This window comes from Natator depressus, chromosome 13 (genome assembly GCF_965152275.1).
Source record: "Natator depressus isolate rNatDep1 chromosome 13, rNatDep2.hap1, whole genome shotgun sequence".
Classification (NCBI taxonomy): domain Eukaryota; kingdom Metazoa; phylum Chordata; order Testudines; family Cheloniidae; genus Natator; species Natator depressus.
The window spans coordinates 6,751,085-6,881,376 of NC_134246.1; the positions used below are offsets into that span (position 1 = coordinate 6,751,085).

Consider the following 130,292-nt stretch of genomic DNA (forward strand, 5'->3'; position numbering starts at 1 on the left):
TGTGGCTCCTTTCCAGAACCTCATCCAATAGGGAGAAGAATGTACCTCCATCTGCATAATCCCCAATGGGGATCAACTGCTTTAAGAAATACAGGGCCTGATTCGGTGGAGGAACTTAATTCCCATCTGCATAAAGGAGGAGGTTCTGGAAATGAGCTACATGACAAATCAATGGAGTTACACAGATGTGAAACTGGAGTAGCGCAGTGGTGAGTCAGGCCTCTAGACCTCAGAGTCATTGCTGCTTTTCCCTGCTTGCAAATAGGGTGAGAGTCCTAAGAGAGATGGGCTCAACTAGCCAAACTCTGACCCCCATCCAGATTTCGAACACTGAAAAGGCAGCGAAGGGTGTGTACCGATCCAGGGTTTTGGCTCAGACCATTATAGAGACAAGGGCTATTTGTAAAACTCAGACCCAGATCGTAGTTCTGATTTAAAACACCCTCTTGTGGTCCAGAGATGGTAGGATCCAGAGTTGTGGTTCAGGCCCAGTTCTATTCTCTAATACCCACCTGAAGCCTCACGCAGACATTTCAGGGCTGCAGGAGTCCTTAACTGGTTATGATGACTTTCAAAGCCTTTTAAGTAACCCTAATCCCTTTTACAAATGAAGGGCCTCACCCTGTGTAGTGCTGACTTCAATGGGAGTTGGGGGCTGCAGAAAGAAACACAAAAATAGTCCAGTCCCTTTGGACTGAAGGGGGTGTGTGAGTGTGTGTGTGTGTGTGTGTGTAATGTACATTGTGAGGCACTGACATAGCATGATGATGGGAGCTGAATAAGAACCCAAATAGCATCTTTCAGAGGATCAAGCAGTAGGCGCTTTCAAAAAGCATTACTCCTTTTTTAGTGTTTTCTTTTTTTAGTTGTTACAAGTCCAAGATTAGTTCAGAAATTTATAGAGGAACTGGGCTCGATCACTGCCCTCTGCTTACTAAGAGTATTTAAATAGTTATAATTATTATCATGAATGATAAAAGTGGCATTCCCAGCTCAGGGTGTATGCACACGATTTATTAAAAGCACAGACAAAATCTACCTGCGTTCAAAGGGGAAAGAGAAAGGAGCTAATTCCTTCCACCCCCAAACTGACCAACACCCTCTGTTCCACCCACTGTGTTACTACACGGGGAAACCTGAGAGAAGAGATGAGTCTGTCTCTATGCTCCGAAGGTCACACTGTCAGACCAGGTACAAGAACGAATTCTAGATGCTTTCTGGAGAATGCCCTGCCAATGATGTTTAAATCTAGGGATGTTTGGCTCAAATGCTCCAATTGACCTCAAGAACCATGGCAAAGCCAGCTTTCTGACATCCAGGTTCCAACATATGGAATTGCACCCGGAAAAAAATTGTGTGAATTACTTGTTCTTGTGATCATGTTTGGTTGATAACATTTGTGAATAGGAACCGTCCACTTCCATCTGAGTACACTTTGAAAACTGGAGGGGGTCTGTTCAGCAGAAAGGATCAATTCATTTTGTATAGGGTTTGTCTTGTCAAATATCAATCCTGAGGATAATGTTACTATCCTCTGAAGTTGAGTTTCCATGGCCCTGTTGCTTGTGTAGTCATTCTGTACCAGTAACATTTTTCACCCTTTGTGCTCGTATAAATGACGACACAAGGTGAAGAGCAACAGAGGGTTGGACCTTCTGTCTTTTAAATCAGTACAGTGCCAAAAAGAGCTGGCTGAAGAATAAGAATTGTGATTTGTGAATATGCTCACAAAGGAAACCACCAAGTTTAGTTCATGTGAGCCAACTCTTCGTTCATGATCCAACTGTTCGTTCTTCAGAAGCATTTGGCCAACAGTTGAGTATTTTGCTGTAATGGTCATGAATTGTGAAAATGTCACAAATGTTATTGTGATTGGAAGTGTTATTTATCTGTTACAGGAAATGTGTTATTGTTTCAATCATCCAATCAGGGAATAGAAAACATACCTTGTGATTTGAATGATAAACCAAACAAGGCAAACAACTAACAAAGGCTATGTCTACACTACAGTTTGTCAGCATCATTTATGTCGCTCAGGAGAGTGAATAAACTCCCCCTCCCCTGCCCCAGTGATATAAGTTACACCGATATAAGCGCTGGCAATGACAGCGCTATGTTGGCAGGAGAGCTTCTCTCACTGATGTAGCTACTGCCACTCATGGGGGCTGGAGTAGTTAAGCCAACAGGCTCTCTCCCGCTGGCTTCGAGCAGCTACATTAGAAAGCTTACAGCGTGCCACTAAAAAAACCAAACCAAACAATCTAAGCATTTATACAAATGAGTGTGATTTTTTTTAAAGTAGTGAATTTAATGTAATTTCCTATTTTGGTTTGTTCTTACAGATTTGTTGCTGGATACCAAAACTTCAGTCCCTGAAACAGTCCCTGTGGCCCGTGATGGAGAGGAGACAGGTAAGCTTTCGGAGACACTTGTGTGCCTTAAACAAGCTCTAGACTTGGAATACTCCAGCACTGTATTTGCTGCTCAATGGAGTCAGCATTTGCACTAATATGTATCTTTTTTCCCTCTCAAGACATAGAACTACGGAAATATTCTCCTACTCAAATACTGTTACTTAAGGTAGAGAGGCCAAGCCGAGTGCAATTCTTACTACTTTCAAGCTAAGGTTGCTTAGAACCATTGCTTGGTACCATTTCATGGCTTGTACCTCCAGCGAAGCTGAAAGTAGTGCATACAGGGAGCTGGAGGTCAAGGGGCAGATTTGGCTGGAAGGATACATTGCAAGGACTCCATCTGAATCTTACCTGTGTGATTGGGAGCATTCATGCCCCTAGGCAGGAGGATCTGAGGGTGCCAGGGAGTCATGGGAGGATAAGAAGGAAAAACAAAACAACTGTAAATAGTTCTGCACTGAAAGATGACAAAAATACCTTTTTTAAATGTGGTCAGTTGTGCTTAGAAATAGATGCATGAAAGCTATTTTTCTGTTCTCCTGTCTTTTTCATCCCTGGCTGAAGTTACGAGACAAAGAGGAGGAAAATGTAGGGGAAGTCAGGAGAGAGAAGACTATCCCCCAAATCATGCAAACAAATGAAAAGGGCCAAACTGGGGAGGGGCGAAATAGATGATTTCTGAAACTACCTCTACAACCAGCTACCGAGATTCAAAACATGCCACAAGAGCAAGGTCATCAAACCCAGAAATGAGGCAGTCTTCCCTCGAAGGGCTCGGGAATGCTGTAGCCACATCCCCATCCCCTACTGGCACCTCGGTAGTGGCATACAAACATGCAATGTACCTTCCATAAAGCAGCACCCACGTGGCTCAGCAGAAGGCTGTTGTACGTTCTGATTTTTACACCGAACAAGTGGGGCCGTGAATGACATGACACCACCCACGATGCCCAAGGTTGGGTAGAGCTGCTGCTGCTGTTGTAGCAGTGATGATGTTGATGACAATTAGCCACCGGAGTTCAGGCTGGGAATGAGGAATGGATGCATCTGTCACGTTATCCGTTCTATCAGCCATATGATGCCTTAAGCAAGAAGGCAAAGGGAAGGCATTCTGTGTTGCTGTTTGCTCATTCGGCCGAGTGTGGGGGTTATTTGAGGATTTTGTATTTTATGGTTGCTCATCAGGAGGGACTTTGCTATTTTGTTCCTATCACATTTATTCATTTAGAAAAGAGTGGAATTTTAATATTTGTTTAACCACAATCAAGCCTTCTGTTTCATAGCTGACTTAAAATTTCATAAAATGGAGTAGACTATATTCTGTAGAGCTTAATCTGCAAAACTCTGACTTTGCAAAACAAAACAACAAAAAAGCAAAACCCACCAAACAAAAATTATATTTATTTCTGCCACGAAAGCCCCTTGAAACAAAAACTGGACATTTTGATTAGCTGGGCTTGTGGGCAGAATGCCGCTGTATCCAGTTATTGACAAAAGTACTTTTGGGCCCAGGAGGGGGAAGAGGAGGAGAGGAAGATCTCTGCCTACAGAACCACTGATGCAGCAAGATGTAAGTGCTGTGTTGTGTCTAGTTGCATCATGTGTGAATCCATCAGTGACTTAAAGACACAGTAAGCTCAATGCAGCCTACCTTTGCTGCCTTCCCGTCTACCACTGCTGATCCACTGGTGATGAATGTTCAGGTTTACCACTGCATGCCTTCAGGAAACTTTTTATGGGCACTCTAAATGAATTTCTTTGCTGGAAAAAAGCAGGAACTTCTTCGAACTTTGGTGAAGAGCCACTATCAAATCAGTATACTGGTTACACCATACTATTATTATTATTTTACAATAAAACGTAACATTTTTTTTTAGATGGTAATCTTCTTGAGTGCCTTTTAATACTCTGGTTATATTCCAATTAACTTTACAGAGCAATGAGTTAGATCCTGGTTGTGGAGTAACTTGGCAGGCAAGTGTGCAGATATTATATGTTTAGCAGTATCTTTGTACACAACCTTGTATTTTTGTTATTATTTGTATGACAATTGTGCCAAGACTACAATAGGGTTCAAAAAATGACTAGATAAATTCATGGAGGATAGGTCCATCAATGGCTATTAGCCAGGATGGGCAGGAATGGTGTCCCTAGACTTTGTTTGCCAGAAGCTGGGAATGGGCGGCAGGGGATGGCTCACTTGATGATTACCTATTCATTGATTACCTGTTCTATTCATTCCCTCTGGGGCACCTGGCATTGGCCACTGTCGGAAGACAGGATACTGGGCTAGATGGACCTTTGGTCTGACCCGGTAGGGCCGTTCTTATGACTTATTAGATAAATAGACCTTCCTCTCCTCCTTTTCACAAGACTAGTAAAGGACAGAGTAAGGGATAGAACTCCACAAAGAGTCTCTTAGCCCATGGCCAAAGTGTCTGAGATCCATGCCTTGACCTACTCACGAAAGCACTGCATTCTTTTTAAATTAGCCCTGGAATGATGACCTCCCAAAGAGGATACATCTGGGAAACGCTGTCTTGCTCATATTGCAATGCTATTCTTGGCAGTAGTGCCTTCTAGAGAGTAGCTGTGCAAATTATATAAAATTGCAGTTCGCATCTGTTCCCAGCTTTTAATATCCATGGATCTTGGATAATCTAATGCCCATCCATCTCTGTTTGTAGTGTACTGGTTAGTGCAAACTTCCCTCTTTGCCTCTGAAACATGGTGCAACTTGAATTAGTTTTGGGTGGCTTCAGCATTAATCACATTGGTAACGAATCGGTTTCAAATGTTACATTAGAAGGCCTATGAGTTCAGTGATGTTATGGATGGCACTATGCTCTTGATGAACAGAGCCTGCAGAAATGTTTAGCAACAACAACTGAGGCCAGCATGCCTTTCCCCATAACAATTGTTGGAGCAGTACATTAACAATAGCGTTGCAATGATATTAGGCATGCTTTGCATCACTGAACGTTATACTAATGCTTGAAGAGCTAACAACTCTGGTAAGACAAGAATGAAACTGAAAACCTGTGCACCACTGCCACAGAGATCCTATGGTGGTTACACATCCATTTCATTGTGCTACCATTTGTGTACACTAGTATATTACTATAGAGGGACTGTTGTATTAGGAAAGGCTACCATCAATGGTGGGAGTTTGGTTTTGTCATGGTAATACAATGCCAATACACTGCAGACACAAAAGTAAGTTCTGCATGGCTTGGCAAAGAGATTTTCACATAGCCGCAGGCTGAATCTATCAGTTTTTCAATGTTCGTAAACAGGAATGAGTCAACGATAATTTTTAGGAAGGCTGGGTTTCTTGTACTATAAAGCATTGCACAAGACGTGCAATGTGCATACCATCATCAGACTGTCTGTATAGCTTGTAGACTCTTAAAATCATGCAGCAGGAAAGGGGACTCTCTCAATCCACTGTATTTGTTGTTTAGCATGACCAGAATAACCTGCTAGTGCTAACATGATCTTCAACACTAGGACACAATCATCTATTATCCTACATAAAGTTGCAGGATGTCAAAATTATCCAATTGTTTGGAGCAAACAAAACAGCTCCCATGTTGCCTGTGTACATCATTTTGCTAAATTTGTTTTCAGTGACATCGTTCTGGGGCTCTGCCTCCCCGATCCTACTAAAATTCAGCCTTTGCATGAAATCTCATACGCTGCTCCTTCTGTTGACCAAAGCTGGTGGTTCATCTTTACTTTCTTTATATTTTCTTTTCCGTGGGAAGTGAAAAGTAAAGAGAGAGAGTGACAGATAAGAAAGGTTTGGAACATGATGGTTTGGGTGGGCATTTTCTCTATACTGTCTATTAACACTGTGGGGCAGGTCCTCAGCTGGTTTTAAGTTGTTTTAGTTGAGAATCTGATGCTATCTTTTCAAACCTGCCCTAAGGAAGTAACATGAGGCGTGGGCCTTTACAAATCCTTCCTGTTACCCCAAAAGTCATTCTCTACAACATATGATCCTCTTAGCCCTCTCTAGCATGAATAGCAGCAGTTTTGTCCCAGATGACAAGAATGGCAAGGTCATATCTGGCATATCAGGGGGACAAAAAAAGTAGATAAGCCAAATTTTTAAACACGAAGGACTTAACAGGGCATCCAAATTCTGCATTCTAAAAAAGAATTGATTAGCTGTAAATCCAGCCCCATTGACTTTAGCTGCTTTAAGAAAAAAGGAAAATATTTGTAAAGGATATGTTTCATGCAAACTCATTTTTGTCATCTCTCTCTGCACATAATAATACCTAATAAAATCACCATGGTCAATGGGATGATGATATTTTCTGATAGGGGTATTGCAGCCTTTTCATTTCCTAGTACCCTGTCTCTCTGCTGCTCCTGGTGGTGGTGGTGTAGAACTGTAGACTGAGTTACTGTGTTAGCATTCATCTAGCCTGGGGAAAGAATCTGATGATGGCACGGACCTTCAGCTCCTAAACGTGCAGATAATAAAGTTAAAAGGAGAAACACAAAAGTGAGAGGGGAAGTAAATGAAAATAAGCCCTGTGTGGTCTAGGGAACAGTGCACTTCCTCTTTCTGTATTTCTCAATGGAACAAGTCTGTTGTAAAGGGTACAAGCCTGAAGGGCTCCTGAAGCTTTTCAGCTCACTGATGGATTCTCTGAAACCCTCAACATCGTCCTCCTTTTTGGCCAGCGGAGTCGATAAAATCAGATCAAGGCTTAGCATTTCTAAACAAAGGGGAGTGGTAAATGGGCTTTTAAACACTGGAACCTGTCCAGCTCATTGGGAGGCAGGGAAGGGGAGGAGAAGGGAGGGTCACAAGGAGACAGTACGAGGTGCCAAACTTTGAGCGGAGTGGCACTTGTGAGCAAAGTTGTTGGAAAGTCATTTAGTTGGCCTTGGCATAGCCTCCCTTGCTGATGCTGTGCGGGGAGGGGATGCGTGTGGAACAGATTGCCAGACGCCTGTGCCCATGAAGGGTGAGGAAAGAAGGCTGCCCTGGAAAGATGCCAATGTTCCCTAGGCTTTATGCCATGAGGATTTTTTTTCTCCTTTCCCCCTCCCACAAACACGCACTAGCAGGCTGTCAGGAAGAGCATGCTGAAAAGGATCTGACAGTTTGAACAACACTCGATGACTTAGTTTGTTTTCCCTGACTTCATGCCAGCAAGCAGGTCTATGGATGAGAGGCTTTATTAGGCTTTTAAAGCCACTGACATTGGTCTTTCTTTGACCTGAGGTACTTGAGAAGAAATGAAAACAACGTGTAACTTTCATGAAGTTGAAAGAACACCCAAATAGAAGAATATGGTTTACAAGAGATACAAAGTATCCCAAAATGCTTCCCAGGGTGAAGTGGAATAGAAAGGGGGAGTGAAGGGGGACCTCTTTCTGGGCAAAGGAAGAATGCTTTCAGTCTGGGATCTCAATGAGGAGGCAAGCTGATCCAGCTAATTAGGATATGACAAGATGATCACGTCCTAAGTATGGAGTCATAACTCGTCATCGATTATCTAGGCACCTAACATTGCTGCCAGTGGGAAAAATACTGGAAATTAATACTTCCCACCAGGAGCCTGTAAACAGCCAGTCAGTTGCTAGTCCCATGTCGCTACTGATGGAGAACAGATTCAGTTTCTTCTCTTCCAATATACTGCATATACCTGTCACAAGAGCTCTGGAAGCTATGGTATAAAACATGTATTAGCAGTGGTAATAGGAAAGGACAGTTATAAAGCCGCTGGAGGTGAGAGCACCTCAAAAAAAGTCAGATTTGGTTCTGTATATTCTCCAAACTATCCAGGCCTCTTGAATCCTCAGATGTGAACTTTCTGTGTGAACCATGCCTTTATTGTGCACAGAAGTTTGGATCAGAGATATTGGCAGGAAACAAAGATTTAGCCCTTGCTTCTGAAAAATCTTTTTGGAGGTTGAGGGGAGAAGGAGCCATGGAAGCTAGAGGAGATAGAAGAAAAAGATGTGAACCCCCTTGAGTGAAAAAATGGTTTGAAATAGGCATTGTCTACACACGTTACACTGATTTAACTAAATCCATTTTGAAACTCATCTAGGGTATGTGTACACTTAGAGCTGAAGGTGTAAATTCCCGCTGATCAAGCTAACATGCTAAAAATAGAGGGTAGTTATGGCAGTGTGAGTGGTGGTGGGGGTTAGCTACCCCAAGTACATAACTAGTCTCTCGGACAGGTTAGTACTTGGGGCAGCTAGCCTCTCCCATTGTTTGTCGCCATGGCTACCTACTATTTTTATGCACTAGCTCAATCCAAGCTAGTGTGGATTATCTCCTCAAGTTGGAATTTACACGTCCAGTTTGAAATGTAGACTTCCCTTAGTTAAATTGGTACAACTGTATTGTACAGAAACTCTTTAAAAAGTTTGAGTGCCTTATATCAATATGGCTTACGGAACTGACTTAAGCTAATATTTATATTTCTGTCGTTTCTATGGTCCTCAACCAGGCTGGCACCCGTTGTGTTCTAGAAATATATAGAAAATGGGCTAGTAAATAAGCAACATTGATATAAAGCACTCTTAAACTGATTTAAGAACATCTACATGAGGGGGTTGCACCAGTTTAACTAAATCAGTTTCTAAACCAACTTAGTTAAATCAGTGCAACCTTTGAATGTAGATGAGGTCTCAGTTGATCAGGATTTAAGACTCTTGGATGTTGAAAGTGGGTTTCATTATGCTGGAAGGAATCTTCATTGGGAGAAAGAATAAAAAAGAGTTCATTTTATTTGTTTTTTTCCCCCCCAGCCACAAAGAAGGGAAATGATAATCATTCAAGCTTATGGGACTGAAGGAATTTTTAATTATAAATAGAGAGAAGATGCCTTAACAAACAGTTTGGTTTCTGGCCTATCGATCTTTGTGGAAAATGGTGGAAAATGAAATGAATCTATTTAGGTCCAAGCAGACTAGCTGAACAGTTTGCATTATTACTAGACATGGATGATGAATGGTGGTGGAAACTCACTGAAAGCCAGATCCAAAAAAAACCCTTTGAAGTCAATGGGATTCTCTTCATTGACTTTGATGGGCTTTGGATCAGACCATGACTACCTAGTGAACACAGAAGGAACAAAGACGTGGTTATAAGAGTAGGGCTAGCTAATATTTTCTGCCACCTGGAGACCTCACAATGTTGTGACCCAAAGGAATTCCAGTGGTGGCCCAAAACAATTTGAGCATTGGCCTAATCCTGCTCCCACTGGAATCAATGACACAACGCATACTCCTGTAGAGAAGGAGGCCTCCAGTTTTTAATATTCTCACTATTCATTGTAGTATCTTTGCTTATAGGATTGTGCTGTGTTCATTTGTGCAAATTAATTTTGGAAGGTTAATGTTCAAAAATGAAGGGCATTGCAATGGTGTTCTGGAGGGGTCTAACTCTTTTCCTTCTAATAATATCTTCTGTTGTACTAAATAATACTTCAGAAGGTTCACATATTGATTAGCAACATGGATATTCAAAGTCTACCCAGTGAGCTCAGGTCAGCATGACATCTTTGTTTCCTAGTACTCAGATGGACTGCTTGCCAGGTCTTTAAATGGTTCATCTAGCTAGACATGTTTCACTGGAGGGACTGATTGCTTCTACACTAGTCCATGAACTTAATGAGCAATGTATGAAAAATCTCTCCAAAGGTTTGATGTTTTGCTGTGAACTTCTGTTGCTGTGAATCAGGGAGAGGGTTGACTTGGAAATAGGACTCACTACTGTGCCTTTTGCTTAGGCTCTTAAGCTATTCCAGTTGTGAGATTTTTTTCTTCTTCTTGTCTTTATGTAGGACTGACCATTCTGAATGATCATATTATTGCATGTGTCCGATGAGCCATATGGAAGCTGTGAGGCTTCTGGAGTGTTTTGGGAATGTAATGTCTGAAATTGATTAGCTCAGCATTCTTATTACTGCATTACATTCACAGCCATATCCACTTGTTCCCTGTCATTTATTTACATTTTTTATAAGAAGCCTTGGTGATGACATGAGAGATTCCACCCCCACCCCGAATGCCCACACACACCCACTTGAAATGAGACAACTGAAGACCAAAAACACACGATGAGGGGGAAAGGCTTTTGGCAGTGCTATTTGGGATTCACCTGGACTAAGTGATGGGCAATGTTTTGTAAAAGGTGCTTTGTTCTCAAGTTGCCTTGTACAGTGCATAGCATTAGATAACTCGAAGTTTCTGACTTGGAAGTTTCAGCTCTTGTGGCAATGTCAAATAGACAAAGACAAGTTATACGGGCTCCATGAAACGCCTCTGAAGTAGGGCTAGCATTACCGTCTACGTTTTATTTTGCTTCCAGCAAGAAGCTACAAGATATACAGAAAGTAGAATTTTACCTCCTGGCAACATCCTGGATTCTTTTTCTCTGAGGCATCTGTAGCTACTGTTTCCACACACCTTCCATATACTTGGCTTTCCTGTCCTGCTTTCAAAAAACCTACTGTCAGTTGTTTAACAGTTTTGCTAGCAAATCGGGCAGTGGGAACTTTTGCTTGCTGTGTCTCTTTGTTCTCCTGTGTTCGAAGAGTCTGTTATTTTCCTGCACCTGCAGAGCCTGTTAATATCCTCAGTTTGTTCAGTTCCTTGACTACATTGCAAACCCACAGTGACTGAAATGCTGTCGGGTGCATCTTCCTTCCTCTTTTTTAAAATTATCCCTATCGTACTCTTCAGTCTTGATGGCCATCCCATAAGCAATGAAGGCTGAACAATGGAGGAACAGAATTTGATTCAATTCAGTGGAACTCATCTCACCATGAAGAGGTTAACCTAAAAAAAAAAAAAAGAGACCAACTCAGAGTATTCATTAGGGGCATGTTGTTGGCCACAGTAGTTGGTATCTAAAAACCACAAGAATTTAGGAAATGGCAGCAGCAAAGGCTGGTGATACCTGAAAGCAAAAGTGCTAAATTAAACAAATAAAGGCGCATTCAGACCCATTTTACTGCAGCAGGTAATCACACCACTCAAAATAGGGGAGACAAAGCTTTACCCAAAGGAACTTCCATTGAATTATGGGATGGAATAGGACTAGAATACCACCTGGTTCTGTTTTTCTAGTTGGTTCAGACAGTGGGAGATTGTTAAAGAGCTGAACCCCAGAATGATTTCCTCGTAATGCACTTCTACATCAAAATGTTATACATTATTTTAAATAGATTGAATAAAATAGATTATGCCCCCTTAAATCAATACACAAAGGGGTCTATGAGTGAGATGGTGGAGGCTGGGTAAGGCTTGTCAGGATCCAAATTGTCCTCCTCCTGGTTCCATTGAAATCACAGACTGGGGCAGTATTATCTTCTCTGTGGAGCTCCCACAAGGTCCAGGCCTATAGTGCTTCTCCAATGGAGCTGTTGAGGTATGCCAGGGGCTAAAGGCAGTGTAGAGGCACAAAGCGTCCACAGAGGTGGTCCCGGCCTTCCAGGGATCCATAGGGAACAGCAGAGTTAGAGGACCAGCTCTATGCTCATATCTGGTTTTGCTGTTCTAATGGAACAATGAGATTTCCTCCCTCAGAGACCTCTCTTTTGATGGAATGGGATGGGATGGGATGGGATGATCTGGGCCCTTACCTTTTATGCCTTGTTCCAGCAATTCAGTCTATGCTCACCCTGATGCCACAAATCAAGGGAACTTTGTTACATCTTAAAAAAATAACACAATGAAGCCCTCATCTATGACTAAGGCCTTTGGATGCTACCATGATACAAATAATGAAAAAGAATAATAAGGCACTTGTCACCTTTAATAAAAACTTGAAACATTGTCCTTGACACTTACTATTCCATGGTCACGAATTCATGCTTCATTGGGATCCTGATAGTATTATGTATCACATCTGTGTAAATCCCCAGAATATTAAACATTTTAACAAGGAAGCGCAAATAACAGGAATGCACAGTACAGCTATTGGGCTGACTTCTCTACATCAAAGCAAACCACATGTAACCCATGACTAGCACCTCTCTTTTCACTTACATTTTCTCTCTTCTTCCATGAAACATGCCTCCTTGGAAGATACAGGGGAATTGTTCAGTACCTGAGTGAGTCAAGATGAAAGAATGGCCATGGAGGGGAGCTTTGTTTCATGAGTTATGCCTCTATGTAGTGTGGCAAATTGTCGGCACTACTATGATGGGTCTTGCACTTTCTCTTCTTGGGTGGGGGTTCAGGGCACCGTTTCTTGCCCCTGAACTGGGGTATTAACTGCCCCACTAGTGTCCTAGAGGAGGGGAGTGGAGAGGGAGGGACCCGGGCCCACCCTCTACTCCGGGTCCCAGCCCGGGGGCCCTAGGGATAGCAGTAAACCACTAGAACTAGCGGTTCCTTCCCCTGGGCTACTTCCCTCTCCTGCCCTTCAGCTTGTGGGGCTTCCTGCTCTCCCTCTGCACAAACCAGGTGTCCCTTTACCTAGGGTCTTGGTCTTCTTAGCCCACCACAGCACTTCTCCAAACTCTCCTCTGCTTCCCTCCAAACTGCTCTCTGCTCCAATGCCAATCCACTCTGCTTCAACTCCTCCTCTTGTCTGTCTGATTGAAGCAGGGTTTTTTTTTAATCATGTAACTGGCTTCAGGTGCTTTAATTAATTTCTAGCAAACTTTCTTCCCTCTACAGGGAATAAGGCTCCTTCTTCTTCACAGTAGATATAATGCTTGAGAGCTATATAAGCTATAAACTCCACTCAGCATCTTGATCTGTAATTGTACATCAGTCATCAATGTTACATTTTCAACCTGGGTTGGATTTCAAATGAATGGCCATTTTTTTTTTTCCGATGAAAGAACTGGGTAATTGGCAGAGTTGTGGAAAATGATGATCCAAAAATGCATCATTTCATTCTGAGCCATTTTACAACCCAGAAATGTTTGGGTGCAGGTCATTTGCAAATCAAAAGCATGAGAAATGCCAAATGTTGCATGGCCATCACCCAAGAAATATTTTGAAATTTAAATATGAAAATAGGAAATTGCAAAATATTCATGTTTTCTTTCAATTTTCCTTGGAAATTTTTGAGTGAAAATTGGTGCATTTTTCACTCCAGTAATGCCTCATTTCTTTACCAAGACCCACATAGCTGGATGAGGTTTGGTGGGGGAAAAGGTGAAAAAATCAGATTTTTTTAGGTTTGTTGAAAACTTTGTTCTTGTTTAATAAGAGGGAATATTTGAGTTACAACAGGTTAAATAAATACAGTAAATGCTCTCTGGGCCTGATTCTCCTCTCACATTGGTGTAAATCAGGGCTAGCACCATTAAAAACAAAGGCGTTCTGCTGCTGTAAAGCCAGTTAAGTTAGAGGACAATCAAGATCCTTATGCAATAGTTCTACCCACTACAAACATAACTCAGCCCAAGAACATTTATACTTCAGCTAGGTTTACACGCCGAGCTAGAGGCGTGATTCCCCTGTTTGCACACGCACACTGGCTCTCGTCAAGCTAGTGCGACTGTACATAACACTGTAGCCACAGCAGCATAGGTAGAAGCAGCAGTGAAGGCATGGCTTAGTCTGAAACCCGGGGGTATGTATTTCACATGGGTTAGCCGGGCCTCCACCGCTCCTACTCATGAGTCCACAGCAACGCTGCGATTTGTACTCTCACTAGCTTCATGAGAGCTAGCGCGCGTGTACGCACACTCACAGAGGAATCCCATCCTTAGCTCGTAGTGTCGATGTAGCCTTCATCTGGCAGTTCTACTGAGCCCCTTACGCATCGGCTGGAGGAAACATCCCCTGTCTGCTAAAGACTCCAGGACTAGCTCTCCACTTTTTTTAAAAAAAAAAAACAACTTTGTGCTGTCATTAACCAACTGGCTGTAAAATGCTACCCTTAAGATGTGGTAGTGGCTTGCACTTTGCACAGTTGTGACAACACCAGGTGCAATACAGGTCCATCATGTCCCCTATGTTGTAAGTACAGATTTTAAAGTCTCTTCTTTAAAAGTTCAATGAGGATGACGAGTGACTTGGAGAGTCGCAATCTGCCTTCCAGTTTACCCGAGGCAGAGGGTGGTCTGGGGGACATGGACCCTGTAGCAGCTCCCTGTCTGGCATGGTGAGTCTCTCACCCAGTGTGCCAGCACGCTGGAGAGTGGAGCCTGGACTCCACCCACTCAGGAGAGGGAACAGCAGCTCTGTGGAAACTCCATACCATCGTTGCAAGGCTGGTAGCTGGTGCAAGGAAGTAGGGGGGTAGGTGCACAGGACAGGCCATAATCTGGCCCGACATAAGATTTGTGAACTTTGTGCACTGATCTGTATTTCTTATGTAAATCAAAGCCCAGGAGAGAATGCGAATCCATTCTATGTCACCTGGTACAGAGCCCTTGGCTTATTTTATTTTTAAGCAACAGCTGAATTTTCAGGAAGAGCCATGTGTGTTTCATTTCCCCATCTGTGGCATCCTTTCTAGAAATCCTAGAAATGTAGGGCTGGAGGGGACCTCAACAGGTCATCTAGTCTATCTCCCTCCACTGAGACAGGATTACATTATAAAAATCACATGATGAAACAAAACATCCAGTGTATTTATTATAACCAAAATACCCCCAAGTTTTAAACCTGTATTGGAAAATCTGGCCCAGTGCCACAGTTTCCTGATCTGCAAAATGGGGATGATAATATTTATCCAACTTGTAAAGTGCTGTGATATGCTCAGGTGAGAAGGTCTAAGGAGGAGACGTCATGCTTAATACTTAGTCCTGCCATGAGTGCAGGTGACTGGACTAGATGACCTCTCGAGGTCTCTTCAGGTCCTATGATTCTATGCCTTCGCTGGCTGGTAACCCAGAATCTCTCTAAGGGCAACATAAAGTAGAAAAAAATTAAAAATGGAGAATGTTTTTTTCAAAAATTAGATCACATAAATGGTCTGAGACAATAAAATGGAGATTTCATTTCTTGGTGTCTAATGAACACTTATTTTCTTGTCATACCACCAAAAGGACTTTTTAAAAAAAATAAGCAGGTTTATAAAGAAACAGATTTGTTCTTGCAATAGTTCCTTTTGAATTATGTTCTTCTGCCCCTGCCACCCCTTAAAAGAAAAAAAGTACATGCACATCCCCTCTCTGTGCTCTCTTAATTTCTTTTTTTAATTTAAATTTCCCTTATGAGAAATTAGATATATGCCCGGTTTTTTTCTGAATAGCATTTCTTTTAGTCCCTGTAAAGTTGTCCATTTTTTTTTGTTTTTTTTTTTCTCAAATGTATGTGCTGATCTTCTGTGTTCTTTAATACCTTTCAGGAGATTTCCATTCTCTGCATCAAGTCTTCCTAAATTGTCTCTTTAATCCCCAGGTTCTTAGTGCTTGGCAATGAAGTGCTGCGATCGGAAGGTGGAGTTTTCTTCTCATTAGCTGCTTTTAACATTCACCTCCTTTGTTTGTGTATCTTCTTTAGATCCCTTCCCTTTGTGGGCATGGCTTTGCTGTTGCGAAGTGTTAATGAGCCTCTGGCAGGGATGACATCTGGGACAGAGGACATTAGGTTTTGAAAACGTACTTCTCGTGTTATGAGGCCTGTTACCTCATTTGAGCAGCAATTGAAGCCTTTAAAGAGCAAAGACAAAGGAAACACTAGCTTAGGGCTGCTACTTTTTGTCATGACGGAAGTCCAAGGAAGGGAAACAGGGAGGGAGAAGGAGGAGATATGAAACAACATTTGTAAGGGGGAGGAAAAAGAGAGGGATATGGTGAATTGATTTGAAAATACTGAGAGTCACTTAAACAAATACCTGGCATAGGAATAAACTGATATAGAATACATCTGTGGCACACCCATCTGTTCAGATCCTTTATATCCGATTCCATAGTCCTGGCTATCGGAGGAAGGAATAAAACTGTTAAAGCCGTGCAATCATAGGCACGTAGGCTGCATCTTACCGAACAGATTAAACTAGTGATTTACAGCCTCTGGGCTGCAAATAGATGTCAGGGGGTCACGACCATCATGACCTTCCTGTGTTGCCAAAGGAAAGGGTGGTAGATCCCGGCTAGATGGGATGGTGGATCCCAGTATGGGAAGGGTTGATTCACCCCTGCATTACTGCAGAGTGACACCAGTGTGACTCAACTGGAATCTGGTGGATCAAGGCCTTAGTCTTAATTCCAGCAATGAATACCTGCTATTTCAGAGGAAAGTGACTGGACCTGGATAATTGTTCAAATACTTTATAAATACTGAGGAACGGAGCTGGTTCTAGACTGATCTGACTTTGTTGCTCTTTCCCTGTCAGAGGGCCTGGGCTTCTTTGGTCACATGAATGACACCTCTCTTGGAAGAACCATCCTGATAAAGCAGCACTTCCAGATATGAGTCACTGTGAAAGTTTTCCTAATAAAATAAAGTGTAGTGTCCAGGGGCTTTGATACACGTTTGAGAAATTTGTAAGCAAACTATTTGTCGGAATGTAGATATTTGTGGGAAAGTAAAAAGCCACCTTTACTGGAGGGGAGGGGAATCATGTGAATTTGGAAGCTAACAGCAGCTGCCAGATGGCCTAATGGATTAATCCCTGGTCTAGGAGCAAAGAAGTCCTGCATACTAATCCCACCTATGCCACTGACTGACTAGCTGTTCATTACACAGGTAAATATCACTATCCTCATTTTACATAAAGGGAAACTAAAGTTCAGAGAAGTTAAGGGTCATATAGCCCACGGACATACAGTAAGTTAGTGTCAGAACAATTATAACTTATAGCTCAAAATTGGATACACAGTTTTGAAAATTTAGGCCTAGCTCTCTCAACCACTAGGCCACAGTGCCTTCTGGCAAGTTCCTTACACTTTCTGAGACTTCAGTTCTTAGTCTGTAGTTGTTATTTTTGGGTTATTTGTATTACAGTAGTACCTAAAGGGCCCAATCATGTACAAACAGCTCAAAAACACAGTTCCTAGCTGAGCACAGTGGTCTGGTGAATTACGCATAAACTATTAGCCAGGAGACCTGGGTTTCAGTCCCAGTTTTGACACTAACTTGCTATAGAAGAGGAAAGCGCTCTTGCCAGGAAGAAGCATATCCTTTGATAGCTACACAGAGACCTTCCCAGTGTTGCCCTGGATTTGAGGGGTGTGTATATCCCAGAATGTGATCAAGTTCATTGCAACCAAATTGTGTGCCTTCAGGCTCCATGAATTAATGAAACAGAACACCACATAGTTAAGGGTTAATTTGGAGACAGGCTTTTAGAGACATGATCAAATCTAGCTGGCAGTTTCTGCTAATCAGAATGGGAGGAGGGGACAAACAAGTAAACAAGTGAGTCTGAAAACCTTGGTGATTGGGAAACCTTGAGTCTAGATGCCTCTGATATTAAAAGTTTTTATTGGAAGTTAGAAAAGTGGTGATATAGTCGGGGTCATTATGACCTGTGTGTTTTGTAGAAGTTAGTTATAAAAGGTGAGCTAATAGAGTGTACTTGCAAAAAGAAAAAGGAGTACTTGTGGCACCTTAGAGACTAACCAATTTATTTGAGCATAAGCTTTCGTGAGCTACAGCTCACTTCACACGGCTGTTACTCTGAAGAGTGTACTTGGGAGCAGTCCTCTGAAACCATCTTGAGAGACTTTTTCCTGACACCTTTTCTCCCCGGTGGGTGAGCAACTGGTCACTGCGAACCTGCTGTTAATTACTCAATACTGTTCCACATGTTAGGTAAATATCTGGGATGTTCTAAACCTATTGCTTATATGTTTGTGTGTGCTTACATCTAATAGCTGCAGTTTTAGACAAGAGCATGCTGACTTGCATTACTCCGTGGATCAAACAGAATCGCTGAGTTCCTGTTAATTTATTCCTTACACCGCCTGGAGTGAAATAGTTAAGTTGCCCCTCTTGGGGGTTCTGAAAACCCCAGGTAACACCAGGGTGACAGAAGGAAGATGGAGCAACATTGGTGATGCTGGAAATTGACATCATTGCTATGGCTGAAGTAGCCTTACAAACATTTGCTACAGTTCTTCCACTGAAAAGGGTGGGCTGGAGATTCTATTCAGCATTGGATCCTCTGGCCTCCGCCTCTGAAATATCCATCCCCTGTCCCAGTCCACCATCCATGCAAAGACTCTGCACATGACCTCCTGGAATCCAGACCAACACCAGTTCCGTTGCCTGGCTGTTCTCCAGGGCTGTTGTCTAGGGGTTTTAAACTCAGTCCCAAATGTAGAAGTTCCATAAAGTGTCTTTTCCCAGCTTCTGAAAGGCATCCAAATCCCTGTCTGAAAAGTGAAATGAAAAATTGGATGGCACGTATTTTTGTCATGGAATCAGGTGACTTCAATGCCTGGAAATATATGGTATCCGTGCTGTTTGCATGACAGGTCTCTGCATGTTATAACCCTGGCAACGATCAGTGCCATGAAAGCGAGATAGCCTCCCTTTCATTCCTCTCAACAGCTCTTGCTCCCTTTCCTGATTAGGAAAAAGAGCTATTTATGGGAATAAACAAGGTGATCTCTATATGGCTGATTCCAACTCGTAGCAGGCTCATACCCCCTCAGAAAAGATAGAAAAACTCTTAAGCATCCATCATGTGCATGTGTAACTTACATTTAAAATGGAAGAAAATTGTTTAAACAAAAGAGATGCTAAAATAAAACAATTAACTGGAATTCAAAGATTTTTGCATTCCCAATTATTTCACCTGCACAGTCTGGGAAAAATAGCCAGCATTTCCAGAGGAAGCACTTTTTGTAGCTTTTAAACTCTAAAAAACAATATTTTCAATCAACTTTTTTCCCCCTCTAAAAATCAGTGCCCAATGACCTGCAGGCAGGAGACAGCTGAGGATACTGTTGCTGGCTGCAGAGTGAATGTTATGATCCAACTGTCCCTCTGTGATATGGATGCCGCTGAATCTCTAGTCTCTCTAGAGTAACGTACACAAAAACATACTCCATTGAGGATGGGGGAGGTAAGTAAAAAAGGGTGACCTTAAAGAAAGGGGGTGAGTGGAAGGATGATGCAGGAAGAGGAACAAGGGAAGGTGCAGTGTGCATCCGATGAAGTGAGCTGTAGCTTATGCTCATGAAAGCTTATGCTCAAATAAATTTGTTAGTCTCTAAGGTGCCACAAGTACTCCTGTTCTTTTTGCAAATACAGATTAACACAGCTGCTACTCTGAATCCGGAGCTGTAGATGCTGATAAAGGACTGTGGGTGTAAGAAGTTGCATTGTGCTCAATTACTGTGACTGGTTGAACAGAATTAAACTATGGTTACACATGAAAGGAACTTGGTTCGGATCAGTTTAATGTGACTGGGCATTAGTAAAGTTAACTAGTGATAGTCTGAGCCAAAGTTATAAAGAGAAAAGACGTGTACATTCTCTCCCCCTCTGTCTCTGTCTCGCTTTCTCTGTGTGTGTGTGGGTCTTTCCATTGTTCACAGTTCTAGACAAGTGAAATAATACAATGTGACCGTCCTCTGAACTGTTTCCTGGAAAATGCAGAAGAGGTTCCATGCTGCTGGCTCTGTGCCAAATTCTGCACTCTAACATGCATGGTGAAATTCCTTTGACTTCAGTGGAATTGCACAGGTGTAACCAAGACCAAATTTTTTCCAGTGCCTCTGTATAATAGTGTCATTTAGGCAATAAAAAAAATGAATGAAGCTGATTACAATTTTGCCCACCTAGCATTCCTAATTATTCTAGTGGTCTATGGGATTCTGTGCTCCAACATCCCCAGATTCTCACCTTGGGATCTAAATTTCCCATAAACTGCAGTGTTTATTTCCAGAATAGCAGTGATCCTGTGAAACCAACTCTATTGGGGGGTGTTTCAATAGGGGCTTTATGTGTGGGAAGATCAAAATTGCTCCAAAAATATGCAAAGTCAGTACAATGAAGGGGACTAAATTCTGGCCTTCTGTGCCAGTAGCTCCAATTTGATTTCATGAGCGCAGCATGGGAATCCAAGCACAAATTTGAAATGGCAGAATATACCTTCTAGCTGATCACAGGATATATGCCACACAAAATGATACAAGCTCCTCTTTCCCCACAATTTGTGGTCATTTATGGTTATTGTTGGTTGAATAATTCATTGCTGAATTTTTATGACTTCATTTCATCTGATACTCATTTACATCTTTTTCTCATTACCTGACCAGCTCTGCGTTCATTTTTGTTTAGGAGACAAAATGCGGGAAAACTCACAGGAAGAGTCACCTTTTAACACTGAACAAGGAACTTTACTAGAATGAGGAAAATACTAGGCCTAAAATGTGTCTCACTGATTCACTGCAGCTCTCCTTCCTAGAATATTCTCTAGACCATTTCTGCTTGGCATCTATCTACTTATCTAAAAAGTAAAAGTACACATATCCTCAGATTCCTTCCCTTGTGAAGATACCAGTTGAAAGGAAACAAACTGTGTGTGTTGTTTAAAGTCAAAATTTGGCCGGAGATGCATAAGCTAAAGATGATAAAATATTTTAAGACAAATTTTAAAAGATGCATATATCTTCTCGTCTTTTGATTAACAATAATTTCCCCTCAATTTTCAAAAGTGTCTGGCTACCTTAACAGAACATGTAAATCCTTCCTGTGCAGGTAGATGTGCAAATCCCTCTTTCACTAGTCATGAGAATCAGTCTACTTACACTATCATTATTATTTTATCAGTCATTGCATCCGACTGCACCTCGCACATTGTAGGCGCAATAAGATTATAAAAGCAGCGTGGTCTCTGCGCCAAAGAGCTTGCAATGAGTGTGATTTAAGTTTTTTGAGCATCCAAAAGTGGGTTCTCGATGTTTCATTAGAGCATTCACTTCTGGAAACTGGTCGCTGAGGGCCTATTCCAAAGCTTACTGAAGTCGATGGGAGTTCCCCCCACCCCCTATTAATTGCAGAGCTTTAGATCAGCGCTTAAGTGTCACACCACTCAGGATATTTTTATTTCCCCCTTTTAATGATTCTCTCTCTTCCTTTATTCCCTTCACTTCAAAATCAAAGCTACTGTGTTCTCGTATAACTCTGCTCTCCATGCTGGGCAGGCTTGATCTCCTGTGGGTATTTCTTAGGCCAAGAGAAATGTCCAGATGTCTCTGCAAGCTCATAACTGCCTTGCATGACCTGCAGGGTGTTAGTTACTTACATAATTTATTTTAGTTATTTTATTCCTTGGGATTTATAGCCAGAAGCACCTCCCATAAGCTCTCTAACCCCACACAGCAGGCGGCCTGTTCCAACGGGCCACAAATATATCACCTTACTTGGGTTGGGGCATTTTTATATCTTTAAAAGTTAATCCAGCTCTGAGCTGGATTAAGGATGGAACATCCCCTTAACCAAAGGCACATAAGGTCAGGGCAGACAGCCATGTGGATGTTCCAGTCTAAGAACCGGAGACATCAAATTTTGCCCTAGATAAGGCCTGGTACATTTTGTTTTGTCGGTATTTTAAATCCTGAATGTAGGTGTTCCCAGGAGAGGGAAGGCGGATAAGAATTAGACCAGGCCCAAGTAGAAAAGGCTGCCTGAGAACTAGGTGCAGACAGGATATCAGGGAAGCAGAGACTATCTGGAAAGGAGCAGGAATGGCACAGTCTTTCAGTGGGCGAGTTGGAGAGCAAGGTGAATTCATTGCAAAGAATTAATAGACAGGCAAACTGAAACAAGATGCTAGTGACAGCGCGATGCACTCAAGCTGTGTTCTCGTGGTTCGTGTCGTCACCACAGTACTTTGATGCATTTTGTTTCCCTTGTATCTCACAGCTGTCTATCACTTATTCCACAGTGTCATATAATACACTGGTAAAAATCACTGATTGTACACCCTCTGAGCAACAAAATGCTTTTCACTGTTACCCCTTGAATAAATAAAACGCAGCAATCCACTGATTCCACCTTTTACTGCTTTCGATTAGGATCTATTTAAAGGAGGAGTTCTTGGTGTGATCTCTCACTTAGCACAGTGTCAATCAGGAGTAATCTGACTGGACTCAGAGTTACATGGAGGCAAAGCCAGCATAAAAGCAGAATTGGGCCCTTTGCCTTTAATTGTCAACCCTGCAGCCATAGCATACTGGAAAGAGGAGTGTTCTTGTAACAGGACTGTCCCTTTACCAGGTACTCCTATTTTGGTTTGATCCAGAACATCTGTCCACTTCATTTAACTAACACAGGCCCAATCCTCCAGTGCTAAAGTCAGTGGGGAATTTTAGGTGGATAAAGTCTGCAGTCTGGGGCTCCTCCTTTTCAATCAGGTCATTTGTCTGTTGCATTTTACCTCTCAATGCACCAGAAATAAATGCTCTTAGCAGGTTTCTTTGTCCTCGATATTTTCATTCCTTCACTGTTTTATCGTTTATTTTTATCTAACGGGTTTTGGTTTGCTGCCCTGAGTGGTGGGGTAAAGGCAAATTAGGCACCTGGGCCCAGATCTTCTGAAAACAATGGAAGATAGGAGCCTAAATATCATTGAGGCTCTGGGCCCCAGCCCCTTTGTTTGCCCTGTGCAGATCCTGGGTCTGGATCAGAGCATAGCCATTATTCTCAGACCACTCCCTGCTGTCAGCAAGTGGGCGGGGAGGGAACAGGAATTGGTAGGGAATCACGGGAACTTTGGTTCTGCTGCCTCCTCCCTTCTCTGATCAGACTATATGGCCAATCCTGAGTGGGAAAGATAAGCTTCCGCCTTTCAAGTGCTACCATAACTTATGCACTCTGGAAGAAGAAGAAGGGCGCCAGGGAGGAATTGTGATTTTCTACAAATCAATTCCTTTCTGCTGCTCCTGGAGCGGAACAGAAGTTACACATTGACACCCATGGCTGGGCCATGTCAGCTGACTCAGGCACTTGGGGCTCTAAAATTGCAGTGTAGATGTTCTGGCTCAGGCTGAAACCCAGGCTCTGGGACCCCTGGAACATCTACACTGCAGGTTTATAACCTCACAGCCCGAATCCCATGAGCCCAAGTCAACTGACACGAGCCGACTGTGGGCGTTTTATTGCAGTGTAGACATACTCAGTCTTCAGTGGCCCGCTGAATGATTTAATCCTACCTTCAAACCCTTATCAGTCATGGGGAGATTTTATTTTTGGGGTGATCCTGACCCTTTTTTGGAGGGGGAGCTGTTTCAAAATGTTTAGAAGTTGATTTTAACAAATGATATTACAAATTGTCATAAAATTTTGGATTTGGGTCTAGATGTCAGTGAATACTTGGAGTGTCTGCTGGATGGGGGAAGAGGGTGGGTTAATATGAGCTCATGAGAGAGATAAATACCCAAGAAAAAGAGAGAGAATATGCGTGTGTGTGCGCGCGCGAGAGAGAGAGAGAGACGGACAGTCAATATATTGATTTAAATATAAATGATTAAAAAATAAAATACTAAAATGATTGTGCTATACAGCTCGTCACTAACAAAGCTCATGGAGAGATCTAACCAGGCCAAATGTTCCTTGGGTACCTTATAAACAATGTTAAAAGATACATTGATCATATAGTCTCATCTGTGAAGAAGTTAACGAGTTGTTAGAGAGCATCTCCATGTAGTGTGGGGGAGACACTCAAACTAACGAACGTGCCTGTTTGAGTCTGATTAAACTGAGAGGAACTGGCCGAGAAAGTTGTCTATTTAGATGTTTATAGCATGCTCATCACTGGGAGATCTGGTGCTACCTCATGTTAAAAATCACTCAATTACTCTCCTCATATCTGGAGAAAGGACAGCAGTGAAGAACGTTTTCTCCTGTTAAAAGTTCACTGTATTAAGTCATATGTTTAAAATGTGATTTTTAAGGCATTAGAGAGAGTGCCATACCAATATTGTTCTTCAGCCAGGTCTAAATGCTTCCTTGGTATATTAACAACCCATGTCAAGCAATACTGTTTTAATGCGGAGGGGTCCTTTTTAGATTGAGTTAGATTTCATATATATTATGGCCATAACTTCATTTAGAAGTAAGTCTGAGTCACGCATTTGAAACAGTTATGTTTACACATTCAAATACATACAAAGGTACACAGACAGGAGTATGTGTAAAAGAAAACGTGCAAGCGAGCAAGCAAGCAAGGGAACACACACACACAGGGGATTAACAGCAAGCCTCTTCAAACAGGAAGATGGAATGACACATTGCGGCTAGTACTGGGATTGAGAGTGATCCACAAGGATGTTGTTTTCACATTACAAAATATACTTAAAATAACCCAAAGCAGAATTATTTTTACAGTGGCACGCTATAATCAATGACACCCTCTCCCCCCAAATCTAACCACATTTAAGTGACCCTTCCATATTAAAATAGCATTACCGTACTCCAGGGTGTGTTTTAGTGGACTATAAATACATTTCTCAGGTGGCGAAAGGCAGTCGGCCTTCACCCCATGCCTCCCAGCACACCCGAGGCCCCTGCTAATGGCCCTGTAAATCATTGCCCTGTCATGTTTTTAATCCCGTATCGAACAGCAGGGTTATCTGGGATGTAAAACCTACCAGCACATCTCTGCCTGAGCTCGGATGCCGGTCCCGCTATTTTGTACGATAAATTTCACTGTCTTTCTCCTAGCAGAGGAACACAGGCTGCATTCTTGTCCCTGCCTCATCACCTTGTGTACTTGCCACACGCCAGCTTCTCTCTGCCTTTGGTCTCCTGTTCGTTTGAACGCTTTCATTTCTCTGTTTTGCCAAACGTTCAGCCTTTTAATAAACATGGATCTGGGAAAATTTAAACAGCTCCTGGTTCCATCTCGGTTTTGGTTCTCATTCCCTTCATTTCGAGCTGAGACAGCTGGTGTGCTCAGGGCCGGCTCTGCAGGTTTTGCCACCCCAAGCAGTGGAAAAAAAAACTGCCCCCGTGGCCGGCAAAAGGAAGACGCTGCCGCCGAGGCGGGCGGGACAGAAAAGCTGCTGCCAAATTGCTGCCGCAGTCGGAGGAACTGCCGCGCCAAGCAGGTGCTTGGAACGCTGGGGCCTGGAGCCGGCCCTGGGTATGCCGAGGTCACTGCCTATCATGCTGACCAGTCTTGTCTCACTGCTTCCTTGTGCTCCCCCGTCTGTCTGTATCCAACTGTTTTACGCTTAGAGCTGGTCTACACTAGAAAATTAGATCGACCCAGCTAGGTCGCTGGCGGAAGTGAAAAATCCACACCCCTGAGGCACGTAGTTCAGGTAACCTAAATCCCTGCGTAGACAGCGCTAGGTCGATGGAAGAATTCTTCGGCTGACCTAGCTCTTGCCTGTTGGGCAGCTGGACTACTTGCGCCGACAGGAGAACCCTTCCCATCAGCCTAGGTAACGTTTACACTGAAGCACTACAGCAGGGCAGGTGCAGGGCTGCTGTTGTGCCACTGTAGCATTTCAAGTCTAGACAACCCCTGAGCCGAAGCTCTTTGGGGCAGGGGCCTTTTTTGTTCTGTTTGTACAGAGCCTAGCACGGTGGGGACCTGGTCCATGGAGAGGGCTCCTATGCACTATTGTAATGCAAATAGTAATAATTAATAAAGCACCCAAATTATTTAATTAAAAAAATGCACCAAGTTTCTTTGCTGTAGTTTTCAACTCTCCAATGTACAGAATCAGCCATACAACTTTTGTAATAAAATGGGACCTCTGAAGAGGTAAGACATTTGTTTCTTTTTTCTAAATAAACAATGATCCTTCCTATACATGATTTGCTTCTTGGTACACAGTGACATTGTATGACTCTAGTTGAAAAAACAAGAACAAAAACGTCACTTCAAGTCTATCTGAGCCTGCTTCTCAAAGAATGACTTGATTTCATAAATAATATCTGGAACGAGTCATGGACATCACAGGTTTTCTTTATATGTGAATTCACTGAAAAGGCATCAGGAGTTTTGTTTCAGACAAGAGTATATGTTACTGGCAAGCAGAAAAGTGCACCTGGATCCAAATGTTGCTAACATTTCCAGAGGGGGGTTTCAAAACTGAAACCCAGCTCTGAAGTTGGGAAATGGGCCCTATGTCAATATTGGAGTGAATGACTTGAGCCCATAATGCCAAAGAAGGAGTGGCAGGATCCTGAAATAATAGTTTCACTAGGCCACTTGAGAAGGATTCTGCTGTCCCACAGTCACAGGGAATGCATTTTACACAACCCACCGTTGGAACACGATGCCACTAGAGCTTAGGATAATTCAAAACAGGACCAATACAGAGCAGATTCCGGTTGCACTTCTGCGTGGGTGGGTGCGTGCTTGCACAGTATAGTTGGGGGAAGTTATCTTTATAAAGAATGGGGGTTTAAGAGAAGGAGAGTTTAAATGAATTCAGAGTGACTGAGCTGAGCCATTTTTTATATAGTGATCTTCTGGATCGTCAAGATGTCCTTGTTTATTTTCTTTGATTCTGCTTTGATTTAAAATTCTAGGCTCATTAAATGCCATAAAAAGAAACATTTACATAATTTACAAGACCTTTATATGAACATTTTAATAAAAGACGACACCTTTAAATCAAATCACAAAAGCATATGTCATCTTTGAAGGAGAAACTTATATTCTCAAACACAATAAACATTGTTCTATTACTATGTTAATTTGGAAAGCAGGTCATGGGAAATTAAATTGCTTAAAATAGGTCACCAATTATAACTCTGCATTCTATTAAAGTAAGTGCATCTCTGAAATCTTTATTAGTTTATTTTAATTAAAGGCACAAAAATATTCAGCGTTAAATTATTGCCATTGGTATGTTTTACATTGATACAGTCACACATTCCTTTTATTATGCAGTGTAAAATGCTGCAGATCATATTCATTATGATGCATGTATTGTCCTTAGTTATTTTATCTGTAATGAGAGTCTGTGATAAATAATGTTTCATTTTAAACAAAAAAGGAAAACCTAAATAATGATGCAATTTTAAATGGCTCATTTATAACAGGAAGCACAGAAGAAATCTTATGTCTACTTGAAAAAATACCATTGACCTCACCTAAATGGCTATATAGTTTACAAAAGGCCTGAATTTAATTTTTATCAGCTATCTGGATACAATGCTATATTTCACATTATCACGGTGATAAATACAGATGAAAGGCCATATGCCTCTCAGAGTTCTCATATAACATTCATTAATACGAATGGTAATGATTGTACATGTGTTTACTGAGCAGTGACTATTAGCTACTGGAATCTGATTTAAAGATCATTGTTAGGGTTCATATTAGTATATACCAAAGTTGTGTGAAGCTTTCCTCTGAAATGCTCACAATCAGTGGGTCAGGAATATTCGTGATCTTCTGGTAAGATATTCAAAGCTGCATAGGAGATTTAATTGCCCAACTCCTATTGAAATGAGTGTGTTGTATATCCAAATCCTTTAGCTTTGATTGCTTTGAAAACTATGTAGTTTGTATTTGTGTGCACATGCATACATACACACAGCTATTTTATGCTGCACTAGTCAGGTAAAGGGGTATTAAAGTGGGTGCAAATATAATTTACAATTTACTCCCACTTGAAGGTTTCTTTGCATTGCAAAAGGGGTCTAAGATGACCTTAGTGAAAATGAGAATGAGACCTGTATAATGCAACTTAAATGAACCACCATGAAATGCAAATGCCTAAACTGAGTAATGGTGTGATTCTATTGCTCTCTTCCCCATCTGCTCCCTACAATTTGTCATCCCCCACACACGGTGTCAAGTATAAAATGTGGAGTAAGCCCTTTGAGGCACAGGGCCATATCTTTCTTTTATGAAGCATCCAATACACCTTTAGGTGCTATAAAGCAATTACTGCTACAAATAATTAATAAGTTGATCTTCTGAAAACAGAAAAGAGTTCAGGCCATGCTATACTGACATTTCAAGTAAACCATCCAAAGTCAGGAGAGTCAACACAAAGGTGAGGGACTGGACAGTCCTCGGGATCAGAAATAGGATCTAAACTGCCTTTTATCTCTATGCCACTAATTCAAATGCAGCCTACTGGCCAACTTCTGCTTCCAGTTATACCTGTGCAAGTCCACTGATCTCCATCTATGAGAAGTTTACACTTGATATGCTTGGATGTTTTCAAGAGCCAAATTTGACCCTACAGCAGAAGTGATGTGGAATCAGGCGTGCTTTCGCCTTCAGTCGAAGCCAGAACAGTCCCGAAGATTCTTTGGCTCAGGTTCTAAAAGTTGTTTGGCAGCGCATGTGAAATGAGTTGGTGGTCTCAGTCCAATCAGAGTCAAGGGTGTCCACAACCCCCAGGCTTGCCTGACAAAGCTCCATATTTAGCTCATGCTCTTGCAAATGGCAAATAAAAAGGGCAACTCAGAGGCATGCTGATTTGAACTTAAGCCCTCAGCTGAAGGGACTTTGGATTTACTCAGCATAGCTTTCAAAATAGTCACAGTCAGCAGCACTTCTGGCCTTTCCTGAGTGCTGAATTGCATTATGTTTGGAATTCCATATTTTACTTAAAAGCTGAGTTTCTCAGCATCCTACTGGTATCCCTTGTGCCACTAAGAAATAAATTTTCATGTCTCTTTTAAACAACCATACAGCACTTCTAACAGTTGTGACAAGATGGCCAATGTTAGTCTGGTGGGTCCTGCACTTTTCTTGCCAGGAAGCTAAGATGCCACCCCTTGCCCCTGTTCTTGGGGCATCAATGGCCCCACTCATGGCCCAGGAAGGTGGTAAAGGGGAGGAGTCTGGGTTTGTTCCTCACTCTGAGCCCCAGCCCCTCTCAGCCCTTGCAGATTCTTACCCTCTTCCCCCTTGGGTGTGGTACCTGCAGTCCTTAGATGCCGGGGAGAGGAGTCTCCCTCCCCTGTTGGGCAGGGTCCCCCTTACTTCAGTTCTCTGATTTTTCCAAGTCTCACAACGCACCTCCAGACTCCTATCCCCTCTTCTTCCTCTGTCTAACTGAAGCAGGGGGTTTTATTAGGTTCCTAACAGGGCCTTAATTGACTGCAGGTGCTCCAATTAACCTGCAGCCACCTTCCCTAGTCTACAGGGAACCCCACCTTAATTAGCCTTGAGCTTATATATTTCCCCTCTAGCACTCTCCCATTGCTCCTTGGCCCTACTGTATCACACAGTATATAGAGCCTTTCAGCCATGGATCCTAAAGAACTTTTTCCAAGGAAAAATCATAGTCAAATATCATTATCCCCTTTGACAGAAGGGAAAAGGGGGAACAGAAAAAGGAAGTGACTTACTTAGAGTCACTCGGCAGGTTAATGGCAGAAGGGGGAACAGAATGCAAGTCTCCTGGTTTCCTGTCCAGTGCCCGATCCACTAGACTACTGTGCTACTGTGACAGAGCTGGAGTTAGCACTATCCGTTGCAGAATAGAGCATCCCATGGAAAATCTAGCTTTTTTTCTTAAGAGCTCAGCTGATAATGATGTTGCATTTGAGACAAATAATTTTGCCATTGATTTTAAATGAAAGACATGTTTGAAAATGGGCTATTTTCCTCCAGTATTACCCTATTTTTCTAACTGCACTTCTGTTACTCAAAGGCAATAATGTAACCCTGACATAAAATCACATGTTAAACGTGTGACTTTGAAAAAGAAAACCAAAAATACTATTCTCTAAATAAAATTCTTCTATAGGAATAATATATTTGTTAGTGACTATATGGCTGTTATATTAGCAAGCATTAAAACAAAAACAAAACTGGAATCTAAAGCAATGAAGGTGACATAATTTATAATTATTTACTAAATTAAATAAATTATTTTCTTGATGCTGTTGCCAAATAAAATTTGCTGAAAATACATGAAAATGTTTTATTAGTTGTACAGAATGTGTAATTCTGAATACATTTCTCTGTCCTGGAAGAATGTTCTTATTGACATAAATGCTTAATTTAATCATTTAACTCTTCTTTACTGTTTACATTTATATATGTAAACTTGGTATTTCTCCTATTTAAGCCAATGAACATTTTGGATTTAGTCCATAGCTTTGATTCTGGTATCTTCAATATTTACTTGTACAAATAGTCCTTACCCATTACATAAGGATTACTCATGTGAGTAAGTATTTTCAGGATTGAGCCCAAAGAACAAAACAATTCTCTAGAGCCCTGAAACAGGAAAGCATCTCTTCTCAGGGAAGCACAATAGGGATGGACGTCAGCGGATGTGTAAATGCTTTCTCAAATTGGGGTCTAGATCAGCAAAATCTTACACTAAGTTTAAGAAAAACTATTTAGTGTACATTTAAAGTAAAACATGGTCAGCTACATTTAGTTTAAACACTTATGTTTATACTCAGTTCCATATTTGTGTGTGGAGGATATTTGTTTTGTTTTCATTTCTGGGGTGGTTTTTTTTCTTCCTATTTTTAATCTTGGTGCTTCAGAATGAGAGAGTTCAAATTATACAACTGTGCAAATAGCATTACTATAATTTGCATAAAGATGGGTCCGGAAGAGCTGTGATATTAGCAATTCATTAATATGCAACGAAAAGCTTATTTGCACTTTGTCTGAAAGTAACAGTAACTTCAGTTTTTCTCTCGTCTGCCTAAATGATACAGCACATGCCTAAACCATTTCAATGATAGCCCTTAATAGGATAATCATTTAAAGATTTGATGTATAGGCTACTGAACTGTCCATTTAGGCACATTTAAGTTAACACACAGTATACAACTAGAATGATCGTGTTAAGAAATGTGCTAATTTACTGCATCTAGTTTCCCAAACAGCATTTACTGGGGTCATTTTTCATGAACTACTATAGTCACTTAAATCATAATATTTCATAATAAACATCAAGGGCTACTGTACATTGGGAATAGTAAAAAAGGCAACAAAGCTGCCCCGAGTTTTCACTAGTCTTCGTCTTACATGACTCCAGGGAAGATAAGCCTAGGTGGAGGAATGCTGTTCCTATTTTTTATCACCGGAATTTTAAACACGATGACAACTTAGCCCAGTTGTACTTTGGTTTACATCCACACTTGATAAAGCCATCCTTACAATCTAAGACTTTGCTGAAGGGGTTATCTATAGCATGTCCTACCCTCCAAACAATAAAGTCCAATCTACAGTAGAGAGGGAAACATGGGTAGATCTTTGTTTGCAACAATCATGCTTGATAAGGGTTGCCAGCACCGTTCTGGAGGAATCAAGCTTGACAGACAGTTTTCAACATGGTGGTTGCAAATGGATTTTTTTTTAACTTTTGCTGAGTTATCCTGGCTGAGGTCTTAGGAGTCGTATGCATTGGGTTGCCAAAGCGTGCTAATGCAGAGCTTGATTCAGAAAAGCACATCCTTAATTTTAATTTTAAGCATGTGCTTAAGTCCCATTGACTTGGACTACTTATTTGCTTAAAAGGAAACACACTTTACATGCTATACTGAACAGGGCCAGGATTATTCATACGGTTAAATAAGTTCATGCTTAAGTGCTTTGCTGAATCAGGACTTCAGACAATAAGGATGAAATTCACCCCATGCGTGGGGCCAACGAAAGGGTCGTCATCTTTTCTCTTTTATTTTTAGGAGGAATGCAAACCTTCATGCTTTAGGCATAAACCAACCACTTACCAAAGGAGATTAAGGAGAAACTTCCCCTTAAGCAGTTAATTCCATAATTGTCCACTACAGAGTTTCTTGCACCTTCCTCTGAAGCGTCTGCAATTGGCCACTGTCAGAGTCAAGCTAGTGGACTAGATGGACCACCCTTCTGCTCCTCTGTGCCTTTATTCTTATTAGACTGGAAACGAAGGTCATCTTACGTAAAAATGCAATAACAAAAAATAACACTATGATCTGATGACAAATAATTTCCCATGTGCATTTAAATGCCTAAACCTCAAGCAAATCCTGAATGTGTTTCCTGTTGCAATTGCAAGGAAGTCGTGAAAAGCATATACCAAAAGCCTCAATGTGGCAGCTCCATTTTTTCCTGGTACCCTACGGCCGTGTTTCCCTTTTCAAATCTAATCCTGAATGGGGCTCAGCACCCACTTGAGACACTAACAGAAGTGACAGGGACTAAGCATCTTGTCGGATCATATCTGATGGGAAGGATTCTACTGTCACTCACACTGGTTTTACACTGATGAAACTCCGTTGACTTCAGTGTAATTCCCCACTGAGTTAAGTGTAAATGAGAAAATAATCAGGCCTAATGGCTCTAACTTTTATAATACCAGTAACCTCTCCACAGATTAACTCTGATCTGAAATACTCAGTTTGGTGGCACATCTTAATTGCATTTCAATTATTATTGAAGTGACTCTGAGTGCTTTTACTTTGCTTCCTTCTACATTTTCCATAGGCTTTTATAGCATTCTTTAAATCAAACTGCGCTCAGGTACCATGGTGATGGGTGACCTGATTATTATGGATGGCCTCTTTCTTTTGGCCTAAGACAGAAATGGCTGAGTACAGGGGACAGCACCAGCTTTTCCTGCAGCAGGATATATATGTGTGTTATGTTTGGAACATGAAGTTTTAGGTTTGGATTAAACTGTGAATTTTAAATCCTAATGCACAAAAGAACAACAACAACAAAAAATAGCAGCCAAACATGTAAACTCCATTATCGCAGGCTCAGCTGATTTCTTGACACTGCCAGCAGCATCCCGACACCATGAAGTCTCGTTACAGGAAAACCAGATTACACCATTTTTGCAGGGGTGAATATATATTTGCTGGCAAGGCACTCTGATTTTCGCCCCTTTGCTGTTCATGTGCATGCAAGCACGTACTGGATGGAGAAGGGTTGGGCATTCAAATCTTTTGCCTCCCGAACACAAATGTCTCCATTCAACCTGGTGGAGGGAAAAAAATCTTGATATGAAATTCAGGCTGCAAGCACTGTCTCAGAGGAGTGTCTGTCAACTCATTTACCAAAATTGGTGTGTGTGTGTGTTCGCGCGTGCACACACAGGTAGATGCTTCATTTTGGATCATAAGACTTCCATTCATTTATGCACAGCAAGATATCAGCATAGGTCCAGCTCAGGAGAATAAAATGTGGGACACTACAATGCAAATGGATCTGCAAATTGAAAAATCAATATTAGAAACAAAGCAAAAAAATCCACTGATTTTATTTGGCCGTAAATACGATATGGAATCTGCAACCTGAGTTTTGCTGACACTGTGCTGGAGAGCAACAGGGAAACTGTTAAACTGGTTACGCAGCAGCCAGTTATGCTCCTGCTTTGAATGTTTAAACATCCTCAAAACAGAATGAATTTTTTAATCTATCACTTCAGCAAACAATCTGGCTCCTGTGTGCCGAGGGGATGAATAGCCACGTGTGTGGGATCTTAATGGAAAAAGACAGTAAGACAGGAAGTAATACTTAAAAACCAAAAAATCCCACCTCTCCTGCATTCTAGGAATTACATGTCAAAAACTGTATTTTGCAGCAGCATGGCTTAATACATTTTGCTGCCCTCCTCTGTGAGGCACAGCTAAGGGAGGTTTCACTTGACATAGTTATATTTGCAGGCACAGGCTGAAGGATTTTTCTTTTAGTTTTGGCCACGTGGGTCTTTAAAGCTCACACCTTATTTAAAGAGGGCTGCACCAGAGCCTTTTGAGCTATCAATTCTCTTGCCAGTTCTTCACTCTGTATAGAAAGCTCTGCTACAATGTGTCAGCTCATTTCTTCCTTTCTGCAGGGCTGCTACTGATGTGTCCAAAAGACAGACCATCTCCCAGTCTCCCTTCTTTCACAAGAAAGCAAGTGAGAGAGATTCCCGACCATTTTTACCCTATTTCTCTTTCCTTTCCATTTTCTCTATATTGGTGGCTGGGCAGTTGCTCGGATAAATCTTCATATTGGTCATCTTGGTTTGTAAATATATCCAAGCCTTAGTTTGTTATTTTTTATTGTATTTTATTTGCCATAGAGCCAAACCTGTTTTGAATTGCATCTTCCCAAGACAATGGACTCTTCTACAAATGAATTGCTTGGTAATGTGAATTTGCAAACACAGTCTCTTTCTTGAGATGACTCAAAGGTAAAGCTGTAGGTAAATTTCCAAATTAAGCCTCAATCTTGCAATGAGCTCTGCACAAACTAGAGCTCATTCTTGGAACGGGGACTTTGATATGATTTCAGGGATGTAAATGGAAGAAACCAGTTATTGAAAACCAAAATGATAAATATCCCAAGGTTGGGCAGTTCCTTGTTTATTCTAACCCTCACTTTCATAACAGATTTCAGCTTGGCTTTGGAGTCAGACAAAATGTGCTGTTCAATCAAATCAAGCCATCCCTGGAAAAATGCTTAGGTGAGAGCTGGTTGAAAATTGTCAATTTTTTACATAGACAAGGTGGGAGAGGTAATATCTCTTGTTGGTCCAACTTCTGTTGGGAAGAAAGACAAGCTTGATAAAAGATATTACTTCACCCAATGTTTCTCTCTAATATCCTGGGATTGACACAGCTACAACACCGGATACGATATTTTACATGTCATTTTACCCCCCCACGACCCCAAAAAATCATTTGTTTTTAAATTTCTCAAGAATTTTTTTCAGGTTTTTTTTTCCTTTGCCCCACTCTTTTCCAGTGGCAAAAAAAAAAAATTATAAAAAGGGGGTAAAAATAGGAAAAAAGGAAGGGGACAACAAGAACTGGAAAAGGGGGTAGAAGGTTTGAAAATAAAAAAAAATGTTTGTTTTTTCCTTGAAAAACAGAAACATTTTTGGAAGAAATTAAAATGTTCCACAAAAAATTACTTTGGGGGAAAATGGGTCATTTTCTGTCAAAATGTTTATGGTAGAATTTTTTTTGTCCAACTCTAGTATAGGTCCTGTCTACACAGGGATTAGAGACCATTCTGGCTACAACCCTGGTTAGGCCTAGTTATAGGTATCAAAGTTACAGCACAGATTCTCTAACTGTTGCATTGACCCCCTTCCTGGATCTATGTTGTAACTAGAATGGGTCAAAATCAGTGATAGTTGTGTGTGTTTGTGTGTGTGTGTGTGTGTAAATTTTTACACTATAATGTTGTTTGTGATTGTGTACAAAGTCCTCAACATTGCATTATCCATAGAACTTTCAGGACCCCCCTTTTTTTGTGTGCAAAATAGCTCGAAATGCCATGATGTTTATAATCTTGTGCATTGCAGATTCATGCAAATGCTTCACCCCAGTCACCTTTTGCAATTTTAACTGGTGCAGGGAAGACAAGGAGGAATAGAAAAATACAGAGAAGGTCACATACACCTTTAAAATACTCTATATAGAGACAAGCACTTACACAGACAAACATTCACTTGAACACATACCAGGGAAGGCAAGGCCAAGAAGCAGCCAGGGATGTACTCATTGTGTTTCCACCTGTAGAAGAGGCAGGAGGACATGGACCCATTGTGATGATACAGTGTGCCTTCAGAATTTGGGGCAGCTAGAGATTGAGGAAAACTGGTTTGAGCCAGAGGGGCTAATGTGTACTATAGCTGGTTATTTAGGTGTGGCAGCAGGTAAGCCAGCCTGCAGCCCACTAGCCGTACACAAAGTCACCCTGATTCCTATAATCAGTACCCTAATATCTATTCATGCCATGCGGGCTCCAAGGAGTGAAAATTAAGGCATCAGCAGGGAAACCACGCCTGGGATAGAACAAACAAATATTGTGAAACTTGCAATAAAATCACAAGAGTTGGCAACGCTGCTGAGTGGCCCTATCTTTACCTTTACCCGCAGAATGGCTAGGAAGCATGTGCTTGCTGCTAGGTGTATGAGAGTTTGACTGCTTTGGAATTAACTTGCTAAATTGGATACTAAGAACCAACGAATGCTTCTTTTAGTGGGGGAAATGAACACTGCCTCTACACCTGCTGGGGTCTCGTTCTTGGTCTCTGTGCCAGTGCCTTTCCTTTGAGGTCATCTTGCACACTATATGACTTCCCTTTGCAGTCTCTCTACAGAGCCCCTTGGTTCTGTCTCTCTTTATCCTATCAGGATTTTGTTTCTGTCTTCACCCTGTCATTGACCGTAGCATTACATTCAAGAAAGGGCGGGTGCCAGTTCCCTGTTGTCTGGTGAAGCAGCTGGTTGATTGCTCCCTACTGGGAGTCTTGCCTGAGAAGGGGCAGCAGGACCAGACCACCACAATAAGGGCGTGCCAGGAGCAGACTGGGAGTGTGTTGATAGTGGAAGGAAAGGGTGCCCAGAATACTCTGTGAGCTGGCTATTCAGGGCAGCTGTAAGGAGCCACTGGAATTAACAACTACCTCTGGGGCTGCTCTAAATTATGGCAGGAGCCACATGGAGGTCGACGGGATTAATCACATGAGCAATGTTACTCCTGTGTGTAAGACTTCACAGAAGTGGGGCTTTAAAGCTCCAGAGGAAAGGGTGTTTTTGGAAAAACTTGCTTGGTGCATCTTTTTCTATCTTTTAGGGCCACGGAGTTCTGTTTTTTCCCCCCAAACCCAGTACTTTGGGAAAGGATATGTGACCTGACTGAGTACACTATAAAAGGATTCCAGAAACATCAAGCATATGGAATTGAGCTCTTGTAATTTCCTCCTCGTGTTTTAAGAACTATACACTAGCCTTTAACTGTAAATGGCATTCTGTGAAGCAAACGGGAAAGCTGTCCTTTGCATGTAATAGCGGGCCAAAATTAGGCAATAGCTCTGCCCCATCAGCAAAACCCTCAGTGATTTCTTACAGTACTCAGTACAGTTGTCGGTATGTGTGGTGCATTCGTTAAGTTAATTACAACAGCACGGAGATTCATTGCAAATTGTTTCTAGTTAAAACTGAAAATTCACTGGAACAAGGAGTGCTAATTATATTCCACTTGTTACTGCTGTGTCTAGTTAATATTCCAACAGCTGCTTTGGCAAGATAATGATGGCTCCAGCAGAAATTACTGAACAAATAGATTTTTAAATCAGTAACAACATATTTACCAGAATTTTTTTCTCTTCATACACAAATTTAAGCCCTGCCAGAGCTGAGCTTTCCTATTTACTGAAAAGTAGAGATAAAAAAAAAAATCAACATTGCCATTCTTGTGTTAATTTGGCACACCTTAAAAAAAAGACAGCTAAGCAATAAACTATCATTGATAAATAAATGTATTCATCTTCTGATATAGATACAGCCCTCTTCTCAGATTCTCTAAACCCAGTGTATCCGGTCTTGTTTATTTTGGATTAATTCCATCGTATTATAAAAGATGACATCAAGAACATCATGGAACTCTACTGACTGGATTGCTTCAATGCTGCGTGTTGGAAATTCTGCTGCCGTCCTCCTTTCCCTGTCAAATCTGCTCCAATTGGCTGCTGTCGAGATGTGCAAATGGATTTTGAAATTACGGTTATGACAATGTGATCATTAAGGCCCTGCGCTAGGAATCTGGGGATGTGGGTTTTGTTTCCCAACTCAGACACCAGGCTTTCTGTGTGACAAGCTTCTTGTGTGATTTCAGTGGTTCAGATACCTTTAAGCGTCTGGGCCTTAGGCCTTAATCCAAAGCTCACTGAAAGTCAATGGAAAGGATGTGTTTTGGGTCAGATTCTTAATCTCTGTGACCCAAATCCTGCCCTCCCTGCACAGCCTGAGTAACCTGGTTGTGTGTTTGGGTGATCTTTTGGGGTTTCCGGGGGAATGAAGTAATCCTTCTGCTAAGGCAGGAGAACCACAAGTTCCCCCTTCATGGTGGGAGAGACGGATGGCAGATCTCCTGGCTTCAAATCTCCCCTGTGCACTGAGATGTGCTGACTCTCTGCAGGTCTTTGCTTCACAATGTACAGGGGATTTCACTCCACATGAGCTCCAGCAATCCTGCCCCTCCTGAAATCTGTGTAACTGATGCAGGGGCCTTCACCACCAAAGAAAGAGGGTACAACCCCTGTGTGCCCCACTTTGTCATCTGCAAAATAGAGATGATCGTCTCTATCTATGTCACACACAGATGGAGGAGACCATCTTCATGCGGGTGTTTTAAGGCTGCCCATGGAGGTGAACGCACATATCGCCCAAATGGAATAATTCACAAGTCTGAGTGACTAGCAGCAACTTCTGCATCCATCTGTTGTTGCAGGAGAAATGAGGACCTCTAACAGAGACATGCACGCATGCCTGTGCAGAATCCTAGAACCTCCTGCATTTGTTCTTGAAAAATGCCCCAAAGCATGGATTTAAACCTAGAGCTGGGCCCAAGCAGTAGAGTATAGATTGGATTTCTTTTCAAATCTAAATTTTCCCAAAGTCCAAGGGCTCAGAGGGTTCAAGTTCAAGGTCAGCTCTGCTTAAAACCAAGCACTCTCAGTTAATTGTAGGAGCCACTAACAGCATTTCGACATCCAGCTGACTGCACAAGCAAATCAGGTAGCTAACATTCAGATGACATTGTTTGTGTTCAGCAGTTAATTGTTTGACACAGTTATTTGTAGGTGCAAAATAGGAGGATGTTTCTGAAATCAGACTCTGCATGTCTCCCTCTTTTCTATTAATTATTATTATTATTATTAGTTAGTATTATTTTTTTGTATTGCAATAGCACCTGGGTGCCCCAGCCATGGACCAAGAACCCATTGTGTTAGGCGCTATACAAATACAAAATATTCACTTGCACCATAAAGCAGTATACATATATGGACACAAGCATATAATGGGCCAACTTCTGTTCCTGGTTACACCCATGCAGCCTCACTGAATTCAGTGGATTTACATGATGTATAATTTGCCTAGCAAAATAAAAAATAAACCAATCCATACTTTTCATCCATAGAACTCAATGTGTCTTGCAAAGGCAGCGGAAAGCATCATTATTCCCTTTTGAATGACTGGGACAATGAGGCCCAGAGAGGCAAAGTGACTTGCTGAATATGACAGCATAAGTAAGTGGCAGAACCAGGAACAGAACTCAAGTTTCCTGACTCCCAGCCCTGTGCTCTCTCCACTGGACTGTATAAGTACAAGCATTGCACATGTGTATGCAAAGAAATGCAGGACATTTTTAATGAACTGTGAATAAGAAGTTCAGCTAGCACCCAGCATTTAGAATCGGAGGCAAAACAGACATGCTACAGTGTCTGGGGTTCGTTTTAATGGATAGCACTGCTTCTAGATTATTATTACTGCTATTACACTTTGCAGCTGCAAAACGATCTGAAATTTAAATGGTAACATGTCTCTTCATGCTGCCACATGAATGTATATTGTCAGTAGTGTAAATCGACATGCGCCCAACAGCCAATCAGGCTGGAGCATTGGATCACACCATTTTATAATTCATCCTAAAGGAAGCGGGGGGAGATGCACTTTAACACCTAAGTTAGCAAGGAGGAACGTTTATCAGCGTTACCACCGAGTGAGGCTGCACTGTTCAGTGGATAACATACGGCACCGGTGCCCTGCTGGAATACTTACATTTTCAAGAAGTTTTCTTTGGAGAGAAGATTTCTTTCCCAAATAGGCACGATACTGGGATGTGTTAAATAAATTCACTCTGGGTTGTTCCCTGTCTGCATATAATTTGTGTATCAAGGTAGGGGGGAAAAATCTAGTTAGTAGCAATTGAACATATGAACTGGTCGCTTCTAGTAGCTCATTGGTGCTGAGCCAACATTGATATATGTCCTATGGTGTGTCTTACAGGCTCTTTTCTAATTACAATGAGTTTGGTGCAGTAACCCACTGGGAGAAGCGGGGAACTCAACTGCTTATCAGTTTATCATTACATCCTTTTATTAAATTTTTTTAATTAAAATGAGGAAACAAACCTACACTCTTACCCTATAAGTAATTGTACCTAGTGTGACTGGTGCTATTGTGATGGACTAAATCCTCTTGATTACATTGGATGTGATCTTATGAAGTACGACAGTGCAGCTGTGTACTTTCACTCAATTTATCTCAGTCCCTAGAAGGTAGACATCATCATACTATTTGAGCACCTTCCAAATATTTATGCATTTTGCCTCAACCATACCCCCGTGTCGTAGGGAAGGACAATTACCCCCATTTTACAGATGGGGAGCTGAGAGACAGAGATATTAAGTGACTTGCCCAAGGTCACACAGGAAGCCCATGGCAGAGCTGAGAATTGAACCTAATGTCCTAAATCCTATTCTGGTGCCTTCCTGTAATCTCTGCTTCATCATTCAAGATAGGAGTGGGTTTGAGGAATAGAAAACACAGAGCTATCTTATTTCCTTTATCTTGGCATAGAATCCCACTGATGTTAGTTAGGATCAAATTTTCATCCAGCTGAGGCTGGCAGTCAATTTTGCATGGCCACTTTTGCACCCACAAATAGTAGGCTCCCACCCTTTTATGCACAAGCAAGCCCTGCATTTGCTCAGGCAGTTCAAGCAGATGGCTGCCCTGCTGCACAATTAGCATTGCGCAAATAAGTGTTTCCATGTGCAAAATGGATGTGCACCCGCTTTTGTGAGTGCCGTTAGTTGCCTGTATAAAAGTGTGTGGGCAGAACTAGACGTTAGGGCTAAAATTGGACCCTGAGAGTTCTGCACAGACAGTAAGAGTGGACTTTGAGTCTGATGCCATTCTCTCTATCAGGGGTTTTACACTGGTGCAACTACATTGCTTTAGTGGTGTTACTCCTGGTTTATGTTGGTGTAATGACTGGAGAATGAGGCTCTGTGTGTCATGTGCCCATGGTTAAGAATCAAAGAAAGAGATTTTTTTTCTCTAACATTGAAGAATGAAAAAGGAAAACAGTCTTATCCCTGAAACTACTTTGGGCCAGAGATCCTGGTGGAAATCACTATCTCTCCATTGATGTGAACACAGCTATGCTGATTTACCCCAGTTTAGGAACTTGGCCTCACTAGAGAGCTTTTCCCTAGGCCCCTTCCTGTTGTGGATTTAAAGGAACAGCACACACATCCTGACATTATTTCTTGCTTTCTAGTCAGTAGGATACATTTTGCTTCCTACCACATCAGTGTAACCCCATTCATATGGGTGCAGTTCCTCTGCATATAGACCAGGGTATCAGAGAGCGATGTATTCCCACTGAGCGTGCTCAGTACCTCACAGGAAGCTCTTAACTCCTCAGACAACTGTGCCTTTTATGGCAAAGCAATACGATCCCTGTAGAATCAGTGATTTACTTGTTTTTTAGCAGACAAAAATCAAAGTGCTCTCCATGGGTTAAAATTTAGAAAATCTGCAGACATAAATGAATGAAAGGGGTGCACTGAGATGCATGATGCCATATAACTGTCATCATACCCTAGAATCATAGACCGCATGGTTGGAAGCAATTTCTTCAGTCATGCAGACCTGCATCAGGCCAGAAAAAGAGTCCTCAGTACTATCTTTTCCATAAATGTATCTAATTAAAGTCTGAACATCACTTCTGAGTTTATCTTAATGACCTTACTTTGCAAAACTCTTCTGTTAGCTCTTTGCCCTTCCAGTCGGAAAGTTTTGGGGATATGTCTAAGTTAAATTTACCCCTTAATAACTGCAGTCCTTTGTGTACCTTGATTTAACCTTTAGTTACTTTCTTTTATTCAGTTTTTAAGAGGGCAGGTTTTTTAATTACATGTTTTGTTGTATTTTAATTTGGTTTTTATGATGTTGTACTTCAACTCCCCCAAATGCCTCAATAGGAGGGAGCTGAATTCTTATTGTTTGTTTGTTTACCAGTGCCCAATGCAAATAGCCCTTCGCCATCTACTGCAATATTATCCTTTAAAGCATTTATATGGTTTATCATACCCTCCTCGCTCCGTCCCACTGGACAAATCATCATTCAGGACCTTCCCTCGGCTCTGGCAGTGAACATGAACATAAGAACGGCCATACTGGATCAGACCAATGGTCCATTTAGCCCAGGATCCTGTCTCTGACAGTGGTCAGTGCCAAATGCTGCAGAGGGAATGAACAGAACAGGACAATTATCGAGTGGTCCATCCCCCGTCATCCAATCAGAGGTTTAGGGTCACCCAGAGCATGGGGATGCATCCCTGGCCATCTTGGCTAGTAGCCATAGATGGACCTACCCTCCATGAGCTTATCTAATTCTTTTTTAGACTCATTTATACTTTTGGCCTTCACAACATCCCCTGGCAATGAGTTCCACAGGTTGTCTCTGCATTGGGACACGGCCATAGAATAGAATCAGTACCACCCACTGGTATCAGCTGTTCTCCTGGTGATGCCCCTGGTGAATGCTGTCTATGTAGTGCCTCTGAGGCATACCAGTCCAGATGACTTGCTGGGCTGCCATTTCTTGACTGTGAAGGGAAAGATTTAGTGAGGGAAATTCATCGATGATCTCATGCCTCTGCATAAAGGTGTCCCTTCCCTCAAAGACCCAGTGGCTCCTACTGTGGGTTAAAGCCCCATCCTGGTGCCCTGCAGGAGTCCAAATTCACTAGTGTAATGTTTAATGAACTTTTAGGAGCCCAGCTTGTCAGGAGAGAAAGCATAACATTATTTGTTACATGCATGCAGCTAAGTCTGAGTCTGCTTGAATTTCTAAAAACATCTAATCAATGCTGGGCATCTCAGAGGGTTAGCACATGCCACTCCAATCGTGCCATCTCATTTGCATAGTCACTCCCACATTGGAAATGTCTCACACCAAGAACCCTCATTAAGTGCCTTGTGATGGCTGTAGCAAAGTACACACAATCATTACACCCTCAGCCTTCCATGTCTGTATTTAGGTGCCTAAATCAGTGGCCTGATTTTCAAAATTTCTTATAACACAGCAACACCTGTTGGGTCAGATTAGAAGCTGCTGGCTCTTTGGCATTTTTGAAAATCAGGCCACTCATTTAGTTGCCTATCTTTAGGAATTCATTTTTAAAAATAGTGGCTGCAATTTGCACATAAAAATCAGGAAATTGTGTGTGTAGATAGTTAAGTTCCAGGCAGACTGCAAAGAGCTACAAAAGGATCTCTCAAAACTGGATGACTGGGCAACAAAATGGCAGATGAAATTCAACATTGATAAATGCAAAGTAATGCACATTGGAAAACATAATCCCAATTATACATATAAATGATGGGGTGTAAATTAGCTGTTACCACTCAAGAAAGAGATCTTGGAGTCAGTGTGGATAGTTCTCTGAAAACATCCACTCAGTGTGCAGCGGCAGTCAATAAAGCAAACAGCATGTTGGGAATCCTAAAGAAAGGGATAGATAATAAGACAGAAAATATCATATTGCCTCTCTATAAACCCATGGTATGCCCACATCTTGAATACTGCGTGCAAATGTGGCTGCCCCCATCTCAAAAAAGATACCTTGGAATTGGAAAAGGTTCAGAAAAGGGCAACAAAATTGATTAGGGGTATGGAACGGCTCCATATGAGCAGAGGTTAATAAGACTGGGACTTTTCATCTTGGAAAAGAGACGACTAAGGGGAATTATGATTGAGGTCTATAAAATCATGACTGATGTGGAGAAAGTAAATAAGGAAGCTTCTCATAACACAAGAACTATGGGTCACCAAATGAAATTAATAGGCAGCAGGTTTAAAACACAAAAGGAAATATTTCTTCACACAATGCACAGTCAATCTGGGGAACTCCTTGCCAGAAGATGTTGTGAAGGCCAAGACTATAACAGGGTTCAAAAAAGAACTAGATAAATTCGTGGAGGATAGGTCCGTCAATGACTATTAGTCAGGATGGGCAGGGATAGTGTCCCTAGCCTCTGTTTGCCAGAAGCTGGGAATGAGGGACAGGGAATTGATCACTTGATGATTGCCCGTTCTGTTCATTCCCTCTGGGGCACCTGGCATTGGCCACTGTCGGAAGACAGGATACTGGGCTAGATGGACTTTTGGTCTGACCCAGTATGGCCGTTCTTATGTTCTAATTAGGTGTACGATATATTCTATCTGCATGAGCAAATGTGGCTTTTTGCAAGTGTGCCAGTTATCTCCAGGATTGAAAATATGTACCCATTTTGTTAAAGGCCATTTTCACAGAATAAAAAGGGATACGTGCTATTTTAAGTAACCAAGCATAATAGAAAATATGGCGTAGTTCACCCCATTTTATACACAGCTGGTTCAGGTATGTCCTCCTGTGATACTTCCCATGCTCCAACAAATAACAGACAAACCTATTAATATTCGGTCCCTCAGATGCCCCAGCCCAAGTGCTGAAGTGAATAATAGTTATGGCTATGTGCAATACACAAGGATCATAAACAGTTAATCTTCACCAAAAGGGAAAATGAAATATTGTTTATCATTTTTAATAAAGAGAATAAATTAGGCTTCAAATATCACAGCACATCTTTAAATGCTGGTTACAGCTTGTGTACGCCGACTGAATTAGCAACTGAATAAGTGAGTCAGGGGTTATCGACTGAACAATTACCTTACAGTCCACTTTGTATTATACCAGGCACTGTGTCCACAATAGCTAGCAATCTGGCCACCTGCTTATGATGGCTGTACAGATTACCAGCTTTGTCTGATGAACTAAAATGGGGGCTTTAATCTAGTAGTTAAGTCCTAACTCTCCTAGTAAAATCAGTCACATGATGGGAAAACGCAGTCTTCTGTCCCATTCATTTATTGATTGATTTCTTTTCTGATGACCAATCTTTCCACAATGTCAAACATAACTCTTCAGACCCAGCCTGCAAATGCAACTTGGGTCTGCCGATGTGCTTTATTCTTCACCATAAATCCAGTTCTAGCAAATGATGAAGGAAAGAGTTAAAAAGAATTCCAGCGCATGCATCCCTTCCCCCGGCTATGCATCAAATTGTGGGATTTCTATCAAAGCTCAAGTGTAGGACTTCAAAAATAATTGCAAGCACAACTGTTGTTATTAAAAACATATATAACAACAATATATAGGGCTCAGAAATAACTTATGAGAAGTAAATTAAATGTAAACACATGGTTTGGTTTTATTAATCTAGTAATGCTCCGTGTTTGTTATATCACCACCTCAGAGAGCCACCAAGTATAGAAATTGGAGCAGCTGTTGTAATGGGGTTGATTATAATGGCTTTTAAGGCAACTTGTTCCTCACAGCAGCACGTATATAAAGGGGGGCAGCAAGGTCCTGTGGAACGGGCACTGGACAAGAGTCAGGACCTATCTCGATTATTGCCACTGACTTGCTGACTAAAACTGGTAAAGTCACTTTAAGCTGTCTGTGCCTCAGTTTCCCTCTCTGTAAAACAAAGAGAACAATATTACCCTTGAGATCAATGGCTGCAAAGCACTATAGAAGCCCAAGGATCATCCAAGAGACTAGAGTGTTATTTCTCAGGCTAATGATGTGGAAATTGACATAATCTTACATTTTCTGTAAAGACTGAGGGGCAGGTACTGATCTCAGTTAGTCTGGTGTAAATGCAGAACATCCTCATTGAACACAATGATGGGATGGCTTCTTGACACCATTGTCAATGAGACCAGCATCCAGGTCAGCTTGTCTGCCTGAATCAACGCTAAGAGCCAGTTCTCCTCTTACACATCAGTGCAAATCTCACAGAACTCCATTGATATGAGAGGAGAGTTGTGCTGGCATAGAAGGAGGCTTAGAAATAGGAAATACAGGGACTATTATTCACATACTATATTAGTTATTCCAGCTAAAACATTTCCAGGAATATACGTATTTCTCTACTGAAAAGAAACCCTACATTTTGTTCTGCATAATAAAAAGGGATCGAGCTTGAAAAGATCAGGAGGGAAAAAATAGAACTGTAAGGTTTTTCTTTGTTGAGAGTTATTTGAGCTTTTTTAAAAAAAATGTTTTTTGATGGGGTGGGGGGAATCCTAAACTTTGCATTTCAATGGTTTTTTATTATTATTATAAATCCATCTGTGCGCACACAAAAACGTCTTTTCTGTGCTGTACAAGGCACAATTTAAGGCAGCTTTCAGAAATAAAAGGCAGAACAAATGTTATTGTTATTCCCAATATACAGATGTTTATTCTTATCTTTTTTTCCCCTTTCTTTCTTTATTTCTACTACTGTCTTTTAGGTGACATCATAAGTAGGACTTGTCTCTTTACCGTCTTCCAAAGACTTTTGTTTTCTGGGACAGGAGCCTATTATGATGTCACACAGTGAAACAGTAATAATCTCCCCCACTCTCAAAAGTCTTAATAGAAGACAATGAAAGGAACCATATTGTTTTCTGCTGGCACTAAATAAAGGAAGCAAGGAAATCTGAAGGGAGAAAAAATTGCACAAGAGAAAGCCAGTCAATGTGGCATATTGCTTCCTGAAGAAATGTTTCAGGAAAAGGGGAGAGGGGCCTATACTTAATAGACGATGAATGACACTGTAATTGCTAGGTCACTCACCAGCCTATACAGCACGTGAAAGATTCAAGGGCCCAATTCTGTGAGATTCAAGGAGATACTGAATGCTCTCAAATTCTATTAGTCATTCATTACCTTGCAGTATCAAGCCCTTCAGACCTGCTTGCACTGTGAGGTTCTGTTCATGAGCTGCACCATCATCCCCAGTTCTGGGGCTGCCAGGGGTCAGTTTGGATTCAGTGCTGGTACCTCCTTAACTTCCATCATAGGTACTTATATGACCCCTATTACTGTGGTGACTGAGCTCATCCCAGTTTCTAACTTATTTATCCTCATAGTGCCCCTGTGCAGCTGGGAAGCACTATCATTCTGATTTTACAGAGGGGAAACTGAGACACAGAGCAGCTGGATGACTTGCCCAAGGTCCCACCAGAAGTCTTTGTGGTAGAGCAGGGACTTGAAGCCCGGTCTCCTGCATTCTAGGCTAGTGCCGTAACCACTGGAGCTAATGGTAGGCCAAAAAAAGAGAGAGTCTTCTGCTCAGCTGCCAGTAATAAATCCCTTATGAAGTTTCTGTGCTCTAGTGAAAAAGGTATTATTAAGAACGTGCAATTTTGCATCTTCCACACTTACAACTCAGAGAGAATGTTGTGTGCTTTGACTCGGACTGCAGTGCACATTTCTAGCTAACAGAATATGGTCACAGATGCTTATCCAGAGGCAAAGTTGTATGGAATAAGGCCTGTCTCTTTTCTCACAAATTATATTCCCCCAGCCAAGCAAAGTTGGTCTGCCTCTAAATTTCTATGCCTCCAGCCTCAATTCTAAACACATTTCTCAGGGGACTGGTTTCCATATGTAGTTCTAGGAATCCTTCCCTATCCTGTGATGCTCTTGTTTCAGTCTTTCCCTTCCTTCCATGCTCAGAGCCTTCTTGCAGTGCTAGAGACGGTGTAAGGTAAGAGAACATCTCTTTGCTTTCCAAAAAGGCAGGTATCTTTCTAACAGAGTCTCAGGAAAACTCCTTAGCAGCAAATGTGGGAGTGAAAGCAAACTCTTCTAGTTGTGTCAGCTCACAAGCTGACAGGGCTTCTTAGCAGCTTGGGAAAACATACTTAATAATATAGTCCTAAGTGCTGAGAGGGTGACAAAATCCAATGAGTTGAAAGAACGGCATGATTCAGTCATTTGTGTTTGACGGGTTTAACTGCATTTTCCCTCTCTGTTCAGCCATTTATATTGACATCCTACAAACACATACCAATGTCACGTTCATGACCATTTTACAGATTATGCACATGCCCATATACAAATCGTACACGCTGCTTGAAAGTATCTCCTGCGACTCCAGCAGAGGAGAACTACATGATACTTAAAATAAGGCCTCTGTAGTTTTTACTGTGAACTACAGCAGTGTTTCACTTTGATTCACAGGCAGGTTCTCCCATGAAAGATGTCCATGTGTCCATCTGAATGCCACACTGCAGTAATCCTCCCACCCCACACATGCACACTAAGGCTACATCTACATTTGAGTTGGGAGGTGTGATTCTCAGCTTGCATAGAGGTATCCACGCTAGCTCTGCTTAAGCTACTGGGCTAAAAATAGCAGAGTAGCTGGGGTAGCACTTGCAGCCGCTCGGGTATGTACACACCCAGACCCACAGGGCGCATCTGTGGGTGGCTCTCCCAAGCCACTACTCTGGCTACACTGCTATTTTTAGTGAGCTAGCTCAAGCAGAGCTGGCGTGGGTATGTCTACGTGAGCTGGGAATCACACCTCCCACCTCAAATGTGGAACTCACCTGGATCAAGCACCCACAATCTGGGTAGGATTTTCAAAAAAGTTCAGCTCCAATTTAGACACCTAAACGAGGGCTAGAATTTCAGAAGGGCTCCCAGAGTAACACTTTGTGGACAGATTTTTCAGAAGAGCTCAACCTCTCACATGCACCCAAGATGCTGAGCTCCTTTGAAAATCTGGCCCTGGTTGCAGGTGTAAAGTTCGTTTGAAGATCTGGCTGTAATTAAGTCCCAGTGTTTGCACAGTTTTTATCTCATTTATTCTATCTGTGTCTTTCTTTTTGGTCTTTAGATTTTACTAAATATGAAACAAGCCCTTCATCACCTCCTGTCCCCCACCCCCCCCAGAAAAGCAAAAACAAAAAACCGACAGCCCAATGAGATGTTCACACAGACAAAGAAGACCCTGAAACAAAACAGCCAGAAAAAAATATCACCTGTCTGGATACCAGAATAAAAGACTTTTGGGAATGAAAGTGGGAAGAAGGCATTTTACTATCCCAGGCCTTTTTAAAAGGGTTCACGTTTGGTTTGGTTTGAGATTTGCGCTGAGGATAAGGATAAATTTTGTCTTTTCCAAAATGTTTCAACCAACCATCCCTTGCGTGTCTTTGATTTAACTGAAGTAAATGATGTTACTGGACCTGAATTTGGCCCTGTATCTTTATGGCCTGTAAATTAAATTCCCTTCTATTATGAGAAACAGTGGACTGCAGAAATCACCCTTCAGTGTTGCAGATGTACCGTGATTAATGAGCATTTAAAATGACAGTAATTTTTCTCCACCCACCCCCATCTTTTAACGCAGTGCTGATTTTCAAAAGGGCTATGTTTTAGGCTGGGGAAAATATTGACTAAAGCCTTAGTGTTGGCAGTGACATTAGCATGTTATTAAATCACCAGTCACACTTCAAACAAACTGTTTCTTTAATTTACTTTTGATCAGCAGAAAAATGACTACAGAAGCAGGGCTTGGCTTAAGTAGCATTTGAATGTTGCCTGTTGGTTTTGGATGGGAGTTTGCTGGTATTTTCATTTAAAAAATCTGATTCTGATTACATTGAAATCAGTAGAGGTACTAATGTAAAACAGGTGTGAGTGAGATCAGAATCAGGCCCACTGCCTTATACTGATTCTCTAACTTAAGGCACCAAAGCCTGCCAGGATCTCCTCATGGTGTGTTGCCACTGTATGCAACTGCCCCATACTCACGCTTTGCTTACAGGCTCAATCTTACTTTAAATTCATAGTCTCAGCTTTAATAAACTTAATCTAGTAGAGATTCTGGTATTTAATGTCTTCTTATGATAGCTAAGGAAATTCCCATAAATTGACGTCCTACACAGTTAGTCCTCATCTCTGTGACAAGAGTATTCCACCCTCACCTTCAGCTTCAGGGCCAGCATGGGTTGTTTCTGGAACAGAAGGTTCCAGACTAGTCTGTTGTAGCAGGAACAGTCTGTGGAGGTTAAGACTTTATTTTAATTGTGGCTAAATTTGATGATTGGGGAAACAAGGAGCAGAAAGCACTGGCCAGAGCTAGGTTTGACATACACAGACACCATGCTCACTTCTCATGCCTAGCTCTGTTTGTCGTGTTGTCTGCCTTAAATCTAGACAATCTGTTGTCCCAGCTCTCAGCCTCTCCTCAGTGGAAACTGCCATTTGTACTAAAATTGTGGGCAAGCCCCAAGGGTCAGCACACACAAGCCTCATCTAACTTGGTACCTAAACTGAATTTGAAGCCAAGTCTCTCAAAATGAAAGGCTAGTGAATCAGCGAGAGGTGCTTAGGTGCACAGAGGCCAATTTTGATTTACCTTAAGGCCATTAGGAAATGTAAAGTTACCTTAAAGTGAGTAGATGTGGCTTCCTGAGAGCATCCCCTCACAGAAGGCCTCTCAAGATGATGTTAACATTCCCTTTTTGGAGGTTGCTCTTGAGATCAGTGGGGGGCAACTTGAAAACAGCCCCTGACATGGTGAAATGAGGAGACCTCCCTTAGGCTGTTTTAAAATGGAGAAAACTTTCCTAAGAAAAAGGCCATTATTTTCGTGCTTATTAATCCAGCTCTGCAGTGATGGACGGTAGTGGGCGGGGGAAGCTATTCATGAAGATCAGGGACAGATGAAAGGTCTGAATATTAGTGCAAGGCCAGGAAAGAGAGAGAGAGAAATCAGGAGTTTAGAGAGGAAAATCTTTGTCATGGGCTGACATATGAGTCTGCAGACAAATGCTGGGTGCAGAGATAAATGTATAGGGGATTGATGTGGATTATCTAGGCCTGGGGAGAAATATCGAGAGAGATGGAAAAAGGCACTGTCAACTAATGGTATAGATTTGTGGATCTGTTATGTATCACACTGACCTTATGAACTGCCTCTCCCTCCTCCTTGCATCTCCCTTGCCTCTCGCCCCTCTGCATTCCCTGCCTCTCGTTGTGAAAGATGCATCTTTCAGCTCCCAATTTCATACTTGGGAACACAATGACAATCAGTCCCATTAGCCTCTGGAGCTCTGAAAGCATACAGCAATGGACATCTGAGACCAAAATACCTTCTTTTTCTAGATTAAGGCATTAAGTGCAACACCAGAAAGATGTTCCTGATACAGAATACAGGTGAGTCCCGTCTGGGATCTGCTCAAGCACCTTGCATCCAAGTTAATCCCAATAACTCCATATATTAGCCATTCATCCTTCAGCCTTAATAAGAAGGGAGCTATATTTTTAATTCTCGTTTCCAATCTCTCTCTCACACTCTTATTTTTTATGTATTTAACAATGGCACATAACAAATGATGAGCCAGCTGCATTGTGCTAGTTGCTGTATAGATCCGGATCAGGAGGGCAGTCCCTGCCCCAAAAATCTTACTCTCTAATTTGGGACAAGATGTAATAGTGCAGGGGTTCTCAAACTGGGAGTTGACATCCTCTGCCCCCACCCCACCCCCAATCCCCAGACAGGATACTGCAACCACCTGCCATTCCCATATTGCTACATTGGATGGAATTCCTGGCTAGAGGGGACAGAGATGCTGGAGGGGGCCAGGAGGTTGGGGTGTGTTCCCACTTTGGAAACGGGGACTTGGTATGGAAAATGTTGACACCATTGCATTTGTGGATATAACAAACTGTCGGAGGGAATTGGGAAGGACACAGTAATGAGAACATGTTGAACATAGGCCAACTCTCTGCATTGCTAAAATATTTAATATCAGAAGTCCAGTCCATCGCTGTCTCTTGACATGGCTTCTTCCACTGGATCCTGCTATGGTCCATTCATTCAGCAGGAATTCCCACAGCTGCGCCATAGTACTGTACTCACCCATGCTGCTCATTAGGTTCACTTACTCACATTTAAAGGCACAGTACACATCTCTATTTCTCAAAATGGGACCAGTCCTGCCTGCTTTAATCCTGGTAGATAAAAACTGGGGAACCTCCTCTCCAGCTCCTTTCCGTGGACTGGCCTTTGGGTAAAGAGTAGTGTTCAGTTTCCAGGACACTTTTGGTCTCTTATCATTCATAACACAAATATACAAAATAAATTGATTAAAAAAAGTGTAATGATTTTTCCCCTGCTTAAGTTTTCAATTACATCAGCTATCTCATACTCATTAGGAAGACACAAGCCCATATTCATTAAATGCAAAACTAACTTTCTCACAGCAAAGAGGCCTGGGTGAAGAGGGTAATGATTTAATTTTCTTCGTTTCAGAGAATTACATCTCTTATCCTGGGGCAATATGTCTGTACATGCAGACAAAGTGCTATTTCAGACTCCATTGAAATTACTAATTTGGTGGAGTTACTTGGTGGAGAAGCTATAGGAAGGCAGAGTAGGCATTTGCGCTGCCATTTTGTGCCACTCATGTTTTATCACTCAACCAAAGCTTTCCAGATGCGGACTATAGTGAAGACCGGGCTAACATTTACAAAAGCACTTTAGTGACTTGAGAGCCAGAGCCGCATTTTCAAAAGAGGCTTAGGCAGATAGGGCCAGATTTTTAAAGATATTTAGGTGCCGAAAGATGCAGATAGGCCCCCCAATGGCTAGGTGACTGTGGTGTTCAGTGATCACACAGTGCTTGCGGTGCTTGTTAGAGATCTGTTTTGTTCTGTTTGCTTCCAACTGCCTGCACACAACAACAACTTCACAGCACCCAGTCCACACTGTCTATCTGGGAAGTTCAGCCCATAAAGGTACAGGCACAGTTCCACAGTGATTGACTCCCATTGAGTTAGGTGCCTAAATCCTTTTGAAAATCCCACTAGGCACTTATCTGCATCTTTAGACACCTAAATACTTTGAAAATATAGCCCTTAGGCATCTTTGAAAAATGTATCCTAGAACCAAAAAGCTAAATACTCCCCTGTGTGGGGGTCTTAAACAGAGTGCTAACTTATAGAGATTCTCGTCACCTATATTAATCCTGGGCCAGAATGGGAGCTGTTGGGTGCTTATTTGTATTACAGTAGTGCCCATGGACCAACCAAAAACTAGAGAGTAATAGATGGCTCCTGCCACAAAGAGGTTATAAACTAAATAGACAAGTCATATAAAGGATAAGACAAAGGGATATAAGGTACAGAATGAACAAAGTGATGGCCTTCAAATGTTCTGTTAGTTTCAGTTTTGTCTGTGGGGGGGGGGGGGTGGAGGGGAGGGAGTGTTTTTTGGATGGGAGCAAAATCAAATCCGTACTATCTATTGAAGAAATGGCCAAAATAATTTCTGTTTCTCCTCGAGATAGGGTCCTCCCAGCTCTTTTTCTGTCCTAGGATTCTCAGCAAGTTGTTTCGTTTCTTGGCACTCCTTGTCATAGAGACCAACAGGTGAGAACAGGTGAATTGGGTTCTCTGTAGAACAAACCAACACGATTACCACCAAAATTAGCCATCTTGCTTCAAATCATGGATCAAATCCTACAATATTATCTGCCTTTACTTGCCTGGGAGCAGTGGAAGGAAAGAGGATTGGCATCAAATAAATATATTTTTTTAATTATATGCTGGGATTCTCAAAAGTGCCAAAGGAAATTAGGCATCTAATGCTCTGACTAAAAATCCCATCCATGATGAACAAAGGGCAGGTGTCTGTTCAGTAAGGGATACTTTTTCAAAGGCACTCATCCAAATTGTATCCTAAGTTTGCACATGCAAGCAATTGCATGGGCAGCTTTTTCCAAGCAAATTTTTGCACATGAAAACACCTGTATACACCAGTTGGATCGCATGGTTAGACATTTCCTGGAGCTATGCAATTCTGGTGTGCACATAAATGCAAAACTTATAAGAAAATGTATCTATATGAAATTTGCATATGCAAAATGAGTGCAGTGTTACAGGCACTTGAAAATTTGGCCATGAAACTGAATGGCATTTGAAAGTAAATTTCAAAATGTAACAAAGAATTGTAGTGGTACTTACTACATATTTACATTTGTAGAGTAATGTTACTTCAAACTAAATAGCAAATATTGCTTTTAACTGCATATATGATAGTTTTACCTCAGATAATAAACAAGTATTCCCTGTATTTCCCTATTTCCTACTGTAGGAAATACCTTCATTATTGTAAATACTGAAGTTACTAACTTCCAGTTCTATTAATAAGGCCATTTTATAATTATCACTAGATTTGTCCATTAAAATGTAAGAGTGGATATACAGTACACTGAATAGGAATTCAAAAAATATCTACTCAGTATCTCTTTGATAAATCTTGCCCCAAGTCTTAGAAATGAACTCACGTCTTTCGTACGGCGGTAAAGCAAACTACCCCTCCACTGATGTGAGAAATAATTTTTTTTTAAAGAAAATTAATGAAAATGGAAATACGCTTCTCTGATTCAGCTAATTTGTAGCAAGAAAAATGTTCCTTTTGTGAGTGGTGGACTGAAAAAAAAATTGACCATGTTAATAATTGATAACTAGTGCCTTTTATTATATGTATCACTGTTCTTTGTCAGAGATACCTCAAATAGTTCACAGACCGTAATGGACATTTGCAGTAAAGGAGGTCTAAGGTAAAGTTGATCAGGAATTTTTAGACTACACAGTCTTTGCATTTAAAAAATGCTAATTCATTGAAAGTGAAACTTTTCATGGGAAAGAGGAGGTTTCAATGCATTTCGTGACTCAAAAAAATGTTAAAAGAAAGTTTCTAAATTGCCAAAATGTTCTAGTTTGACATTTTTGAAACAAAAATGACTTTTTGTTTAGAAATTTAATTTACCTATCGTACACTTTGAAAACAATAAAAAATGTCAGAATGAAAATGAAACATCTTAAAATGATGTAGCCATACTGGTTAGATTGACCTGATGAACTGATTTTTTCAACGGGACAGGACTGGAATACTATTTCCTGCCCAGCTCTAGTCTGAGTTGTGCGTGTCATTGCACGCCTATATTATCATGTACATTTAGTTTGCCATAAGAGTACATAACATCTATTATTGAAAATATTATCAAAATGGTTACTGATACTTTTTGTTTACCAAATACCCCATTTGAGGTAAATCAAACATTTCAATAACTTTTTCAAGAAAAAAAACTTTGATCGAAAAGTCACTTTAAAAAAAAAAGGAAAATGTTAACAGTCTAATTTTCACTCCCTCCCCCCCCCCAAAAAAACATTTTTTAAACCTTTAATTTGAAAAATGTTGACTGGCTGTATGGAAATTACATTCTCCCTACCCAACTTTCCCCTGCACCTCTCTAGTCTTCTCCACTCCCTGTCCCAAGCTGTTAAACAGCTGCTAATTCTACCATAGACCTGACTGCATTTCAGCGGTGGAAGTGATTTTTATGTACACTGCAGCCTGCAAAGCCTTTTAAGATCCTTTGAGGCACTATATGAATGCAGCTCATTACTACAGCACTAACTATGAATTTACAAGGCTCTATATTGAAATAACATACTGAACAATGCCTAAGTAGATATTACATTCAAGCTAAGTTATTTATCTATTGAAGTCTTCCATTCTACTTAATAAAGGAGAAGGGTTAGGATTTATTATCTGTTTCCCTAGGGGACATTGGTGGTGACTGCAGGGCTCTGTAAGCTGAGAGATCTCTACAGAATAGAAGAGCAGAATGTTCTGAACAACAGCTCAAAGCCATTTGAATTGTCTATTAAAAACTGGGGCCCCACCACTACGCAAAGATCAGCTCTCATTCCAAAATAGCTACATAGAGCTTGATTAAAATCTACAAGCTCTGGTTATTAAGTGAGCCACACAGCATGGGCAGAAGTTGGAGAAGTGCGTAACATTCCCTTGATCATGCAATCCTTTCCTGACACTGTCGTTAAGAGAAACCAGCATGGTACCAAGTCCAATCTCAGTGCATTGCAAACTGACCAGTACCAGCTGAGGTGGTCTCTGCTACACCTTCTAGAAACCTGCAACCACAATAGGTTTTAACTTTGTTCCACATTTCCACTGTGTGCCCTCACCTCTGTCCCTACGATGCAGTTAATTCTGCAGCCCAAATGATCAGGAGTGAAAACGAAGATGTTGCCATATAGAGATGACTCAAACCAGATCAGAGCTTTAGAGCTTGAGCCTATCTCTGTTAGCATGATAACAGTTTATTGTCACTCAACAGAAAGTTTTATACATAGATGTGTTTACACACAGAGGGCTAGATGTGGTGTAAACTGGCATAGCTCCATTCACTTCAATGGACCTAGGCTGATTTACGCCAGCTGCAGATCTTGTTCCAGAGGATCAAGGATGGTCCAGTGGCAGTGGTTAGGGTGACGACTTTGGATCTGGATTTAGTTCCTTACTCTGCCACAGACTTTCTGTGTGACCTTGGGCGAATCACTTGACCACTCTGTATCTCAATTCTCCAGCTGTAAAAAGGGGATGATAGTGTAAGAACTTAAGAACATAAAAGTGGCCATACTGGGACAGTCCAATGGCCCATCCACACCAGTATCCTGTCTTCCAACAGTGGCTGGTGCCAGATGCTTCAGAGGGAATGAACAGAACGGGGCAATTTATCAAGTGATCCATCCCCTGCCATCCAGTCCCACTTCCTTACCTGGCACTTCCCTACCTCACAACGGTGTTGTGAGTATAAACACATTAAAGATTGTGAGTTGCTCAGATACTGTGCTAATGGGAGCCATATAAGTACTTAAGATATCTAGGTAGAGGGTGAAATTCATCCAAGTCTGAAGGCCCATGAAAAGTACCTCATTGAGGAGGGGGCACTAACAGAGAGGCCACAATGATCTGCGTGCTGTGAACGTGGGACTCTGTACTGCCCCCAAATAAGCTAGTCGTGGGGGGGGGGGCTTTGAGGGACAGCTGACAGAGAAGTCAGAGGACCCACTTTTCCACAGCTTCACCCCATAAGGCAGTAAAAAGGGACAGTCCATAAGATGTCAGGTGAATTTCAGGTAAGTGGGTTTTGTGCAGGGAAGGGTAAATAAAAACCTTCTCAAGGCTTGTTTACACTTGCAACACTGCAGAGGCACGGCTGTACTGGTGCTGAGTGAAGAGGCTACCTGTGCCAGCGGGAGAGTTTCTCCTCGGTGTAGGTAGTCTGCCTTCCGAGAGGCGGTTGCTATGTTGACAGGAGAAGGCCTCCTATCGACACAGCGCTGTCTACAACAGGGCTTAGATCAGTATAAGTGAATTTTCCACTCCCCTGAACGATGTCATTATACCGACCTAAGTTCCTAGTGTAGCCCGAGCCTCACACTCTGCTTGAGAATATAACACTACACTGCCAATCAAACCCTAGTCACAGCCAAAGCCAGGAGCAGGCCAGTCAATTCTGTTTTCTGTTAAGACAAGCCTCTATCTTACAGAGCTGCACTTTTTGCTTTACTATTTCACTTGCTGTAGCATTATGGTAAACTCATGCCTTGTAATTTCTTAAATTAGTCCCTTAGTTTGGGCACTGGAAAGGGAAATAATCTGCTTTTAGGCTCCAATTCAGCCAGGTACTTAAGCATGTGCTTAGCTTTAAGCATGTGAGTAATAATAATACCTAGCTTTTAGATAGCACTTTTCATCAGTATTCTCAAAGCCCTTTGCAAAGGAGGTATCATTTACAGATGGGGAAACTGAGGGATGGAGCAGGGAAGTAACTTGCCCAAGGTCACCCAGCTGGCCAGTGGCAGAGATGGGAGTAGATTCAGAGTCCCAGGACAGTGCTCTATTCACTAGGCCATACTGCCTTTTCCCATGGATATCAATGGCAGTAGGCACAAGCTTAAAGTTAGGCATGTGCTTAAGTACATGGCTGAATGGGAGCTTTAGAAAATAAGTTAGACATCATTAAAATTAATGATTCAGTACTTTCTCGTCAGTCAGTAGTCATTGCTGAAGCCTAAACCATAAAGCCACACCTAGGGGGAGAAGTTAGTAGGACCCATTTTCTCCTTTTAGTGAAAATATAAGACTGCTTTTCTAACATTTGCTTTCCCCCAAAAGACCTAGTGTGGTTTCTTCTCTTGGTGTTTGTAAATCCCCTTCATGACCATGGGGTTGTGCAGGCACATAGAAAGTAGTGGGGGTGTATTTATGTCACTGCGACGTTTTGGGTTATTACTGCACAAACACAACAGTGGGGTTTTGATTGTTTGTGTTTTAAATAGGTCCAGAGGTTCTAATCAGATCAGCATCCAGCATAGTGGGCCAGATTCTGAATTACGATAATGTAATTCCAAAGTAACTCTATTTAATTCAGCAGAGTGCTTCCTGATGTAACTTCTGATATATTCCTGGTATAATTAAGAGCAGATTTTGACCCACTGGCTGCTTTTCCATACTTATCTGTGCAACTGAGTTGAACCTTGGCCTGGAACACTCAGGACATCAAGCTGTTCTTACGAGGCTGACAAGTTTCAGTCCACCCAAAACTACTGCAAACTTGACACAAATAGTTTCGGCTGTTCATAAAATGGCCGGAGGAGGCAGTGCTGGCGCTGTCTCCATTTATAACCTTTAGCCCAGTGATTAGGGGACTGACCTGGGCTATGGGAGACCTAGCTTTGAATTCCCAGTCCAGAACAAACCCAACCCAGACTCTTTCGATCCACAAAATATCGAAAATTCAGATTCCATTTGACCTAAGCCAAACTTTTTTTGGAACTGCTGCCAAACTGCAAAATCAGTTATTTACCCTTATTCTTTTTATACTGAAAAGTTTCAAGTCTCAGTTTAAACTCCTTAGCAATGTCACAAGGTTTAATGCTGGTTTCTCTGTAGAAAACAATCAGTTCAGAAACCAGAGTTTGTTTTCTTGAGTTATTTAGACCAATTTCCCTCTGATGCACCTCGGACAAAACATAACACTCTTTTGGGGCAACCTGCATGTATGGAACCTCATACAGGACTGCCTGCATTGTATAGTTCCCTTCTATTTTTTTTTTAAGGAAAGCATAAGTAAGATGGTATTAGATCAGGCCTTTTCTCCCCAATGAAGCCTGACCCTTTGTTTCAGCAGTGTCTCTGTTGGTGACAGATGGTGATGCTGTCCTGGTGAATTTTGTTACCTTCCCCATGACATGCAATATGTTTGCATCCTGACAGTGAGAGGAGAGACTCCAGCTGTCCCTCCAGTAATTGACAGCAAAGAGCTGTTTTCACTTTTGACAGAGCTAAGAAGCATTAGCATCATATTGGCTATTAGGGGTTTTTTTATTATTGTTATTATGATGATGATGTTTATCATCTGAGAAATGCTTTTGTAATGGGAGACTTTGCTCCTGCACCCACCACACCCTTCCCTTTTTTCAAGCGTTCATATACTCCTGCAAAAAAAAAAATCAAAACTGGCTTTGAGCCGCTTCGTCCAGAACAGATCAAGTTTCTCCCACGCTGATCGCAATGACAAAATTCAGCCCCCCTTTCATCACGAGCAATGGGGGAGGAAGGGTTATTTTAAGGTAACGAGAGTGCAAAAACGAGGTCATTGAGGTTGATCAGAAGAAAATACTATACAACATTTCTTGCATTGGTTAGAAGACTGTATACAGGCCAACGGAAGTATGTTGGGTGTTTATCCATTGATTCCGATAGACTTTGGATCTTGCCCTGATCCACTCGCAAGGCAGAGAAAAAATAATAAATTTCTGTGGGTTTTAGACTGTTGTTGCTGACATTCTGGGTGATTTATGTCCATTTTATCCCTCTCTCCCTCTTTCTGTCTCTCACACATACCCCTCACTCAGCAATAAAGGCTGCCTCTCCCCTCAGCTTATATACTTTGCAGTAGTGTTCAGTCTGTAATAGGCTCTTAATAAGATTGGGGGAGTAAAGTCATCTCCAAGCACATAAGTCACAGAGTCACACGTACAACAAAGACTCCATCCTAAATTAGATTCAATATGACCTAAAACAAAGGCTGGTTCCCCTTTTAAATCCATCAATAACAAAGCTACTGACACAAGCAGTTACTTAATAAAGAACTGAATATTTTAAGTGGGTCTTATGAATTATACTTTTCGATGTGAAAAACACCTACCGTTCAGTGGCTGAAATGATGCCAAGGGAAACGGACAAGTCTGGATCATAAAACATATTCAGAGTATTTACTAGGTTGTATTTATTGTCCCCTTCTGAATCTTCAAACTGATTGGTTGTATAACTGTTATTAAGATAACATTTTACAGTGCTCTTTGGGGCAGCATCTGTGCTTTCCGATGTGTTTGAACAAGGCCTAGCACTATGAGACACAGGTCCTGATACGTGTGCACACACAGTCTCTGCGTGCTTGGTTTCAAATCCTATGTTAGAACAATAGCTTTACAGGTACATATTAAAGGCTAATCAAAGGACCCAGCCTGAGCAGGGGAAGGAAGACGGGAATGAATCTTGTCCCCATCCAGTTGGGTGGGTCATCTGCTGGTCCATGTAGGGCTATTTAGCGCAATAGCCCTATATGGTTCCAACATAACCTCACTGGTGCCAGACCAGAGGACCCATACAACGATGAGTTCTGTGGTCCTTGCCCATCCCTGCCAGGCCTTTACCTCTCCTCTCCAAGCTGCCTGGCAGAGAACCCACCTCCACTGAAAGGGTTGAGCTCCTGTGTTATTTCCCAAGTCTATCCCCTTGTGAAGGAGAACTAACTGCGCTGATTTCATTGCTCTTTGGCCATGGAGGTAGACCCTTAATTCAACTCTTAATGCAAAAAACTCGTATTAATGAAACACTGAAGGTGAACAACCAAGCACTGTCAAGTCAGGCAATCCCAAAAGTGAAGGTTTCATCAGCCACATTAACTGAGTCATATTTTTATTTTATGGCCTAAACAGCTGCAAGGAAGACGGGAACAGTGAGTACTGTGTCCTGCATGTGCAATGTAGCAGAGTTAACACTGAAGGAGAAGCCTGAATTTCTGGTCTCTGAGGGCTTGATTACTCAAACTTAATGGTGCTATTTTGTACCTCCAGGCTGAGATTTTCAAAGCCGCCTGTGGGGTTTGGATGCTTAATTCCCATTAATTTGGGCATCTAAATTTGGAATTGGACATCTGCATTCCTAAGGAACTTTGAAAATCTCAGCCTTGATTTCTGTAGACTTTTTTAATGAAAAATAAGAAAAGAAAAATAATCAAAAACTCCACCAGCTTTGCCAGGGAAGCTCCAAAATTTCTTTAGTTATAGCTCTGGACCTATTTGCCTTTCAGCTAACAAATAGATCCTTAGCTCAGTTGTCCTTAACGGAGGTTTTCTTAACTCCTCTGTCTTTAATTGGACCCTCTTTAACTCAGCTGTCCTTAAAAACAAATTTCCAAACCCAGACAACAAATGGAAGCATTCTTTTAGTATATCTGCTATGCAGCTATGAGCTCAGTGATTTTAGGCAATCCATTGCTGTGACAATACTTGGCCAATTTTCTTCAACTGTGATTTTTTTTTTTAAGTCTCATTGATGAAAGATGTTGGAAGTTTTTCATATCAGACATTTCTGAACATGCAAGTGTAGCAGCTCCCCTGGACTGGCTGAGTCTGGGGAATGAACGCTGGCTCTCTGGATCCAAAAGCATGCTACTACTTTAGGGTCCTTTAGCTTGGAGGCAGTTTAAGCACATTGGATGAAAAATCACCCAGGGATGAAAGGCCTCTGGAAAGTTCACCCCATAGCTTAACACACGGCCAGAGATATACTTATGTATTAATATCGACGAGAGACATACATACATATACATCTACCCCATCCCCACAACACACAAGCCTTGTAAATGACACCCACAGCTACTTCTCCATGGCATACACCATCTTGCACCTTTCTGATTCAGTGTCTTAAAGTAATTCACATGCTTCCAACCCCTGCTTCCTGCTTTAGAGCTCAGTGCAAAGCCATGTGAAGTCTGTTATGTGCCATTATCAGCCAATATTAAATTATTCCAGTTCCTTCAAATAACTTGATATGTCCTGTATGGTCCTGATTCCAACTGTGAGAGAGGGAGGGAGGGAGAGGGCCCAGGACTGAGAACAAGAGAGGAATCTGCTGTGTATGTAGTATTTGTCAGAAACGGGAGTAATTGCTGCTCTTTGGTGTGATTTATTGAGGTAACAGAGGTTAATAACAATGCCACTCAGTCAGCTTATTCTATTCATTTTCATGTCATTACAATGTATCAGGCATGGTGCACGTGGCAGCTGGGGTACGTGCTCCAGGACTCACTGAGAGATGCTGCTTTCTTTTTTCCCGTTCGCCAGACTCCTGCGGAAGGGCTTGCGGTTGCAAACCTCGCACAACCAGCATGTGCATTCAGGATTCTCCTTGTTCGGTGATCTTATGACGACTGGAGAATGAGGCTGTCGGGTTCTCAAAGGACTGTCTGGTTGGTTGAAAGGGAATGGCTTCTCCCTTTAGACAACAGGAAATGGAGCTCACATATAGGCGAGTGGGGTGTGCATGGGAGTGTGTTCACATGAATGTGCAGGGGGCGGGGAAAAGTACACAGGGGTGGAAGCAAACACCAATGCAGGACAAGGGCAGAGCAGGTGTGACAGAGCAGTCCGTGATTGTGGATAATCCCCTGGGGAATGCATAATGGACCCACCAATGTATGGCAAGAGGTGGACAATACAAAGAAGCCACCTGTCTTGCAAATGTACTTGAGGGAGGAGTACCCTGAGTCAGCTCCCTGGTAAGGCTCCAAGAGGTAAGAAAGAACGTACAGTGCAGGGTTTCCCAACCTGTGGGTCATAAGCCAAAATCAGGCCACCAGAATGTGTCCAAGGTCCCAGCGCTGGCTGGGCTTGGGTCCCCATTCTGGGTGTTGCGACCTGGCGCGTAGGGTCATAGGGCTGCTCAGGTTTGGCCTAGCCACCCTTCCATCCTGATGATGAGAGGCCAGTCAGGCCAAATTTGAGTGAGTGCTGCTACAACCCTATGTGCCAGGTCGCACCGCCATTCGCACAAATTTCAGCCAGCCAGCGCCGCCTCCCCCCCGCCCCCACCCCCGAGGTGCTTGGCCAAACCCAAGTGGTGCTGGGACTCCGGAGGTCTCAGCTCCTAGAGTGGGGAGCTGAGCCCAGGGAGCCCCGCAGGAGAGAGCAGGGAGGGCACATTTCGTATCTGTTTGCATTCAATGTGGCAGGTCACTCTGGGATTCAGCAGGGGAATTGCTGGGAAAGCAGAATTTTGAGGGGTTCTGGCTGCTCCCCCTAACATGCCTCCTGCTCTGGTTCACAGATAATATGTTGTCTGATAAGTACAGGCCCCCCATGTACCCCCCAACCCTTCAGCCAGGCAATAGCTCATTTTCTATACCCCCCAGCCCACAGATCTTCCCCCATATCACCCCAACCTCTTCTGCCCCAAATCTTTCTCCCCCAGTCCCCGTCCACTTTACCGCATGGACCCAAATCCCCTCTATCTCTTTACCTCTGCCCCCACCCCCCAGGCCCTCTGACCCCATATCCTTCCCCCAAATACCCACTGCCTGTCCACACCCCTCTGCCACCCCAGTTCCTTCCCCAGTCCCCCCCAAACTTGCAATTCCTTCCTCACTACACTCCCAGGCCCCCTGAGCTGCCCACTTCATCTCCAGGCCTCTGAGTCCCCCCGCACCCTGTCTCGTACTCTCTGCCTTCCACGGGCCACGTGGTGGGGGCTGTGTGTTTTTGGGAGGCATCTCAGCTACAGTTACACCAAACAGTGATGAACTCATCAAAGAGAGGCAAGCTGACAGTTCTGGTTAAGTGGAACCTTGGCTTTATACAACAAATACTGAAATAGTTTATTTTACTATGTTCTGCATTTAATACCTATTATGTTAATGCGTTTAGTGTATACTGTGGGGGAGAAATATTTAGTATGCCTGATGTTTTTCACATTGAAGCTATTTACAGGGTCACGACAGGCCATCAAGGCTTACAAATGTGTCCTTAGACCAAAAAGGTTGAGAACCACTGGTATAGCGCATTGCTGCTGGCTGGCCTCTTCAAAGGACAATTCTCTCAAGCACAGGGCAAGTCGCGGGTGGGCAAGGATTTGCTTTTGTTTTGCAAAACTCAGAATCCACAACTGAACCTTCCGCACTACAAATTCCAGAGAGTCGTCTTCTGACGAGCCCCAGACGCAGCGAGTGACCCACCTCCACACCTCTGCCCTCCCAAAATCAAATCACCCCATCCATGTCCATGAGCTTAAAATATACTCTCCAAGTCCACCCAGACCTGCAGAAGAGCTCTGTGGAGCTTGTGTCTTGTCACTTTCACCATTCGAAATTGGTCCAATAAAAGATATTCCCTCCTCCATCTCCTCTCCTTCACTTAACGTCAGTTTCCATTAAAGGCTCCTTGCCCCCACCCTCCCCCTGGTCATTCTCTCTTTTAATACATGGTTACATTAGCAGGTCAGAAGATCTTTTCTGTGCTTACAGTTGGAAGGCCGTGAGGCTGGGAAACTCTGTGCCAGCAGCTGTTGGGATCCTTTTTAGCTGTTCTAGAACATGGACAGAACTGGCTGGATATCCATACAGGGGCTGATTTTCAGAGGTACTGAGCAACCACAGCTCCCATTGACTTCCTTTGGATTTGCAGGTGCTAAGCACTTCTGGAAATGAAGTCCAGACTGTGTGAAAGGCTCTGAGCACTGCATGTGCATAGCCCCCCATGCTGCAGTCCTGTGTTTCTCCCACAGGCCTATCACAAATATACCGTTCTGTTAACTAGCACCAAAACGTTTGGAGTCTTTACATCCCCTTGGCCTTGAAGTCCCTAGACAAATGGGTACACGGCTGCTCTCTGTGTGACAGAGGGTTAAAGAATACCTAACATCTTGCTACAGACCAGCCTTTCCCTCTGCCTGCTTTGACATTGCCAATCTCACTCCTTTCTTTCATCCAAGTGGGCATCAGCACCACTCCTGTATTCATAAGCGCCAAGAGGTGTTGATGCACATTGCATACGGCAGTCAGCTGCTTTTGCCCACCCCGGAGACTAAATGCCTCACACCTCCACTCGGCTGCTGGGATTTGGCTGGCGTTCATATTTTAATTTTTAGAAGGACTTTGAATGCTTTCCAGCTCCGTCTCTGCTATTTTCCACTCCTTGCTCCATTATGTTCCTGCACGGTTCTGTTTGCTGAAGGAAATTAACGAATTAATCAGCCAGGAGACACAGCAGGCAGAGCATCCTGGGTGATTTAGGTCCACCTTGGCTCATGTTATCAGGTGTAAGTTTAATACCAAAGTTTGGGATTTATAAACACTCTCAGTGTTGTTGGCCAGTTCTGTTCCCAGTGAAGTCAATGATAAGGCTCCTATTGACTTCAGTGGGAGCAGAGTTAGGCCAGTGCTGAGTGCCTTGAAAATCCCACCAAACCCGCTGGGGATGGCTAGTCAGTCCCACTGGCTGTCTTATGGCTAGCACCCAAAATCCGCCACCAAGTCCACTCACTACCACAGAACTGTGCTCCAGAATCTCAGTTTTCATTTAATAATCCAAGTTTCAGCCCTTAGGGTTGCAAAGAAGCCTTTCAAGTCTACCAGGTTGTTGGAAGCAAGGAAAGAACCCAGAACCGCTGCATTTAAAACCATGAACAGCTACCACCTGATGTAAAAGATCCAGTTCTAAGAGTGTGAAGCAAGACTCATGCTCATAAACCACTATGGGTCAGCCTCCACCAATGTAAACCCAGGGTTAATAGAACCTGGGTTTGTTAACATAGGGCTTGAGCATCTACAATCATTTGTAAACCCAGGTTAGGAATTGTTGAACCTGGCTCCCACACCTGGGACTCCAGCGTCTACACTACATTATACAGGCCTGAGTCCAACCACCCATATCCCAGACTTGCTAGCGCCCTCCCAAAATGTGGACACTCTAGCCCTTTGTTTGTGGTGCAGTATGGGAAAATTTGACTGTCCACCAACTGTTCAGAAGACAAAGAAGGTCAGCCCATAGGATTGTGGAATATTTCTGGCGGCCTCCTAGAGCACGGGTCTAGTAGGGCTGCGTCTACACAGCAAAACAACAGCACTTGAAATCTGGGTCCCTGCTTGACTCAGGCTTGGATCCTCCACCTCAAATAAACTGGTGGCCCCAGCCAGGTTTCTAATGAAAAGGTGTCCACATCAAAAAAACCACCAGCACAATTGGCACTAAGTGGCGCCTTTGTTGGCATTCTCAGCAGAGAAGCCAAGGGCCAAGCAGGCTTGGAGATTAAGCTACCTTCTCATCTCCACGTTTCTTTGGGTCCTGAATGTGGCACATTGAGGGCGTGGTCTCGGGAAGCTGGCATTGTTGCTACCTTGCATGGCACCCGTGCTGTGGACAAATGCCTGATTTCATTTTCCAGCGCTGTGAATCTGTCACTGTTCAACAACTTAAAAATTCACTATTTAAAGGGCACGCGCACATTCTTTGAAAGAAAAACATCAAAATGGGGGGCAAAGGAAGATGCGTATAGGCTCTCGAACTCAGGCCAGCACTGCTGCACCCGGCTGCTTGTGGCCTATTTTGTATCTGCTCACCCCCAGCACTGCAGTCTATGTTTCTTCCTACATCAGCCAGCTTCTAGGAAAAGGAACCTCTTCTTTAACCTCATGGCAAGTCATAGCCTTTAGGACATAGCCAATGACATATGTTTTCCTTTTCTCTGGTAGGGAAATCAATCACTCTTCCCCTTTTTCATTTGAATTAGCTCTTTAGACTAATCAGAATACTCCCCCTGACCCAAACTCTGATTGTGAAGCACCAAATTCCCCTCCCCACCCCCATGTGCCATCAAGGTCTTTCTTCTTTGTATCAAGGTTAGGCTCTATGTGTCTTAACCATATGCCCCAAGTGAGGAATTCATTAGCATTCATTATGCATTCATAAGAAACAAATGGGCAAGGGAGTGGGAGGGACTGCAATTCATCTCAGCTGCTCCTTGACACCAGGCCTGGCAGGAGGGGTAATCACCATGAGCAAGTGCTGGGACCTGGCCAGACACACCTGCTTCCACCAAGATCAAGACAGATCTGGGTCCCTCTCTCGCACGCTTGCTGTCTCTCTCACACACACTCGCTTGTGCATGCTTTTCACACTGATGGATGATTTACAAGTTTGCAGCTGACAAGACCGTCCGCCTGCATGAGTTCCCCATCGGTTCATTTAACTCTACAACATAAGCTGATTATTGAGGGAAATGGCTGGAGCATAAATCTGGGATTTTTTTTGTAGCACCCTCCATCCCTCCCTCCACTTCACTTTGCATTTGTTACATGTGTAGCAAAGCAGAGAGTGATTGCTAGTGCTAATCAAAATAACAATCCTGAGAGATCCCCATAAGAGCGAAAGAAAAATACTCAAACCCTGACTGTTTAAATGGTATATAGCGATTTTATCATTTCAGAAACATAAAGAGCCAATCCTTAGGTGTAATTAGTACCTGACTGAGACTTATGGTCAAAATAAAGTCAAACAAATATCATGTTTTTAACACAGTAACATTGGTGAATGTTCCAAAGCATCACACAGGAGAATCTGCCTAGAAAAAGCCCAGCACTCTGCTCTCACCGCCTGGAAGCAGCAAAAACAGTCATGCCAAAGACAGTACCATGAACAGCTACAAACAAGCTCTCGTGTAAAAGACAGTGATGCTGTTCTTATAGCAGCCATCACTGATTAGGGTTCTTTTTCCCGTTATGACTCTGCAGTGGGGTAGAAGGCTGAAGACGATGACCTTCCAGCCCATCTAGAGTTCATGGGTAAATTATGCTGACTTCAGCGAAGTTAGTTGTGATTTACACTGGGGTAAGTGAGCTCAGGATCAGCCCCACAGTCTCATTGCATGGAGACTTAAGGGTGTAATGGATGGGAATTTCATGCCATAATCCCATATACACACACACAGTGGAAGCAGAACGGTGTGTGAAGAGAGAGGGTTTTTTTTTTTCAAAAAACGTATGAGGGATTTAGAAGCACATCTCATTGACTCTCTATGGGACTTGTGCTCCTAAATCTGTCAGATGCTATTGAAAATCTATCCTGAAACCACTTCAGATCAGATGTGCTCTTGAATCATGTTTCAGACTCTCTGTTCTGAGCTACATAAAGGTTTGTAACTCCACTGCAGACCTTGCATTTCACAGCTCGCAATCTCTACAATGTTGTTTTTTTTTAGTGGGGGCTTATTGTGGGTTTGGGGAAATGCCGTGTGCGTGTGCATTTCACTGGGTACACCCTTTCAGCCTCCTTTTGAAAATATGACCTACATCCTGGAGCTGGTGATGAATATTGTTAATATTGCTACATGCCAAGCTATCTTCAGTTCAGCAGAACTACTTAGCAGATCCAGCCAAAACTAGAGAAGCGTTTCTATCTTTAAATGTTAGGTGATAAATTCTAGCCTCCTTGCCATCCAGCTAGCATCTGGGACTCCCCCAACACTCAGATGTGCTTTCATTTTCCTTGTGATTGTCATTTCTTTTCACCACTCTTACAACACTTGGCTGGTGTGAAGGTTAGTTTGCCTCCTAGTGGACTGTCTCATTATAACAGGAATGATTTCTCCTTTGAAAACCATGAGCAACAACAACAACAAAAGGAGAGAAGAATAACTGCAAACAGTATATTGCAGTGACTTCGTAAATGATACCACACCTCACAGGCAGATAAGCGTGACCTTCATGTTGTGGTCAAGCAATGACTGATATAACCCAAAAGACATAACACTATAATGACTAGACTGTTATAGTGATAGTGGACTATATACTGTATGATAGATAGATAGATAAGTGTTTGTGTAATGCAAGGATTTCATTCCATGGAGAGGCTGTCTTGACATTGTAAATCAAAAAAACCATGACCAAAGACATTAATGTATCCCAGAGACAGTGCAGTATTCCTAAAAGGCTAGCATTTTGGACTCCACACCTAAAATTATTTTGTTAGTGTGTCATTGACCTCCTTGTGCATTTCTCCTATTGCTGGAATAAGAGTAGTCAGTAGCAAAACCTGCAGGTTTTGGCTAAGGCAGCCACAGAGGAAATCACTGCCTATAACATTGAACTTACTTCTGCGGTGGGGAGGAAATAAATATTTCAGCCAGGTTAAAGGCCTTATATTTTTTGCTTTTGTAGGTCTGAGAATGGATTTTCCTTCATGACCCACATACAGACTGAGATACAGGAGTGGCCAAAGGCTATTCCTACATCACTTTACTTCTTATTAGCATGATTATTTCCAGTTGCCTCCCAACCGCTGAACACCTCTTTCTAGGTTAGCACTAAGACATCATGCAGAGAAGCACCTTAGAGGTAGCTTAGATGGATAGATAGATACGAGGGTGTATGGGGATGGAGAGATAGATAGATAGCTATAGATGAGGTATGCACAATGTTCCTGTGGCTTGGAGAATGGCCTGTGGCAATATGACATCCATGCTGCTCCACTGAGCAGCCATCTGGAAATACTTGTGTGATGAGCACCTCTCCTCAACCTAGGCCTGGGGCCAGATGTCCAAAAGTCTGTAGGTGCCGAAAGATGGAGATATTTGCCTAGTGGGATTTTCAGAAGTGCTGAAATCAGTAGTGGTACCTAGGTGCTTTTGAAAATCCCACTAGGCACCTATCTGCATCTTTAGGCACCTAATACTTTTGAAAATCTGGTCTCTAGAATCCAAACACACCAGTGATATACCCAGGAGCCTCTTGTCGAGGAATGGACAATTTGCAGCTGCTCCTGTAAATAGACAACCTCTGCTGTCTGTGGCTGCTGCCCTGCCCAGACAGGACTCTCTTGAGAAATCATTTGTATAGCCTCCAGGATATTCATCTGGAAATTCTTATTCTTTCTTTCAAGCACGTGCCTAACTTTAAGCGTGACTGGATCTACTGCTGCAGTGGAATCTCTGCAGACAGTGACCTGGAAATGGACTGTATCCAATGTGCTGATTTCTTGCAGTTAGGCCCTTCCTCCTCTCGCCTTTCAGTGGTTTACTTGCTCAGAACCAAAGTCTTCCCTGTTCTTTAGAGAACTTTCCAAGTTTGGGGAGGTTACCAGCCTTTGAAAGTTCTAATCAATACCACGTGCTGGAGCTGTTCAAGGATTCCCATATGTCCCTATTTTGCTTTGAGTCTCCGAAAGAGAAAAAAGAGAGACAATGTCCGCTGCACCCGGCAAAGCAGCTCGCTAAACAAACATCAAATCATTGCTGTGTGGCCCTCTCATTAGCGATCTAACATCTAGGACTTTCATGCAGCAAAATTAACTATTTCTTGCAGGATGTTCAACAAAAGAAGAGATATTAATGAGGTTAGTTAAAGGGTGGCCCCATTTTGTTAGCTCTGCTGGGCTAAGTCTGCCTGTGAAGAACTATCAAGAAGATTGCTTTTTTTAATTACTCTGTTAATTGATATAAAACAAAAAGGATGCAGATTAGTTGCATGCAATTAGCAAATTAATTCTTGGCAATTACAGACTTAATAATGGAGTACTTTTGCTGTTGTGTGTTGGATTCTGTGGCCTATATTCATAGTCTTTATGAGCTGGGTAATTTCCTTTAAGAAAAAAAAAAGAACAAGGGTTAAAAATATACCTGTACATATTTATTTGTTTTTTTTAATATTATAACGATAAAGATGATGTGTGTCTTTCACCTTCCACACAAACCTGTGCAACATTGCCTATGAATTGCGTTATGAATGTCAGAGGCTAAGGTGATGAAAAACACAATGCTACAACCTAATTAGATGTCTGTCTACATAATTCTGGCCCTGAATCAACAAGATACTGAAGCACCTGACTTCAGTGAGACTATTGGCATGCTTAAAGTTTGGTATGTGCTTTAGTACCTTGCTGAATCAGGGTCTTGGGCGGCAAGAGCAGAGGGGCTCAGTATGAAAACCAGGCCCCTAAGGCCTCTCTTCATTATAGGTCTTTTCCTGGGCTTCAACACTCTGTCATAGCAGCTCGGCTGGAAACTCTTCTGATTCTCCTTGAAAACTAGCATGCACATGGGACAAGTGTTATTGAATGATTACAGCACATTAATGATGAAGTTGCAAATATAATTTACTGTGTGTGCCGCATGGTTTTAGCCCTGGTAATCACCTAGAGTAAAACGTGCTTCTCCAACATGCTTTACTTGACAAAACAAGAAAGAATAAGTCCTGCTATAAACTGATTTGGCAGCAACCCTGTTCAAGCATGGCTATTAGTGTAGTGTAGACAGGGGGCTAAGAGCAGTGGTGTAGCAGTTGGACTGTTACACGTGGAATGTATTGAGGAATGCATTAAATTATCAATTGAAGGACAAGAAGCAGTGGGGGCAGAAACTGTGTGGCCCTTTATGTAAAGAGCTAATGGAGAGCCTTGCTCTCTCCAGAATGGAGATGAGGTTGTGCTTGGATCCAGATAAGGAGTTAGGTTAGGGTTTTTAGCTCACATTCATGGTTGAATGGAGGTTAGGGTTTAGATTCTTGCAAGATGTTGGCCCCCAATGACAGAAATCTCACAACTGTTATGAGATTTTCACCAGCTTTGACTACATCCAAACGTTATCGAAAAAAGAGGCAGCTTCAAGATTGAACCCAGCCTGGAATGAAACCGTAAGGTCTGATTCAGGTACAAGGATTTGAATTCCCCTCCCTCCCATGAATTTCACGGTAAGGGAGTAGGATCTAGGTTCCAAGTCACACACATTTCTAGAGAAGACTGCAGCCTAGCAGGTGGATGAACTGAACAGGAGGTATGAAAGTTTATCTTGTTCTCTACGGGGACATGTTAAAACAGATCTGACAACCAGGAGTGGTGTGACCAACGTAGGCATCCTTTTCCAACAGCTTAAATGCTTCTCCCATCAAGAGCTGCTGTCTATGGAAGTATAATGTTTCGCACAGGGATGGGGTCAACACGAGGGTAAAGGAAATAAAGGTATTTTACTCAAAATCTGCCCAAAGTCTCAGAATTGCTGGATGTTTCTGCTAATATGATAGCAGTGAAATAGTTAACAAAGTTAACACTTGTCATCATTAGACCTTAGCGTTCCCATCTCTCTTATCTGCTATTTCATGCCCTGTGGATCCTCATCCCAGGTAGAGGAAAGAAAGGCTACATCCACTGACTTTCACTTTTGCCAATTTCTATTTTTCTTGTTTTATTAGAGACTAAGTCTGAGTTCCGCTGAAGGCTGATACCCTTGTAGTAGTGATCCGGGGAGATAAGGCTGAACTGAGATGTGGAATACACACGCATACAAAGGAGACATGGAAAATGGTTGCCAAGGTAGTTTGTTATTGGCAAGGCAGCGGTCTAGTGAAAGTAGGGAGTAAATGTGCTTAAAAAGAAGTGTGCCTGTATGTGCAAGTGTGCCTGATACTCCTGATTTTCGTACTTCACATCGTAAGAAGTGAAACTCCACTGAAGTTACCAGTATCACACTGAAGTGACTGAAACCCATCCTTATGCCACCACTCATGGGGCAGATGTGAATCAGTTTCTTAATGGAGTTGGTCTCCTACTAAAGGTGTAACAGAATTACACTCAGTCCATTAGCCATGTTTTGAGGTGTTCTCTTAAGGTATCTGTTGTCTTGATATAGGTTTTAATGAAAACAGTCTCACGGGCAGGTTTTGCAATGTTTCTCTTTTTCTTAGCATTAAGGATTTGTGACCCTGCAGTCCCCACTCCTTGTAACATTGGAGCACAATGAAAATTAAATGTGCCTAATCTGTTTTGACATTCCTGGCATCACGGTTACATTGTTACATCTGTACATTGACTCAGCCAGAAAGCTCAGCTCCAGTTCCCCACAGAAAAAGCCCTGCCTCCGAGCCGTCCTAAATTTTCTTTATTGCACATTGACATTATGGGAATTTATGATGAATGCAGATGCTGATGTTCTAGGACAATGAAATCTGAGCCCACGCTGAAAAAACAAAAATTAAAAAATAAATAAATTTCGTCTTAGACTATAAGCTTTTGGGACCATCTTTTTCTTCTTTGTTTGTACAGCACCTACCACAATGGGATCCTGGTCCATGACTAGAGCTCCTCGGTCAACTTCAATACAAATAATCGTTCTTTATTTATTTTGTCTTAAAAATGCAGGTGGGGCTGTCAGTGCAGTGGATGAGATAGGCATGCAAAGAAAATGATTTTTTTGTATCCAATATGAACTTACAAAATGTAACCGCAGCAACAAATACTGTGTGTTCATCCAGCTTTCTTCTTTCCTAGAAGGATGTGTCATGACTTGGTGAAATCTCTGTGGCAAGCTGTATATGATTCAGAAGCTTTTCTCTGGGGTGAAAATAGTGATCTGATAGGTGTTTACTTTGTGCCGCATTGTATTAAACAAGCCAGTGAAACGATGCTTTATAATCTTTATGGGGCATCGGATTCAGCATGCAAAGGCCTTGTATTTGCATATGAGAATGGATATTTACACCCTTTTGCGGGTGGGGGTGGCAGGTAGGAATATGCATTGTGCATGCAATGGTGGAGTTTCTACAAACACAAACAGATATACCTGCAAGTTTTTGCAGGAGCAATCTAAGGCCACTTGCTAGTTCAGACACATCAAAGCCTCCAAATTCTGAAATCTCATTTCAAGTCCGCCTTCCCTCAGCAAAAAATGCTTTTAACAACTTTTCTAGATTACATAAGAACATAAGAATGGCCCTACTGGGTCAAACCAAAGTCCATCTAGCCCAGTATCCTGTCTTCTGACAGTGGCCAGTGCCAGGTGCCCCAGAGGGAATGAACAGCACAGGTCATCATCAGTTGATCCATCTCCTGTCGCTCATTCCCAGCTTCTGGCAAACAGAGGCTAGGGACACCATTCCTGCCCATCCTGGCTAAAAGCCATTGATGGACCTGTCCTCCATGAATTTATCTAGTTCTTTTTTGAACCCTGTTTTGGTCTTGGCCTTCACAACATCCTCTGGCAAGAAGTTCCACAGGTTGACTGTGCATTGTGTGAAGAAATACTGCCTTTTGTTTGTTTTAAACCTGCTGCCTATTAATTTCATTTGGTGACCTTGTGTTATGAGAAGGAGTAAATAACACTTCCTTATCTACTTTCTCTACACCACCCATGATTTTATAGACCTCAATCATATCTCCCCTTAGTCATCTCTTTTCCAAGCTGAAAAGTCCCAGTTTTATTAATCTCTCCTCTTAAAGAGATTAAACATATATGTTAAAATTAACTTTTCTAGATTTAAACATATATGTTAAAATTATATATAATTTTAATATATATGTTTAAATCTAGAAAAGTTGTTAAAAGCATATATATATATATATATATATATATATATATATATATATATATATATATATTTCTTCATCCAGTCCTTCTGCTGCTAGCAAATATCAGGAGCTTTTAGCCAAAAATACTTTTCTCCACACACATACACTGACTCTTCCCTCCAAAATCCTTTTTCAACTAAAATATTCTTTTAAATTAAAAGTACTTGACTTGTCTTTCTGTTTGATGTTGTCATTGTGAAGTTACCTACTTACATGTCAGGAAGAAACTGCCGTAGAAGTTCACGTGGAAAAGGAGTGCTGGTAAAAAGAGGATGGTCCTGAAATTAGTGGAAGGCTTGATCTAGGCTGAACTCCTTCATGGCCAGTTGGAACACTATGAGTAATATGTGATCTTCCACGCCATGGATAGGCGCTGTAGATGGTCATCATGATTGTGATATCAATGAGAAGACATCCCTCCTGTGCCCACAATGCTTTGCTTCACATAAATTATAAAGACTGAGAGTTAGGAAGAATTCCTACAAACTGGGGAGCTAAGAAATCTTTTTTAAAAACTAATAAGCTAGGCTATTTTCTTGCCGCTCTTCAAATCCAAGATTTAATTCCAATGGTTCACTTTCAAGCAACAGTTTGTCAAAGGGATGTTTAGCAACAAATTGCCAATTTAGCTTAGCCTTTGAGTACTAGAAAACACTGACACTAGCAGTTCTAAAGTATTACGTAGACATGTTTGATGTAATCTAGCTAGTAAATAGAATGATCTTCCCAGGAAGTATGTGGATCATTCATGTCTTTTAAAAGAAACAAAAGCTGGAGCCTGAAGTGCCAGCTGTAAAATCATGTCAGGGATTCAATACACCAAGTGCTAAATTTTTGCATCATTGAATAACTAGCAGTCCCTCTGCATTTATTTTAGTGACAAACTTTGTGTAGACTCGTGCAGTAACAGTGACTAACAGATTTGTATAGAGCCTTCCATTTAGGGATCCAAATGTTTTCAGCGGCATTAATTGATTAAAAACTCAGGTTGAATCCTGCTTGACTCCCTAAAGCAAGCTGGTCCCACTGATTTTTGCGCAGGTAAGATGAGTAGGAACTGGCTCCAGTTATAGACCAGCTGTCCTTTTACCCATCATTGAAATGGTGTCACCTCAGACACAGAAGGCAGCAGCTCTTAAACTGCATTCTACAACACTGTATAGCTGTTCACGATAGGAAGTAAAAGAAGAATACGGGATACAACTGAAAGAATGGGGAACATTTAGACAAGTAGAATGTAATTACTAATTGTGATTGAATCGTGATACTAGGGCTAGTAAACTCTTTTAAAAATTGCCTGGGTTTCTACATCTGCACCAAAGCAACCCCCGCCCCCCCCCCGCCCCATTCTGGGAGTATTGTTTCCGTTCTCACCCAGAGAGAAGGGTGCCTTTTACTAAGCCACCAGCACCACTCTGTTTTTCCCCACCTTGGTCTCCCAGCCAAGTTCTAACCATTTATGGCCTTCCTTAGCTTATGAGACCTGACACGTTCAGAGTCTGAGTGATTTTTACACTGATTCCAACTTTGTTCTCCCCACTAATTTGGGAAATTAAGATTTTAGGGACTTCTCAGTTATGTTTTTCAAACAAGTACTTGTGCAGAAGGGCTGCCTGCTAAATTCTGCTTTGATTTTTGCTGCGGTTTCTCTTTCCTCCTCACTTGTCTCTATTACCCTGCAAAACTAGGCTATTGTTTAACATGTATTCTCTTTCTATAAGCTTTTGAAGGTTAACGATCCCAGGTAACTGTTCCCTTTTCACTCACAATTCATTTCCTATCAAGATCTGTGCCTTGTTTTAATTTTTTTTTAAATGAGACATCTTGTTTATTTCCCCCACCCCCTCTTTCCTCTCCCCCCGTACTGCAGCTGCTTCTCCTGCTGGTGCTATGTTCCTAGTTGCCAGAGAAATATTTTTCTTCCACTTCTTTGTAATTTATTGATTTTCCCCCTTATGGGCTCAAACCCTTTTGAGTCTACCAAATAAGGCAGTAGGCATTAATAAACATACTGTGTAATGTATATTTAAATTACAATAATTTGAGCAAGCTCATGTCAAACACAATTATTTAGAAAGTGAAAAGACCTGTAATACAGAACGTAAGCCCACAAAATTACCTAATCTAATCTATCTACCTATCTGTCCTCTCTTCCCACACTTTAATATATTTCTTCTCACAGCACATTTGAAAGAGTCTAAATTCCACAGGGTTCTACAACTTGGAATCCTCGTTATTCCCCTTCCTCATCTGTTAGATGCAGAGAAGGATTGTTATTTTATTCATTTATTGGGCCAGTTCTCTACCTCCTGTATTCAAACTCATAGGAGGAGGCTAACAAGAATGAAAACCCCATGAGGCTCCTTTTGCAGAATACCCTCAGCTCCCTTGACTTCATCTGGGTGCTCAACACTTATGAAAATCAGGCCCTTTGTTTATTATTGATTACATTTTACATTTTGGGGAGTAAATTTAGATGAGGAACTGGAAGTGCTAGCTACAGGAAAAAGCGATGCAAAGCTTTCCACACATAGCTCTGACTGCACACCTCAAACCCAACTTGCAAATTCCCACTTTTCTCCGTGCTATTTCAGCTCTCAGCCTCTTGACATAGAGTTTCCTAATTATGTGTGTGATGGCAGTGATTGTGGAATGGGAGCAGTATAGATAAACGCCCAGTAGGCATTAGGATGAAACCACTAAACAAACAATGATAAGCTCCTGGGGTCATGGCCTTCTTTTTGTTCCATGTGTGTACAGAACCCAGTACTATGGGGGTCTTGGTCCACGACTGACTGATAATAACTAGCAATCACTACAACTGGTTTGAAAAAGAAATTAAAATTAAAAATATCAACTCAATTGTTTGTGAAAAATGTTAAATAACCACACAAAAACCACAAATTTTTCACAGACATTTATTTCATTTTTCAATTAGCTATAGAACAGGTCAAAAAAATTGAACTTTTAACAGTTTTTTTCATCAATGTTTCAAATATGGACCAAAAAACCTAACATTTTCATGAACATTTCACCTTGTTTTTCATTCAACTCTAGCACTCACTTCGAGGCAGGATCTGAATGCAGGTCTTCAGAGATGGAAAGATGTCATCTGTATATTAGTTTTTAAAAGAATACTATCAACAATTTGTTTGGATCTCCCAAAGGTTTTCTTCATGTAAGATCATGTTTCATCAATAAGCACACTCTCCATTTATACAATGTGCAAAATTAAAATTGGACCACTGACTGGCCCACCAGGGATTGAATCAGGGATCTTCAGAGCTAAACATATGAACCGCTCTGGCTTGCTAAAGAAAAATGGCTTCTTAGCTTGGACTGGAACTCATATTCTCTGTGGATGAGATCCAGAGAGGACCTATGACCTGGCTTCCCTATAAACAACAGAGAATCATAGAAATATAGGGGTGGAAGGAACCTCAGGAAGTCATCAAGTCCAGCCCCCTGTGCTGAGGCAAGACCAAGTAAACCTAGACCATTCCTGACAGGTGTTTGTCCAACCTGTTCTTAAAAGCCTCCAATGATTGAGATTCCACAACCTCCCTTGAGCCTATTCCAGAATGTAACTACCCTTATAGTTAGAATGATTTTCCTAATATCTAACCTAAATCTCTCTTGCTGCAGATTAAGCCCATTATTTCTAGTCCTACCTTCAACTCAGTGATTTAGATTCAAGTATCTTAAAACTCTCACAGCCCAAATTTATTTGCTTCTTCGCAGTCAATAGGCAATCGCACATGACAACAAAGTGCTGCATTTCGCCTACAGGGCCATATAGCCTTTTCTTTAATATGTCGGCACTGAAAAAGAAAGTTCTGCAAGTTGTGCAAATCGTTATTGGTCAAACTAAAATTTCGCTGTAGCGTGAAATGTGAAGTGGCAACGTAGATGCTACTAATGGAGTTATTGTGGTCCTAAAAGTAACTCTTAGCACACTTTAAAAGGATTTTTCTTCACATATTTTTTCACTGTCTTCTGGGGATATTTTGTATCACTTGTCTTTTACTCCCCATCTGGAATTGTTGTTAATCATTAGGAACCAAGACTTCCAGGCGCATAAAATCTACTTACCCAAGTAATGAACAGATCATTTCAGGTGAGGCTAATACATGGCTCTCTGTGGCTTTTGTGTGCACTCTGCAATAGAATACTCTGGAAAAGAATTCACAGATGCACTCTGTCTCCACCATCTGCATCTTCAGAGCATGAGCTCCATCCACTCAGAGAAGAGTATAATGAGGGATGTCAGGATGACTTTCTGCTATGTTGATGGTTCATGTGCATGAAGGAGAGAAGGAAACTGAGGGCTTGCAAGATCATTCTGTTTAATGACAAAAAGAGGTGCAATTCCAATCTAGCCCAACCCATTCTTCATGACCTAGTACTAAATTCTCCTCTCAAATCTGCAAAGTGAATTTTGACTCCAGTATTCAGCTCTCCAGGAAGTCTCATGCGAGTAGGAAGAGCAGAACAGTGAGTTGGAGAAGAGAATTTTACCCTACTTTTTAAAACCTAACTAAGCAAGCTCAATGTCTTGGAAACGTCTTTCTTTCAAGGCTTGTTATGATCTTGAATCAAAACGGGAAAGAACAGGGTATGGTAAAGATGGACTCAAGTCACAAAATTCAAATCCAGACCTGGATTTCAAACTCCCTCAAAGTGTGGTGGGGTGGTCAGCTCTTGGTTTAACTAGTTCATCTCTCATCTTTAAGGTATATAAAGAAATTAGTTTGATGATTTAAATAGTAAGTGTATTACACATGAGAGCCGTATGTACTCATTTACGAAATAATGAGCTAGGCCCCAATCCTGGACACTAATCCATGCTGGTGGGACCCGTGTGGACGTTAGCTATTGTAACAGCAAATGTTCTTTCAGTCTGGATGGCTTTTATTGCATGTTATTGAGAGAGAGAGAGCGAGAGAGAGAATATGAATGAATGATTATAAAGTTTCCATGACACAGCACGGTGGTCTGTGAGATTCACTCTGCAACTGCAGGAGCCATCTTGAACTATATCACTGGGTGTGCTCCTACAGAGGGTTATGGAGGCCAACTTTACTCTTAAAGGTGCAGTACATAGACAGCAGCCTTACATTTTCATAGCTACATTCACCAAACATCAAGGTATTTCAATGCTTCAGCTTTTCAACTAGAACCAGGCTGTGCAGAGCCTTCAAAAAAACACAAACTAACAAGAAAAAGCAATTAGTCAAATGTGTGTGGGGGGGTTTTAACCTCAAAAATGGTTCAATTCAATTTTGGATGAATTTTCTTGCTTCATCTAAACTGATTGTTCTTCCCATCCCCCAGCTGAGCCACAGTAACACACAGGCTGAGATTTCCAAAGCCACACAGGGCTTGATTTCTCAGCCTTCACCCCTCCCCCCGCCCATGCAAAGAGGTGGCAGGAGGTCACAACAACTACCCTGCCCTTCCCATATTGCTGAATGGGTGAAGTGTCATGGGATTCCTTCAAGGTGAGAAGGGGTTCCTGGTATGGAAAAGGTTGAGAACTATTGGGGTTGGATATTAATGGGACCTGAGTGTCCAAATCCCTTAGACAGCTTTGCAAATCTCAGCCTGGAAGCACAAGATGAAGCTTTTTAATTTTTTTTCCGGCAGAAAATTCTGATTTTCTTCCCTGAGGATGCTTCATTCCCTTTGTAACTTGCAACATAGTGTTGTGGAAAATCATATCTCTGCAGAAGGCGGCAATACCACCAAACAGGCAGACGCCAAGTGTGTAAGGAGTGGGGGGGAGAAGAGACAATTTTCAGAGAGCTTTTTTACAGAGAGGGATAAGTTCAAAGCACTAAACGCACAAGCACACGCACACACTCATTCATCCCCATCTTCTATGTATGTGCTTTGTGACAGGGTTGGGCCAGATGGCTATAGGAGAGTAACAGAAGGCAGATATATTAGCCCCAGGCTAAGGAGGTCCCTTTCCCCTGGGTAAGGTAACAGGGAAGGTTCCAGAACAATCAGGAACTTTCTGGAAACAATTAAGACAGACAGGCTGATTAGAACACCTGCAGCCAATCAAGAAGCTGCTAGACTCAATTAAGACAGGCAGGCTAGTCAGGGCACCTGGGTTTTTTAAAAGGAGCTCACGTCAGTTTGTGGTGTGCGTGCGAGGCACTAGGAGCAAGAGGCGCAAGAAGCTGAGAGTGAGCAGGCATACTACTGGAAGACTGAGGAGTACAAGCATTATCAGACATCAGGAGGAAAGTCGTGTGGTGAGAATAAAGAAGGTGTTGGGAGGAGGCCATGGGGAAGTAGCCCAGGGAGTTGTAGCTGTCACGCAGCTGTTACAGGAGATCCACAGGGCCCTGGGCTGGAACCCGGAGTAGAGGGCGGGCCCGGGTTCTCCCCATCGCTCCTTCCCCCCAACTCCCTACTTGATACCAGAGGAGTTGAACTGGACTGTGAGTTCCACCAGAGGGAAAGATCTCTGGTCTGTTCCCCGATCTACTAGGTGGATCAGCAGAGACTGCGGGGATTGTTCTTCTTCCTTTTCCCCATGGTGGCCAGTGATGAGGCTAACTGAGTGAACGGCAGATTTGAGCCACGAAAGTGGCCAAACTGAGGGCTGCCATGAACCTCTGAGGTGAGCAAATCTGCCAATAAGCACAGGACCCACCAAGGCAGAGGAGGAACTTTGTCACGCTTACAAGGAGTTCAAATTAAACTCAAAACTGTGTGACCCTGATCTGTACAGATTAGAAACTGATTTAGATTGCAATTAAGTCAGGCTGGAAGTCAAGAGCTTGGACAAGGATTATCATCTTCCTATTTGGAAGGCCCGAATGGCAAAAAAGAAAATATGTAAGGATGTCTGTGTAAGCACTAATAAATTGCCATTAAACAGTTCCCTCCCTATTGTGCAAATTGAGATAATAAGAGAGATTTGTAATTAGTACCACAAGGTATTAAAGCGCCCCTATCTTCGATTGGTGCTATTTCACAATCAAATACAGTTGGGATTTTGTATCAGACCCTTTTTTAATCACTGGAGTACTTCATTTTTAGTAAATCCAGCCCTAATTTGTGTTATCCCCTGCTGGGCTTTACTTGAAAAAGTTTAATTTGGTTGAGATCCCCTTAAAATCATCTCTGCTTAACGCTTTCCAGATTTCTGCAGCTCGCCCGCTCGCCCAGCTTTGTACTAAATACACAAGTCATAATCAGCAGCCATTCCTAGTTCTTGTATTAAATGTCAGTTTTCTGCTTCAGGATTTTTCATGTGTTTTGAAAATACATGAAAGTAGGCAGCCCACATAGAAAGAGAGATATGGCAGAACAATAAAGTCCACAACTGAAGAGTAATAAGCTAATTCTATAGATGATTTAGAGATTGTGAATGTAGAATGTATGATACCACTGGGCAGAAATAAGCTGTTTCTAGACTATTAGGAGTTGAAGGTCACATCACATGTCATTGGAAAGGTAATTTTCTCTAGATTTGAAATGGGATCTCAGATTTGATCTATGACCTCAATGTCATGAACATCTGAGCATTCTTAATACCTGAATTCCTTTGACTGTGTTTCTATTTCTTTTCCCATTGCTCCCAATGTGATAGATTGGAGGCTGGTCTTGCAGAAAAAGTAGAAGGACTCCTGAATTCCAATTTCCGCCTTGCCACTGACTTGCCTGTGGTCCTGGACAAGTCACTTAAGTCCTCTTTGCCTCCATGTCCCAATAGAATGGGTATAATAGTGCTTAGATAATTCATACTTGGGTTTCTGTGCTTAATTAACTAATGCTTGTAAATTACTTTGAGATCCTCATATGAAATATACTACATGCAGTGGTTGCACTTAAAAAGGAGCAGCCAGTCTGAAAGTTTTTAGCATGGGATGTTTCCTATAAGTATAATGGGAATTTTTTTTTTAACCTGGGAAAATTTAAGTGTGACCACTGTACGTGCAAAATAATAATAATATATTATTACTGTTGCCTGTATTGGATAATTTTCCCCCATTTGCACACTAAGACTAAAATATCTTCCTTTTAAAACTGCCGTTCCTGTTGATCTCAGCTGGAGATACAAATGCTCAGCACCTCAGAAGAGCAGGCCCTAGCTGTCTGAAGTCAGGCACCCCAAAAACAGAGGGACACAAAATTAGAATCTTTGGAAAATGTGGGTCTTAACTTCTTTGTTTTTTCTCAGTTTTGCTCAGCAGTAAGAATGAAGCTAATGAAATGTATCTGTGGGATTGAATGGGGGGAAGGGGTATGTGCAAGGAAAGCAAAGTCTTCATTCACTTGAGATGACAAAATGACACACCACTCCTAGTAGATTTTGATGAAGTTCCAAATATGCTCCAGCATAATAGAGAGCAGGCGAGAGACAGGGAACACCAAATAAGAACTCACTGAAAATAACACCTTTTTTTCAGATGTGTCAGACTGTGCCTGAGGGAAATGAGGGCAGTGTTGAACAAACATGTCCAAGAGGCTGAGACAGGAAGGCAGAATCACTAGGATCCCAGCCGAACATGCAAAACCCTGTTTTGAACATCAACACGATCTATTGTAAGTGATGTCTTATTTCTGCATCTCGCATAGGTGCTCTTCACTTGGAAGGGTACCACTCCTCTTGTTTCACCCCCTATTAGACCCTTATAGGAAAGTCTTACTATCCCCACTCTATCGATAACAGAAGCTGAGATGCAGGGATGAAGATTCCAATTCTGCATGACTACTGTTGAGCGTCCAATGTTGGACATGTAGAGAGGAGTATGAATTTCTCTGGAAAAGCTTTTCCCTGCATCAGTTACAGCAGGACAAGGATAAAGCGAACTTGGGCCTTGTTTACAGAGGGGTTTACCCTGAATTCAGCCATCAGTTGCATGCCTCTACTCTGTGCAGGGTGAACCGTTGTAACACACCGCTTTCATTGGCCCAGCTAGTCCCACTTTCAAGAAGGTGTAAATGGCAGCTTTGCCTTTCTACACTGCATTGGTGCAGCTACACTGGTGGATGGAATCAGAGCAAATCACCGCTTCAGACAAGGGCTAAAATAATTGAGTGCTTCATTTCTGCCTTTAACCAGACTTGACCAGATCCTAACTATAGTGTGGTGACTTTTAAGAAATGTAGAAGAAGAGAAAGTGCTCCCCTGGGTATGTTTTCCTGAGCCTGATTCTCCTCAGTTCTCATATCAGTTATTGGATTTGTTTCCTCAGGGAGAGATGCAGCCGCTCCGTTTCTTTTTTATATTGATTTTTTCCTTATCAATGGAACCAAGCTAAACAACTAGACTGTCTAGGTGTATGTTTGAAAATAAATAAAGGGTTTAAATCTCCCCCTTCCAAGAAAAGCCACCCCCAAAACCTCCTCCCTCATCTAAAAGGGTCAGGGTTCAAGTGATAAGAGTGATACAATGGATTCAATCATGAGCCACTTTACACGCCCAAGCAAGGCATAGGTCACCTTCTTACTTCCCTGAGCCAATCTGGGCACAAGAGAAACCAGCACACTGCAGGGTGGGCTGGAAGTTGGCAGAACCTTCGCTCGAACCCCCGAGAAAGTGAACCTGCTTACTGCAGAGGGGTAAGTGACTGGCATCAGGTATCGAGCTGGTGCAATTTACTTCCCCCTCTCTAGAGGGCAAGATAGAAGCGGGGACCGAATTGTGATGCTCTGGAGCAATGCAACTATGTGCCTCCCCTGATCCAGAGCTTGTGGTAATCCCACAGTCCCACCCATAGAGTCTGTGGGTGGAGAATTTTAAAAGCAAGTCATGTTATTAAAGTTTCCTCCTGCAGGTTGAGACATACTGTCGAGGATACAGTTAACTCCCTGCAGTCTCAAAGAGATGGGGAGAAAGAAGCTTATTTCCATATCTTAATTAAAATTTCTATTAATCCCATCTGAGGCCTCATAACTTCAGAAACGTGGACAAAAAAATAACATTAATTTCTGATAAATATTTTAGACAAATTGTTCTGAGGTGGCTAATGTCACTTGTTGGTGAATATCAACTAGCCCTGGGCCTAGTATGCTATTTAAAGGGGAATTTCAGTGGACTTTGTTTGTTCATTCTTTGAAAACGACTGACTGGTAAACATAATGGGCTGAGCTGGACAACCATTTCTTACATTGGCAAGCAACCGCATTGATTACCCACATTGGTAGGCCAACAAGCCTATGCATTGTTTAGAAATCCCTTTTAGGTCTCTCACATTCCTTTTAACCAACTCAAAATCACTGGCATTTCCCAGAGTGCAATATTCTGGTGTGTCACGGCTACCCGGAACTTCTGGGACAATGGAGCTGGCCTCTGGGGCTCAGATAAAATTTCTTAAAAAGAGTCAGTGAGGTAGCTTTAATCTTAAAATGAGTGGCCATCAGCAGAGCTATGGGGCGCTTTTATAAAACAGATTTGGACAAGTGAGTTTAAAACTCTCCCTCAGTAGAACTCTCCTGCATAGGCAACAGCCTATGAAAAAGGGATAATATCAACAAGCTCAGATCAGGTAGGGAAATGAATTCTAGAGTCTAAGAACGGCCTGACATTAGCTCATGCTCACCCATTCTGTCTCATTCTGGTGGTGACAAAGGGCCCTCCTTCTTCCATGAATGGGAAGAATCTGCATAGGGTAGAGGAAACTCCACCACTTTCAACTAGTGGAGTTTCCTATTCATATTTCCATTCGGGATGCAGGGGAGGATGTGATTTTCCCCCTTGTGGAGGATGCCAGGGCATAGATAGATAGATAGAAGCCCCTTGCTTCAGCTTCAACCAGTCCCTCAGTCTCACAGTGACTCTTGCAAAAGCTGGATTTCCAGCAGTATCCTCTGCCCATGGCTGACCCCTTAGGCCCTCTGTAGTGGAAGGGGTCCATGGAAGAAGCAATACAAGTGAATGCAGTTTCACTCTTGTGCCTGGATGCAGCGGGAGTCCCAAAGGATGGCAGAGCTGTTTATAGAGACCCACATTTTCCTTCATGAGGAAACTTTGACATTTCAAAACTACTCTTTGCTCAGAATCAGAAGGCAAAGCCAACATGAAACAAAAAAATGTCGGTATTTTGGCATTTTGTACTGAAACAAAAAACGTCAGAAAGTTTCAAATTGGAAATGCTGAAAGAGAAAATGGTTGACACTTTTGATCCAAATGAAATGATTCAACACTTCAAAATGCAATTTTTCATTTCAATTCACTCAATCGGAAAATCTGAAAACTTCACTGAAATTGACATTTCCCCCCCCAGAACATTTTGATTTTGATGAAGCCTCATTGTCCAATGGGAAAATTTTTCAATCAAAAAAAATTTCAACCAGCTCTGTAATGAGATAAAGAGACAAAATATCCCTCCTTTCCTGTGTCTAGGGAGAGAGAGAAGGTGCATGCAGTTAGACACTTCCCCCCACACACAAAGCTGCAGCTGCGTTGTAATCCTGAGGCACTGGTGCTGGGATCTTCAAGGATGGCTGGGTTTTTTGCTCAAATGTTTGCCAGGGGGGGAAAAATGCAAATGGTACATTATTACCCTGCAGCAAGTTGGACTTGTGCATCTTTAATTATCCTGAAAGCCCTCTTCTAACAAGCAGAGAAAATAAGACTATTTCCTCCAATTAATAACAGTATAACTATCCTGGGTTCTGCACTCCTGGAGCACTAATATTCCTTACATACCACAAGAAGGGAACGTCTTTTTTACAGGAATTTGGTGTTACACAGTGGAATTCACCCTGTGGAAGAGGTGACAATTAATGGCTCTAGGACTGTAGGTCTATGTGAGGTCAAGGCCAGATCTTCAGACCATCCTCTCCTTTTGGGTCCTTTCCACTACTCAGGCAGCACAAAGAAGTTGGAAATCTGCCCTAGTAGATATTGTATCTAAGGATTCTCCTGGCATAGAGGAATTCCCAGGTGACATAAAGCTATCATGGTTGGTTTTATGAACCTATTCCTGGCTTCCCTCCCCCCATCCCTTCCCCAGTGTAAGAGGTGTGATGTGAGTGATGTAGGGTGGGAGGCTGGGGTTCCATCTTGTGGATCTCCAGCCAGCAGAATGGGTTCATGGGAAAAGTGACGCCAAAGACCAAATTGGCTGCTGGCCAGCGCCAGAATCAGGAGTGTGAAAAGGGGCTTAGAACCACATTCTGTGTCCTAAACTCAGCCAGACCTGAAAATCTGGCCTGCAGTATCTATTTAAAACAACCCTCGCAATTCATCATTCAAACCAATAATGACAACACCTAAAAAAAATAAAACCCAGCAGGACTGCCCCACTCCCCCCAAAAGGATCTGGCTAGCTAGGCAGTCATCTCCTGCAAAGGCAGACAAACCCTGCCCTCTACTATTGCTCAGCAATGACAGAGGAACAGCTGCTTTCAGTAAACTGCTTTGGAGGAACCCTCCATAATCTTGCTGCTTGGTGCCACAGCCATAATGGTTCCGGTTCAGCTCCTGTGGAAGTTTACGCCAAATCTCCCATTGATTTTAATGGGATTAGGATCAGGCCCACTGACTTATTTTGCTCGTGATTTATTTGCTAATGACTTTTAAGAAGGCAGCTGAGAGCGTTTAAGTGAAAGCTGCCTCCCGTTTGCTCAGTCACCGCATTCGGAAAGTTCGCAAGGGGAGAAGTGCTTTGCACCTTGCCCAAACTGTGAAATACCCTGGAAATTAATGTTTCATTTCAGATCCGCACTGCTGACGGCTGCCTGGCTGCTGCAAAGTGACACCAGATGTCGTGCTGTAATTTTAAGTAATTGTTTCAATATTAAGGAGCATATTTCTCTTAGGGCTGTTAATGTCATAGGCTCTGCTCTTTGGAAGAGTGATTGTCTTTTTAATGAGTATTTGTACAGCACCAAGCACACTGGGGACTGGATCACCCGACTAGAGCTCGTGCGTGCTACTGTAATACAAATAATAACCCATAAATAGGAAGAAAGGGGAGAATTAGGCTTAAGAATTTCTGGCATGGCTGCTGGTGTCACAAATTCTATGAACCCAGCCTTCAGCGGGTGTCCATCAGCAGGGCTCCATGGAGTTTACATTGGAGCTAGGGGGGGAAAAGATGGCCAATTATTTTTTTCAATTTTTAGCTCAAAAACGAAACAAACCGTTTCATTTCAGGTAAAATTACACTTTTTTAAACCCTTTTTTCCCCCCTTTTGTTCACCGAAAATCTTGAAAATTTTTCATTTTGGGTCAGCCTGAAACCATTGTTTTTTTGTATGGCCAGTGAACCAAAAAATCAGTTATTCACAACACTCTAGTTTCCATGGATTTACGACAGCTAAGGATCTACCCTAATAACTTTACAGAGAGGTGTGGAACCTGCCATCACCAACAGCGATGATGATGGTGAGGTGTAGGGAGGAGATGATTGGCTGAGTGGAAGCAAAACTCTTGGGAACCTGAGCGGGTTTTGTGCTTCACTGTCAGTTTCTAAGACTCCCAAGTGCACTGTTCGCAATGTGCAAGCCTCACAGTGAGAAAGTATTATCAAAAGACACCAGAAATCAAAGCCGTTGGTTCATGTTCCCACTTCCCTCCCAAAAACTGAGTGGCCACAGATTAATTAAGGTAAGAAAACTTTTCCTTAGTCATGTCATCATAGATGCTAGGTAGGTTTTGACATTACATTTCAGCTAACATCAACTGTATTTTAGTTTTGCTGCTTCCCTGTATGCTGTAATTGTGCCACTTTTGTGTAATATTAAATATATCCTTGTGGAATTTCAAAGTTCAATGAAAACAACGAGGAGCCCAGTGGCACCTTAAAGACTAACAGATTTATCTGGGCATAAGCTTTCGTGGGTAAAAAACCCACTTCTTCAGATGCATGGAGTGAAAATTACAGATACAAGCATAAATATACTTAATTATATATATATATATATATATATATATATATATATATATATATATATATATATATATAATACTTAAATATCTGTAATTTTCACTCCATGCATCTGAAGAAGTGGGTTTTTTACCCACGAAAGCTTATGCCCAAATAAATCTGTTAGTCTTTCAGGTGCCACCGGACTCCTCCTTGTTTTTGTGGATACAGACTAACATGGATACCCCTCTGAAAGTTTAATGAGTGAATTAACAGATCTTCCAATTTATTTTAAATGCAATTAATTTTATGCATGGAGAGAACTGTTTTTTACCATTCAACTTTCTATTCAGTACTATTAGTTATTTAGACTTATACACAAACAAAAAGACATGCCCATTCAAGGCTCCACAATGGCTTTGGCCCAATGAACTTGTACAGATTTCGGAGCAGTCAGTGGGGCTGCAGCTAAGTAAGTGAGAATTTAGTATCCAGGTAACTGTGTTGGGGCCGATTGCATGTAGCAGTGGAAAGAGGAGACAAACCAATATAATTGTTCATTTTGAGCCAGGTCTTATAGCCCACTGCAGGCTTAGACCCTTGCTGAGGGTAAGAATAGGAATCCATAAGACACTGCTATTGCTCAGCAGGCTATCGGTACATGTAAATTTGAAGGGAAAGCATTTGTTTCCCAACTTCACACTTATCATGCAATTGGCGATCAAGAGGAAGAGCAACAATAATTAAACTGTGATGTTGAGCCCTGGTGCCCCTGAGGTAAAATCATCTAAATGAACTGAACATTGAAAATGGCAAATTGGAAAGGGACTTTGTCACAGAATCTCCCTGGTCATAGATCACCTTTGACTGACAGAAAATTGGACACAGATCATGGGAGGTACAAAAGATTAGTGCAGGGGTAGAAGGAAAGCAGCAGCTCCTGAAGTGAGTCTGAAATCTTCCTGATTGCTAGGAAAGTGGGCTTCCTTAGCTCCCGATAAGTAATTTCAATTTGTACCTATATTTATAACGGTATGAAGATCCATTTTATAATCTGTGTAATAAAGAACCTCATCAGCAACTTCTCAAAGAAACTTGTTATTAGGGAGAATGACACTCTAATTGCCTCCAGACATTTAGCTTGTCTAGTGAGTGAAGTAACCTGATAAGCTATTGAGCTATTAAGTGATGTAGAATCAATTAATGTAGTGAGATAAGAAAGTAATACCCTACCTAGTAAACTAACTAAATAATATGTGTCAAACTGGTCAGTATCAATTCAGGTCCAGAAAAACATGGTAGACCAGTTTAATTGACAGTACCATGTGTGCTATATGGAACTCAGTAAGATATATTTTTATAAAAGAAAATTAATTTCAAACAGATCACTTTATCAAATAATTTAGGATAAAATACTAACCTAATTGCATGTTTTGTAATTTGGTCAAGAATATTCTCCCGATTTTTTTTAAAATAATGTGTAACTCTACTGCTCAGCTATTTAAAAACCTGAGCCCTGATTTTCAGAAAAAATTAAACACAAAAAGGTGTGGATAAAATGCACATTTAATTCTTGTGTGCAGTTACCTTGATTGCACATGTGAGTAATTGTGCGCGTTTGCTTAATTAGCTTTTTGAACACACAAGTAAGCAGTTTGTTTGCACAGTTGTAATTATGTACACCTAACTTTTTAATATTTCATTATCCTTTTTAGCCACCAACAGAGGGAGCACATGCAATCTGGCAAACCCTCTGCCAAGAACTACAGCTGGGTAAATAATGGATTTTTCAGTTCACTGGCCATTCTGAAAAATCAGGGGGGGAATCATGTGGGTCTATATCCACTAATGAAACTTTCAGTGAATCAAAAAGTTGACAAACGTTTCATTTTGGGTCAAATGAAACATTTCTTTTGATCCCAAAACTAAAAGTTTGTTTCAATTTCAAGCATTTTTAAATGCATTTGATTAATTTTATTTAAAAAACACAGGAAATGTCTCAATGAAAAGTTGTTTGGAACTGAAAAACTGAAAGATTTCATGTAGGAAATTCTAAAACAATATGTTTCACATGTTTTTATGTTTATGACCAAAACAATTCTATGAAATTGAAATGAATTTGCAAAATATTTCAGTGTAACCAAATCTGCATTTTTCAATGAAAAAGTCTTGCAGACATCTTTTTACCAGCTCTACTAAGAACTGTGCTGATATCTGATACTGCTGACATATGAACAAGGAAGTAGACAAGGAAGAGTCATGTTGTTTTGTGATATATAAAAAATATGAAAGATGGGGCCTAGTTCATTTCACTTACACTGTCACTGTTGGATCTTGCACTGGGTACTCTTGTCTGGGCTGAGTAGAGAACCTTGGTGGTAACAAGTAGGGATAATAGATAAAAAATGATCATTCTCCTCTATCTCCTGTCAGCCCATATTTTGCATCCTAAATGTTTGTGAAGTGCTTGTGTTGGTGGTTCTAGAGTGGAGGAGGGGTTTAATGAACCTCAATTTCTTCTTCTATAGTTTTTAGAATTATAAGCCTAAACTGCAAAATTTGAATCTGAATCAGGTTATATTTTGCATCTTCATTTCCCAAACTTTGGGTGTGTTTCTGCCCAAGGTTCCAGTTCATCCAATTATGGAGAAGTCCTAATCACAACATTCAGATCCCGGGTCAGGTCTCCCAAAACTTGTGGGTCAGGATTTGGATTTTAGTTCAATCTGATCTCTAGACTTAAACAGTCTGTACCATCTGAACAGACTATAATTACTCAGGTTCAATTGGCCAGCCCCCTGTATGGAGGGGATGTTGTTGTAAGGCCCTTTAATATTTATAGCCTCTTCCACTTGAACTAAAGGATGAAAGGCTACATTTTCAAAGGGTATTTAGGCACCTAAAGATGCAGATAGATGTTTAATGAGATAATGGGCTCTAAAGCCTAGTAGGATAATAGGCACCTAGTAAAGTAATGGGACTTAGGTGCCTAACCTGCTTAGGCACTTTTGAAAATCCCCCTAGAAACCTATCTGGATCTTTAGGAACCGAAATACCTTTGAAAATCTGTCCCTTGGCTGGAAGCAGTGGCAACCTCATGTGGTCCACAATAGCAGATGTGATCCACTGGTAGAAGACTGCAGGGGAGGTGCTACTATTACAAATAACACTACATCCATGAAATGTCCTTTTCCCCTCCAGTGAGACCTGGATGTACATTGTTCACCCTGATTTGTCTGCTGTTCAAAAAGGTCTTCTATAAAAGATCTTGGCTGCAAATCAAGGACTTTCTGGTAGCACCAAAAAAGTTAATGGTCAATCAGTTGTACTAAGTTCAGTTTAAAAAAAAAATTAAAAGATTCTGCTTCCCTGGCAGAGCATTTTGCAATGCAGTGCTGTATTTGAAATTTTGTTTCTAATCTGCTTTAAATCAGAGCAACTTGCAGCCGTCTGAACTGATCTCCTTAATGTGCTGTTCAGAATTCACAGTGTAAATTGAATTGTAAGCCCCTCTGTCTTTGCATTTGAATGTTTTGATTCTAATATTACCAGCTGAACAAGTTCTCTCCTAACTGAATTGTTCTCACAAGTAATATTGATGCTTTGCACTCCCACGCAGTTGATGTCATTGTGGCTACTGGCAAGAAGGTGCCTGTTAAGAGTGAGGGGGCTGAGCCTGAAAAGCAGGTGAGAGAATAGGAAACAAAGAATAAAAATCTAATTCTTCTTAAAAGATGTGCTACACTAGTTATTCTCCTGTGCTTGCAGCAGGGATGGCATTAAGGTGGCTTTAAGGCACCTTTGCACTATCCATGTTTTGAAGCCATATGGGAGCCTGCCCAGCCCCTGGTGTAACTCAAAGCAGCCTGAGGTCTGCTTTAATTTACGCTTTGCTTCTCAGGGCCCTGAGAAGTAGAGAACAGCCATAGTGTAGGTCTGAGAGATGGCTGATATAGAGACCTTACCCTAGCTGTGTACCACCTGGGGAGGTCCCCCATGCAGAAGTGTTCTCGGAGAGCTGTTTTCACCCCCTTAATACTTCCAGAAGCTTAGTGGGGCCTAAGTCTAATTGAGAATCAAGCCCTGTGACTCCTTGAGGGGGAGGGGCAAACGAAGGAGCGTCACATAATGGAAACCTCTAAGGAACCCATCAGTGCTATAGGAAGGTTGTGTTGGTGATTGAAGGGTGGATGCTGTTCCCTGAATCAGTACTGAGTCAGTGCCTTAGCACAGCATTGGAGGCTGCTGTGTTGCCGGAGATGCTGTCTTTTGCATGAGACATAAAACTGGGATCCTCCTCACCATTTGTGCTCAGCAAGGTCTCATGAACGCATCGATCAGAAAGAGTACCGACCCTGCCAGACTCTTCATTGCTGGAATCATCACCATCCTAAAATGGCAGCTAAGATTCCACTCAAAACTTGAACATATTTTTAGCACCTATTGTGTTGTTTTGGTTTTAAACTCCTTTCTGGGGTTCACTGTTTCTGTACATAGGCAGTCGCCAGCAGGAAACTTTGTTTTGGCAATAATCTCCTATTCGTTGCTGGACTTCAGGCAGGTCAGTACAGGCCATCATGGTGTAATTCAGTAGACAGTTTCACACGCATGTGATGTTTATGTAACTTGTAATTTTTTACTTTAATAAAGGTTTTTCAAATGTCTTTCTAATTGGCCATCAGAGGTACTTTGGAGCCGTGCAAAAAATATACATGCTTAGAGATGAACTGTGAATTGGATTTGACCATTATTAGATATCCGAAATGATTGGGGATATTGCCCATGTTTTCTTTACCCTGTCCTGTTGACTTAGTGACCAGTTTAGCCACCAAAACCATAAAGAGTGCAACCCTGGTGCTTCATAGCATAAACCACATCCATAGCTGTTACGGTCTTTTGCTTGCCATGCTCAGTGTAAGTGACGGATCACAGTCTCCAAGAAAACCTTCAGCACTCCATGGGTCTCTTCATAGATCAACCTTGAAATATGGTTCACCCCCCTGCGTTGAGCCAACCGACAAATAGCTGGCTTGGATGTTATCCCAAAGCACTTTCCGATGGTGCTTAGCGCCACAGAGGTGACACATGCTGAAACAGAAGTGATAAAGATAATTAGAGAAGAAAGATACACGTTTTCAAGGTACTTTTATTTACTCTTTTTCATGGTGTCTGGAGCTTTGAAAAGATAATGCTCATCAAGTTAAACTTTGCCATCTTGCCATCTACTTTATACTGAGCGAAGGTCAAATAGGGGAAAAGATATATTGATACTTCCCATTGTGGAATGAATAGTGATGTGGTTGTGTTCCTGGTCGTTCAATCATTTCCATTCTGACCCAGCCAGCTTCAAGGTGGGACAACAATAGATTTTAAGAATATTCCCAATTAATTATTTTAATTAATCAAAAAAAACCCCATAACAATTTTAAAATATTCATCCAGTTCTTTGTATTCATAGTAAATAACAGTAATAAAAAAATCTCCACCCCAATACTTATCTCTCTCACACACACACACACACACACACACACACACGGGCTAGCAAAACCACACTTTCTTTTGTTCCCTTTGTTCTCTTTGTTCACTGTGCAGTAATGAAAAATGACAGCCATATTTATTGTAACATTCCTTCAGGAATGCAAAGATAATTACCTATCCTTAGCAGGGGGATGAAAATGAGGAAGAGGTATATCTACTTCCAGTATTCTGAATTCTAAGCTAGGTGTTTGTATGAAATGCAAATCGCAGGACATGGAGTAATTAAAGGGCAGCGGATTGAGCACGATATTGTTGTGAGGTTGGTTGGTTTGTTTGTTTTTGTAAAATTTAACCTTGACCTCCCACACTTGTACCAGAAAAATCTTGCTACTTTAAATCCCATTGATATCTTATATGATTCCTAGAGGAATCTCTCCGCTCGTTCATTTCTGGTAGCAATCCCATTGACCTCCCAGTCATTAACTGTTAGAAACAAACATTTAGAGAAATCTGTAAGAAAACTTCACATGCTAAAATGATACGAATCATTTGTCCAGCTGTCACTTCTATGGTAATGCAACAGGCTATATCATCTGGATGGGAGATTGTGATGCTCTGTGTCACAATCTGCCTCCCAAACGCTCCATGGCTCCAGGGGGGAAGTACCCTTGCACTGGGTCTATACGTGGCACCTCATACTTCCTCCAGCACACCAGTTCCCAGCCTGCTTCACCCATGGTAAAGGATCTGTGCAGCCTGCTTCCCTTATAACACACTACTACCCATTGCACAGGTATCCCAGGTAGCCAGTCTGTGATTTGGCCATCTGAGACTCTTATGTATATGAGTAAAGGAAAAATCTTGTTTCTCGTTTTTTTAGGACTTGATTTCATTTTTGGTGCTACACAAATATTAATATCCAAGGGACAAATTATGCTGCCCCACTGAAAACAAAGCTACTCCTCATCTCAAGTCAGGACAGCAGAATCTGGCCTTACAGAAACAAAAAGCTTTCAGAAGAAAGTATTTCTGGTCATCTGTGTTAGAGAAGGTGGTCTGAGCTCTGCACCTGGTTCAGCATCTCATATAAAAAAACATCTGGGCCACTGGATATTTTTCTTCAGTGAAGGCAGTGTACCTTGTCAGAGGAGAGATGGGTAGCTGAAAATCTCTATGCTTAAATCCTCATTCATTCAAGAGAAATGTCTTTAAATAACTTTTTGCTGGTGGCCTTGATTCTCCCACATTTACTCATGCTTAGAGTCCCTTGCAGAGCAAGAGACTACTCTATATGAGTCAGCATGGCAGAATCTGGCCGCAAGGGTGTTATTTAAATGGGACACCGTGCTTGTGAAATGTACTAGCTTAACAGCATGGAAACTGCAGTCTGCTGTTTAACCAACAAATTGCCCAACCAAAAATCGGCCAGCATCATGATGTGCCTGACCTAGGGCCATATCTTGTTTCCCTTACTAATGCGTGTAGTTGCACAGAGCTAGGTTGCATGTGTGCCAAAGAGTGGAGAATTGATTCCTTCTCTTGCTCTGGGGAGGGATTAAATTACTTCACCCCTTTTCATGAAGCAGCTCACTGCCTACCATGCACCAGGCCAGCTACTCTGGTAAAGTCGGTGGGGCTGGAGTTCCTCCCACTCCTCACACCATTCTGCCTCCACTTAATCACAGGTGGGGTGAAATATTAGGTGACATTTCTTTACAGCTAGGGCCAAACAGGGGACAAATGGGAGCTAACTGTCCTCTACTCAGCTGAGTAAGAGCTGTGACAATCTAGACTATTGAGGACTACTCATGTGAGTAAGGTGCCTGCCTGTCTATTTCTGATAACTATTTTCCAATGTATCATCTCCTATAATTGCAATTTTTAAAAAACTATTTGGCCCTTAAGAAAAATCATTTCCCTTTTCAATATTTGCCTCTCCCACATTTATTTCTACAATTACTTAACAATATAATCCAGTGACTTTAATCACACTTGCTGTAGCACCTACAAAGCATTTTACAAATGTAAGTGTATTCATGTATAACACACACCTGCAAGGGAGAGTAGTTGGTCCTTATTATCCCCATTTTACAGATGGGGAGATGGAAACAAAAAGAAGTTAAGGGCTAGGCAGGCTGAATTTTTCACAGGCTAAGACAGGCAGGCACCCAATACCCATTGAATTCAGGCCTCTATTTCCCTTAGGCTCCTTTGAAAATCCCAGCCTAGATTACCACTTGGTGTATGTACCCACACAATGGAATAACAACAGTCCCCCCACCCCACATACCTTCTTTGTATCCCTGTGTGGGCTACCCAAACCTTTGCCCCAGGCGTGTAGGAATAAGCTCAGCTAGTTGTCCTCTTCCTCTCCTCCTGGACAGGTGGATGGGGCATGGTCGGGGAAAGGGTAGGGAATGGACAGAGCCTCTCTACTCACTAGGCAGAGTAGTAGAGCCAATGCAAAGTAGGGGTGATAGTAACTTACAGCTGATATAGGGCAGCGGTAAATTTCTACCTATGCTTAGGAGCAAGGAGAGAGCAGGTGAGGAATTGTAGCTCAGAGGTGTCCCCTGAGCAGTAGATGCCTTGATAGAAACAAGAGGAAGTACCTGGCAGGGAGCTCTCCATGAAGGAGCCTCAGCTCTGGAATTCATTTCACTCCTTGCCTTGTTTTGCCAGAGCCCAGAGGGGTTACTCTGGGCATTCTGCAAAGCCTATCATTTCTCACTAGGCTCTAAGGAGACTGAAGGGTCATAAGTGGAGGGTCTGGTGATTGACAGATGATGTAGGTGGGGTCATGATCTATCCGGGGACATGGCAGATTGTAAGATCTTTGTGGGAAAGTCTGTCTATTGGAAAATTGGTAACTGGAAAATTGATGAGGCTAAAGGTAAAATTTTCAGAAGTGCCTACGTGACTTAGGAGCCCAAGTCCAATTTTCAAAACTGACCTAGGGACCAGATTCTCAGAGTTATTTGGGCACCTTGTAACAGGCTGAACTGTCTCCAGAGTGCCCCCTCATGGCCAGGAGTGCCTCTGCAGAGCCTTGACACTGCTTTTCCCTTCTTCAGGGCTTCTTACCCAAACTCCACACAGTCCAAAGGAAATTAAACCTGGAGTCCAATTTATACAGTCCACAGGTCTACTGGCCCTCCAGGCCTAACCCCAGTTCAGTGTCTCGCTCCTGCTAATCCAAAATGACACAAAGTCTTTCAAATAGAACTCAAACTAGCTGGCCCAGCCCCTCCTCCATGAAGGTCTATCTTTCTGCCTCCTGGCACCTCCTGCCTGGAGTATGTCCTTCTCCACGCTCCTTCCCTTGTGCTGACTCTGGTGCCTTCTCACCCTTGACAGGCATAGTCATAGTTTCCTAGACTTCCCCCCTTCCCTGCAGCTTCCTGCTGCGTTTACCCCAGAATCTCCTGTTTCCTCTCAGGAGGAGGTCATTCTGTAAATAAGGTTGGTTAGCCCCAGCCCTCCAGCTATTAAGGGGAGAGCTACCGTCTTGCACATCTAAAGATACGGATAGGTGCATAGTGAGGTTTACAAAAGCGTCTGAGCAGGTTAGGCACCTAACTCCCACTGAAATAAGTGGGGGCTAGGCACTTTTGAAAATCTCCCCAGGAACTTCTCTGCATCCTCAGGCACCTAAATACCTTTGAAAATCTGGTCCCATGGAGCCTATGTCCCATTGACCCACTTAGGCTCCTAATTCATGTAGGCACTTTTGACATTTATACTCCAACTATCATACTGAAAAATGTTAGTCTTTTTCAGTACGTGTTTTTAAGCTTTGTGAGGTACCTGGAGATCTGGAGAGGTGCCACAGAAATACATAAATATAAATATAAATATATACTACTTATGAAACTCACACAACAGTGATTATGTATTTTATATAGAGATATAGATATATACAAATAAAAGAATATGTGTATATGGGAGTGTAATCCTCACTGGTGACAAAAACCTACTGTTGATGTCTTGGTTTCTGGCCTATTATCAGAGATGTCTGTTGTGTGAGTTTCATAAGTAGAGGTTATCGTATGTTGTAGGCCACCTTTCCCATTGGGGAGCAAAATGAAGGTTTGATAACAAGATTGCCCAAAGGCAGATAAGAGCTCCAGCCTGCCCAACAGTACCTCAGGGTTTCCTGTGATGGAAAGAAAGAGGGAATGCAATTTACTGTTGACCCCTTATTGCACCCTCCAACTGTTTGAGATGTCAAACCAACAAACTCGACATGTGAAAAGTAAATAAGCAAAGCAGGATACCTGTTGGGTTGTTTCTTTGCTTTGTAGTAGATGATCCATGAATTGTTCTAACACAGTGACCAAGGGAGTCTCTCAACTCTGAGTCCTGAAATCTTTGGAGCATTTAAAGATCTGGCTGTTGTTCCTTTCTCTTCCTTTCTCCCCCGCTGGACATATATCCTAAAATAGCACACTAGTACTTCAGCTTGGTAGATGTTGGAAGATGGCCCTTTAAAAGCTACTGATAACTTAAGTTCCAGCCTCCAATTTTGTTTGTTCTTATTTCATGTTAAACACTATAAAGTGCATTACAATAAAATGAAAGGTCAGATTTCAAGCCATAAAAGACAGGAGATTCAGAGCTGAGGTTGCCACCTCATTAACTCACAACATTCTCATGCTTATGTATTCTAGCACATATGGTATATAAAATCACCTAGTATTTCACAACCCTCTTAAATAATGAGGCACAAGAGGGTGAGCTGCGTGACCACCTGGATGAAGTGAAAACACTGGCATCTGCATTAACCAGATGGGAGTCAGCTCTCCACCACCAGGAGGAGGGGATGGGCAGCAGACTTCCACCTGAATGAACCTGCAGCAGTGCAGCAACCAACCTCCAGATAGGTAATGAGAGGAACAGTTCCAGGGAGAGTGATAAATGTGTCTTGATTCAATTTTCAGATTGCTCAGTCACCACTGAAACCCAGATGGGTTAGAGAGGAAAGAAGGGAAATGATCTCAGCATCATTGTCCTCAGTCTGAAGACCAGCAGAGAAGAAGGTAAGGGGAACTTTCACCTAGTTAAGGAACCTTGCACCAAGCAATGGGTGTTTTCAGTACTCTTTGAACACAGGATTTTGTTTTCCTTGTTTCTGTAATTTAAATAACCTTCCCTTGGACCTTAGTTCCTCCTGTGTAGCTGCTACATTGGGTTCCTGTTCCTCCATTAATTACTGTAGCTCTTCCCAGGGGAAGCTAGTGCATTCAATATCCTCTGTCACTTTCTTCTGCCAGTTCTTCCTTGGCCTTGTTCCCTTTCCCTTTCCTACCACCAAATGGGGAACAAAAATTAAGAATGTTGCATGGAGACTTCTTTAGACCAAATTGGTTCCAAGGATGGTCAGTTATTTCCTCTATTTCCAAAGTGCATAACACGTAAGTGACCTACTGTATAAATTAAGGTCCTCCTATTTAAATACAGCAATACTTCAGTTCTGTGTGCAAGGTCAATATGTGATAGGACATTGGCAGTAATACACCAATCTTGTGGCACTCTACCATTATGCTGTAGGTACTCAGATCCTGTGGTGATGGGAGCCATAAAAGAGTGCCGATAGGTATTATACCAACATACGCTGATGTAGGCATCCATCTACTATTCATGTAACTCACTATAATGGCTCCACCAAAGTCATTATGGAGTAATATGTATTACAGCATGTTAAACATCTATTGTGGAAGCAGTTTCAGAAACCATGAGGAAGTTATAGGAAGTTACCAGTGTCCATGTGCAGAAGATCCTCAAATGTAGGGTTTGGCTCTCGCCAAAAAATCCCCAAGAGAACAGAATTTTTTTTTCATTCCACCCCAAAAGATATAGCTAAAATAAATTATATTTAGAACTTTTTTTAAAAAAAAAGAATAGAACATTCTCTCAGGCTAAGACCACAAGGGGACATGTTTTAGTCCCAAATTAATTGAAGCAGCTAAATTAAAAATCCCCCATGACTGGTATTTAAAAATGGGAAAGCTCCACTGATCTTTCGCATTGTGACTGTGATGTGCCATCATAGCCAGCAAGCCCACCGAGGTCATTCAGGAGGATTTGTGGTGTGAACAATAGGGGAGAATGTAACTTACAGCACAAAGTACACACCAAGAAAACACACACATCTGTTGCTTACTGGTGACCCAGAATCTTTCAGTTACAGGTGTGGCATTGGAGTCATTATTATTTTGTCATAGGCAAGCCATTGTTCTGGAGGTGATAGGAAACCTATTCAGAAGATTATAGTGATCTGGGGTAGTCATTTGCCCTGATGCACATCCTCTAGTTTACTTTTCCAAAAGCTCAGGTGCAGCACTGGATCAGAGACCCTAGGCCAATATAGTGTTTGGGTGATGGGGATCCTGACTTGATGCTATAGAAATATTCCTTATTATTCTGCCACATAGTACAAGTTCGTCAATCGATCCCTTTGAAATTCAAGGCTGTATAGTTTGGGCTGTCTCGACAGGTACCAGACAACACGCAAACTCAAACGATGAAATGTATTCCAGCTGGTTTACATACAGCTCTGTGCATCCTCAAGCAAACTCACTCGGGGCACAAGCAACTGGTGTAACAGAGTCTGGCAGATTGAAGATACCCAGGTGCGGTGTTACAGCAAATAACCGAAGCTCTTAAAAAAAGAGATTGGTAAAGGAAAAGCCCTGAGAATAAAAATCAGATCTGTTGTGTCTCCACTATACAATCAGCTTTCGTTTTCAACTGAAATGCACTTTACATTACTTCAGTCAAATACTTCAACTTGAGGTGTGCATCTGGAAGCCTGGTAATTGGGCTGCTGGATGACTGCAGCAGCATTTCCGAACATACCAGTTACCTTACCACATTACATGCCGAATATGGAATGCATTCAGATTTTCCTATTCTACTCTATTCCTCCCACCCTTAAGATGGTTTGCAACTCTCTGGTGGTTCAAGTAATTCCTCCATGTGTGTATATATAGTATTTGGGTTTGTATATGGAAACCTTTATATTGTCTACCCATCATGGATGGCTTCCAAATAAAGTCCCCAATCTGACCAGGCTAAACCCTGAGGGGTGGAGAGGTCCCAAAATCTACACCCAGTCTCTCTATAATGGGCTGAAGTCCCAAGTCTTGAAATTCCAAAGTTTTGGGGGCCAGAAGATTTGAAATCTGGTTTGGGCCCACTTGCTCTTACATGTGAAACGTTTTTAAAGAGCTTTGGGACTCTTCAGGGTGAATGGGGCTGTATTAAGGTAGGATATTAACATTCTGTCTTATTGACACTGTCTCTATTTACCGCCTCCCCTCCCCCCTGAATGTATTTCACCATCAGTAGCTTATCTGCTCCAGTCTTCATAAACCACCTTATACATCACGGAAGCTAACGAAGTCACATTCATTAACTGGACCATTTCCAAAGGGGGTGTAAGCAACTTCAACTGTGTGCAGGCCAATGGAGTTCTTGCATCAGCTCTCAGTTTGGATCACTCTATGGAATCACCCTGTTTGCTGAAAAGGGTGGTAAGGGTAATAATATACCTAGTGGGGGATCTGATGCACTGATGTGCCATTTTGGTGTGGACAGGTGCACTTCTAGCATGTTGCTCCATTTGGCTGGGAGTGTGGTGGTGCTTCTGGGACACTGTAACTGCTTTTTAATTCTTTGCATTATGGGGTTATTCAGCCTCAGTACAGAGTGGTTGTATCTTACTGTGGCAGGGTGCAGGGCAATAGTACCCTGGGTCAAGGTTCAGAGCTATTCTCGGGACTCGCTGCAGTAACCAGTCCTGGTGGATCTCCTTAGAACCGTCTCAATGTTATAAAAGGTTGTGTGAATCTTAGATTTGAGAGAGCTGCAGGGAGACATCCCAGGGTTCAGCCAGTCAGAAAGGAAAAGTGGGTGAGGGTCTGTCAAGAATTGTTTGTGAGTACAGTGCTGTCTCAGGACTTTGTTGCTTATGTTACATGTTTACATGCAAAGGATAAAAGCAAATCCCAGGAAGGAGGTAAGTTTCAGACAAGACTGAAGCGAGGAGTGGGGGAACATGGGGACATGTCCCATTAAATCCTCAAAGTTAATCTGACTTAACTTTCTGGAGGTTCCCTACGTAGACAAGCCTTGAGGGCCTACTTTCTGGGTGGCCTCAATGGGGCATGCACAATTTTGTACAGATATTTAGGAGCACTTCCGTGCACTGACACCAGTATGTGCATTTGAAAGAAGCAAGTATCTGCATCCACAAGGAATAGAATTTTCACATGCAAAACACCAGGGGGAACAAATGAGATCTGGGACTGAGAATTCGATTTCTTGTGCACACTGGGGTTGGTGCACCAATCTGGGTGTGCAGGTGGGTATGTGTGCAAAACTGTGTGTGCACTAGTGGAGCTCAGGGTCTACAAATCAGGCCCCTAAGCACAAACAATATTATTAACGAAGATTTAATGCAGCCTAAGATGCATGAAAGACACAGGAAAAAGTGGGATATGTGGAAGAATTAGTTATATGATAAGGTTGGCCCAGGAAAAAGTGGGACTTGTCATGGAATAGGTGTAGGAGTGAATCCTAAATTCTCCATTAAAAATGGGGCCCTTTAAGTAGGATGCAAACCTTCCTGGTTTCCATGCTGACTGTGCAACACTGTCTTTGACCTATTGCTTTTAGGTTTATTCCAGAGTTTCTCTTGGACGGGGGAATAAGGATAGATTCCCTTTTTGTCCCTAGGAAGAAATATCTCTTCATGAGTCATGTACATTAAATCAAGCCTGGAACACTTTATTTGCAAATGGGAGGGTTTGGAGTTTGATATAGCATAGTGAATCAGCAGCGTTCAACAGGACATACAGACAACCACACCCTTTCATTTCTCAGAGACATACAGGAGGACTATGAGAAGACATTGACTTTTGTTAGGTGAAATTAAATGCCATATAAATAAATAATTCATCCTAGGGAGCAGTGTTTTCCCCCTCAGGCCATGGCCAGGTCAGAGTGGGAGGAAGCCCTGAGGAGACTAAGGGCATGTCCACACTGTAATTAACCACCTGTGGCTGGCCCACCCCTGGCTGACTCAGGCTTGTGGGGCTCAGGCTATGGGGCCGTTTAACTGCAGTGTAGCCATCCAGGCTCAGGCCGCAGCTTGGGCTCTAGGACCCTGGAGGGTTGGAGGGTTGCAGAGCTTGGGCTGCAGTCCGAGCCCAACACTTCACATTATAGGATCCTGTTTCAGTTGCTTATACTTTGCCAAACTATCACCATTTGACTGACATTTTCCATGCTGGGTGTTTTCCTCAGACTGTGCTTTTCTGGAGAATTTCAGCCAAAATGATTCCATTGTTTTTGAGGATAAAGAGAAAAAAGACATTGGTTTCCCCATGATAAAAATTCTGGTGACCTTTTCTTTGAAAAGCTCTAGTGGCCCCATGCTATAGAGGAGGGGCTTGAAATTTGACAGAGGGGTGGCTCTTGTGTCAGGGACATGTCTTTTGCTGTGCCCAGGAAAATCCACCCAAATGTAGTTAAGTTACAAGCCCCCTGGAAAATCACAGTTTGCACATGCTCAGTAGAGACTATGTTGATTTTAGCAGCTAAACTCCAATGATTCTGTCTTTACTGAACATGCTCAAGCCTCTCACAGCTCCTAGTGCTGACCAGACTGTGCAATACACTATCCCCACAGAGAGAGTGAGCATGCTCCAGCCCAGGGCTACAGGGGCAAAAATGAATTTTACCTATAAGAGCTGCTCTGCTCTGCTCTGGGCTGGGGTGGAGCTGTGCACAGGAACCAAGAGCAAGGACCCTGTCTCTCCTGTACTCTCAATGACCCCCTTGCTAGCCCCTAGACAGTGTGGAGGAGCAAGCTCTCTGACTTAAGTGCAGAGGAGGCTAAAGTCAGACTGGGGAGGAGGGAGGAATAGATTAGGACAGGGAGTCTGGTGAGACTAAAACTGGAGCAGGAAGGGAGAAAATTTGGCACTGGCTGGGCAAGGAGACCGGGACTGGGATCTAGAAGGAGTCTGGGACGGGAAGGCAGTGAGGGAAACAGGGGGAAGACTGGGAGCCAATTGGCTTAGAGGCAGTACTGAGATCAGATGAGGTGCTGGGGAGGGGAGGTGGCTGGGACTGGCTGGACATAGAGACTGGGACTAGGAACCAAGGGGTGGGGACAGGGGGAGAGGAAACCAATCTGACAAGGAGCTGGGGTGCAGAGGGAAAACTGAGACTAGCTGAGCAAAAAGACTGGGGCAAGGAGGTGGGAAGAATTAGGAGGGAAACTGAGGCTGGGGAGCAGTTGTGGGGAAGGGGAGAGACAGATCCGGAAAGGGTGCTGGGGTTGGTTGAGCAAGAAGACAGAGATTAGGTGTGGGGAGTGGAGACTGGTGTGTAGTGAGTGAGGTGGGAAGAGAGAGGATGGCCTCATGGTTAGAGCCAATGAATGATGCGCTGAACAACTGGATTCTATCCCTGCCTCTGTCACACAGTTCCTATGTGATGCTGGGCAAGTCATTTAAACCAGACTTTTCACCAATGGTCACTAATTTGGGTTCCTCATTTTCTGGGTGCCCAACTTGAGAGACCGAGGGTCTGATTTGCAGAAGTCCTGAGCACTCACAGCTGAAAATGTGTACAAGGAGAGCTGGGCTTTGAACATATAAAGTGCTATACAGTGCTAAGCACACTAACAAAACACATGATCATCATCTCAAATTGGGTACCCAAAATTAGTGGAAGTTTTTGACTTTATTCTCTGTGCCTCATCTCCTCAGGTAATAGCCTCAGAAGTGGCAATTCCCTGTTGCCATTATATTGTTCCCGTAAGCATCACCTCCAATGTCATCTACATGACTGCATAGTTCTCCTCCCTCCTCCCACACTGCATGGCATGAGCTGCCATCTGGCGCATGGTCTCAGAAGACTTCTACCTGTAGGAAAAAGATACAGTGCCATAGGAAGGGACTAATGAGAAGAACACAATTGATTCCATTTCTATCAGCTGCTACGAAATGTGCCAGGATATTTTTTCCCTCCCCCTTCATAATCTCACTTTCAAAGCTTCAATTTGTCCTTGTCTCCTCTCAGATTAGAAGGCTGGCATTAGGGATGGCTTACTCACTAAGCAGTAGGGCAAGGCCAGGTCATTAAGCTGCCCCGCAGTGCTCTGATCTGAGAGCTGCCACCTTTCCAGGTGATGGAATGCCAGATGTGTTCATTGCACTTCCCATTGCCCTTTGTTTTCTCTTTGTCTGCATTTCTGTACCGCTTTACATCCTGCTGCAACTGACAATGTTCTGCCTGTCTCATGTGACTGGGGAGTGACTTTAATGCAGGCACGCACAGCAGTCATTAAGTGTTCAGAAACTTCCCACGGCCTGCCATGAACAGTTGTTATCCGCGCTAATTAATCTGCAGAGGTATTAATTGAGAGAGGAAATGCTTACTAGAAAAGCACGCCTGTCTCTTACTATTTTCGGGAGCAATGTCGTGAGATCCTTAAACAGGCCAGGTGAATAGCCACTAGGAACACACAGATGGATAGCCATGTTTAACAGCTCCTCTGAAAAGTTATTAGATAGCCCAAGCGTTTATGTAAACCTTTGCCCAGCAACAAAGTGTGCTGCTTTCCCGAGGTCCTTGCATACCTCAGTGGAGTCCTGGGGCTCAGTCCTGCAGTCCTCCTTCAGGCAGAAATCCCCAAAGGAGTTGGAGAGATATCTGCCTGAGGAAGGACTGCAGGATCAAGCTCAAGGGAAATGTGACAGGTGTGTCACTGCTTCTATGATGGATTGATTGGGTTTTTTTAAAATTCTAAAAGTGAGATTTGGTGCTGATAAAATGTATCCGCATGGCAGCCTTGGATATAAGAGTCTTCTATCTATCCATGCACAGGGACAGCGTGGAAAATACTATTGAGATCTTCCCCACAACCCCCAGCCCTGACTTGGAAGGGCCATTCCTAGAAGGCAGAGGGTAGTTCACCCTCCTTAACCATTCAGTTGCTATTGTCGATAAGGGTGCCCTTTTGGTTATGTGCCAGCACCTATCCACTATCAACTGGACTAAGACCTTTCAATGTATATTATAATTGCATAAAAACCCCTCCCTACTCTAAAAGAACATTGGGGTTGAAAGCCAATCACTCAAAAGGTAGGAAAGATAAAATTACAGTTCCCTAGGCTACCTTAATTCAGCCCCCTTGTTTGTAAGCATTATGATAGTCTTTAAGTACATGATCATATCCTATTTATTCCACAAAACCTCTGCCCCATTCAGCGCACAGGATGCACAGTGCTCTTGGGATGACTCAGGGCTGGGTAGTACATGAGCACCCCTGCACACATGCCTCACCCCTCTGCATTTCATTCAGGCTGCTTCTGCCTCCTCCACCACACTGCTTGCGACCCCAGTATGGAGAGCACAGAAAGGGGTCTCCTCGTCCAAGGACACAGCAGCCCCCCGCAGCTGAGAGGCGTAATTGCCAGGAAAGTCCTGCTCAGCCCTTGTGGCTCCAGGATGGAGCATGCTCATTCACTCTGTACGGATGGGGTGTGCACAGTCCAGCTGGCATGTTGGCTCTGTGAGGGGATGGAGTATGCTCAGTGCAGACAGAATTTTCAGAGGGTTTAACTGCTGAACTCTAACAAGCCTGAATGGAGCATGTGCAAACTGAGTCTTGTTTTTCAAGGCTGTATAACTTGGGCAAATTTGGGCAAATTTTCACAGGAACAGCAAAAGACATATCCCTGACACCATGGCAACCTTCCTGACAGATTTCAGGTCCCTGCTCCAAAGTACGGAAGCACTTGAACTTCTCAATGAAATGGCTGTAATAATGTTTTCAACATGGACAAAGCCTCATTCTTGGATATGGCTAAATCATTTTAGCTGAAACTTCCCCCCAAAAAAGATTCAGCACGAGGCAGACACCCCAGCGTGGATAATTCCGTGTAAGGCAGACTCCTGAAAAGTTGAACGTGAACAGTTTACATTTAGCAACGTTATAAGCAACTGAAAACAGAGTCTGATCATGGAAAGTGTTGGCAATCTTAACTGAAAGCACTGCTACCTTCAGCATCTGTAACAGATCACTGAAAATGATCCCATGCTTGGCAAGTCTTGAGATATGTTGGCTTTGCATGCACTTTGGAACAGTCACTGGCCAATAGAAGTCCCATTTTTATCCATTATTTCATCAATAATTTTAAGAGGACAACTAATAAAAACCAAAAAATTCAAGGTGGAAGTTGAAACTATTCATCCTCTTAACCCCGTCCTTGTTGTGAGTGAAAATCAAGCAATATATATATAAGAAGGGAAAAGTATATATATATATATATCCCAGTAGGCGATATAGATATCTGGGCATCCTTAGCTTTGAATTTCTAGGTCAGTTGTAAATATTTGATTTTGCAGTTTTCTTTAAAATGCATGCTTTGTCCCTAGTAACCAGAGTGATTCATTCTATTGTTCTAGGTAAATATATTTAAGCCCCTCTGAATAAAGTCTTATGTACACAGTATTGTAGTAGTATATATAAATATATTTAAGGCCCTCGGAATAAAGTCTTATGTACACAGTATTGTAAATATGTGTTTTCAATGTGTTTTTAAAAGCGTGTGCAACTGACAAATCCAAATGGCAGCATCACGTCAGTTTCTTTGGAGTTCTGCTGTGGCTTGACCTGGTCTCTTCTTTAGGCCTTGTCCTGCACTACTGAACTCAGTGGAATTTTTAACAAAGATAAAGGCCCTAATTCTGTAAAGCACTCAAGCACGTGCTTAAAATGGTTTGTTTAATCAAGGTCTTAAATGGGAGCAGGCTTAGACTCTTAATTAGTATCTCCACGTGTTATCTACTACAGACACCATTCCCCTAAATCAAGCTTCTGGAGCTATTTTCTCTCTCCTAAAGGACATCTTGCAAATTCAATGTCCTACATGCCTGCTCAGTTATATCCGTGGCATACTGGAATGTTTCTCCTCCCTTGATGTTCACACCTCCACTGCTAGAAGAGGGCCTCATCCTCCCTGATTGAACTAACCTCGTTATCCCTAGCCTGATTCTTGCTTGCATATTTATACCTGCCTCTGGAAATTTCCACTACATGCATCCAACGAAGTGGGTATTCACCCACGAAAGCTTATGCTCCAATACGTCTGTTAGTCTGTAAGGTGCCACAGGATTCTTTGCCTCTTTCCCCTAAGGCACTATAGGGTAATCCTGACAGGCATTCTAGTCTATATTTTAAAGATGAACCTACTGGGTGAATTCCTGGCCCCATCAAGTCAGCGGGAGTTTTGTCACTGACTTCAGTGAAGCCAGGATTTCACCTATGAGGTATGCAACTCATTTGAAAAAAAAAAATACACAAGTCAACCTTCTGCAAACTTTTTTCCACTGCACAGGCAAAGTAGATTGATTGTTATTTTATTTATCATTTACATCAGTATTAATTATTGAAACGCCATCAGGACTAAACATATACACCATGGAGAATGTGAATGCTTTTTAGCTGTTTAGGGTTTGATTCTCATTTATATGAAGGCCCCTTTACACCACTCTGGCAGTGTAAAGGACTGTACAGTCTGTGTTAAGGAGCCTTAGTGTAAATGAGAATCAAACCCTAAACAGCTAAAAAGCATTCATTCGTGATTTTTACTGGTTTACAGATTAAGATGATTTTTCAGTCCCCAATATGATCCTCTATGTAAAAAATAATAAGTGCAGAAAAATCTCCTGCCCTTATCTGTGCATCTCAAATTCCCCTTGACTTCACTGGCAGTTGCATGGATGTAGTGAAAGGCAAAATTTGGCCGGGCACTTTTGCTCCCTAACATCAAAACACTTACACTGGTTTTATTTTTAAAGTGACCCTCCACGTAACCCTTCTTTCTCCCCCCCACATCTTTGCCCCCTGATTAATCACTGAGACTGGGAGACAACAGACACAGTGTAGACACAGTTATACAGCAAAACTGCACTTTTGCCAGTATAGTTTGCTTTGCTTGGAGCGGCTAGAATAAGCTATACCAGTAAAAGCACAGTTTGGCCAGTATAGCTGCACCCATACTAGGAGCGGTTTGCCAGTACAGTATACCAGTATAATAATACCAGTCAAATGCTCCTTGTGTAGATATGGCCTCACTTGTTTTCTCCAACAGAAGCAATGATTGTCTAGCAATCTCTTGACAAGCATCCAGGAAGCAGAAATATGATATCCATGATTTGTAAACAAAACTCGTTAGATGGTTGATATGGTCTCTAGTCTTTGTAATACTTTGGAAACACTGAGAATAATCAAACAAAATGAAATAGATTGTAGTGCTAAGTCTGTAAGATGCCCGTCACAGCTACAGGAAAACTTGTGTTGTTTCACATGAATGGAAAAGATCCTGTGGCCTGGGTATGAATACATGACTTCTGGAAAGTCAGAAATTGGTTCAGTTTAGTTCATATTAAGGGTCAATATGCGCAGCGTTCTGATTTCACAAGATATGAGATATGTCGTCCCACGACTAGCCTGAGCATTTCAATGTGGTTCGTTCCTAATGTGTGTATGTGGTGTGACGGGGCGAGGCCAGATGGCTATAGAAAAGTAGTGGGAGATAGATATATTAGCTCCAGGCTAAACACATCCCTGGTACCAGGTTAAGTGAAATGGAAGCTGCTCCAGGTCAATTAAGACACCTGAGGCCAATTAAGAACTTTCCAGATGGCAGGGAGAATGCTCGGTTGATTGGGATACCTGAAGCCAATCAGGGGCTGGCTGAAACTAGTTAAAAGCCTCCCAGTCAGTCAGGTGGGGGTGCATGTCAGGAGCTGTGGGAGGAAGTTGCGCTGTTGGAGAGGCTGAGTAGTACACACCATATCAGGCACAAGGAAGGAGGCCCTGAGGTAAGGGTGAAGTGGAGCTTGAGGAAGTGAGGGCTGCTGTGGGGGAAGTAGCCCAGGGAATTGTACATGTCATGTTTCTAAAAGGTCAGCTACCATAGCTGATACTATTAGGGTCCCTGGGCTGGAGCCCGGAGTAGAGGGTGGGCCTGGGCTCTCCCCCCCACATCTTTGCCCCCTGATTAATCACTGAGACTGGGAGACAACAGAGACTGTGCAAGGAAGGATAACTTCTCCTCACCTCCCTTGCTGGCTTATGATGAAAATGGCTCAGTAGACTGTGACCCTTGTCTCTAGAGAAAGAAGGGTTACGTGGAGGGTCACAGTGAGCCTCTGAGGCTAGCGAAATCTGCCAGGAAATGCGGGACCCACGGAGGCAAGGATAGAGCTTTGTCACAGTGGGGAATTTTAATAAATCTCTTTTTCCCTTTAAAGTTCCAGGGGATTGTAGAAATGTTTATAGAGATTTACATGATGTAAATAAAAAGCAAAATCTACGCCTTGCAATGTCAGACTGTGAGAAACTAGTTTAGAAAGAAAATCATTTTTATTCACATAGAGTCTTTGCTGATCAATTTTTATGAATCGATGATACAGTGATTGTAAACACGCAGTGCTGTAAAGGCGGCTACAGCGGTATCTCAATGACACCAATGTCTCTGGGCTGCCCATGTTATTCTAATAGCACCTTTCCAGGCAAATGATGTGAAATCTTAAAGCTCCCGTTTTGTTAGTGAAAATCTCAGCTATAAAATCTTCTGTCTCTTACCCCATATGTAGTATTATAGCCCAGAGCCACTGGAGGCACAAGAAGCTTCAAGGATGGCCCTGGTAACATACCCATCGTCCCAGATATGTAAGAGACAAACATATGTAGCAGCACTGCTGATCCCTGCTTTCTTAGCCAGCATTAATAGTATGGTTTCAAGTCACAGATAATTCGCAGCACTGTGGGTGAACATATGCAAATCAGCAAATAAATCAGGCTGATGAAGCTGTTGCAGCCACCGCAAACCAAAAATAAGTGTCTCTTTTCCCTTTAGGCTAACGCTGAAGTAACAGCTGCACTATCCTGATGAGACCCAAGAAGGCTGTTAGTGCACATCACAGTGGTTTCAAGCATAGTGGACTGAATGCAAAACCCCCTTGGCAACTTTGTGGTCTTGCTAATTTTTTTTGTTAGTTTGATCAGCATTGTGCTGTTGCATATGTTTATCTGTGCTGCTCCACACTGGGTTGGTTATTTGGGGGGGGGGATTACTTTTCATGCTAGACTAAAAATAAATGCTCTGGAGTGGCTTTAAATAGATTCAGAGCATCACAAGCAATTCTGTGACAGGGAAATCTTTGGTACAGTCAAATAAGCTCCTAAAAGTCTGGTGAGACAAAAAGAATGAAAGTGAAGAGAAGATGATTTAGAAAGAGAAAATGTCGCTTTACACAACTGAACTGCATAGCAAAGGTTGTTAAAAGTGACCAGTGATTTTGAGTGCCTCGATTCTTGGGTGCTCAACTTGAGATGCTTTAGAGGGGATTGATTTTCAGAAAGTGCTGAGCACCCACCCTTTGAAAATCAGGTCCCTTTAAAGCGTGTCAAGCTGGACATCCAAACTCACTAGACAATGTAACAATCTTGGGCCAGATGAATACATTTTTAAAATTGCCCCTTGCTCTTTTCAGAATCTGTATCAAAATATTTCTGGCATGAGTGCAAACTCAGTTTGTCCACCAGGTAAACTGATACGGGTCTGAGCTCCTTTAAGGTCACAGAAGAGAGTGTGACATACCGAGGTGCAATCCAGACCATGAAGGGCTGGGTCACCCTGCCCTGCAACCTTAAAATACCTTGCCGGTAGTGGCTCCCACCTGGGCCACTCACAAACAGCCTTCCAGCATGCAGGTCAGACCCTGAGTGTCTGGGTGTAACTTCAACCTGCCAGCCACACTTGGGTTACACTCTGGCTTTTACCAGCCTTGGTTACCACTGCAGAGTGAGCCCAACACACTCGTAGTCCTGGATTTCCCGGTCAGAAATGTATGTCTTCTACTGCCCAGCCCTCTCCTGGACAGTCCAAATATATTAAGTCCATTATTTCTTTAAGGGAATAATATACTCCCTCTTACCACCTTAAATGGAGTTACCAGATACTTTAACTTAAAACACACTGGATTAGATAAAAGCAAGTTTATTAGCTACAGATTTTAAGTGAGTACAAGCAATGAGGCATAAGAGTCAGAAATGGTTAAAACAAGGATAAAACACTTTCTAGTGTCTAGCTTAACAAGCTATATTAGATTCAAAGCAAAGCTTCTCGCCACATGCTTCCAACAGCATCGCTGACCAAATTCTTCAGGTCAGGAACCCTCACGGCTGCTTCTTTTGTCTTCCCAGGTGCAAAGAGTGAGATGGGCAGGGAGAGAGAGAAGGGGTGCCTTGGGGTGTTTGCCCCTCCTTTTTATAGTATCAGTCCCTCTTTGAAAAGCATTTCCAGCTGAGAACCAAGAGACAGGGGGTCTGGTGGAGGAAGAAGACCTCACATACTGTTCCTTTGCTAAGATGCAGATCTCTTTGTCCCTGCCATGCAGTTCTTTCTTGCCAAAGAATGGCCACTTGATGGGTGATGGCTCATCAGCTTTATTGACACCTGGCTGGGGCATCAGCTTGCCCTTTGTCTTTGAGAAACTGGTTTAGCTTCTCCCCAGACTTATCTGGGAAACACACTTCAGTCATGATTTCAACTTATGTTCATAACTTTACACATAATGTTGCTACATACATTTTACTATAATATTACTGATCAGCAAGTTATGAGTTTTCAAATGGTACCTCACAAGGCATGCCTTGTACAAAGATTATTACAGTAGTGTGTAGGGTGTGAATATAGGGATGCATTCCATCATCGAGAGTTCCTCCTTTGATCTGACTACACACAGGATCCCCATTTTGGCATTTTCAGTCAAAGGCATTTTCTCCTGTAAGTGTATTTCTTACTTTGGCTATGTTACATGAACTTGGTTGGATTGTTGGCACCTACAAAATCTGAAAACAGAGTATGAATTACAGAACATTGAAACACTTGCATCTTAATCACTGGTTCTTCTGAAGAGTGACCCTCAGCAAAACTGTCCCATACAGAAATCAGTACCCGCAATCTAATCTGGTCTGGAGGGAGCACCTCCAAATATGAGAATGCAATTCAGTCATCATCACCCTTTCAGATCCTGAACTCTGTCATGAGATGAGAATCTGACCACTAAGAACTGGAGGGAGTCCACCAAATTATTTCATAGGAAGCAATTCAACTGCAAGGACTCAGCTGTGCCTTTAAGTTGCTAACAGTGAGAAATGAATCCGGAGGGGTGACATAGAACAAAAAAGCTTCATAGCCCACGGCCAGTCCCATTAAATGACCCAGGTTACTTGACAGCATTATCTTTGCAAAAGAACTTCTCTTACCATGTGATTATTAAACTCTAGGTTTCCTTTTTTTTTTTTTTTTTTACAAAAAAAATCTTGACACTTGAAAGAAATAGGGGAATTAAAAAAAATTTTGCTGCATAATTTTTCCTGGTTAAAGTTGGTTGTGGGGTGCTTTGCCCAGTTAATTATTATTAATTATTATAGATCATTGAGTGAAAAACACTTGAAAAAATCCATTTTACTTTTATATGACATCCTTCATACAACGTGTCACAAAACACGATATGGGAAGAGGCAGAAAAGTCTCAGAACTGGGTACACACTATAGTCACAATGGTCCCTCAGAGGCAGAAAGTAAAAATGGTGTCCTGACATGGTGCAAAAAGAAAACACAAATGCAATAGCAGTAACAGTTCAAATGTTAGAAGCAGCGGAGATGAATGCTTTCAGGCTAGTTCCAGCGAGCAGAATGGGAGGCTGCAGTAAGAGGAGGAGAGAAAGGTGACTTTAGTGACTATTGTAGGCAAAAGCAAAGAGGAAAGTTTTAAGGTCTGAGGAAGTGACTTTACTTAAAGAGAGGGAGACAATTCCAAAGCTCAGTTACAAAGCCAACATGCCTCAAAGGGATGATCTTGTCATTCCAGTCCAAATTTAGTCTTCATTTGAAAAAGGTTTCCATAAGTGAATATTATTATTTGTAACTATTATCAGGGTAGGGTCTGAGTTTTCAGCCCACCCCTGAGTCCCAAAAAGTGAAACTGACTAGGAGCAGGAAGTGAAACCGACTATAACTGGCCTGCTTGCGGAGTTGCTTCCCTGCTCCGGCCATGCTGCCACCTGTGTGGAGGCATTCAAGCTGAAACCACCTCCTTACAAAAGAGAGGGGGCAGCTGGCAGGATGTGCTTTGCGATGGCCCTGAGACTCTGGAACTCATTCCCATCTTGGTGCATAATAGCCTGAAGTTGGTGACCTACCAGGCACGCTACCAAAGATATCTGTTCGATTGGGTTTTTGGAGAGGGCTGAGGCTGTGTTTCCCAGAACGATGGAGGAATCATAGAATCATAGAATATCAGCGTTGGAAGGGACCTCAGGAGGTCATCTAGTCCAACCCCCTGCTCAAAGCAGGACCAATCCCCACCTAAATCATCCCAGCCAGGGCGTTGTCAAGCCTGACCTTAAAAACCTCTAAGGAAGGAGATTCTACCACCTCCCTAGGTAACGCATTCCAGTGTTTCACCACCCTCTTAGTGAAAAAGTTTTTCCTAATATCCAATCTAAACCTCCCCCATTGCAACTTGAGACCATTACTCCTCGTTCTGTCATCTGCTACCATTGAGAACAGTCTAGAGCCATCCTCTTTGGAACCCCCTTTCAGGTAGTTGAAAGCAGCTATCAAATCCCCCCTCATTCTTCTCTTCTGCAGACTAAACAATCCCAGCTCCCTCAGCCTCTCCTCATAAGTCATGTGCTCTAGACCCCTAATCATTTTTGTTGCCCTTCGCTGGACTCTCTCCAATTTATCCACATCCTTCTTGTAGTGTGGGGCCCAAAACTGGACACAGTACTCCAGATGAGGCCTCACCAGTGTCGAATAGAGGGGAATGATCACGTCCCTCGATCTGCTCGCTATGCCCCTACTTATACATCCCAAAATGCCATTGGCCTTCTTGGCAACAAGGGCACACTGTTGACTCATATCCAGCTTCTCGTCCACTGTCACCCCTAGGTCCTTTTCCGCAGAACTGCTGCCTAGCCATTCGGTCCCTAGTCTGTAGCGGTGCATTGGATTCTTCCATCCTAAGTGCAGGACCCTGCACTTACCCTTATTGAACCTCATCAGATTTCTTTTGGCCCAATCCTCCAATTTGTCTAGGTCCTTCTGTATCCTATCCCTCCCCTCCAGCGTATCTACCACTCCTCCCAGTTTAGTATCATCTGCAAATTTGCTGAGAGTGCAATCCACACCATCCTCCAGATCATTTATGAAGATATTGAACAAAACCGGCCCCAGGACCGACCCCTGGGGCACTCCACTTGACACCGGCTGCCAACTAGACATGGAGCCATTGATCACTACCCGTTGAGCCCGACAATCTAGCCAGCTTTCTACCCACCTTATAGTGCATTCATCCAGCCCATACTTCCTTAACTTGCTGACAAGAATACTGTGGGAGACCGTGTCAAAAGCTTTGCTAAAGTCAAGAAACAATACATCCACTGCTTTCCCTTCATCCACAGAACCAGTAATCTCATCATAAAAGGCGATTAGATTAGTCAGGCATGACCTTCCCTTGGTGAATCCATGCTGACTGTTCCTGATCACTTTCCTCTCATGTAAGTGCTTCAGGATTGATTCTTTGAGGACCTGCTCCATGATTTTTCCAGGGACTGAGGTGAGGCTGACTGGCCTGTAGTTCCCAGGATCCTCCTTCTTCCCTTTTTTAAAGATTGGCACTACATTAGCCTTTTTCCAGTCATCCGGGACTTCCCCCGTTCGCCACGAGTTTTCAAAGATAATGGCCAAGGGCTCTGCAATCACAGCCGCCAATTCCTTCAGCACTCTCGGATGTAACTCGTCCGGCCCCATGGACTTGTGCACGTCCAGCTTTTCTAAATAGTCCCTAACCACCTCTATCTCCACAGAGGGCTGGCCATCTCTTCCCCATTCTGTGATGCCCAGCGCAGCAGTCTGGGAGCTGACCTTGTTAGTGAAAACAGAGGCAAAAAAAGCATTGAGTACATTAGCTTTTTCCACATCCTCTGTCACTAGGTTGCCTCCCTCATTCAGTAAGGGGCCCACACTTTCCTTGGCTTTCTTCTTGTTGCCAACATACCTGAAGAAACCCTTCTTGTTACTCTTGACATCTCTTGCTAGCTGCAGCTCCAGGTGCGATTTGGCCCTCCTGATATCTTTCCTACATGCCCGAGCAATATTTTTATACTCTTCCCTGGTCATATGTCCAACCTTCCACTTCTTGTAAGCTTCTTTTTTATGTTTAAGATCCGGAGTTGAAAGAGGTTTTTTTGTAGGTGTCTGACAGGCTAAGTTCTTGTTGAAATGGTCATTTTAATTCTGCTGGGGGGTTTATTGCATTATTAATAATGTGTTAGGGCACCAAGAGCCTTGGATAGGTGTCTTCTTTCATTTAAATCTCAAATAAATACAAACAGGAAGTGAAATGGACTGTAAACAAAATGGTTTAGTTTCACTTTCCAAGTTGAATGAAGTAAAAAAGGTAACCAAAAGTACCAATGGTGAAGACTCAATTAGAATTTTAAAATTCTTTCCATTTTAATGCTCTAAGATACTAGTAATAGGTAGGGGGTTTTTTAATGTACATTTTTTATTTTAATGGCACTTGTACTTAGTAGCTATTTCTTAGCAAGTGTTCATTTTAAGTAGTTATTTTAGTGAATAGTGAAGTTCAGGAGTGTACTCACTGCAAATTTTAAGCATACAGTTGTTTAAAACAGGTACTGTAGAAGCTAATATATCTGGTAAAATAAAGAAAGTTTAAACGGAGGGGAAGTAAAAAGAAAGATCTGTATGTATTAGCTCTTTGGGGCAGGAACTGTCTTTTCTGAGTTTGTACAGCACCTAGCGAACTGGGATCCTTGTTTATGAATGGGGCCACCTACATGATGCTGTGAAAAAACATACTAATAATAGAAAATGTGCATATCAGTTCAGAACCACTTAGGACCAGATTCTGCTACCTTACCCTGGCACATATTGAGCAGTATCTTATTTGGCAGGGAGTCCTATTTATTCCAGTGGGACTCTGTTGTGCAATAAGATGCTACTCAGTGTGAATAACAATGGCAGAACTGGGCCCATAAATGCCTCATTTCCTGTACAGTGTGAATGCATTTGTTTCCAAATTATAGGGACATAGGTCCAGCTTGATCTTGATTCCTGCTTACCAGTCATGTTTACAGAAGGTCTGGAAATGATTCCATAACAATGGCTGTTCTCTTTCCACTTTCACTGTCTCAGTATTCTAATTGTCAGAGGTATTGTTTAATCTGCCATTTATCTCAAAATACTCCCAGCAAATTTTTTTTGAAAGACAACTTTGCCTCTTTAAGTACCAAATTGGACCAGAGATGAATCTTACACCATAACCCCCATATTCTGTTTCACTGCCCCATTCCTTTCCTTGATGTCTTCTTCATTGTCTATAGTTAGATTACAAAATCTTAATGGTAGAAGCACTGATCTCTCGCTGTTCTTTAAGGCAACCATACACTTCAGGGTGCTTGATAATAACTTAAATCGATGGGAATTTGCCATTGATTTAAAAGGAATCCTTAAATTTGTCAATGCTAACTAGGAGCCTGATCCTGTAAAGTGCTGAACACCCACCGCACCTATTTGGGCCTGATCCTGCTTTCTCTACAGTCAGCATAGAAATGGTCAGTGGCTTCAAAGGGTGCCAGATCAGGCCCATTGACATCAATGCCAAGCTGTCTGCAGGGCAATAATTCAATTTTGCATCAAACTTCAAGGTTTCCAAATTTGTATTTGTTCCATACTAGAATGAAAACAAGACCTTTTGTATGTTTTTGCAAAAACGGAGTTTTATTAAAATGTCCATTTTTGATCAAAACCAAAGTTCTTTGATTTGTGAAGGTTTTGTTGGTCCAGGGCTCTCTGATCACCTCAAGGGGAAAAAATAGCCTAGTAGTGACTACATAGCTCCGGCCTGGGATATCAGAGACTCAGGTTCAAGTCACTGCCTGATTCAGGGCAAATGTTTTTCTCCCAGATCCCTCTAAATTAGGCAGAGCTGGGATTTGAAACTGAGTCTCCCAGGCCAGGGCCTTAACCACTGGGCTATAGAGTGCATGAGTTTCTCATCAAAAGTGAGAAGAGCAAAAATGTTCTGACCGGCTTAACTTCAATGAAAGTTGATGGTGTGGCATATCTAGACAAATCAGGCCCTAGGTGAGAGGCAGCTCACCTCAAACCATGCGGAAGTTCATATCCTGATCTCTGGGGGCACTTCCTGGCTCAGCTACTTCTCTACTGCTAATCGTATTGCTGAATATTTAAACAGAAACCAACAAAATTTTAAAAATTAATCTGTGCCATGTTTTGATTAGGGATTAGAAATGTTAATTGGCCAATGCCTTTTTCTGCAGGGGTATGCAGCCCCTGTACCTTTAATGAGAGTAGCCTGTGGTACTTGCCATAACTCTGATAAGTAATAAATAGCAGCCTTTGTCACATGCAAGTTCAGCATTGTGAAATGGCACACGGATGGCTTTAAAAAGCCTTTGTAGATTTACTGTAGTGCTGGGTTTAATCAAACACAGAGGAAAGAAAAGAAGCTATTTAGTCTGTGCCAGTTCCCGGCATTAAGTATGCAAATTTCTCAGTGTCTTCAGCTCCCAAGAACAGCAGGCGCTGAATGCAGCAGCAGCAGCAAGCGGCACGACATCATTCATTTCAATCATTAAAACAAAAGCGGGATAAATCGCTACCTAATTTGTAAAATATGCTTATCATATAGGCTCTTTGGTCTTTAAGAAAAGCACCAGCTGAATGAGAATCAGTGAATTATTTTGGGGGAAAAAAATGCTTGACTCAATTCTGGGTTTTGTTTTTTTTCCCCTCTCCCAATGTGATTGTTCTTTTCTTTTCTCTTCCTCCTTCTACCCTTTCCCTCCTTGCCGGAGGAGGAGAGCCTGCGTTCTCAATGAAGTCTGCCCTAACATTCCATCAGGCTCCCTGCTCCCAACCTAGTGCAAAGCAGCAGTGTCTCTTCCTCATCATCCAGAGCAGCATTCCAAACTCTTCAATAAACAAAAAACCACCAAACAGAAGCTGCTGAAGTTTGCTGTCTGTTTACCTGCATGCTGCGCCTCTCAGTTCCTTTGGAATACTGGGCCTCTTAAAGACGATGGGGTCCAAACGTAGCTATATCATCTGGGCTTCTGCGTTTGCCATCTAATGGGCCCCGCTGCCATCTTTGTGCGGCGAAGAGCAATCTAGATCCTCACTGCATGACCAAAAAATATATAAAGGCTTGATCCTGCAAATTGCGGAGAGCTGTCATCGCAATGGTGCACAGCAACATCGCAGAAGGCATTCAGCACTCTTGTGCTGAAGAATGGCATCCTTACAAGGCCTGTTCCTCTTTTACCTGGTACTCAGTTCAGAAGGCAGTGTCGCTTTTATGAACGACAGCAGTGAGAATTATTGGCATATAGGGAGTGTCTTCACTGAATCCTTAAATAAGTTAGCAGTCTACTGGATCTAAACACTTGGTGGTCTAGAAGTAGCTTTTATTTCCAATTAGCCTGCTCTTTCAGCATGCATTAATTTAGCAGGGTTTTATTTTGTTTGTGTATATCTTTGGCATAGGGATAATGAAACTTCTCACCCAGTCTGTTCCTTTAACGTGTCATCCTTTATGTGTCTTCTCTGTCTTTGCTATATGATTTGAGAACAGTATGATGAGGAAAGCAGGGCCAATAACCCTGCTCTTCTATGAAAGGTGTCCTTCGATGATTTACCAGCTGTTCAACCGTTCAGTTGTTAAAGGATAGTGCCTCTGGCAGTACAGCTCCCTACTGTTGTGATGCTGGGGTGTCAGCAGATGGAGCATATCATGATTATTGAAGCTGGATAAAGTGACTGTTAGAAGCATACATTGCCTGGCACATGCAAATAGATTTCAGGCATCTGGTTGTCTCTTGGTTTGGCCACATTAAAAAATATTAAAACAAACTCCTTGGTTGGGGAGACCCACTGGTTGCTGTGTGGATGTTATGGTTTAATGTACACTGTATGGTTCGTGATTTATTAAACATCGGGGGCAGATATGCAAAAATATTAGGTTTTCAACTGCACATGCCAAATGCACACTCAGTCACAGACCTAATTTGCGCACATAGTGGTCATGTTTGCACATGAAAATTGGGTAAGGGCACATGCATACATGGCTTAGCAATGGCACATGCAATTGAGTGTCTTGATATTTTAAAAATGTGGCCCTCTAGCAGAATTAGAGCTGTGTGAATACTGCAAATAAGCATTCAATACTGTGGGCTTGAATGAAATCCATAAATTTGCTGTGGTGGTGTCCACAACACCTCTTAGTCACTTTTCATGGTCATTATAGGAGCAAAACATAGTTTGCAAGAACATTTACAAAAAGGGAAAGTGCAAATACTTATGCAAATACATATTTGCACAAATATGTTTGTACAGCCGTCTTGAAAGCATTTTGGGGGTTTGAGTGTCATGCATTCAATCAGCAGAAACAATAATGAGTGGAGAATCCGGTCCAAACTATTTAGGTGCAACTTGCTTTGGACAATGAGGTCCCTCACAGGTCCCAACCCTTTCTTTCTTTGTGCCTGTTTCACGGAACCCTGCTGCAGCCAATGCAAAGGACTCTGTGGCACATCTGAGAAGGGACTCTCAATCTCATTGTCCTAGAAGACTGTGGCACTCCAACTTGAATACCTAGAGAGCTACTTTGTCAGCTGATGAAGTCCCAGAAAGCCACACAAAAGCCATGAGTTGGTGTCTGAATGCTGCACGATGATGCCTGAGTTGTGATGTTGAACCACTGAGACTCAATATCATCTTGTATTGACACCACATAATGTCAGGGTACTGCACTGTAATTATTTGGTGGCTTTCTGCAGGTGCAGCAGCGTCTAACCTCTCTTCCCTTCCACTTTGGCTGCTGCTCACCATTGCTATCCCTTGTTCAGGAACGGGGGGGAAGGGAGCTTTCTTTGCTTCCTCAATAAAGGTGGCAAATCTTCTCCTCTCTGTCCATCCCCCCCCCAGCCTCTTCCTGGCTGTCTGATGGGTTGAGGAAGAATCCTAGACGCTCCGGTGCATTGTGCAGAGAGATCTCTGAGCTGATAATAATTTGAGTCCTCTAGTGAATCTGCATGTCTCAGTGTCCCATTGTGACCTAGGCTGAGGCACATCGCGTGCTCCCCCCTCCACCCCTTTCCTTCTGTTTATGAGAAATCTTGACCCAGTATTCACTGAACAGCCGCTGCCAATACAAACCCCGGTTGGGGGGGATCTATTCCTTTGTTCCGTCCTCTGCTCCCTTCTGTGGCAAGCGTACAGGAGTTTTCAGTAGGTGTGGGGAAGAAAAATCACCCACTGAATTTCAGGCCTTGTAACTGGGGCAATCAAATGGCTTTCCAGGATGAGTGTTGGGAGGGGTAGATTTATTTGAACGGACGCTAATAACTATGCCGGTTATTTCTGGAGGATAAGCCTGGCTTCATTCTACTAGTGTCAACATTCATGGTCACGGTTTCAGCCTTCAAAGACTAGGGAAAGAAGTTGAGCTCCAAACCCCATTCTCCTGCAGTAGGAGCAATGCCCTGCCTGTAAACGGGCTTGTAGAAACTTCAGCAGCCCACGCTGTTCCAGCAGTCTTGTTATATAAATATGTTTTATGTATAAATATGTATTTGAATCCCTGTTTGGACTCAAACCTGTCTGTTCATCCAGCTGTCGAGTCACCTCTGCAAACAGCAGGGGGCTTCGCGACAGATTGAAACCAAGAAACCCACTGCCTGTCCTGCAAACCATATTTAATTTGTTAAATTAATATAATGTGTTAGCAAAGGAACAGCTCCCAGGAGGAGCGGAATCCTGCATGACCAGTGCAGCTTGCAGTTTGCTGGTAATCCTGCAATGAAAGCTGCAGTACCAGAGTCTCACGGAAAACGGGATTTGCATACTTTGAAATTTGTGGAAAATCTCCAAATACTTTAATTTTGATAGAAACTGTTTCCACTGCTGACATGTGTCTGCATCTATAATTTTACTTGATAAATTGCTGTAATTTCTCCTCCATTTCATGTTCTTTCTAATATTAATTGTCAGTTGCAGATTAAGACACTATAGAGAGAGTGAGAGAGTAATGCCATTGTGCTTTTGTGGTGTGAATAGCCTTTTGAAGAATGATTATCGACCGCACAGATGCAAATAAAAAAAAGACCTCTTGGCTTGCACTAAAATGGTGTGGTGGGGTGTATGTAGACCACACTAAGTCAGGCAAGGAAGGGGTTACCCCTTGTGAAGGGGAACAGGGGAGAGGACCTGTCTCCACCCTGAGGAAACTCCTCAGCCTGCCAGATGGAAAGGGAGTATTCCCACCTGAATTCAAAGGGGGCATAAGTTAGAGCAACCTTGAGGCTGCTCTAACCTATACCGGGCAGCTGAATAGGGCCCTGAATGGCCTCAGAATATGAAGAGCAGAAAGGTGGCTTAAAGCCCTCTTTGATCCCACCCAGTTCCTCCCCTGGGAGCAGAGACAGGCTAACCACCTGTATTCAACACTCTCAAATTTAGTGTGGATCTGATGTGAATTAAGCAGTCTGGGGCCATCTAAATGCAACAGTCAGCCATCCACCACATTTCCTTGTACAAGCAATTAGCGGGAGCCAACTCACACCCATCTCCTTCATGCCATGTTTCCCTGTGTGCTCACCCCTTTCCCACGCACCACTTCTCAAACTACTTTAAAACAAAATACACTTTCAAACAGAGGTCTAGCGACGCTAAATTATTCTATTAATTTATTATTCATGATGAAAAATTATTCTAATAAATGATGAGAAATTATTCTAATAACATTCCATTCTATTAATATGCTGCAGCCGAGCCGTTAAAATCACTTCCTGTGGCTGCTCCCCTCTTTAGTACTGATCTATTTCTAACCAAGTTTATTGAAATTAAAATCTGCTCTTTTGGAAATGTGCTGCACTTAACAAAAATGGGGGGGGGGGGAGGGGAAAATCAGCAAGGACTTAAGAGGGAAAGGACACTGTTTGCCTTGAGCTTTGGAGCTCCCGATTTAGCATGGATGTCACGGAGAGGTGGAGAAGGAATAAGTCCATGCACCTACTTCCTGTGATTGCTTCCCTGTCCATGGGAGAGGGACAATCAGGGCAGCTGCTGAACAGAATTAGTTCTTCTCCACTATGCATTGTCAGATTTTAGAACTACACGCTAGATCCTCCCGCACACATGGGGCAGGGGTGTCAAAGATTGAGTTATGCTACCTTTCTGCCCTCCTTCTCCTGATCCTTGGGGCAGCTAGGCATGGTTCAGCCTGGCACAAATTAGAGCAGCCTCAAGACTGCTAATTTACATTGGCTTATGATGGCCCTTAGGGGCTTTTGTGCAGGTGAGAAACCCCAGAGAGGACCATGCTCCAGCCGCAACCCCTCTGACCCCAGTTCAACCCCATAAGAGATGAGGGAGGAGCAGGTGGTGTGAAGCCAGGGATAGGGAAATCCCTACTGTCCATTTAGAGCAATTTTATGTCCCCTTTGTGCAGCCAGAACACAGATCAACGTGTTTCACCTTCCTTAAACTTTTGAGTGGGATAATTGATTATTTTAATTTTCACCCGCTACCATTAACCCAGTGTTTTCTTAAGAGAACCACCTTTACTGGCCCAGGCTAGGGGAAGAAAGGGGGCTTATTTGCTAATACACTCCACCCAATAGCCCTCAACCTTCCAGAGATCTGGAAACATTGGAGCTGATTCTTCTCTCACTTACACTGTTGTAAATCAGTAATAACTCCCCCAGAGCCAACAGAGTAACACCAGAGTGACTGAGATTGGAACCAGGTGCATGGAGTCATTGGGGGTAAGGTCAGCCACCCTGAAGTTATGGGCTTGGAATGCAGAGTTTGACCAAAGAGAAGAAAGATGAGGCCTAGAGATCCTACTGTCCACCAAACAGCTGATAGGTCCAGGAAGAGTGAACCATCCCCTCTTAGCATCCTGCAGTCCCTCCTCCCAGCTCAGCCTCTGTTCCTTCTCTGCGGTCTGGCACCATAGGTTTGCCAGGCTCTGGGCCAGGGATATTTTCCTAATGGTTCCTACCCCCTGCTCTGCTTGTTCTTCTTGCATGCCAATTGGCTTGTGTGAGCCTCAGCTGGGTGAAAAGTTTCATGGCTATGTAGAGGTTGGGAAGGCTTGGTTACAGGTGGCAAAGCCACTAGATTGGGCCCCACAGGTTCTAATGCACATAGGACACCATGAAACAAAAGTGTCCCTGCACTAGCAAGACCCCCCAGTTGACTTTTGGGACCCCCAGTGACACGGCTGGGATACGGGATACCGCACTGTGAACTGGTATATCAGGTATATCCCAGGTATGTCAGGAATGGTGAATCCACACTGACACTCCGTCCACTGGAGGCTTATGAAAATAGCACAGCATACAACAATCACGTGATAGAACAAAGGGAGGCATGGCTCAGGGCAGGTCAACACGACCTCTCCATTCTTTCAAAGCTGGTTCGGGTGCACTATCTGAAGTATCCTTGGGAAAGAGAGTAAATGACAGATAAGTGGGCAGCTCTAGGTATCTCTGAGCGAATCTAGCCCATCTCTAAGATGCCATATTTGTGGGCTTTGCTTTAGATGTTGTCCGTTCACCTGGTCTTACCGATGGAAAATAACTGCAGTAATAAATGAATAGCATCATCTGAACAGGACATTCACATCGGCTTGTTTGAGGCTTTACTCAAAGAGTGAATATAGTGATTTCCTTCAATTAGATTTAGGTTTCTTTACTGACAATCTCACATTGTTTACTTTATTCATGTTCCCCTCCCTCGGGGGATATAGGTGTAATGCGCGTTATAGTGTATAGGATAGTAAATTTCCATCAGAAAAGCATGCCCTTATGCTGTGATCTGTATAGTAGGCACTGCAACTTAATGAGATATTAACTGCAGGATGTAACCTGAGGAAGATGTTGGAAATGACAGAGAGAAAGGGTTAATTGGGTTCCAGGTGCCCATACACCAATTAATTTACTGACCACCCAAATCCTTAACTGGTATATATTGGTGTCACTCCAGCTAAAGATCTGTCCTCTGGCTTTTATCAAGAGACCCAGAACTAGCCCCAAATGTTCTACACTCTGCAGCAAAGCTTCACTAAAACTCCGTGCTCACCCGGAAATCATTTTATGAATACTGTCCTTAGTCCATGAAAGTTGCTTTCCCTAAGTGCCTGAGTCCCTTTCACAGGATCTGTTTGAACAATATCTATTGCTGTTCTAGGCCCAGACCTTCAGTAAAGATGTGCATGTAATTGCATATGCCCCATGACTGTGTTCACAGATCTGTAATGACATGTGCAAATGCAACCCATGATTCATGGATGCACTTCCCCAATTTGCAAGTGCAGTCATTCCAAACAGCGCATGGCAAATTAAATGCACCCCTGTGCACTTTATTTTTCTGTAAATCTGAGCCCTAATAAAGAAACTAACCTCTAGGTTACAATTTTATATCTCTAACAAGCAGAATACCTAGGTAAAAGGACTTCATCTCAAAAGACTTTCAGTGAAGCCATCTTGTTCTTTGTGTGTTCATCTCTCACAGCATGGGTAATTAAAGGACCAACTGCAGCTCAGAGGATTCCTTAGCTTTGCGGTTTGGGAAATCTTTCATTCTTGCTAGTTTTTTTTCCCTGTGATGGCATATTAGATCAAGCCATTAAGCAACAGCCTCTGCTTCTCCTGAGAATATTCATCAATAATAATGAATACCTACTTGCTCCAGGGTTATCCCCTCCTCACCCAAGATTATCACTGCCAGGCAATACTGCCCGGTTGAAATAACACTGGGATTTATTTTGAATTTTGACATTCAGATAATGTGCTAATTCCAGTTTTTTCTCCCTGTGGGATTCTACAGGCCTTGCTTTGTTCTGAATTTAGAAGCAGACGATCCACTGAGGTTGAGGTTTTGTGTAGGCTGGTGTGAGGTAGACCGGGGGGACATTGCACCAAAGTATCTGCACAAACCTCTTGTGTAGATCTGCTGCACTGGAGTAAAAAATAACTTACCTTGGTTACAAACTGTACTATAAAAATGCTATATCCATTCAAAGGGGCACGGCAAGAAACTGTGGCCTTGTTGAAGGTCTGTTCTGATCTTGCTGTTGATCAGCTTGTTGTGCAGATGGTAGCTGGCGGAATCCTGGAGAAGAATGGTATTGTGACTAAAATACAGGGCATGGAGTCAGGGGATGATTTTATTCCAGACTTGCTTATGAATTTGGGCAAATGGCTTAGGTCCTGGTGTGGTTACATCTATGTACACTGGGGTTTACACTAGCCTGCTTTAGCTGGTAATTTACCAGATTCAGTCACGTTCTGCTTTACATCACTGTAGCATTGGGGGTTTGCACTAGCATAACTACATCAATTATACCAGGGCAAATTTCTCTAACGTGGGCAAGGCTTTGAATTCCAGGCCCCTCCGATTGCTCAGACTTCCCTAACTCAGAAGGTAGTTGAGAAGGTAAACCCATTCATATTGGTGAAGTGCTTTGGGATCCTTGGACGGAAGACCCTCTACATGCACAAAGCGGTTTTGATATTTAACTTTCATTTATAGAGCCTCTGTTGATCCAGCCAGATCAGTTGGGGAAACTCATAATATGCTTCCAGAGTCACCTCTGAATTTGTAATACAGGAGTCGATACAGCAGTGAGGCTATTTGTCCGAGTTAGGGTTTTTCAAAAACCAGTGTCATAAACAACAAACTCTTACTCACGTCTGTAAGAAATGAGACATCATTCCTGACTTTTTAGGTTTATAAGGTCCATGATGTGGCAGAGACTGACGTACAACTGTTCCCCCAGCCATTGTTTTTCACTCGTGTGGCTCTACACCCAGTCTCGGCTCTTTTGTGAGGTCTGGATCAAGTATTGCTGTTGGCTGTGGTTTTTGTTATGTTGCTGGGGGTGGGGGAAGAGTTAATATTATTTCATCTTTTGCCTTCCAAGGTGAACATTCTTCCCTGAGACGATTATCACAGCAAGTGAAGTTCAGAACATCTCTTTGGTACCTGAGCCTTCCTGTGCTGCTCTCAAGCGCTTTTGTATAACCCTTCTCGCTGCACTGCTTTAATTCTGCACGCTGCCTCTTGATGTGTGCATGTTTATCTTTCCTCAGTTCTTACCCATTGGTGTGTCTCTCAGTTAAAGTGCTTTTACTCAGCTTGTGAAACCTGCTGTAGGATTGTCTTTGTTAAGATGATAAGCTGTAGCAGGAAAGAAGCAAAAAATTCCTCTAGTGTGTTATTTTTCCCCCCAAGGAATACCATATAACCTAGACAGATGCTGTAATGTTAATCCACCGATCAAAACTCTAAGGGGAAAAACAGAAACATCCAGCCATGTTAAATAAGTGTTTATGTTTGAAAGCTCACCAGAAAAAATCTAGATTTTGAAATGATGGCCCAGCACTTGAGCAGTGTGAGAGATTCAATTAAAAAAAAGCAAATACGCCCATCCCATGGTGCAAGCTAAAAAGCAATAAAAAAAATCAAATCAATTTTCAGGACTTGCAAGGCCTTCTGTAGATTTCCACAAGGCAGAAGCCAAAAATATATTTATTTAAAAAAGGCCCTAGGGGCTTAACAGTGTCATTTTAACCAAACTATTGTACTTTCAGATATGATGGACTGTCTTTGTGTTGTAAGGAATATTTTGTAAATAATCCATTTATATGTGTTGATATAATATATATGTATAGATAGATGTACATACTTACATTTATACTAGATATGTTCAATGACATCAATTATTGGTTAGTGGTATATAGCAAATAATATGAAAAGGTTAAATTGGGTGTGTGTATACATGTGAGGTTTTGTTTGCATGTGTGTATTATGTGTAAATATAAAATACATAATGTTTGTGAGTGTATAGATAGATTATATATAATATTACTTAACCTTGTCGTATTATTTGCAATATACCACCAGCAAATAACCTGAGACTGAGGATTTGCAATATAAGTATATGTATGCATCTGTCTATACACACATTATATATTTTATATATACACATATTAATGGATTGTTTACAAAATATTCCAAAATTTAACTTCATCAGAACTCCAGTTCAGACTCTTTTTGGAGTTATTTCCTTTTTGCTGGCTTTTACTAAAAGTGAATTAAGCGCTGGTTAAATGTGCTAAATTGATTCTCTGGGTATACTAAGAATTCTGCCATGGAACAAGTAGTGGCAGTACAAACTCCCCCACATTCTTCCCATAATATGCTTCAGCCCTGATCGGTAGGAGCCCCCTTTAAAAGTCAGAGATTGAGGCAGTCTCCGGTGTTATTTAATTATTGCATCTAATGATGATAAAAGTAGACTCAGAGACGAGGACAAAATTCTGGCCCCATTGAAGTCAATGGCAAAACTCCCATGGTCAGTGGGGCCAGGAGTTCACCCTAGAAGTTCATTATATATAAACTCTAAACTGCCACCAGGTGGATTTGTAAGAACTTTTGGCACTACTAACTTGGACTGGATCTCATCAACCCGTAGCGAAGAAGAGTTTCATCTCCCATTATTTATTAACCTGAGTTATTTAACCCCCTTCCATTTGTTCCTTAACTTTGTCTACTATTATTTGTGAGGACAAAGAAAAGCCTTTGCCATCCAGCGCGCTTTATTCACTTGTGCAATGTGTCTGCACCGTGTTCCTTTTTCGTTGGAAGCAGGTGATCGTAAAATGTTTTGCTGTCTTCAGAGGAAGACAGCAACCTGAGGGGAAAATATTTTTCTGTTGTTACACTGAACAGCAGCTTTATGTCTCTGAAGAAACCGAAGTGTGACTGCAAGGATAAAAGGTCAGGGTGGGCAGTGCGGTGGTGATGATTAAGGTGCCCCTCCCCCCAAAATAAATAAATAAACCCAACCTCCTGGCACTTTCCCATAGGTCTTCATTATACTCGATATCATTTACCATCTCCCTGTATAATCAAGAAGGGAAAGAGCTCAGCAGAATAAGAGCCTCCCATTTCAGTCCCTGAATGTCAGGGACAATATCAGGCTAGCTGGCAGGATGAAAAGAATTTTTTTATTTAAAAAAAAACAAAACCCTCACAGTAATCCTGAAAAGCCCAAATTTGTTTCTACATCTATTTTATGTTTTTCAAGACTCAAGATGACCTTGAAACATCTTTACTGGTTTCTTTTCTTTTTTCATTTGAAATCACAAGTTCTGCCTAAGCCTCTCAGGGAAAAAAAAAAGGGGGATATAAAGAAAGCTATTTATGCATTATGTCTCTTCTTAATATTAGCATTTTAAAAGGTTGAATTGTTTTGGCCTCTTTTGTAAAGTTATACCATTTAAACAGGATAACATGGCAATTTTCCATCAAAGAAAATACCCTTCTTTTTTTCCCCTTTTTTTTAGACTGATACAATTTATCATTTTGTAATATCCTTCAGCTATGCAGCTCTGTGGGTTTTTTTCAAATGGAGGACAGCATCTCTTCTAATTGTGCTTATGATACCAATTAGCATGGGAGTTTTCTGCTTTTTATTAATAAGAAGCCTTTGTAAGAGAGCCATGCTTGTCCTAAATATTTTTTTTCCCCTGTACCGGATTCAGGAAGAAATTGTAATTAATTTCTCTTTCAGTAAAAAGGCAAAGCTATTTTTAAATTGCATGCCTGATTAAATTAACAAAGTGTTAGACAATTAGCAATCTTCCTTCTTATTTTTATGTTCTTTAAAATGCAAATTCAATTTACTACTGTTTTTCCCCCTTCATCCTTCTCATGTGTCCTAATTGTTAGCTAAGTAGTGTCAGGACTGCGTGTTATTGGCCAAAGAAGGTGTCAGCTTTAATACTATCAAAGATGCAATTACTCCTTTCTCGAGCACTGCTTGTCAGTTTAGCTTATCAATGTATATAGCAATACAATTTTAAAGGAAAAATTCTCAGTTTGCCATTTCATAATGATTTCCTTGATATCACACCTCCTGTTCGGGAAGTTTCTCTCTTACAAGACCTATAGAATTTAATGAAGTCTGACAGTCCTATAGGGTATCAATCCACATGGCCAAATTTTCCAACTTGAGAATGAATTTCTAAAAATTTAGCAATGGCAGGCGTGTCATTTCTGTATAATTTTCCAGAGTTACCACTTTAAATGAGGGCACTGCTAACAGCTTGAGAAAAAACAAGACACAACAAAACAAAATGCTCCTGGAGTAAGGAGTTGACTGGTCTCTTGATAATGAGTATGCAAAACATAAGGGCATTGGGAAAGTTCTAAGGAAAATGTTGGTTTATGATGCCAAGACCCATCAAGGAGGCTGCCGTGAATAGCTGAGAAGTTTTGCATGCTTGTGGTATCCAGACTACCAAGCAGGGCTCCCAGGAATCTCCTTCCATGAAATACAGCAATCGTCACAGAGGAAACCCTTGGGATTATGCTGGAATGAACTCCCTCTTTCCTACTCTTTCGAACACAATCTTGATCTGACTGGATTCTTAATCTTACCTGAGTGTGATTTGTTTCATTTTTTCCCAGTGCAGCACAACCCAACCCATCCCACTGAAAACTAACTGGCAGAACTGCGCTTGGTTAACCCCATTGAACATTCAAGTCTGAATCTAGTAAAAGCAATGTGGATTTTTTTCATTT

The 130,292-nt window shown here is 42.3% G+C and overlaps 1 long non-coding RNA gene across 1 annotated transcript; it reads left to right on the forward strand.

Moving 5' to 3' along the window:
- Positions 1-2,352: 2,352 nt before the first annotated feature.
- LOC141997249 (uncharacterized) lies at positions 2,353-98,512 on the forward strand. Its single transcript, XR_012641697.1, has 3 exons — positions 2,353-2,411; positions 82,597-82,732; positions 98,424-98,512. It is a non-coding gene; the product is annotated as an uncharacterized LOC141997249 (long non-coding RNA).
- Positions 98,513-130,292: the final 31,780 nt, after the last annotated feature.